The 144,179-nt window shown below is 36.7% G+C and overlaps 2 protein-coding genes across 3 annotated transcripts; one reads left to right on the top strand and one right to left on the bottom strand.

Moving 5' to 3' along the window:
• Positions 1-21,282: 21,282 nt before the first annotated feature.
• Positions 21,283-24,218, bottom strand: LOC145665151 (uncharacterized). Its single transcript, XM_081732430.1, has 2 exons — positions 24,207-24,218; positions 21,283-21,738 (listed from the first exon to the last, which is right to left on the bottom strand). Exons 1-2 carry the CDS (start codon positions 24,216-24,218, stop codon positions 21,283-21,285), a joined length of 468 nt encoding a protein of 155 aa, XP_081588556.1.
• A 44,600-nt stretch (positions 24,219-68,818) lies between these two features.
• Positions 68,819-128,878, top strand: LOC145664110 (WD repeat-containing protein 20). Of its 2 annotated transcripts, XM_081730469.1 has the most exons (5): positions 68,819-69,112; positions 88,778-88,960; positions 95,527-96,939; positions 109,379-109,425; positions 122,079-128,878. In XM_081730469.1, exons 1-4 carry the CDS (start codon positions 68,861-68,863, stop codon positions 109,412-109,414), a joined length of 1,884 nt encoding a protein of 627 aa, XP_081586595.1. In that variant the 5' UTR covers positions 68,819-68,860; the 3' UTR covers positions 109,415-109,425; positions 122,079-128,878. The 2 variants fall into 2 exon arrangements, with proteins under 2 accessions (XP_081586595.1, XP_081586594.1); XM_081730468.1 differs by lacking the exon at positions 109,379-109,425.
• Positions 128,879-144,179: the final 15,301 nt, after the last annotated feature.

The raw sequence follows: 144,179 nt of genomic DNA, 5'->3' as shown, positions 1-144,179 counted from the left end.
ATTATTTTATAGTTTCCTTCCCTCGGTGTTTTACACTCCAATAACTTCATCAAACACATTTTGGAAAACAAAAGCGAAAAAATCTATTGCAATTTCACGTCACAAATGACAACATTATCTAATCGAATTCTCTGCTCAGATTTCAATTGCACTAAAGGGTCATTCTGCTATTGTAGAGTCTCAAACAGTTGTTATGAAAATTATAGCTTTTGCTATAGTTCTATAGAGATTTTGTTTACATGACTCATACAACCAGATGTATCTGTATAGAGTACAAAGTAGCTAGGAAACGAATACGTACATTGATGGAAGGAACAATTATTTTATTTTTGCACGATTATATTTTCTACTTCTTCCGTAATGTGTGCTGGGTCAATTATAACTCTGGGTGGTGTAACTAAAAGACATTTTTCCCCAACAAACAGAGGTTTTAAAGTTTTTTTTTTTTTTAATTATGAAACTAAAGTTATATTTGTTTACAATTAATTACTGTACTTGAATTATTCACAGTTTATTTCTACCACCTCCAAGTTCGTCCCCCATTCACTAATCACCATCTCTCGTTTAACGAAACATTCCGAGAACAGAACTTGTGTCCACAGAGTATAAGCGGCCCATTTAACATCTGTGTGCACCCAGGAGGAATAGCATAGTTGATTAACAAAAAATATAATAAATAAAAAAAAAACAAACGAAAACGAGCCCCCAAAGTATCTTTCTCTAAGCAATGTACTCAGGTTAGTCTAGATGCATAGGGTTTAAACAAAGCTTCAAAATACTCCAAAAAAACAAAGTTCTAATAACCTTTATGGGAAAATAAAAAGGAAAATGCCCAAGGATTAACCTATAGTAAATCTTTATTCATACTAAGAGGGAAAAACATGTCTCGGATCATTTTATCTGGAAGTAATGAATCCAGCCCTTTATAGGAGAGAACCATTTATCACGCATATCTCCCCAAAATTGGCAGAAGTATACTAAAAAATCGCGATTTTAACGAAAACATCAGATTAGTCTAATCTTCCCCCACCTATGATTCTCCTGCTCTTATAAAGTAGTCACAGTCAACGGTCACCAGCCAGAAAAAATGAAAAAAGCAAGATTAGCGTTTGTAACTGGCTCTCCCCTAAGTGAGCTGTTAGAAAAAATATGTTTTGTAAACAAGGAAAACTGCTGTTAGTTAACAAGTAAGCTAAACAAAATTATATTAAAGATAAGAATTAATATACTGTAGATTATATATACTGTAATAATTAATTTGCCCGGCCGAAATTTCTTTCTAAATCTATATTAACTAAGAATACATAAGATATACAAGGATAATAAACAAAATAGTAATTACAAATATTAATAGCAGCTCCCTAAGAGGGGACTGTATTTGTGATTACCATAGTTGAAAGCGAAATGTGTTTCGGAAAATACAGTATTTAAGAACAGATAAGACTTTGATGTGTTGGGCGATTAGTGCGTTCTGTCTTCCTGTCAGAGAGTTTCAGAGAGTTCGCACAATCTTAACTGCTAAATGTAATTGTTTGCTGTTGTTTGTTTTCATTAGATTCTTAGCCTGAAATTATGAATATACGAAATAAAAAATTATTCAGATATTAATAAATTTTAAGCACTTGAATTTGTGAAAGCTTGCTCCAACATTAGCAACAAGTGTGTTTTCTCGTCAAAAGATATTCCCCACTATTGTGCTGCCAAAATGTCTTGAGCCGTGGCAAAAATGTGAACTAAAGCTCACACCCTCACACACCCACGCGTTGAGCCAATAAGGGTTCAGCTGTTGCTAAGCGAGAGAAAGCGAGTGGAATTCCTTCAGCCGATAGCAGCGCTTGCAACGGAAGACTAGGGATCAAGTCAATGTGGCATTAGATAGCAACATATCTGTGTTGCATACTCATCGACAAAATCATATTGATGTGTTATACTTATTGATGAGATATGCAATCATAAGTACAATAAAGCAAAGCACAATTCTCAGCTAGTAATCACTTTCTTCCAAAATGTGATGATGGTACATTGATTAATAGACAATATAATTGAAATATCTAATATTTTAAGAAGTGTAGACTCTTTAAAGCGTTTTGTCTTTACAGGCAGATTCTCATTCGTCAGATCTACCAATCAAAGGTCTTCCTTTGAATCCAAAAATACTCCTTAAGGAATCAAAACTATGGAAGAAGGAGTTACATGTGTTTAGAAGGAGTAATGGATCTAAATTTACCTTGGATATATTTTTCGCAGAATGGAATTAAAGAAAAGAACTGATATTCTTTGTGCCATGAGTACAACACCTACAGAGATAACTTGTGATGCAGAGGGAAAATGTGTACATATAGTCCTTAATTACATCTTCAAGAAATGCTTGGGTTGGATGATTAAGAGAATAATATACCGTCTAACTTCATATTCTAGGAAGAAATTAGTAAAATATACTGAAAAATACAGTTCGATAAAGCAGATAGCTTCGACATGATCATGAGTAACACATCTATGAAACAGATACGATAACTCCTTGCTTTGAATGCACTGATCTTATGTACTTCTAATATGCTTAAAAAAAGAAACGTTAATTTTAAGAGGGGTTCCATAACTTTTGTGATCCATTTATCAGAAGATTGTAACGGAACTAAATTTGGAGAAGAAACATTCAATACAAAATCATTGCATTTGCAAAAACAGTTGCTCTTCTAATTTCAAAGGGACTTATCAGGTTTTAAATATAAAAGAGACTAAAACTGTGTAAATCGATAATATCTATCACACACCAAGACTTTTTTTTAATTGTCAATAAATGCCAATGCAAAGTGAAGAACAAGTCAATTCAAATAAACGACCAGAAGAATCTAGAAAAGATGAAGTTGAAAGAATATACGATTGTATACAACCTTCGTCAGCACAATATTTTATTCTTTTTTCCATGGACATAATGTTGTTGAAGATGGAAAAATATATACTCAATCAATTATAAACTATATGGACAGGAAGTCCCGATATGAGATGGAATACTTCGTAAACTTCATAACATACTTACGACAAGACAACATTCTGTACAAAATATTTTATGACTAGTTGCATGTGAACAGTATACACGAAAACTAAAAAAAAAAAAAAATATTGAGGTTTAAATTGTAAATAAACAAAGAAATTCAAATTTTAACTGGCAGTATTCATCCAAAGAAGAATCTAGAGTACAAAGTTGCTTCTCAACACTTAGTAAATGATTGTCGAAACATCGAACAACTTCCCGTGATTATTTTAAGGAAGATTCTGTAATGTTTCAGCGCTTATGATTGACTGTTCAACACTCTTTAACCTCCTCAAGACTTTGCTATTAACTCTTTATAGTGCATTTGAGATTATCATACTCAATATTACATGCAATTAGCAGAAGATTCTAACGTTACATGTTCAAAGACCTGAAATATCCAGTACCTGCAATGAAGTGTCGCTGTTACTGATGGATGTTACAGTTGTGGATTTTGCAACCAGCTTCTACGTTAGAACTGCTGTCTACGCCTGCTTTAAATGCTATGGATGTTAGTAAGTATAATGATAGACCTAAACATTAAGTTATGTAGCATCTTTCTCTTTATTTTCAGAACAAGAAACAAGCTTGTTGAAGAGTCAAAAATTATATACATATAATCGTTTCAATTGTGCTTCAGGAAACTCGCTGAGCAAGTTCAAATTTATCGCAGTTCCAGACTCTCACAAATTCCTTCGAAAAATGACCGTCCCAAAGTCAAGAGTTAGTTAAATCGCTTTCACTTACCCGAAAGATGTGAATTCATCCTATTTGGTGGTAATTGTTAGGCAATCAAAAGAAATAATTCAGAAGACACGAGTTAAAAGCTGTTAGTCAATTCTGCACAAACACCTTGCTTTCACCAGTAAAAGCTTCCTTAGAACTGTCCAGTAGCACAGCCCAACGCCCTAATCTCTCTGTGTATCGATTTCTGTATAATCATTGCTGAACTTGGGCAATACTTAGATAAGATGAATGGGAAAGCAGATGGGGTGGTAGTGTTGCTTTTACTTAGCGTTTGTCCTTCCCCTGCCGGTGGCCATGGTCCTGATGCAGTTCCATACAATGCATGTCGTAGCCATACAATGTCGTATTTCATTTGTATAAATTGGGGATAGAACATGTTTTGACTAAGCAGCGTAAATTTTGACTTGTGTTTCGACCTTTCCTCTATAGCAGGAGAAAGCAAAAGTCATAAAACCTTTCGAGAAACTTTGAATTGATGTACCAAGTTACATAGACCTTTTTGACGAACAGCTTTGTAGGTGATGGCCGACCCTTTCCACAAACCCTTGACCTTTAGGTAAATTTAAGCTTCCTGCATTGTCACAACAAACTTCCAGCGGTACTAAATAGGTGGCGCTCGTACATCCTTCTGCCCTTGCTCTTTTGCTCCATAATGTTAACGCATGCAGCTGCCCTTGCGGACAGTTTACAGCCTCAATTTGTGATGGATTGCACGACTCACTGTGATTGGGCCACATGTAACCGTTTCACCGTAACATGCTGAGGTAGTGGATTCTCATAGGCAGCCATATCTCAGATCTTCTTTAGCACAGATCTTGTAAGTTCCACTGATGTCCTCTTTGGATGCAATTTCTTTGGTAATAAGAGTTGTAGAGAAGAATGCTGTGCATAACGTTTAATGAAATCACTAACAGTGGCCCGTCTCATGACAAAGCCATTATTTTGACACTGTTCTACTATGAAGGATATGTTAAAGTTTCCATGGGTCAGAGCCATGACGTATCTTCTTATCGGCATTTTGCCTACTACAAGACCTTCACTCTGCTACATAAGTGAGAGATTGATTCACATTGCGTAAAGTTTTCTTGCTCTGTAAAACCCAATTTGACAGGTGTCACTGTATTCAAGTTGTTTGGATGGAAAAAGGAACCGTTTCTGTACTGGAGTGGAAGGAGGAGTGAACTCAATGCTTTGAACTAACTACACACGTTGTTTCTTGGAGATGGTCTTTTAATTATTTATAGTTTACTTTTATTAGTTATGTTTATTAGTTATTCATTTATTGAATTCTATGATCCATGATTTTGACTGACAAGATAAAAAGAGCAAGTAAAAACAACTGCAATGAAAAAATGATATGAAAGGGGTTATTCGTTGATTTCTAAATTGTTGATATTGGGAATGTTGAATTCCAACTTAAATATAATACAGTGAAACTTGTCTTTAATGGAATCGAGCGAGATTCGTAAAAATTTCAGTTAAAGTCAGGTTTCCGCTTAATGGAAGTAGAATTTTCCTTAAAAATTTATGCTTATAACGGATATACTGGGAAAATATATTGCTGCACATACGTTGTTCAATTACAGTACTTCTTTATTCTACAAATTAATACACAAAATCTTCAAATAAAGCTAATATATGCTATGCACACGTTACCTTTATTTTTTCCAATAGTCAAGTAGGGATTTTTGTATATATTGCTGCTTGGCTGCTCCATTTTCCGCACACACATTAGCCTCAGATACTACACTTTAGTAAATCAGAGACGTTTTTCCGTAAGGAAAATTATCCAGAAAGATTTAACAAAGGAACGAAGAATTTATTGCAGATAATATAATGTATATGTTTGCCCCTCACGTGATGTCTAAAAATTTTCTAAACGCTGCAGTCCGGAACTCAGAATTTTCCGTTAAAGGTTTATTTTGCCTTCCGTTGTCCACATAACACAGTTTTCACTTAATGAAGGAACTTTTAGGCGTTTTTTAGTCCAAAATTCATGAGACTGTGAAATATTTCCGTTTAAGACAGTTTTTTGTCTAATAAAGGGTCCGTTGAAGCCAGGTTTTACTGTAGTAAACAAGGTAAGAAAACTCTTACAGAGAACGTATAACTTCTTAAATATCATTGAATAAAGTGAACAAAACTTTAATATTCTTCATTCTTTTCAGGCTTTAGATGTCTTCAGAGAAGAAACTATGGTTTAATCACCTTATTCTTGCCAAATACCTTGAAATTTACATAAAGAAGAGCCAGATGTATCTCTTCCCTCTCAAGAAAGTAAGCTTTTTCTTTATCTTTTTTTAATTATAGACATTCCTTCTACTTCCATTAAAAGTAAAATCTTGGTTTCGATTACAAGGAGTGTAATGTTTATGTATATTTTTAAAATGTTACTCATATTCTCGAGGATCGCAGCGCTTTATGTTTCTTTCTATTAACGGTTTACTAATTTGTTATGCTCCAATCGAACCACAGGGCCTTCTTGCAATGTCTTTCATGAAATATGGTATCGAGCTCGATTCCTGACGAATGCATAGCATTCTTTTGTTGTCTCACCATCCTGATGCAGTCGGGGCCATTGGATTAAAAGGAAACGAACTCCAGTCCATACAGAACGAGACAACAACGAAGTGATGTGAAGGGCTGACCACACACCAACCAACTGAAATCCGTCTAATCGGCCATAATACTTCCTGGGTTGAAATAATAGAAAGAAAAAAATAGTAGTGATTATTATTCATTTAGCTATGTTATTACTTGGTTGAGTTTAGATTTAGTGTCCCTCTCAGCATCGAAGCTATATGAGACATGAACCTAGAGTGTGATCCGAACCACATGATCTCCAGCCGGGAATCGAACCCGGGACTTTATTAAAATCACTGATTCTACATAGTATAGGGGTTTGGAAAGAATTTAACCACTTTCCAAGAAAAATAGAAAACATTTGAAAATAAAAAGAATGAATGAAATACAATATATTTTCGGTTGTATGATCGGAATGTCTGCTCTTATGTTTGCAAGGATGCAAGGATCTATAATGCAGCCAATGGATGAGCCGAAATCACGCGTATGACGTCACAAAATCAGTAGATGTTCAAAAACAAACTGAGGTGCCCAGTCAGTCAAGATGAAGTGTATTGTTCAACAGGGTCGTTTGAAAATGCATCATGGAGACCACACAGTTGTGAGTGCTTACTCTTTACGAGCTTAAACTGAGACATTCTACTATCTAGTCGCGAAAAACATCAACAGTGCATTTTCGTACCTGTAACTAGGTATTGATAAATGAGAACTACAGCAATCAACAAAAGGAATTTCTGGTGAGTTCCTCAGCAATATTGTGGAAGCAAACCCTGGAAAAAGTATTCGTATCATTGCAGACGAGTTGGACGTAGACTCTTACCAGTGACTTTCGGTGGCTTCCTGTAATCGGTAAGGTGAAAAAGTTGGAGTGGGTGTCACATGAGTCGACACTGGGCGACAAGGATCCTCATCTCGTAGTGTGCAGTTCTCTGAGTGTACTTAATAACCGGGAAGGTTTGCTACATCAGAGTGTCAATTGGATGAAAAATGGCTCTGCTGCGACAACCACAGATGGTCAGAACTGGTTGGATCGTGATCAACGTCCAAACTCACTTCTCCGCCCGCATCATGTTTTTCTCCATCAAGGTGAAACCGTCACTGCTAAACATTATAGTGGAGAACTCCATCAAATCACCGAAAACTTGTCCACAACCATCCAGCAAAAAGTGACAAACTTGATATCTTTTTATTTCACGAAAATGAACTTCCATGTTACCCTCGAAGGATGGTGCAGACTCTCTATAAGTTGAAGTATGAAACCCTTCCTCGTCAATCATATTCTACTGTTCTACTGTATTCGACTATCGTCTCTTCTGGCATCTTGATCACTTCTTGGCAGGGAATCCATGACAATCGGGCGGTGCAATGAGCATATGCATATATACATATGTGCAATCGGGCGGCACATATGTATATATGCATATGTGTGTGTTGAGTCATGACGTCTGTAAGCAGTGAAGTACTTACGTTTTTTTTTTTTTTTCACCATCTTCAAAACAGATATATCGCCGTCGTTTCCATGTTTGGGTGAGTAGTAAATATGATTTATAACAAAAATAATGCGAAGAATTAATCTCGTTTGGAATTTTTGGATTGATCATAAACTATGTTCTCATACTTTAAATTGGATTAGCAATAGAGAAACAAAAGGAACATTATGGGTTTTATAGTTTTAGTTCTTATAAAATTTTGCTTTATATTTTTAGTTCTAGTTTTCTTCCACATAATTGTGAGAATAGCATCTCGGTGGTATAAAATTCTCTTCTGGCTTAAAGTATCGTACTTTAATCTCGGTCCACGTATGTTCAAATTAATGACATTAATCCTGCAGATTCTCCTATTTTCTTCCACTTCCTAACTTTTTCCCCCAAATTTATTCACTTGCATCTATCAACTAAAAATTTTTATTCTATTTTCTTTCTGCAGCACAACTCGTCCCATGGAAAATATCTTGGGTAATATATTAAACAGAATCTCCTTTTGTATTTAGTCATATGATTGGTGTGAACCAGTCCATAATACACGGTCATTTGGAAGCCTCTGTCAGTGTGTCTTTTGTTATTGTTTCGTAGCTTTTGCAACCGGTATCTTCAATTATCTGGTGTATGTACTATAATCTAGGTCTTACCGTAGGATTCTCTCTCTCTCTAAATCCTTCTAGCAACCTTTTAACTAGTCATCATGTCTTCACACCAGATATTCCTTTTCCCGTATCTAATCCTTTTCAATATTTTCTGATTTGTTACTTTGTCCACTCTTGGATTTTTCAAAACAAGTCTGTAGCACGAGTGGTCGAAGTGAGACGGTATGCGGTGGTATGTCATACCGCCTCTGGTTTTTCAGTAATGAGGACATACCGTCTCTGGTTTTTCAGTGATCAAGACAATATTTAAATAGCAGGTATGTTGAGCCAAAATCATAATAAAACATACCGCCTCTGCTTTTTTTCCTCTTCGAAAACTGCGTAGCACCACATTTTAAAGACTGTTATGCGTTTCTTATCTATTTGGCCGAGCATCCAGGTCTCGCTACCATTTAAAAATAAAGGTAGTTAGCAAGCTCTTGTGAATTCTCGTATCAATATTACAGAAAATAAATATATTCTGTTTATTGTTAAAGGTGGCTTTAGCTTGATTTATTTTACTAACAACTTTTACCTTTTACATCTGGTGTTATGTTACAACCAAGGCACGTGAAAGCTGACACACTCTCCAACTTCTCAATAAAACATCTTAACTTTGTTTTGTTCTTGCTTGCTACCATTACCTTTGTCTTAGCTGTCTTAGAGCAATTGATCTTCATATTATAATTTTTGAGTACTTTAACCAATCATATTATGCATGGCTTCCTACTCTTGTTTATTTTCTGCTAACACAGCCATGTCACCGGCACTTCCAAAGAAATCCACTTTCTTACTATGTATTCTCACTCCTTTATTTTATTTTATTTTATTTTATTTTATTTTATTTTATTTTATTTTATTTTATTTTATTTTATTTTATTTTATTTTATTTTATTTTATTTATTTATTTTTTACTTATTTTCTCTCGTAATTCGTCCATTCTATTGAATATACTATGCATTAAATAGAATAGGTGATAAAGAGCCTTGCTTACACCTTACCGGGAACCTCGTAGGATGCCTTACACCTTGCTTGATAGCATCTTCCTCAATATATTCGCCACATCTTATCACAGTGGTTTCATGTCTATACAACCGTTGTATTACCCGCTTATTTCTATAATTTACGCTCAACCTTTTCAGCATTCTAAACATTATTTTCCAATCAACTCTACCAAGTGACTTTTCCACATCGATAAAGGCAATATACGTATCTTTCGTATTCTGTTCTTCAAGATTAAATGCAAACCCAATACTCCTTCGCGTTTCCCTTTCCTCTTCTGAATTCAAATTGATCATCTGAATGGTAGATTAAAGCTTTCTTTCAGTTGCCCATAGAACTTTGGCCGTTAGTATTTTCGTCACGTTACTGAACTCATAGTTCTATATCGTTCACATTTGACGTCAGACGCTGTTTTGCGTAATGATACAGTAAGACACTTTTTAAAGCCTTCCAGAAGTTGTTCTATGGCATAGATCTTTTTGCACCTGGCGAAACAGATCATTATGTATTTGACAACCTGTGTCCTTGATAAGTTTTGTTGGAACGATATCAATACCTACTTTCTTCTGTTTGTTTATGATCTTGTCAAATTCAGCGCGTAGTATACAATGTTCTTTCTCATCGTGAGCAATCTTATCTTCCTCTTTCAGTTCATTCCATCGTAGAACTTTTCGATGTACTATTTCCACTGAATAAACGTATAATACAGAGTACACTCTGTGAGCCACTTCAGTTAAACATCAGTATTCTTTGAATAATATATACATTCAGTACTGAATTTAGATATAGAAGAGAATATAATAAAATATTCTATTGCCGTTAAACCTTACAAGCAATAGACAATGTCCAATTAGTATATAAACATAAGTAAGATTATTCATCAGTAATAATAATCAACCATAATATACAAAATTCAGTGGTGGTTGATGTAGTAACAAAATATAGTAAACTTCGTAATATTACAGAGATGACGAATAGTGCATGGAGTTAGTATCAGAAACCACCAAAATATTTCACTTCCGGCTACCAGTCTGCAATTTTACACAGTTCTTATATGTATACCAAAGAACAGAAAACCGCCGGGAGACACTCGATCCAATGTCCAGAACTCGTGTGATGACGTCGTCAAAATGGGGGACAACTCGATTTTAAAAAATAAGCCATATCTCCGTTATTTATGAACCGATTTTCTTCAAACTTAGCTCATTTTAAAGGAAATTAAATTTGCAATAAAACATGTTACCAAAATATTTCTTCTAAAATTAACCGTTTCGGAGTTATTTAAGAATTTAACAAATTAATGAGTATTTATTGAAGAAAAATATAAAATAACTCCGAAACCCTTAGTTTTAGACGAAACACTTAGGTAACGTGTTATATTGTTAATTTCATGACCTTTAAAATGAGCTATTAACGAAGAAAATCGGTCCATAAATAACTGAGATATCACACGTAACGTGTTAATTATATTATTAAAATGGCAGTCACGACTTCTAACAGATAGCGACAAATTCAGCCAAAATACTTCACTTCCATATACCAGTCCCAAATTTTACACATTATTTATATACATAATAAATAATTTTAAAATATCTGGGAGACACTTATGTTGACGTCATCAAAATGGCAGCCGGGATTAAAAACATAGGTTTGCTTAAATACACTTAACTTCGTTACCAATCATTTTATTGAGTCTTCAAATTGTTCCATTTGAAAGAGCATGAAATAAGCTACACAAATTTTATTCGATTTTAAATGATTTATGGTGATGACAACGTGGAAGGGGGTTAAAATTTAATGTTTTGAAATGGTTGCTGTTGGCTTAATATATTTTGCAATGACATTTCTGTTATTACAAGAGGCGTTAACTCAAGTAAATGCATATTACATCCATTGTAATGTTGCATGCTTGTATAATTTTTTAATGAGTGATTCATCTTTAATTATAAATTATACCACAAAAGAGTAAACATGAAAATAAAAATAGTTATTTACATCTTTTAGTGGATCCAATGCCCTCTTTTTACTGATTGGAAAAAATGAAAAAAAAACTTTTCTTTTTTAGGAAGGGTAACATATATTAACAAGTTTCTCACAATGAAAACATGTACAGTCCACATGGATTATTAACGCGGAAGGCACAACTATTGAAAACAATGTAAACTTTAAACAAAGTGGCAAGTTTGTAAGATTAAACTTAATTTCTGCATTGACCCTCACAACTACAAAGTAAAGTGCAAAGTTCGTGTATTTTTACACATCGACAAATCTGTTTGCACTTGCATGCTATCAACTCTTTTAGCTTTTCCATGGTGAAGTTTGGCCTTGTCGACCAGAGGGGCTCGTAGTCATCTGCGGTCTTCTTCCATCCCCACACACAAGGATCCAAGCGTTGACTGTTCCGTTGAAGACAGTTTGTCCACAAAGAGCATTGTAGGATGGCCCTCTTCAAGTGTTGCAACAGAGCGTTGCTGGTTGGTGGAATATTTTCAATGGGTCTGTTTTGCTGGGCAAAGAGAATCCGCCTGGCCTCATTGACGGTCTCTGTAGAACTTGATGAATGGTACATAAGAACTACAAAGCGTTGAATGAGTAAAAACGTGTCGTCATCTTCAGAGATATTGTCCAGAAATTGAGAATATACCGAAAAAGCTTTGTCTACATCTCGGAAAGTCATCCACGTTTTCCATGCAGTGGTTTTACCAATACTTGCAAAACTTGACACAGTGTCAGCTCCCGTAAATGCATGGAAGAAAGGCAGAAGATCTGGAACTCGTCGTGGAACTTTGTTGTGCAACTCGTGGATCGGAAGGTATTGGAGGTGCTTTCCACTGCCGTATTCCATCTAAAATTCAGTGTATTGAGTCTAGAAAAGACACACATAGCAATTACTACCACGTCACTATCAACAGTTTTCACCATGACCTTAGAACAACCCGAGTATTCCATGGCATGGCATACATGAAGTAGGAGACGGGCATTGGCTTCTTCATGGAATTTGGAAGATATAGCTTCAAATGTCGCCTCCATTAGCGATCCAATTACCGTGTCTCTGTAGGTGCAAATGACTTTTTTCCCGGTGGGAAGATCCATTTTGACCAGGTTTTCAGTTAAAAATTCAAAGATTTCTTTGTTTTTACTGTGAGCAAGGAACTTACTGAAAGATTTGAGGATGACAACATTAGATTTTACATTTATTCTGAGCCTAGACCCTCTCGACTGTCTTATGTCATTTTTTAGGCTTCCTTCTAGGTAGCGGTCAAAAACTAGGTCAACTCTTTCCACAGATCTTAATCTCATTAGAATGTATGGTTTAACAATCTGGTTGAAGTACTCTTGAAATGTCCGGCTGGATTTAGGAACAAGCATATGGATGAAGGCTGCTGCATCGATTATGAGCGAAGAAACTTCGGGCTCATGAGCAGTAGTCACCCGAACTCCACTTGACTCGACGATACAGGACACCATGTCGGATTTTTTTTATTGGTTTTCTGAGCTTATCGCGGTCGGATATTGAAAGTGGACATGAGCTATTTTCATGGACAAAGAACTTTTTGACGTCAATTCCCCTTGATTGACTGGCAACGTACAACTTGACAAAAAGAGCACTGTCTTTTCTCAGGTCTACTATTTTCTGCTTGTCTTTGGACTTAACTGTAACTTTCTTAGCACTCATCAAGGAAAGGTTGTTTCTTTTGATGATTTCATGGATGGAAACTTTTCTAAGGATCAACCGATCTTCGACAAACGTATCAAATTGGCTTTTCTTTGTAGCATTTGCCGACATGACGCTCATCGCATTTTCTTCTGAGAAAATGATTCTACTGCTGTTGACTGTAGTTAACTCGTCATCTTCGAATGGGTTGCCGTGTGATTCAAACACTTCAACAAGGTCAGAAACATGGTTTTCGAATTTCTTATGAAAACTTGGAGTATCTTCATGATGCTCCTCGGAAGTTATGTTAGATTTCAGGTTCCGATCCTTTTCGAATTCTCCAATCATGCGGACAACTTCGGGTCCTGCAACCATCCATTGCAATAGCCCCTCCCCTTGACTTAGACGGGATAGGTTACTTCAAGAATTTTTAATTAGTTTTTGTTCTGCTAATGTAACTGGTCATGTACCATCCTGGAAAATAATCTTTTAGTTTTGCAGCCAGATATATTTCCGTTTTGGAACTCACAGAACATTGTTGGATGCATCTCTGGTAGCTGCTTTAAGTTGTACAAAAACACTGGCAGCCATCGCGCATAGTAGGATCGAGAGCAAACATCCATGGACAAATTTTCTCCAGAGTAGAAATAAAGTCTATCAAAGTTCCCTATCGAATGCTGCGGACCAAATCTAAGAGGAGACATTCTAGCACCATGGTAGTCTTCCAGTACATAAACTGAGCCGACTCTTCTGATCTTCGCTGAGTCCAGTTTTCAAGTAATTCGTCTTCGTTTTCTTTCCGATTTTGGTAGGCTCTTTCTAACAAGATCTGAAGAGTAACAATTGTTATTTCGTGAGCGTATCGTGTTCTCTTGAGATGCAACGCTTTCAATAATGCTTCTGCTCTTCCCGATGTTGTGACACGAGCTTCAACAAGGTTGTCAGTCCATCCACTTTCTTCTAACCATGCACCTATCGCAGACGCTAGGTCCATTTCTATATGGAGACCACCCAACATGACTATGATTTTGTCTTCTCCATATTTATCCGGCATGGCCCATTGAAGAGACTTCAGCAAGGCGTAAACAGATTGGTCAGCTGTAATGATCGGGATTTGGTTCGGATTAACCTTACGAACAATGGCGATACAATATTTGTTGCATGTCGTACAGCCAATGGCGAATTGATGTCTTCATTAATAATTGGAAGCAAGATTGTCATACATTTGTTTCTCGTGGAATTGAACTCTTTCTTGGAGAAGTATGGAACCAACGGTATTAATCCTTCACATCCCGCAAAGCTTCTTCTATCATTCAACCATTCGAGTAGCTCAGGCGACATTTCGGCTGCTAGAGTTTGCAGATCGGTATTTACCGTACTCATTGAAACTTCGCTTCCGAATTTTGGAGTCGGTGGCAATGTCGTATAATTTTCGGGCAGATGTGTTGTTCTTGATTGGAAGTGCAAGTTAAGTTTTACAGACTCCGTAAGTTCCGTGTCCTTGGGCACGTATTGAATTAAAGATATGGAAGTGCCGTGAAAAGCGCTGATAGATGAGTTCGACGATGAGTCATGATCAACGTTGTCTATTGCTGCACATGTGAAGACATTATTTGCAACACTTGGGGAACAGACAAAACCATGTTTTTCAAAATGCTCAGACATTGAGCTGGTCGTAGCATTTAGAACGGATTTTACCCTGCTGTATGAAACACTCAACCCCAAGCGAAAGAGTTTATCAATGTCATCAGCCCTGCCAGTTTGACTATGAAGCATGGGGTCAAGATAGAGAGGTAAAGGTGTTTCTTTTTCCAGAGGGTGACGAATTGACTTTCTGGATTCCTTTCTTGTTCTTTTTATGCAATTGAATCGCACTAGTTGCGCAATAGATTCTGTAGCACTTGACACTTTGATCTGATCTTCCATGTCCGTTCCATCGTCGTCGAGCTCTTCACCTATAGTTGCACCCTCTAAAAGCATCCTGAAAAACATCATTAACGTTGGAGAGACACGATTTCCAGGTGTAAACTCTCCACTGAATGATCCATCAAATTTAAGATAGTCTTGAAACATTTCATCGCGGAGAATTTTTGCTGCTCGGACGAGACACATACCATCGCTAAGAGAATTATTTTCACAAGCTATCCGAATTGCGTTACGGACATCTCCTTCAAACATAAGTACAATATTCCTACCAACCTTGTCCTCTCTCAAATCCGGAATAAAAGTCAGCAGTTGCTCCTTCAAGCGCGTCCTGTTCACATTTACATTTGCAAACCCTAGCTCGTGTAATCGATTCTCAACCAGATTCAGAAGGTTTGCCATACGAAAGACTGGTGCTATTTGGTTGTACAGCGGTGGACACTTCTAAATGGTACACCTTAGCCGTAAATCTCCATATGGCTGTACCATTTAGAAGTGTCCACCGCTGTACAAGTACCAATCTTGCATAAACGTTACAAGCTCACTTAAAAAGGATCCGTAGGCAACTTTGGAAGACTTATCACTGGCATTTTGATTCGCAGCCCTGTTCACTTCGTACTTTCGTAACTAACTTGACATAGCATCGTTTGTTATTCTTCGCCTCTAAAGCGGCAAGATCGCTGTTACTAGTTAATTTCGTGAGTAGTTTTTCATCTCCCAGCAGCAAGGCGTTTTCGTATATATTGGGGCCTATAACTAATGTGGCTGCCGTAACTAACTTTTCAAATTCGTTTTCCTTGGTCTCGCAGAAAATACAGGTAAGTTTGATGTCGGATTTGGATAAATGGGATCTGGTAACTCTGGCTGTAGTACAGCTGGCATTGACGGCAGAGTCCTCTAACATTATAACATCGTTTGTATCTGAACTAGATACATCATCCAACCTTGGTTTCTCTTTCGAGAAAGTCGGTCAATTTTTTTACTGTTGAATCTTGTTCGACATACTTTATGTTATTTTCCCTGATTTTCGATAAATTTGGTAAGCAAGTTTTCAGTGGCCAGGTGGAGGGGTAAACTCAAACTCAGCATATTTGTGCAGATTCTCGACATGCGAAGTATATCCTTGAACTGTTGGTAGAATAAGGGGTTCTTTTGAATGTTTTTGGCAAACTAAACATAGCTTTCAATTAATACCTGGGGGGTTTGAGATCTAGTCTTACAAACTGCTCGCAAATTTCAACTTGCCTCTTGCTCCCCATATACCCTACTATTTTCTGTAGTTTTATATGTGAAACAAATCTGACTATTAAAACTTATCATAAACTATCCGTTTTTCCAAGGTATATAATGTAATGGCTCAGCACTTGGAGGCTATATCTGAATCCAAATTAATAGAAACTAAAAAACAAACTGAATGCACGAATCGCAACAAATAAACAATATAGCGAGCCAAGCCGACACACCACGTTGCAAACATTGTAGGGTAGAATATTTGTTTCCTTTCCAATAATTGCAACAGAAGCAACAGAAGTCACCACTAGCAAAAACAAAAGAAATGTTTTTGCGTTTTCTTCAAGTAGAAACTTCTGCCATCTACTGGAAAAAATGTACTATCTTCTTTCATCCACTTCCAAGTTGTCATCGCCATATATAGTTCATAAACCATTTATCTATAAACTAAATCGAATAACATTTTTGTAGCTTATTTCATGCTCTTTCAAACGGAACAATTGGAAGACTCAATAAAATGATTGGTAACGAAGTTAAGTGTATTTAAGCAAACCTATGTTTCTAATCCCGGCGACCATTTTGATGACGTCAACATAAGTGTCTCCCAGGTATTTTAAAATTATTTATTATGTATATAAATAATGTGTAAAATTTGGGACTGGTATATGGAAGTGAAGTATTTTGACTGAATTTGTCGCTATCTGTTAGAAGTCGTGACTGCCATTTTAATAATATAATTAACACGTTATGTGTGATATCTCAGTTATTTATGGACCGATTTTCTTCGTTAATAGCTCATTTTAAAGGTCATGAAATTAACAATATAACACGTTACCTAAGTGTTTCGTCTAAAACTAAGGGTTTCGGAGTTATTTTGTATTTTTCTTCAATAAATACTCATTAATTTATTAAATTCTTAAATAACTCCGAAAGGTTAATTTTAGAGGAAATATTTTGGTTACGTGTTTTATTGCAAATTTAATTTCCTTTAAAATGAGCTGTTTGCAGAAAATCGGTTCATAAATAACGGAGATATGGCTTATTTTTTAAAATCGAGTTGTCCCCCATTTTGACGACGTCATCACACGAGTTCTGGACATTGGATCGAGTGTCTCCCGGCGGTTTTCTGTTCTTTGGTATACATATAAGAACTGTGTAAAATTGCAGACTGGTAGCCGGAAGTGAAATATTTTTACGCTAACTCCACGCATGCTAAACTATATATTTTAGGAAGAAAAAAGAAAAGAGTGAGTGTCTATAGAACCTTACCCCGAGCTGACACTCACTCTTTTCTTTTTTTTCTTCCTAAAATATATAGTTTAGCATATAAGTCCATATGTTAACTAATGCTACTGAATACTTTGTACTAGGTACATACTTAAGTGTTCTGTGGTAAAAGGCTACGATGTCATGGGCTCATAATATTGATTTCATGGGCTCATAATTTCTCACCATCATCTTTGTTCCAAAGTTTATAGATGTGAAATGTAAAATTCAAACAAATAAAATTAGTTAATATTAAAAATAATAATTTAACCGAAAGAGGTATTGAGAGTACGAAAGAGGTTGAGAAGTGCCAAAAAAAATTGGGGGAATAATCTACAGATATAGTTTTTAGGGCATTATTGTTTAATAACTTTACCTGGCCTGCAGAAAGCTACTCTTTGTACTTGTAATGTCTGAATTTCTCAAAATTTCAGCCTATGTTAGTGAATATATTATAATCATAGTGAATAGAGTGGATTGTCCAGACATTGAACTACAAATCCTTTAAAACATTCAGTGATTTATTATCCTGGTTTGAAAAAGATTTGTTCGTGAAAAAATAAATTTATCTTTTTCTCTTGGTTTTCTTTCAACGCTTTTAATTATAATCTGCATTAGTTCTTTGGCCCTTCTGATGATAGTTTGTATTAGGCAACCTTAGTTTGCAGTTAATAAAATAATATATAACACATAAATAAGCAAGCAATTGTTAATTTTTACATGTATACTATACAGTATATTATGTATGGCTTGAATTAAGAATAGATTCCTATTGTTTCTATTTGTTTCTCATTATAAATGTGTTTAATAGTTCTTAATATTTGGCAGTTAAATCTATTTCTTTTCAAATTTTCAGATCACTAGGGGTATGCAGAACTGATTTTAGGTTATGTAGCTTTGATTAAATGGGATGGTCGGATCAATGGGTGGGTGGGGATAGTGTACCATCAATCTTCAGAGACTTCAAAGGGTCAAAGGTGAAGATTGATGGTGGCTGGATTAACAGGCAGGGGAGCAGGCAGTGGAAGGAGGGCGTTTGGGCCGCTGGGCAGACGGTCGGATGTAGTTACGTCTTTTTTTTTCAAAATCGGCACTTTACATATTGATCTTTTTTTTTATTTGGGTGGCATTAGATTGGGTGCGTGGGATGTCTTACAGAGGCAATGCCAATTAAATCTAAGAGACATCCCAATTAAGAGGCAGACCGGTATTACTGACACACACACATCTACACATAAACATATACACTTACGACACCACTTCCATGCACGTATACACACGTATATATGTATAAATATATTAAACTACACGTCCCCATCTACATCACTAACACCCCCACCCCCACAAATACCTACTCATCCGCACACACACAAACATATATACACATATAGATAGATAGATAGATAGATAGACATATATGACACACACACACATTTTGACGCCGGAGATCCGGGTCCGATGCTCGGGAGGAGCTCAAGTTATTTAGCTCTAATGTTAAACTGTAGTCCATGTCTCATATAGCCTCATTGCTGACGAAAGAATGCTCAAAAATCTAACACACACACACACACACATTTGACACTGCGACACCCACATCCATTACGTCATTTCTAGAAGATACTTGTTAACTGAATCCTGGGGATATCCAAGTAATCCTAACTTTTTCGATGACTGTGCCTTACAATTTCTTGCCAACAATAATCAAACATTAATATCATTCCAATCGCACCTATAAAAAGTTATGAACTTATTTTTTAAAAGTGAGTCTGCTTCTTACAGTTTTTCTCTCCATTCCTAAAACCGTACAAGGACACCATTCAATTTACATAGTATAGAGAAATGATGTCGTAAATCAGTCTTCTCTTTCATCCACCAAATTCCATAAATCACGTATAAATCATAACCTGTTTTGATCTTAATTTGAACTTCGGAAACAGTGACAACCGTCTGATCCATTCTTTACCAAATCCAGTGTTATTCCCATCATTATGTTTTTAACATGCATTTGTTATCCTTTTTTATTATATCCTTTATAATATCTATAATTGTTTTTTTCGTTCTCTCTCTACAACTTTTATTCCAAATGAATTAGGTGTTTAGTGTTATCTTCTTTTGTTTCAATTCCTTTGATATAATCACTTTTCTATAATTTATTTTCCAATTCTTTTACCTCTTGAAGCTTTCACCATATCTTTCTTTTAATAATAATCATTTGTTTCTACATCTTTTTTTTATCAAATTTCTATCCCGCTCTTCTTTCATTCCCAATACTCTGTTCTTTTCTAACTATTCGTTTCATTTACTCCGACATTCACCATAATTCAATAGTTATGTTGGAAATAAAATACTACCTTTGTGGTTATATTCATAGATATGTCTTTGATATACTTCAATATTATAAAGCTTATATTTAACTTTTTACAGCTGGTATGAGCGTTTGGCTTTTCAATTTACCGCCAGTGTGCCACATTGACTCATACCGGCTTAATTCAATCACTGCCTTTTTCATCTCGTATCGTAATCTCGACTTTAAATATTTCTACTCATCAACATGTATACTACGCATAATGACACCCTTTCATACGTAAAAGTTATATACATAGTAACAACTTATTATTTTCAAGTCTTTTTCTTTCTTCCTTAATGACTGATACTACATGAGACGTGGATCTATAGCTTAACATGAAATCGAAACCATTTGATCTTCCACCGATAGTGGAACCGGAGACACCTGCAATTTGTAGAGATTTTTAACTTTTTTTTTAGTTTAACGTCCCACAATTATGCACTGAGGCTAAGGAAGACGGTGATGATGAGATGGATGATAATGATGAAATGACGAAAGTGGGAGGAAACGGAAAACACCGAGAAAATCCATGCACACGGTGTTTGTCCATCATATAGCTTACTTGGCTGGAGCTGGGGTTGACCCAAGGACTTACGCATCAGAAGTGAGCGCTCTAGCACTGAACCTCGCCGCATTCTTTTACATAAATACACTACACTACACTGATATTTCCAAATACGCGCACTCTAGCACTTCAGTTCGTAAGTAAGAGGGAATACCCAAACTAACCAGAATTGCAACACAACATGCACGCATTTTGTGGTTACGGAAAGCATGTCACTAGCCGAGTGGCGTCACTTCTGTGTGGAGTTGGAATTGTTTATCATTGATATTGCGTTGTGTATGTTATTGCTCATAGCGTCCAGTGTGATGTATGACTACAAGGACTGAAGGGTGAGCCTGAAATTTCGTTGTTACTCGACGACTGTTACATTTCCTTGATGAGTTCATCCACTTTAGCAACATGCTGGTCTGTAACACGCTTCGGTGCACCATCCTGCTTGTTATTCCCGAGCGACGTCCGTTCTTCGCGAAAGCGCTTGTTCTACTCATGAACTTTGGACGGTGATATACTGCCTTCTTTTCTCTTTTACTCTTTCTCTGCTTATGTGGGATCGATATTTTTGAAAATTTGATTCACCCTTACTCAGTTGCAAACCCCAGTCTCTATTAACCTCTTTTCTTCTAAGTTAGGAGTTATACAATCTATCCATCTTCCTTTTGGTCTTTCTCTTCCTCTTTTGGCTTCTGCTTCCCCATTTTCTTATCGACATAATCTTCCTTTTCTCTCATAATATGACTATACCACTGGAATCTTCTCTCTCATAATTTTTATTTATTTATTTATTTTTTTAGATATCTCAGTCTTTTTAAAGCTATCTGTTATTCTTTCGTTTATGATCTTGTCCAACATTGATCGTTTTGGTAACACCACAATTCATCTGAGCATTTTCGTATTGGCCACGTCTAGTTTCTTCTCCTACATCTTTTTTGATTTCCGAAGTCCCTGTTCCATACAATATTGTGAGTCTTATATGCTTGTAGGCTCTTCCTTTCACATTGAAACTTACTCTTTTATTACAAACAATACCTGAGATCTTCTTCCATTTCATGTATCCCATCTTAATTCTCTGCTCAACTTCCGCATCTAAATTACTATTATTATTCACTGTGGAACCTAGGTATTCAAATCTGTTTACTTTCTTTACAACCTGTCCTTCCCTCTGTACGGTTTCGTATCCATCTCCTCCAAAGTTCATATATTCAGTTTTCTCCCCACTGGTTTCTGATCCTCTATCCTCAAAGGTCTTTTCCACTGTTCCAACTCTTTTCTGTTGATATTATATTAAACAGTGTCATCTTCATATAGCATACCCCAAAAGTGATTGGTCTTTCATACCTTCCTTATATGTATTTTGGATGAGGCGAACAAATTTTCTGGTATAACTCTACTTCTTATGAATCTTCAGATCTCTTTACGCCATATACAGTCAAAGATTTCTTCAGGTGGAAAAACACTACATGTAGTTCTTTCTTCTTTTCTTGATATTTTTCCATCATTTGTCTAATTGCAAAAATCATACCTGTTGTTCTTCGACATCCATCAATCTGAATTATTCCTCTCCTATTGATGTCTCCTCCCGAAGCCATCTCTCATGGATTCTTTCCCAAATCTTCATTTTATGGGACATTAGCTTAGTCCCACTATAATTATCGCAGCCTTGAATATCTTCCTTCTCCTTGAAAATTGGTATTATTATATTCTTCATTCTTTGGGGTATTCTTTCTTCGGCAAATACCCTGCATCAAATTTGACAATATACTTTTCCGTCTTCGCCGAGGCATATCCATATTTCCATAAGTATTTCATTCGGGTTGGTTGCGTTCTAATTCTTTGATTTGAGTACCGCTTATATTACTTCTTTTTCCCTTATGTTGTCTTCAACCCCTTTGTTTAGTACACTGTTCTTCAAGATTACCTTCAAGTTTTCTTCATTTAAGAGCTTTTTATAGTAGTCTCCGATCTTCTTTTGACTTTATTCTTCCTGTGGTACTTCTCCTTTTTCATTCTTTATCTGTAAAATATCAGAAAAATATTCTGTTTCTTCATCTCGTTCCCTGGCTATCTATAGGAGTTCCCTCTCATTTTTACTAGTTTCAAGTTCTTCGTACACTTTTCGCTAGGCGTCTGACTTTGCTTTATTCTACTCTGTTTTTAGCTACTGTGTTAGTTTCCAGAATAGTTCTCGATCCTCGTTAATTCCTAATTTATCGTATTTTACTTTCACATCTCCTTTCTCTTTGATTGCTGTCTGAACGTCTTCATCTCACCACCAAGTGTGGTTTATTTACTAGAGCACCTTTCTCTGAACTTACCTAATACTTCTTCCCCTGTCTTTTTAATGACTACAGTATTTATCTCCCACCATTTGCTGGCACTTTTCATGGGTTGTATTTTGTGTAGTAAGCTTCTTTGAACTCGCACCTTAGATTTGGATCTATGAATTTCTACTACTTAATGTTAGCTGTAGTTCTCTTAGCGATTCTTTTCATTTTGCATTAGAATTGGAATCAAGTACTGGGATTCTGTGATGTACTGCTTCTTTGTGGTTGATTTTACAATTCTTTGCAAGTTTTCTTCTGCATAAGAAAGAATTTATTTGGCTCTCCCTTGTTTTGCTTTTATATGTAACTAATTGCTTTGTATTCTCTTGGAATAATGTGTTACATATATAGATAGTATAATCACATGTCTGTGCAAAATTTAATATTCTCATCCCTTACCCATCCCTTTCTCTAGCATTCCAACCTTAGTGGACTTTTGAAGATGTAACTCCTCCTCTGCATCAATATACCCGTTTAGATCGCCAATTATTGTTCCTTCCTTTGTTATGTTCACTCCAAATCATTCCAGAAAGTGTTATTTTCTTCATCTTCGCATCCAACTTGCAGATCGTACAGGCTCATAATACTAAACATTTCTTCAAGACGCGATTTGACACTAATTGTTCTATCACTCCCATTTGCACCAACTATACATTGAATTAGCTCACTAGTCAGGACAATTTCTGCTCTCATTTCTACCTTGTTGAGTTTCTCCACCATGCAGTAGTTTATATCTACTTCTTAGGTTCTTCGCTGTATATCCTCTCCATCTTGCTTCCTGAAAAAACAGTGCTTCTATTCTTCTTCTTACCATTTCCCTTCCTCTTCTGCTCATTGACCCCACATTTAAGGTTCCTATTTGTAAATGGAGTAGCTTGTTGAACAGTTCTCGCGCATTACTTGGTGGCCGTTCCTCATTTCTTACAGGAGGCAGGCTTTTACGCGTCGCTTCCGGAGAACACTATTATTTTCCTAGGCAAAATGTTGGTTTTGGCTAGGCAATGTGCTTTTACGTCCGGATGCACTTCCTAACGCTAATCCTCACCATTTATCCGGGCTTTGAATCGGCACTAATTATACTGGTATGCGCCCCCAGTAGTTGATTTAAGAGTGATATTCCGTTTTCCCCATAAATCCTTTCCGTCCTCTTTATTTCTTGTGGTCATACATCACAATAATCGCAGAACATTAAGAGTAGGAGGATACACAATGTAGTATCAAGAAGGAACCACTTCACAAAGACTGACGCTACTTATGACATTGGCGAGGAAACCCCAAGCTATAATGTCTAGCGGCACATTCCGTAACTACAAAACGTATCCATACTGTGTTGTAATTCCGGTTACTTTTGTGTACCCTCTCCTATTGCTGATTGTTATATGAACAATTACACTTACACGACACCATACCTTACCTGTCTCTCCATATGTTATGTATGTTTCTTCATAGCTTATGGCATTTTTATCAGCGCCCTAACACTTGGTCTAATGCCTACATTTTCATCTGACCCGATGTCCTATGGCCCAGATGTCTCTCCTGAAGTTTTCGCGCTCCTCTGTCTGTCTTCCCCCTATCTAACCATTCTTTCAGCCACCCCATTGAAGCTGAAGGAGGAAAACTGTTCTAAAGTTGGCCTAATGAAAAGGAATACTGAAATAAAAGCAATGGAAGAAAAGAAGAGGATCAATGCCCAAGAGAGGAAATACCCTTCCATTAAGAAGATAAGTCATGCTAGAAGAGATTCGTGATTTAAAGCCAAGTTGAAATGGTAATCCAAGGAGAGGGAAGAAGATCAGCGAAGTACTAGTGAATGGAAAGCTGTATCATCAATAGAATGAAAAGAACATTTAACTCAAAATTGGATAGATTTGCTTGTCAAGAACATCAATTATCTAATATATTTATGTTTTATAAATAAATGTCTTTGCTTTCAATCTAACGGGTCTCTTTTAATTTCTTCAGCTTGTTTCTTAAAATATGTTTCTTTGAGACATGTTTTAACGGTGTTGAATACCTGCGCCATCTTTATTTTTAGTCCAGTGATTTTTACGGGGAAATATTGTTTCTTTGTTTGAAGTGAAATTTAGTTTTTAGTAGTATTATTATATTGATTTCTCTTTGAGATCTACTTAACTTGTGAAAATTAAGTTTTATAATACAACTAGCTGAACCTGCGCTGTCTACTCAGCGCATCGTTCTCTTATGACCATGAATCTCCTTCCCACTGTGCATCTCTTCTTACTTACACAAGTAAAGGGTAGGAGACTTGCAAAGGAAGTGAATTGCTATGTGTAGATGTTGGAGTGAGTTTGTGTCAAATTTCTAGAAGAAACACGATATCAAGTGGAAATATTTTTTCTAATAAATTCATATCCGTCCGAGTACGCCTCATTGAGTCTCTTGAGGCCTTTGAAGTAGGGATAGCCAGAACCGTTCCTGGCGTAACCGGTTTTCGGCTCTAAATGGATTCGGTTCTAGAAGATCCGGTTCCGGAACCGGTTTTTCGGATCCAGGATTGGCACCGGTTCTGAAAACCGGATCTGCAAGAACCAGTTCGGCGGAACCAGAACTTTGTGGCCATCCCTACGCTAAACCCGAGCTGCTGGCAGGCTGTGAACACTATGCTAGATGAAATGGTGAAAGCGACAGGCAGGCACCCAGGCGGCGGCCCCTTGTCTCATTTGGCTAAACAAACTGGGTAACTGACAAACTCATTGGCTAAACAGGCAAACAGGAAAACTCATTTGGCTAAACATCACTGGTGGACCAACATTTTTTCTGGGGAGGCACAAACGGGTCTGGGCGGGGAGGGCACAAGCGCGTGGTCCTCTTTGCAGTGTTTTGAAGGTGAACTTTGTGCCACCTTTACAGGTCTTTGAGGGCTTTCGAATCCAGGTCTGGAAACGTTTCTTAATATCCGGTTCTGGAACCGTGTTTTCAGATCCAGGTCTGGAACCGGTTCCTAAGATCCGGTTCTGGAACCTGTTCCGGAACCGGAATTTTGTGGCAATCCCTACTTTGAAGTTACCAGCATACAATAATAGGTTTTGCTACTCATATTAAGCAAAGCGCCTGCAATATCCGTCAACCCGCCATACGTAACTTCACTACTGGTTGCCTAACACCGTAGTTTCGGCCTGGAACAATGTTAATCTTATGGGCTCAAAATGGCCCCTAAAATGTTGAATAGACCAATAACGATACGGTTTTTGAAAATTTGAATAACTGGACAATCTACACAAAATTTGGAATCGACCAGTGAAAAAACGGCATGTTTCTAGCACTTGTGGTTTTCGAGATCTCATTGTCAAAAGGATTGACGACAAACATATAAACCTAGCATTATAATATGTAGACTAGCTGAACCTGCGCTTTCTACACAGCGCATCACTCACATATGAGCATAAATATCCCTCTCATTCCTCACATCATCAGTACATGTCCCTTTACAGACACAAGTGAAAGACGTCTTGATAAAAAAATCGGCAAGGCGTATCATAAAGGGGAGATTTTATCGATTATTTTTTCTCAATATCTCGCACCGTTTGCAAGATTTGAGCCTACTTCCGGTTGGAGTTTCTAATTCGTGCATGACCAGTGTTTTCTTTTTTCTTGCATGCAGCATGTAATAACCAAATACATTACATACACAATTAATTATAATGGCAGTTATATATGGTGTTCATTGGAAAAAACACTCCAAAAATAAAGATTCATCTTACACTGGAGAAATGGTTATCTTTCCTTTTTCATTATTATTTGGCCGTGAAACAATAAACACCTGTGACATATGCAACCCCTATATACAAGAGTGTGGTGTTGGAATGTATAATGCGTAGGATATGATGCTTTAGTTTTTTTTTTTAATTTCAACGCTTCCAGTGCACCCTTAAAAATGTAATAAAGAAATAATGGCCATGTTTTTTTTAATATTCAATAAGAACTGGACAATCTACGCAAAATTTCCAATCGATCAGTGAAAATGTCATCTTTCTAGAGCCTGTAGTCTTCGAGATCTCATTGTCGAAAGGATTGACCACAAACAAATAAACGTTCACAACATATAGTTTAAAAGAACTCGGAAGATGGAAGCACAATTTACATGCATTGATATTAGAGAAGGCTTATTAAAATATAAAGGCTTTGAACAATAATTTTAAAACAAACTTTATAAAAAAGATCTAGTTAACTAATTTGTTTAAAGTACACACACTCAAAATGTTTGTCTCAGTTAAATGTGAAATCACACATAACCATAAATGAAAGATTCGAAAGCTAAAGTTATAGATTGGAGCTCAGTCGCTTTTAATACAATTATTTTGTCTACAACTTTCTGCCACTTATACAGGTTCACATGCACACTTTTCCATAACATCTACCAAAGAGATCCAGAATGGCAATCTCTGTAAATACAAAACCCATCCAAACAACCTTTCTCATGTTCTCAATCACCATGACAGTCACCTTTCTCTTCCTTACCATTCGATCTCTTCTCTAGGAATGCGCACGAGTCGAGACATGTCTCGAATCTCGACTCGAATTTGAGTCGAGACACACTTTGTAAAACTCGAGACGAGTCGAGACAAACGCATTTCTCGATTCGAATTTTCGAGTCGAGACAGCTCGTAAAAATCTCGACTCTACTCGAATGTCTCGAAAATCTCTCTATAATTTTTAATATTATTTTGAAGTACTCACTCAGAAACACTCGGTGCGAGAATTTCGGAAACTGCAGGACTTGTCAGGTGTTCGAGTAGTGCTGTGGTGATTGTCTTCAACAAGTGGCGAAACCAAGGGGAAAAGCCGTCCAAATGTCAAGGGGTTGGGCGCCCCCCACCTCATTACAGATGTCGGACGTCGTCGGGCAGACTGGTAAAACAGGACAGGCAGCGAACTGCGTCGGAACTAAGATCAGAGTTTAATGCTGGGCCAAGTACAAATGTGTGTGAACTAGTGCTGTCAAATTTCCAGAAATTTTGAACCTGTTTTTAAAAAACTTTTTGTTTTGATTTTCCGGAAAAATTGAAAAAAAATTAAAATATTTATATTAGGTTAATTTTACTAGTAATGATATCTTTTTTTTCACACACGTGAAAAATGTAAGTTCAAAAATTTCAATATTCCGAAGATTAAAAAATAGAACTCGAAAATAAAACTATTCCAATTTTATCTATATATTAAAATACTAGATTTAAGCGTATATGTTTCTCCTCACAGAAAAGTTTATATGTTTGTCTCCAATCCTTTCAACAATGAGATCTCGAGCCCACAAGTGCTAGAAACGTGCCGTTTTCATTTGTCGATTCCAAAGTTTGTGTAAATTGTCCAGTTCTAATTGAATATATTTTTTTAAAAACATGGCCATTAGTTCTTTTTTACATTTTTAGGGATACACTAGAAGTACTGAAATTTTTGAAAAAGTAAAGCACCATACCCTATGAGTTATATATTCCAACATCACATAGTTGTATATAGGGGTTGTATATATGCCAGGCGTTTGTTGCATGGCCAAATGATAATGAAAACGAAGGATAACCATTTCTCTAGTCTAAAATTAATCTTCATTGTTTCGAGAGGTTTTTTTCAATAAACACCGTTTATCACTGACGTAATTAATTGTGTGTGTAATTTATTTACTTATTAAATAATGCATGCATACACGATATGGGCATTCAGTAAATGGATACTTGAAAATTTGAATTCAATTGTCTATACAAGCCGGCTATGAGTCTTTTGTTTTGGCCATGGGTGCAGTCCAAACTATTTTTTCCTCCTACCAATTTTACAATTAGGATTGAGCTTCTTACCGGCTGTGTAGCCAACCGAAGGACCACACAGATGTTATCGAAACTATTGTGCTATTGTTTCTTTGTATGCTTTGGCAGAAACTTCAGTAGATATCGAAGCCCGCCAGCAAAGCCATATCTAGCATCTTGGTGCTAGATCTAGTATAATTCACTCCCATTTAGCATCTAGCATCTTGACTTTAGCATCTTGGCAAAATCTCATTCTTTCCTCTGTAGAACAGAAAAAGAACGAACATTTAGATGGTTCACTAACTGTTGGGAATTATTCCTTTTAGTTGAAGCGATGGTTGGAGTAATAAAACCAGTTAGTATTTCCGCTGTTGTATTGTTGAATTCACAGAAATGTTCAAAAATAAGCAAAATGTGACTCTGCACAAGATGTTTACTTACCCATAGTCTTATTATTGTCAACTGAACCCTGAGTGTGAGATTATCTGGGATGTTTCTGTCCCTTCTCACTTTACAACTTCAGAAGGGAGGGGGTATGATCGTCCACTAGTTACGCACCGCTAAAAGAAATGCTTCAGTGCTGCGTCGGAAGCGGCATGTTTTGTATATATTTCTTAAAATGTTATCCATTCATAAAGTATAAATTCCCCCTTCCTCCCCTGATTCTCTTTCCAATACAGAGAACCGACTCTTTAAATGAAGAAAGAACCCTGAACCCTATCGAAAATGCTAAAATGAAAGATGCGTACAAATAACAAATCTGTTGATGAATCAAATAATGCAGATACAGTACATGAAAAGATGATGACGAAGATAACAGTGCTTGATGCAGCGCAGTCCACCACATGTAAATAGATTTGAAGTGTTCATATTTGTGTATGTGTACGTTTGTATGTGCTTGTTTCTGAGTATTTATATGCGCGTGTGTCTTGTAATTGTTATATTAATATCCACTGGATTAAGTGAAAGTATAAAATGGATTTGATGACTGCCAAATTGACGTCACCTTGGTAAGTCATTATTTTTTAATATTTAGTAATATTAAATTAGATTATAGTTTAGCGTCGTTTTCAGGAGCAAAGCTCTACAAGACGTGAACCTACAGTTTAACGTCGGATTTGAAACACATGAGCTCCTACCATGAATCAAACCTCGTTCGAGAAAGGCGCATGCGCTGACCACATAGCAACGGGGAGCTCAACATTTAGTAATATGTATATTAAGTTGTAAAATTATATTCGTTTAATTTTCACTAATATAATCTTCACAATGTAAAGCCTTCGCTAGGCACTTTATCCTGTTTAAAAACAAAAAGCCTACCTCATGTTTTTGTCTCGGGGTAGGACTGCGGGATGATAGAAATCCGAAAGAGATAATTTTATTATATTTTGTACAGTAGATCTGCTGCTTCATAATCTCCGTGTTTGATAAGAATGAACCTCCCTGGCTCACGAAAATGTATACGTAATATAGCAAACCATGCACATTAAATGTCAGATTAATATAGCAAACATTGAAGATGCCCCCCTAGAAAATGTCTGAAGGTACACAATTCCGCAATTCAGTTGATACGATGTGGATGTATTTAAAGTCCACTGATTTACCCATCAAATTTAAATTTTATAAAAATATTTTCAGTGAATACTGACCTGAGGATAACTATTTTTTTTAATTCGATCGCTAAAGCAGTTTTTTTTTGTTCACAAGTCTCGTTAATCGTCCGGCACGAAAACTGAAGTTTCTGTGTTTCCCCAGGAAAATTTTTGAGAAAGGGGTCCTCCAGGCAGGGGCGGATCCAGGACCGTCTTCTGGGGGGTTGTCATATTGCTACTTTTAAGGGCTCCAAACTTTGGGATGGGTTTTAATTATATATATAAAATAAGAAAGTTTCCTCTTCTGGGGGGAGCGATCGCCCCGATCGCCCCCCTGGATCCGCCTCTGCCTCCAGGAGCGTTATCTAGGAGGTAATTTCTGCGTTTGTTATATACATATATAGATATAGATAGATATAAATATACTGTATATATATATATATATATATATATATATATATATATATATATATAGATAGATAGATAGATAGATAGATAGATAGATAGATAAATAGGAGCGAGTGTTTAAAATTAGTTCGGAAAGATAATATGAAAATCTGGCATAATTTGCAAGAATCTATCTAATCTAATATAAATAAAATAAATAGTTTGTTTGTGTATTTGTCTGTGTGTATGCGGCCTGGGGACCAGACTAGTGGACCGAGAGTTGCCAAATTTTGATCAGGGGTACCTTGGCCCAGGCTCCAGATCAAGACGAATCGTTACTTTTTTAAAAAAAATTCGAACCAAGGGGTCTCAGGGGGGCGCTTACAGGGACATGTAAAAGTGGTAGAAAATGGCCGATATTACTGTCGAATTCATAGTTTTCGCGGTCGCTGAAATCAATGGTGAAACTCTGATCGACGAGTCTCGATTCAGTGTGGAGCCTGATAATCGACGTGTTTTCATCTGGAGAGAGTGCGGTACACGACACAATCCCATGTTTGTGCGAGAAAGATCCCAGTATTATGGCGGTGGACTGATGGTGTGGGCAGGAATCAGCATTGGTGGGCGTACTGAGCTCCACATCATCCGAAATGGCTCTTTGACGGCTCTCAGGTATAGGGATAAGATCCTGAAAACTCTTGTTCTTCCTTATGCTGGTGCCATTGGTGATTCGTTCCTTTTCATAGCTACAATACTCGTCCTCACAGAGCTCGGTTAGTGGGTGAGATGCTGAGGGTATCGCTCGGATAAGTGGCCAGCATGCTCTCCGGATCTCACCCCAATTGAGCATATCTGGGATATGCTTGGCAGACGAATCTCCGCTAGGCCAGTACCTCCAACAACCATTCCAGAGCTGGAAGTCGCTCTTCTGTATGAGTGGCAGATCCAGAATATGATAAAGGGAGGGGCTAAACCAGAGCTTGCAGTTTTATCCAGTGTAGAGCAGGATTGAAGCCCATTTTATACAGTGTATACTTGAGTGTGAAGGGGGGCTATAGCCCCCTTGGATCCGCCTCTGTATATATATATATATATATATATATATATATATATATATATATAGCGAGAGAGAGAGAGAGAGGTAGATAGATAGATAGACATAGATATATACATGATCGAAAATGACCTCGAATCCATACTCGCTGAGATGAACAGAAGATGACGTTTAAATCCACAAATTCAGCCCCATTACTACTCTAAAGGGGATGGTGGCATGTAAAGATAATTGAAAATTATCGATATTAATGTCAAATTCATAGTTTTGGGGCTCCACAAGTTCATTGGTGACACTTTGGTGCCCTTTGTGTCCAAAATGAGACGTATTCTCCCCGTGCGAAGAACGGGTATTCTGCTAGTCTGTAATAGTAACTAAGAGAAATTTCATTTAATATATTTCTCGCTGCTCAAATTTACTCACTTGTGCGGTATATGTGTGTAAAGTAGAATTAAAACCTGTTGCTTTAAGTATTTTTCCGTTAGCGAAATACATTGTATATACAGTAGGAAGTCGATAATCCTAACGTCAAAAATCCGAACGCGGTCCCTAGAAGCTTTTTACATTTTGTCTTAACGCTAGCGATAAACAAACAATAGCGTGTCCATCGACGTTATGTGAAGTCAGTGTTTTTACAAAAGTTCATTGATATGTAATTGTTTGTCATGTATTTTTATTTTTATTTTTTCATAGGCCTATAAGCTTTAAGTGTGACTTACAAGAACAGTGTTATTTAGAGTATAAGCAGGTTCTTCAGAAACATTAAATGTAAGTAGCCTTACGTACGATATTGTAATTAGTATATGTACTGAATAACCACTATATCGATAGAAGAACATACCGTACAGTATGTAAGCCTAAATGGCATTTTCTTGGTCATTTTCGAAAATCCGAACAATTTGAAAATCCGAACTACCTGTGGTCCCAATTAGTTCGGATTTTCGACTTCCCACTGTATATGCTGCAGACATGTTACAGCAAGTAAGATTACTAGCATCAGGCCAATAAATAGTTTTTAAACTATATTTTCCTGTTTTTGCCAATATTTCCGAACAAATGATTTTTTCTAATGGTTTCAACATTTCCGGAATTTTGCATAGAACAAGGAAGATATCTCTATGAAATATATGTTTGATTAAACATATTAACTAAAATGATTCTATGATTAACTAAAATGATGATTCTGATAATACCCAAATTTTCCGTTTTTTCTCAGCTCGGGATAACCGTAACCTGTTTTTTACTCAAAATTTCCGTTTTTTCACAGACCTTCACAACACTAGTCTGAACACACAGTGCACCGAACACTCCTAACGATGGTGAATGATAACACCACGACATCGGCAACTACAACTGAAATGAACACGTGACCATCGCCACTGGACCTTGGCACAATGGCAGAGCGTGTCTGATGAATTCCGATATCTTCTTCATCATGACGATGTGAGGGTGCGAATCCGTCGTGTTCCAAGGGAACAGCTCCTTGACATCTGTACTGCGGGACGGAGACAAGCTGGCTGCGGCTTAATTATTATCTGAGGAACATTCAGGTGAGCATCCATGTGTCTAGTGGAGCTCGAGCAAGGCACCATGACGGCCGAGGCGTGTCGCACGCTGCTTGCAGACCACGTACACCCCTTCATGACGGCCATGTTTCCCATCGGTAGTGGCATTTTTCGACAAGACAATGCACCATGTCACAAGGCCAGAAGTGTGATGGAGTGGTTCGAGGAACACAGGAGCAAATTCCAAGTGATGTGGTGCCCCCAAACTCTCCGGATCTGAACCCAATCGATCATATCTGGGATGTGATTGAACGTGACGTGAGTGCGCATCACCCCCTCCCCGGAATTTACGGGAATTAGATGATTTGTGTGTGCATATGTGGTGCCAACTCTCTCCAGCGACCCACCGAGGAACATTGCGACCATGCGAAGACGCGTTGCCGTTGTTATTCGTGCCAAAAGGTGGACATACTAACAATTAGGTAGGTACTCATAATGGTCTGGCTGATGTATATTTTAACTCGTATATTTTGTCTCGACTCGAATTTCGAGACGTCTCAACTCAAATTCGAGTCGAGTCGAGACAGAAACATATTTTCGAGTTGAGACAACATTTTCTCGAGACGAGTCGAGACAGGCTTAAATCTCGACTCGTGCGCATCGCTACTCTTCTCACTCACAAAGCAGTTTTTGAACAACTTCTCCGAGAGGAAAAAGTACAGACTTTTACCCTAAATGAAACTTATCTCAAACCTACCGATTATATCCGCATTCCTCAGTTTCAATTACAACGTCATGACTGTCCTAGACCTTATCAACGAGCAAATGGTGGCACAGCAATTGGAACCTATCATATTATTCCTGTGCGCCCTAATACTTTCCCAAAACCACATGATCTCCCAGAATATTCCACACAAATCTTTGCACAAAAATCATTACTCTCTGTACCATATATGTCAGACCAGGCCACCCTATTCCCTACGACTTTTTTCAATACATCGACAATACGTTCAGACATTATATAATCATGGCAGACATCAATATTCATAGTCGCCCACAGACAGAGAAACAACATTTTCAAAACTATATTTCTAATATTCTAGCCGTTGACTACCATCATCTACCATCGCAATCACGCCCAATAGGAATACTTCACCCGACATAGTTATCAGTACTCCTTCTCTGACTATTCACAATCTCCGAGTTCTTCCACCTTTCGGCAGCAATCATGTTGCGATACTCCTTGATCTTATTATCACCGCAACCCCTAAAACACAACCCCCGCCGATTCACTTCTTTGATTACACTCATGCAAACTGGGCAAATTTTCAAACCGACCTCACAACTTCACTACAAAATCTACAGAAGCCCAATAGTGAAGAACAACTCTATAACCTTGTGGACCAAATCACAACATCCCTTGACACAGCCACCCAAAACAACATCCCTCTTCGTACACGTAATCCGCACAAACCTCTAATACCTCCACAATATCAGTCTATCGTTGCTGCTTCTAGACGCTCTTTCCGTGACTTCCAACGTACACGTAATCCTATATCATTAGAACATCATCGTCGCTGGAATCGCATGCTCCACAATTACCTAGATGCCTATAAACGAAAACGTTGGATTTCAGCCTGCAAAACTCTATCCACTATTTCGCACCCTACCAAATTCTGGCAAAAATTTCATCAGTTAACTGGAAAAAACCGTCATACTTCATACCCCATCATCTCACATAACAACCCTCTTCAAACCGATACTGACAAAGCAAATGCTTTTTCCGCTTTCTTTCAAGACATTTTTACGCCAACCGTACAACCACTTCATCCAACTCTCACCCGCCGTGTGGAACATCTTGCAAACCCGCACGCTCCCCAACTCCAACCCAATCTTCACCACCAACTTACCGCTTCCCCTCTTAACGATCTCATAACTCCTGAAGATATCTCTTCCACCATCCGATCAAAACGAAATACGTCCCCCGGTTTTGATCACATTACCTATAAACTCATCAAATCGTCTCTTCCTATCCTCTTTTCAGTTCTGGCAACCATCTCTTCATTCTTCGCACCGGATTTTACCCTCTCCAAGGGAAAATCTCAAAAACTCTCCTTCTCATCAAACCAAACAAACCTCCTACTGCACTCTCATTATACCGATCCATCCAACTAACACCAGTCCTTAGCGAAATCTTCGAAAGCATTCTACTCAGCCGTCTGCATACCCATCTTTCCGACCATAATCCCATCCCGCTGCATCAAGCCGGCTTTCGTCCACATATTAGTATTTCTGACCAGCTTCTGAGCGTCACCACTGCTATAACAATTCATTATAATACCTCAAAACCATCTTGTCGGTTACTGTTCGATCTGGAGAAGGCTTTTGACAAAGTTTGGCATGCCGGCCTCATCGCAAAACCTCACTCTTTCAATCTTCCTATCTCATACATCCGATGTATACATTCTTTCCTATCCAATCGTATGGCTCATATTAATATCAACCAATCCCTTTCCTATCCGATCTTTCTTCACTGTGGCGTCCCTCAAGGATCTGTCCTTTCACCTCTTCTATATATTCTATATGTCGCCGACATGTCCCCTCTCCCACCAAATGTCTTAGTACATCAATATGCAGACGAAACCGTTTTCTTGCCACATCTAATACTGTTCAAAACATAAATAGAACACTCCAGCAGTCAATAGACGCCTTTACCTCCTGGTGTTCAAAATGGCGCCTTACCATCAATTCTCTAAAAACACAAGCCTTATTTTTCTCCCACCTCGTTGCTCACGAACCCATCCCATTCCTTCACTTCTTCACATTCATGTAAACGGCACTTTCAACCGCCCATTATCACAAGTTACCTATCTTGAGATCATCTTTGATTCTAAACTCAGTTGGAAACCCCACATACAGAAGAATCGATCACAGGCAACGAACCGCTTAAACCTCCTCCGACGGCTAGTTGGCACAACCTGGGGCTTACATACCGACACAGTCATAACGACCTATAAAATATTCCTCCGACCTGCTCTCACACATGGCTATATCTGCTGGATCTCTGCCCCTGATGAACTATATAATAGACTCGCCATCTCCAAAAGACATGCTCTCCGACTTGCTTAACGTATCGAACTACCAGCACTGAATGTCGACCTCTATCGCCGAATCAACTTTCCAACCATACTTCCACACTTAGAAACACTTCGCACTAAGTATATTACAAAAGTCATTGCAGAAGGAAATCCGATATTCCAAGACACCTTTCAACAGGTCATAATATGATACGTCCCGACGTCACCAAGCCAATCCTCTACAACATCTTCTCACTCTATACCATAACACTTTAGACGACAATGACCCTCAAAAGGCCGACTTTGCCATTTACCATCCACCTCATCTTAGTCCATGCATTAGCCATCTCTGCACTAGTGTTCCATCAATGTTACTAGCAGCAGGCTTCATCTGTTTTCATCAGTCCTGTGGCACCCCAGGAAAGAAGATAACCATTCATTCACTCGTCCATACTAACATTACCCTTGTGTCTGTGACGTCCACCTGCACTTCACCTCATCTTTCATAACATGCCAATAGCCCGGCCTAGAATTACAGCAATAGTGAATAATAAATGCCACCTAAAAATAAAATAAAATAAAATAAAACAATGCTCCCAACCCTCAATGCCCCCTACGAATAAAGATAATCCCCCATACCTATAATCCTCGTCCCGAGGAAAGGGCGTAACCCTTTGACCTGCTTAACCCTAAAAAAATCGTTTTTAATTGCTATTGTAGCATTTTAATAGATAGATAACTTTAATATTTAACTAAGTGAACCTGAGCTTTCTACATAGCGCATCATTCACATATGAGCATAAATATCCCTCTCATTCCTCACATCTGTACATGTCCCTTTACAGACACAAGTGAAAGACGTCTTGATAAAAAAAAATCGGCAAGGCGTATCATAAAGGGGAGATTTCTCGATTATTTTTTCTCAATATCTCGCACCGTTTGCAACATTTAGACCTACTTCCGGTTGGAGTTTCTAATTCATGCATAACCAGTATTTTCTTTCTTCTTGCATGCAGTTCGTAATAACCAAATACATTACATACACAATTAATTATAATGGCAGTGATATATGGTGTTCATTGGGAAAAACACTCCGAAAATAAAGATTCATCTTACACTGGAGAAATGGTTATCCTTCCTTTTTCATTATTATTTGACCATGAAACAAACGCCTGAGAGCATGGGCGTCTCTGGCGGGGGGGACGGGGGGGACGTGTCCCCCCAATATTTTGAAGTGACATAATCTAAAATTCCGCTGAGATACTAGCAGTTAGATCATTTCCTTTGATGTCCCCCCCAAATTTTACATGCCAGAGACGCCAATGCCTGAGAGATATGCAACCCCTATATCCAACAGTGTAGTGTTGGAATGTATAATGCGTAGGATATGATGCTTTAGTTTTTTTTAAATTTTAACGCTTCCAGTGTACCCTTAAAAATGTAATAAAGAAATAATGGTCATGTTTCTTTTAAATATTCGATTAGAACTGGACAATCTACACAAAATTTCCAATCGATCAGTGAAAACGTCATCTTTGTAGAGCATGTAGTTTCCGAGATCTCATTGTCGAAAGGATTGACCACAACCAAATAAACGTCCACAACATATAGTTTAAAAGAACTCAGAAGACGGAAGCACAATTCACTTGCATTGATTTTGGAGAAGACTTATTAAAATACAAAGGCTTTGAACAATAATTTTAAAACAAATTTTACGAAAAAGATCTAGTTAACTAACTTATTTAAAGTACACATATTCAAAATCTTTGTCTCTGTTAAACGTGAAAGTACATATAACCGTAAATGAAAGATTTGAAAGCCAAAGTTATAGGTTGGAGCTCAGTCGCTTTTAATGCATACTGAATCAAGGAGCCTAACCTCTCTTGTGTCAGTTAATGCGATAGCTAAGACCAAGTGTTTCAATATGCATTTGTGAGCAAAGAACATATACAACACTTAGAGGATTGACGAAAGTTTTCACTTTCGGATCGTAAACTTGCTTTTTGAACTTCATCATCTTTTCTTTCATATTCATCTTCATTTGGGCTTCGGCCCTAGGTTATCTTCTTACGATGGCGGACTCTGGCATCACTAACGGGCAATCGATTCTCGGTAGACAGATAGGATTACCAGCCTCAGTTCCTACAAACGCAAGCACTTCACTTGCTCAAACTGCACCCGTTGGACCTTCCAGCTGCACTAGACATTTCTCATGGGGAAGTCAACCGGTAGCGAGTACCTCTAGGGATAGACACCCATTCACTGATTCTACCCAGTCTGGAAAAAGATTCTGGGGTGGATCCCATTCTACTAACATTCAACCAATTCATGTCGACAACGCCATGGGCACGGGATCACCATGTTCAGAATCATCATCAGCTTTTCTCAGCAGAACTCCAGACCCGGTTTATAACTTTCTTCTTATTGATTTTGACTCTAAATACACACATCCGAAGATTATCTTTCTGCAGATCATTAAATACGTCCCACGTGCTAATGTTGAGCAAATAGTTCACACTAGAAATGGCTATATCATCAAGTCAAAAGATCCGAATTTTGGCACCTACTTGAGAAACAAAGCATCCTACGAAATCTTTGGGGAAAAGGCCAAACTTACTAAGAAAACGGATTCTAGGATCAAACAACCTCCCCTTCCGAAGAAGAAACCAATGCTGTCTGTGGTCATTCGTAGCGTCCTACGTGAATTTACAGATGAAGAAGTTCGTGAAGAACTTATTTAAGAGGGCATAAATGTTGACAAATGCATTCGTATCAAGAATAATTCAGGCTCTACTTATATGGTTCGGGTATTATCCCAAAACCAACAAGCTATTAAACACTTATTAGCCTACGGTGCACCCATTTACAAAAAGATCCATAAGATAGAACCGTCAAAAACTACTGGACCAGTGCCTCAGATGAGAGAAATGTCAAGTTTATAGTTCTCATTTTACAAACTCCTGCCCTAATCAACCTAAATGTGGCTATTGCTTTGAACAACATAACACTAGGTTGTGTAAAATCCAACAGCAACCTCCAAAATGTGCCACGTGCGGAGACGCACACCCCACTTACAACTATCGCTGCAAGGCAAAGCCTCAGGCAGAACCTACTTGTCCAGAGTTTACAGCACCCCTCCGAAGTTCTGACAGACCAACGCCACCAGCGCAATCAATCTTACACCCTGTCAGTGTTGAGGATCTTCGTTGTTTGACTATAGTGCTTCAAAACATACTGGCTTTTCAACGTGATCATATTCTTCGCACTGTTAGTGACACAGCTAAATCACCCTTCAATATCAATCTCCACGCTATCTACTCCAGTCAATATGCTCATTTTCAAATCGCACCACTTAAAACAACCGTATAAAACCATGGCACTCATATTTCTCATTATGGCAATTATGAATATTCTATTAATATACGATCGTTTCTACAACACAAACTTCTACTGGAACAGTTACTGGTAGAGGAACACATTGATCTATTTGCAGTAAATGAAACTGCACTCAAACCTACCACCACAATACGTCTACCAGGTTATCAAATATATCGCCATGACTATTTAGGGCAAGGTGCAAGAGCATAGGGTGTGGTCGCAGTTGGGTTTTCCCCTAAGATATCGTTTCGTCAATATCATCAACAGATTTTCACCAATCATCCGGAGCATCTTCTTTCGTCAATTTATTACCCATCACTTGTTATTAACCTTGCTACAATCTATATACGGCCGCGACACCCGATCCCATTTGATTTTCTTGATTACATAGCACATAACTTCCGAAATGTCATAATCTTGGCTGATATGAACATTCATAGTCGAGGCGACCGAGAGAAGACTTTTTTGACTATGTAACTCAAAATTTGAATTTACATGTACATCGTTTACCTAGTCATTCACGACCAATTAGTCAAACAACACGCGATGTAGTGATAACGTCTCTTAATCTAGTCAGTGACTGCACTATACAAATTGTTGACACTATAGCCAGTGATAATGCAACAATTAAGCTATTGTTGACTAGAGGCCGTTGCCCACAGTCTAAAACCGAATACTGTACTGTCAAACGATATGATCGAGCAAACTGGAGCACATATAGGCACAATATTGACAGAGATATTACGGATATTGCTGCACCGAGTAAAGAACACGAATTATATAATACTCTCACTCATCTTATTGGCACCTTACAACAAACTCCCTTGTAAATATTCCTGAAGACAAAATATGTGCGTACAAACCAAAATTGCCACCTCAATATCTTACACTTGTAAAGCGCTCACGTCAAGACATTAGCGAATATCACCGAACTGGTAATGAGGAAGAGTTCCTTTACCACAGGCAATGGCAAAGAGCGCTTAGGAACTACCTTATTGCATACAAACAGAAGCACTGGATTAGTACTTGCAACAAACTGCGAGACGAAGTACATCCAATCCAATACTGGAAGAAATTTCACCAACTAACGGGTAAAAGTACAATAAATACGTATCCGCTTCAACTTAATCGTGTGCCACTTCACACTGATATCGATAAGGCAAATGCTTTCGCTGACCAATTACAGACAATTTTTACTCCATCAGAATGGCCTTGCCGTGATGAGCGGATTGATCTCTCCACCTTCTGTTCTCTACAACCTTCTACATCACATCACATTGATCACAATCATCCTCTTACAAGGCCTATTACACCGACTGAATTTCATTCAGCTCTTAGCAGAAAACGAAACACAGCACCAGGCATGGACGGCATTTCTTATAGGATGATAAAAGAATCACCGGTCTCTTTTATCACTTTGTTAATTTCCGTTTATAATTTCATCCTCTCAACTGGTTATTATCCGTTACAGTGGAAGGTTTCAAAGTATGTATGTTCCATAAACCAAATAAGCCCATTCATGATGTCAGTTCATATCGGCCGATTCAGTTGACCTCTGTATTTAGTAAACTATTCGAAAAGATTCTAATAAATCGACTTCATGCACATCTCAAGGCATATGATTTACTACCAATACATCAAGCAGGTTTTCGGCCTAAATTCTCTATCAGTGATCAACTGCTTCGTTTAACTACAGTCATCACAAATCAGTACAATAAGGGCCTTCCATCCTGTCTAGTCCTCGTGGACTTAGAAAAAGCATTCGATAAAGTGAGGCATTATGGCTTACCAAGTAAACTACAGTCACTCCGCCTGCCCACTTGTTACCTTCGACTCATATACTCCTTTAAAAGTAACCGTATCGCATATGCTTCAATAGGAGATGCACTATCAAGGCCCATTTTCCCACACACAGGTGTACCACAGGGTTCCGCTCTTAGTCCATTATTATATACATTATACGCTTCCAACATGCCGAGCCCACCGCCTAGTGTGTACAGCTTTCAATACGCAGACGACACTGCCTTTTTATCGCTTGGGAAAACAATCCTTCAGGTCAGCAGAAACCTACAAATAATCTTCAACAACTTTCTTACTTGATGTAGTAAATGGAAATTAACTGTTAACACTGCGAACACACAAGCCCTTGTTTTCCTCCCTTCAAAACGACGCAGTAAAGTACACAAAAATCCTGCAAATTTTCGTGTGTCAGTAGATGGTCATTTCCTTAGACCAGCAGTTTCTACAACATACTAGGAGTGGTCTTTGATTCAAAACTCTCGTGGAAACCACATTTCCAAAAACTGGCGTTGCAAGCAAAGCGCAGGTTAAATCTCTTCCGTCGTCTCACTGGCACAACTTGGGGACTAAATGCAAAGTTACTACTCAATACCTATAAAGCATTCTTACGGCCTATATTAACATGTGGTCACATTGCCTGGTGCCATGCCACACCTACGCTATACGAAAAGCTTGCAATTCTGGGACGCCATGTTATTCGCCTTGCATATCGTATTTACCATATCAAAATTACCTCACGTATGAACACACTGATTTTCCCAACATCATTGACCATCTCTCTTCTATTAGGGCACGATATATACGCTCTCGCATCACTACTTCTCATCCCTTATATCTCGATACATTACGAGTTGATGCCCTACCGACGCACCGTACAGATTTCTACCCTCGCCACTCAACATCCTAACAACGATATATATTCAAACATCGAATCTGGACGCAGCAGAAAGAGATATCCTTGCCATTTACATGATTCACGATCATTTACCTCACATTCTACCATCTTAGCACTTGTTTTTCATTCATAATTAACATTGGGCTTCCATCCTGTCTACATCAGTCTGGAGTCGCCCCGAGACAGAAGATATAACCCTCATGTGTTTAAACTAACTTATCCACTGTGATTGTGGCGTGAATGCCCTTCACTTCATCTATTCATATCCACATTATATTTATTTACAATTTTAAAATATGTATTGTTTTTCATATCCAGCACCTTAGTACCTTGAATGTATTCCTGCACTTATGTTTCCTCATTATATATATATATATATATATATATATATATATATATATATATATATATATATATATATATTCTCATCAAAATTAATGTATTTTGTTTTTTGTGTTAAATATTAATATACTCACAGTCGCACTTAGACCAACTACAATCCTTTAAATTCAATTAACTTGTCTTAAAATCTGTGCCAAAGAGAGGGCGTAACCCTCTAATGGCTGGGAGTGAAACATCTCTTCCCCAAACTGGATGCTCTAAAAATGATGAATAAAGATATCTATTTTATACCTTTACTCCCTCACCTAAAAAAACGCTCTTTACTTTTGAACAGAACCTAGCCTCTCTTATAACTGTTAATCTGTTAACAAGGATCAGGTATAACATACGCAATTGTGAGCATCACAGACATACGTTATTTAGAGGATTGACGAAAGTTGACACTTTCGGAAGGTCACTTGTATTTTTGGAATATCATCATCTTCATTATTATTTTCATCACTACTGTTGTCAAATCACACGGATTGGTTGTGCTGGTCCTTGGACTAATGCACAGGAACCTACCCCAGTTTATGGAGCCACCAGCTCCTAGCTCTTCTGCAGTAGACCGTGAAAATGTATCTCGCAACGGTCGTACTAGGCATCTTTCATGGGGCAGTCAACCCAATTTACGAACAACTAGACCCAGAGATCGTAATGATTCAGGTGATTCTGTTCAATCAAGTAAACGACCTCGTGATAGATCTCGGCCTTCTGTTCTGCCTTCTAATCTGGACTCTGCTATGGACACTGGTTCTGGCACTTCTTCTTTTTATACAGCCAAAGAACCAATCTATTCTTTTCTACTCACCGATTTCGATACCAAGTATACTTACCCTAAAATGGTGTTCTTACAAATAATCAAGTATCTGCTTTGAGCTAGTAAACATTGTTAAAACTAGAAATAGATACTTCGCTCTAAACACCCGAATTTCGGTATAACATTCCGAAACAAAGCGTCCTACGAAACCTTTGGTAAAACAACTAAATTAACGAAACAAGCAGATCGGAAGACAAAACAGCCACCTCCTCCTCGAAAACCACCCATGTTTTCTGTTTTATCTGGGGAGTGATACCTGAAATCAGCGAAGAAGAAGTTCTTGAAGAACTCAAACAAGAAGGATTTGAGGTTAACAAATGCATTCGCATTAAAAATAACACTGGCCCTACTTATATGGTACGCGTTTTGTCGCAAAATCAGACCTCTCTTGACTATTTGTTAGCTCATGATGCTCCTATTTATAAGAAACTTCATCGTGTCGAGCCTTCCAAGACACCAGGGCAGTTGCTACTTCGGTGTGAGAAATGCCAAACCTATAACGCTCATTTTACAAACCAATGCCCTAATCCATCTAAATTTGGCTATTGCGGTCAACTTCACGACACAAAATCATGTAAAAATCAACAACAACCAAACTGTTCCATCTGTAACGAAAATCACCTAACATACAGCTACCGCTGTAAGGGAAAACCTCGCGCAGAACCGGAACGACCAGAACTAATAGTACCAGTACAAAGCTTTGACAAAGCAACTCCACTCTCACAATCTCTCGCACAACTTCTCTGTCGAAGATCTTCGTTACATCACAAATATGTTACAAAATGCTTTTCCTTTTCAGCGTGAGCACATACTTCGTGTTGCCATTTCATCAGCCGAATCTCTCTTTAACCTCAACTTTACTGCAACATATTTAGGACCTTTCGTTAACTTCCACATCGCACCTCTAGAAACAGTAGTTTAAAACCAATTTCGCAGTACATATTATGGATCTGACTTTATTTTTTCTTAACATCAGATCTTTCCATCAACATAAAGTACTTCTAGAGCCTCTTCTGTTAGAAGAACAAATCGATATCGTAGCCCTTAACGAAACAGCTTTAAAACCAGGCTCTTCAGCACGATTTTTTGGCTACCAACTTCAAGGATGTAATTACCACGATATACACGCACATGCTCAAGAAAGAGTGTTAATTGGTTTTTCTCCCAAACGTCCACCGACAGTACAATCCTACTGCATTTGCACACCTTCCTGAACACCTATATTCACCATTATTATCCTTCTCTTACAGTTAATGTAGCTACTATATATATATACGCCCTGGTCATCCAATACCATTTACTTTCTTCGATTATATAGCAAATAATTTTTAAAATATAATAATCATGGCTGACATAAATATTCATAGCAGAAGCGCTAGAGACAAACAACGTTTTACGGATTTTGTTTCAAATACATTACAACTTCATATTCATAATCTTTCTGGTCCCACTCGACTAGCTAGCCAAACAACCCGGATGTAGTAATCACATCCCTCGCGCTTATGAACGACTGTGAGGTGAAGGTTCTTGACACGATCGGGAGCGATCACTGTCCCATCAAACTCACCATCAAAAAGATTCGTCTACCTCTACAAAAATTAGAACCTAATATTATCCACCGATATGATAAAGCTGATTGGTCTCACTTTCGACACACTGTCAATATCCGTGTCTCCACTTTTCAACCACCAACTTCAGAAACTGAAATTTATAATGTTGTCAATTTATAATATATCACAGACGCCGTACGTAGCGGTGCTCAACAAGCTATACCTGTAGAGAAAATGTATCCGTCTAAGCCAAAATTGCCTCCACACTATCTGTCTCTAATATAGAAATAACGAAAACAGTTTTGAGAATATAAGCGAACGGGCAACGAAGAATGTCTTCATCAACACAGAAAATGGCAACGCACTGTTACAAATTATTTCACAGTATACAAACGTCGCACTTGGCTCAGTGCCTGTAATATACGCCATATCCCAACTTTCTCACTTATGAGCATATCGATTTTCCTCAACTGATTCAACATCTCGCAGATATCCGTTTGAAATACATACTCTCTCGTCTGACAGTCTCGCACCCATTTTTTCTTGATACCTTAGAGACTGATGCTGAAACTGACGCCCCGTACAGGTATATACTTGCACACACCATTAAATGTCCTTCTTACGTTGTATCTCAATATTGAGCATCCTACCGCCGACGAGCGCGATATCTTCCATATTTATCATATACCATATCATCTTCCTCATTTGATTCCATCTTTGCATCATGTATAATTTCATCACTAACACTGGGCTTTTTCCATGTCATCATCAGTCTCGAGCCGCCCCGGGACAGAACTAATCTGCATTTGTCTTCTTAACACTGTGTCTGTGATTGTAGCGTGCATGCACTGCACTTCATCTTTCATCTGCATTATATTTATTCCTAAAATCACAACTCTCTGTTTATACACTCTTTTCTCTAAATAGTCATAAAAAGTGTTTCTACTTGTACTACTTATATATGTATGTTTATTGTATATATATATTTTTTTTTCTGCACTCATATTTAATGTTTTTCTACACGATTTCACATTTAGATATTTTTTCAACTTTTTCATTTCACAATTGCACATAGTCCATCAACCAATGCAATAAAACTATTGTGTAATAACACTTGTGCTAAAGAGAGGGCGTAACCCTCTAATGGCTAGAGATAGGAATATTATTCCCATGACAACAAATGATGAATAAAGAATTCCCTAAATCCCTAACCTTTTACTATTAAAAACGGTTTTTATGATACTATTTCAATTCCTAGCCTTGCTTATAGCTTCCGGTGCATAATACAGTGATCAAATAGTACATACGTATCTGCGAGACATATGCATTCATTCTATTTCAAGGACTGAGAAAGATCATCTTTCGAAAGGGATTGAATTACTTAAATTTTGCGCTTATCATCTGTACATTGTTTACAGGTGATTCCTTGTGATCTTGCTTTGTTTCATACTAACACGGTTTGTCAGTCCACTCAAAAGTAAGACGATGCGCAACACTTAAGAGTTAAGAAAATAAAGTATAGCGATGCTATTAAATCTCCAGGCAAAACCCGTCCTGCTCCACCGGCTACTTCAGCTGATCCTGCTATAGACTACCAATCGACCGACACGACTCTTTCTATAGATGCCACACTCTTCACTAATTTACCTCAAGATCTCAAACATACTAAGAACTTTTTCCAGAGACTACTTCGCCATTGTACCCGTGAGGATATCTATAGTATTATTCCTACAGAAAATGGCATCATACTAAAAAGTACAAACCAAACCTTATATAACCATCTGTGCTTTAAAGTCGGTGAGACATCTTTTGGTCCAACTACCCGAATGTAGAAGTTAAAATCATCTACAACCAAAGTGCAACCGCCTCCACGCCGAGCTCCTCTACTATCAGCTGTCATTCGTAGCGTCGATCCTGCTTATACCGAGAAAGAAATTCTCGAAGAACTGCAAGCTGATAACATTCATACAACGAAGCTCTTTCGTATTAAGAATAATGCTGGTCCTACATATATGATACGACTACTGACAGACAATCCGGAATTGATAGATGATCTTTTGGAAAATGGGGTTTGCATCTATCGTCGCTATCACCGAGTAGAACTCTCTCACACACCGCCTCCATTATCTCTTCGCTGCGCAAAATGATTACGATATAATGATTACCCTACACATAAATGTACAAGCCAGGCTATTTGTCCTCACTGCAAAGGACCTCACGCAGTTAAGAACTGTACTCAACCAACAGCCTACTTGTAATGCTTGTGACGGCCCGCACCCTACTTATTCATACAAATGCACCAGCAAACCGAAACCAAATCCTGCAAAACCGGAAACGGTTGTTCCACTCCGTGTTCATAATGATCCTACTACTACAACCACAACCACCAATACTCAAACATCAATCCTTCAGCCACCTACTATCGAAAACGTACTTCGTTTTACGACTCTTGTACTACAAAATCTCTTTCCATTTGAGCGTCAGCGAATTCTCGAACATATTCAGAAGGCGTCCTTTGATATTTTCCATCTACATTTGACTTACTCCGGATTGTATACCTATCTTCATTTTCATCTGGTACAGCAATATGAACTATCCAACTCGGCGGAAAAGTACAATCCGTATTATGTTCAACAACATATGCTCTCTACCTACAAACCGATTACTTTTGGAAACGATGACAGCATTTCACAATGTCGACTGTATAGTTCTTAACGAGACATTTCTTAACGAGACATTTCTGAAAAGATCCAACCACTTCTATCTACCAAATTATCATTTACTTCGTGCCGATTTACCGCAGAATATAGCCCGAGGCGGTGCTGCATTAGGTCTCAAGTGCTCCCTACCGAAACGTTCCATTATTCCACCTGACTCTGCACAATATCCGGAACACGTCATTGCCAACGTCTATTTTCCAGACCGAGCTATCACAGTCGCAACTATCTATGTCCGATCAACTCAGCCATTGCCATATCGTTTCCTTATACATCTGGACCTCCATTTTAAGACATACGCTCTACTGGCTGACCTTAATTATCATTCTCGTACTGCAGCTCAAAAAGAACGTTTGCAAGACTTCCTGCTAACTACCAATACATCATCCATTAACATTCCACAACCGACACGCCCCGAAAGTGGAACCATTCCCGATGTAGTAATACTTTCAAATAACCTTTTGACTTCCTCTACTATTGAAGTTCTGGGCACCATTGGAAGTGATCATCTTCAATTCTACTTACGATACAACAACCCGCTCGCACCCAAACTCTAGTATCTCCACCTCCGAAATACAATTTCTATAAGGCAAACTGGACCAAGTATCAAACTCACATTTTGACCAGACTCGCCGAAACTAATCCCACTCTTACCACTTTTGAAACCATAGACTAATTAGCAGAGACACTCTCAGAAGCAATTAGTGATGGCACCGAACATGCAATACCTAAACATACTTCCCTCTCATTCCGGCCTAATTTACCTCCATATGCACTTTCCCTTCTGAATCGCCCCTACACTTACCTTACCGAGTACCGAAGAAAAAATGAAATGAAATCTTTGAGTTTTACGTCCCACGGTATGCCGGTTAGGGTAAAGGAGACGGTGATGATGAGTAATGAATGAAATGGTGGAATGAAAAAAGTGGTAGGAAACGGGAGAACGCCGAGAAAACTCACACACACGGCGTTTGTCTACCACAAAGTTCACTTGGCGGGGTTGGGATCGAACCCGGGACCCGAAGCACCAGAGGTGAACGCTCTACCACTGAGCCACCGCGGCCCTGAGTACCGAAGAACACATGATCCATATTTTTTTCCATCTCCACAAGCAGTTTCAGAGAATGGTAAAACATTATGTCATAGCCAAAAATGTCTTACTTGGCGGAATTCCTGTAAAAAAAACTCCAGACAGCGCAATCCGACAAAATGTTAGAACCTATTTAAATCATTACTTTTCATAAACATGGTCCACAATATCCTCTACCCGTAAATGATACGGCTCCAACTACAGATACCGAGAAGGTAACGGTCTTTGCAACATACTTTGAAACAGTCTTTACCCCTCACTCCGATCCAATATTTGCGCATCCTTCTCACCGACATATTGAACTAGAGGGTAATCCAAATCAGCAAACCCTACAAGCACAGTTTGGCGCTCCACTTACTGATGCCGTTGGCCTCCTAGCCCCAATTACACTAGAAGATATCCAGAATGTTCTCCATAAAAGACCTAATACCGCACCTGGTCCAGACTCTATCAGCTACCAGCAACTTTCACAGGCACCACAACATTTCATACTTTACTCGCCCTTCTTTGCACCATCATCTTTTCAGCAGGATATTTTCCTAACCTGTGGAAGTTTGCCAAACTCGTAGTCTTTCTAAAACCTGAAAAGGATCCGGCATCAGTTTCCTCATATAGACCGATAAGCGTGACTTCAGTATTTAGCAAAACACTGGAAAGGATTCTAATTTTAAAAAACTCCATTCTTTTCTGGCACAACATAAAATCCTTCCACCTACCTGAGCAGGATTCCGACCATTTTTTGCAACCAGTGACCAGCTTCTCAAACTCTCATCCCTCATTCAGAATCACTTTAATAAACACCTTCCATCTGTGCTTATCTCTTTCGATATAGAGCGTGTCTTCGATACTATCTGGCATGAGGGATTAATATATAAACTCAATCGTCTCCTACCACTCCATTATGTCCGCCTGATAGCAAATTTTCTATATCAACACCGTGCATTCATTCACTTAAACCAAGGACACTCACAAGAATTTTTCTTAAGAGCAGGAGTGCCACAAGGATCGTTCTCTCCGCTTCTATATATCATATATGTCGCCGATATGCCCTCTCCGTCACCTCCAATCCATGCTCATCAGTTTGTTGATGATACCGCCTATCTTGCTCTCGGCTCCTCTGTATACCGCATCAATATCCACCTACAAACAGCAATAGATACTTTAATCTCCTGGTGCTTACGTTGGAAACTAAAACTGAAAACAATTAAAACGCAAATGGCGCTCTTTGGTCCAAAGAAACATAAATACTGCCCCTCGCGAAATCCTAAACTCCTTCATATTACGGTACTCGGCTCAGCGATCTCACTTCAAAACAGCGTTAAATATCTTGGGGTCTATTTTGATAAACATCTAACATGGCGCACCCACCTAGCCGCTCTCGAGAAAAACATCCGCCAACGTCTAAATCTATTACGAAACTTGAAAGGCACAACTTGGGGCCTAAGCGCCAAAGTGTTACTATACACCTATAAAGTATTTGTCCGCCCAGCTATGACATACGGCAATCTAGCGTGGCTTTCAACACCACCACATTCTTATGACCGCCTTCAACTTCTCGAGCGCAAGGTGTTACGCATCGCCCACTCTCTTTCATACCAAACCCCAAACGCTGAACTCTATCAAAATACCACCATGCCCCCTATTTTGGACCATCTATATAACCTCCGAACCCGATATATCACACATCACATAGCTACATTTCATATTACAATCACAGATCTCTTGGACCAGACACCTGCTCTCCTCCGTTCTGGATATCCTCCTCTGGACCATCTCCTCGCAATTTACGAAAGAGCAACAAATTCACCTGACTACAACCCGGAGCGCAATATATACCAAACCCATCCACATCTATATCGATAATGACCTGACCAATAGGCCACGAACTTTAGCCTAAGATTAACATACTTTTCTCTGGTGCATCAAATTTGACATTTTTATTCTAGGCTCTACACATATAATTGAAACCTGTCTATCACCTCTACAGTAATTATCAATTATTCATCTAAACTACTGGCCAAAGAGAAGGCGTAACCCTCTACGGCCCGCCCATCGTCAGATGGGAATGAAAAACAGTTTTAAAAAATCGCTTTTAATTGCTGTTGTAGCATTTTAATAGGTAGACTAGCTGCGCCTGCGCTCTGTACACAGCGCATCATTCATATATGAGCATAAATCTCCTTGTTATTAATCACATCTGTACATGTCCCTTTGCAGACACAAATGAAAGACGTCTTGATAAATATCGGCAAGAGATACCGTAAAGGGGAGACTTTTTTCGATTACTTTTTCAATATCTCGCACCGTTTGCAAGATTTAAGCCTACTCCCGTTGGAGTTTTTAATTCATGTATGATCAGTGTTTTCTTTCTTCTTGCATACAGTACGTAATAAGCAAAAACATACACTAACTAACTCTATGGTCTATGGAACCCGGAGGTTCAACGCCGCGTTCACAAAAGCTCTCCGCTGACTTCTATCCTTAGCCAATTGGATCCAGTTTCTACTTTGTATTATTTCTGCGAGATCCATCTTAATATTGTCCTCCCATCTGTGCCTTGGTCTTCCTAATGGTCGTTTTCCAGCTGGTCTCCCTGTTAAGATTTTGAAAGCGTTCATTCTTTCTTCCATCCTGGCTACATGACCTGCCTAAGTGAGCCTCCTAGATTTGATGACCCTAACAATGTCGGGTAAACCGTATAAATTATGTAGTTCTTCGTTAGGAAGTTTCCGCCATTCCCTATTCCCGTTTCTCTTGGGTCGAATATTCGTCTCAGGATCATATTTTCAAATACTTTCAATCTATATTCTTTCTTCCGAGTAAGCGACCATGTTTCGCAACCATACAGAACAACAAGCATGATTATCGTTTTTTATATTTTAAAATAAGCTAATAGAGACCTGCACGGGCCGAATTTTCCGGCTCGAGAACAATCCAGCCCGAACATAGCTAGGCCCGGCACAGCCCGGGCCCGAAAAGTTTTGGATATTTTCGGCCCGAGCCCGACCCGGCCCGATACGTTTTTTAAAATCCTTGGCCCAAGCCCGGCCCGGGCCCGATAAATTTTAAAAGTTTTTTGCCCGACCCCGGCCCGATAATTTCTTAAAAATTACCTCGAGCCCCAATATTTCTCAAAATTTAGTACTAAATTTGACCTAACCCTCAGAAACACTTTCTAAACTCTGGTTCACAACCTGCGCTTGCCTCCCGAATGGTACCATTGCCTCCTAGAACTTTGCCTGTCATCGAGAGAACAAAAACTCCATTCCCTGTAACAAAAATCTAACTTAATTGGTTTTTAGCATAAAGTGAAGATGGCAATATTGTTTAGCAACAGGCAAAACATTCTCACCCCTTCTTGTTATATTTTGAGTTCAGTGAAGGTAAAGGTCAGAGCTCAATTTACCGCATAATGCCTGCAATCCTCTATAGTGAAAGTGGAGCCGCTAAGCAACACAAACTGTAAATAGCTAGTGCATTCTTTGTAACATTTTACACGGACACACTTCTTCAACGTTTGGCTTTATTCCAATTATCGTTTAACGAAAGTCAATAATTATTAAAGAATTGCAATTAATCGGCCCCAGCCCGGCCCGACCTGAAGAGAAATCAGTGTCGGCCAGCCCAAGTCCGGCCCGGCCCAAAGAAATAGCAGAGTCGGCCCGCCCAAGCCCGGCCCGTGCAGGTCTCTATAAGCTAATACATTACACATACAACAATTATAATGTCAGTGATATATAGTGTTCATTGGGCAAAACACTTCAAACAATAAAGATTCAACTTAGTCTGGAGAAATGGTTATCCTTAATTTTTCATTATAATTTGGCCATGGAACAAACGCCTGAGAGACATGCAAGCCCTATATAGATCTACAATTCTGTGGTGTTGGAATTTATATACATGTGTAATATGTATAAATTTATTGTCTTATTGAATAAATGTTCTTTGTTCAATTTTAAATTTACTGCGTTCTTTATGTATACAGTTGGTATTTAATGTTGGTAATGTTCACTGGTGAAATGTCTTGTGAGCTTTTGTCCTAATTAAGTTAACTTTGGTGGATTTTTGTCCTACTCTTAATAAAATACGCTCCGCACAGTATATATTGCAATTCTGAATGTTTGCTTGGTTTCAGAAGTCTGGTAAAATATGCTTTTTAAACATTTTTTATTATTTATTTATTTATTTATTTATTTTTGTTTTAGGAATTTGTCTTGGGATTTTCGTATCTCCATTCGAAAGAAACGAATTTCTTAACTAATTATGTAATTAATTTTTAGAATGAAATAGGTTGTATTATGTAATTCGTGTATAAGTGCAGAACAGGTAGTGATAATAATAATCTTAGTAGTACAAATATAGCTGTTACTGTTGGAATTAGCTACGTTCGTAACATTATTGCCAACTAGTTGGTGCATCGTCGCAATTTCGTGTGGTGGTGGCGAATTTCAGAACTAAAGCAAGTGAATGAAAAAGGCACAAGACCTAAACGGCACAAGTCCTAAAAGGCAGAAGTCCTAAACGCCAGAAGTCCTAAAATCATATCGCGGCACAAGTCCTAAACTGCATAAGTCCTAAAATTTAGGTCTAGTGCCTATATTTTTAGGACTTCTGTCGTTTAGGACTTCTCCCTTTAGGACTTCTGGATGTCACCCGACATTTCTAGTAGGGCCCCAATGGTCAGCTTTCGTATGATTGTAGCATTCCGGGTCTAACCCAGAGGGAAATTCGGAGAAGTGAATATTTTTAGTTTTTAGGAGGTCTAATCGGGAGGAGAAAATTTTTCAAATGTTATTCTTATGGGAGATTTTCTGGACGTAAAATCTTATGTTTCAAGTACCTAGAATTGGAATTAAAACTTAGAAGCACATTTCCGATAGCATCATCCAAGTAAATAATAATTAAAAAAAATCCAACTTTATTGAGGTTTCCAATCCAATTATTTCCAATCCAAAAAATCCAATTATTTCAGGGCAACGGCGTTGGACCAAAACTGCGTAGAATCCAAACTGCATAGAATCCAAACTGCGTAGGATCCAAACAGGTTTTGAGCTGAATTTTTTGATCCTACGCAGTTTGGATTCTACGCAGTATGGATCCTACGCTACATTCCCGATCAAGGGTCACGTTTTTTTTTTTTTTTTTTTTTTTTTTTAATTTATGGAATAAGCACATCATACTGAGTCAAGTGATAGTTTGGGTTTGTGCTGCAGTAAATGTAGTTCTCCAGATATAAGGCGTACAAGAAAATCTTTTTTTGAAATATATTGAATCTTTTGATGTATTTTTGGATTATGGGCCACATAAATTTTTGGATGGCCCCTAAATAGAGTTTTCGTATTTTTATTGAATAAGCACATCATACTGAGTTAAGTGATAGTTTGGATTTGGCTACACTGTATGTAGTTTTCCAGACGTAAGGCGTACAAGAAAATTTTTGATTGACATATATTGGATCTTTTGACGCATTTTTGGATCAGGGGACATAAGATTTTGGAACGGCACCTAAATCGAGTTTTTTTTTTTTTTTTTTTTTTTCGGAATAAGCAAAGTGATAGTTTGGGTTTGGTTACACTCTATTTAGTTCTTCAGATATAAGGCATACAAGATTTTTTTTTTTTGCCTGAAATATTATATTGGATCTTTTAAACCAAAAACTGGGGGAAAGTAGCTAGAACCAGATTATACGTATAGCATGAGTTTAGTATACACTATCAAACCTTCAGTTATTTTTGTCACTCAAAAGTTGGGGGGCGTAGGACTCGTGCCTGGGCTACATCCACCAAAGGACTTGGGTCTCCCATATCGACATTGTGTATTTTAAACATATAGCCATCAATGAGCTCAACCTAGCAATACAGTAGAACCTCTCTAATCCGTTACCTTTGGGACTGGGGGTATGGTCGGAACGCAAAAAAGAAAAAAAAAAGTGGGATTATCCAAAATAAGGAAAAATAGGGATGTACAGTAAAGTAAACAACCTCTGAACTCAAAAATGACTGTATTGTTCTCTACAGTAAAAACAAAGAAACAATAATCACTAGAAACTGCACAGTGCAGTACTGAAAACACGCACAACGAAAGAAACAATACAAGAGATGATGGAGCACTAAAATGGGAGGTAACAGCAAGTAAAAAACAATGCCGCGACGACAGTAAATGACAATGGGTCTAGTGAGTCACCGACGAGTCAGGACAAGTTCGGCACGAGCACGGTCGAAAGAGAGGGGTTCTACTGTAATAGTAATAAGTAGAGCAACCTAAAAGCATAAAAAGCATAATAGCAATTTAGACATATGGTTGGTACCTTCAACATGGTTGTGGTTGTCTAAGGGTCCAGAAGAAACTAATTTTAAAAGCATAATTTTAGAAAATAAAGCATAAAGCATAATTTAAAATATATAGCATAATTCTTGGAAAATTCTATTTAACTGCAAGTTTAACATATAGCATATTAATATCTTTTAAACCAATATTTACAATGTAAAATTATTGAGAACATAACAATACAACAACGGAAGATTTATTTTTATTTCTGTAAACTTTTCGGTGTATGCCTTTTATGCAGAGAAAAGAAAAAAAGGAAAACAAGAAAACTTTCCGCCAACAATGAATAGTACACAAGAACTGCTCACTATATTAATATGTATACCACTTGAACTTGAGCACTTTCTATACTCTTTGGTGGCATCTTTTACTTTCCCTTTCTGTGTATATGCACCTTCTAAGGCGCACACAAGTGATAGATAAAACTGACTCGAGCAGTGGCGTATTTAGGGGGGTTTTCGGGCTTAAGCCCTCCCCGAAATCTTACTTACTATAGTAAAGTATATGAAATATCGTGCAGAATTTTCACATTTTCAGGCAAAACCCCCCTTCCCCCGAAAGTTAGCAAAGCACTCCCCGAAACAAAATCGTAAATACGCCACTGGACTCGAGCAAAGCATATCCGTTTACGACGGTGCATCAAATATGAAAGAAATTGCTTGCATAAAATATTAGTAAATAGATCAAGATATTTAGATTATTTAATGTATAGTAAATATTATACGTTATTCACGATTAATGTAAAACAATGATTGAAATTAAGAATAAAGCAGTTTGAAAAAAAAAAAACATAATGTGGGTTGCTCTAGTAATAAGGAAGACGCTTATTGAACATAATAACCTTCGTTACTATTTATGTTTTAATTATTTGTTTCTGTATGGAATTTAATCTGAAATGTTTTTGACTACTTACTTAAAAATAAAATTATATTTTCCTCCCAGGATTTACCTGGAATTTCAAGTCATTTACTCTATTTCGTTTTTTATATTATTTGGGAAGGTACTACCATGAGCAAAATAAATGACGCGTCTCTTTATTCTGAAGTTTTTTCAAAATATCTCCATTTTCTTTATATGTTCGAAATTTCGGAAGGTTTCCCCAGCAGGACAGGTTAACAACAAACCCGTTTTTAATATTTGTGTTAGATATTAGCTTAAAATAAAGAAATTAGAAGCAAAAAACATTAAATCGACAGAAATCTCGAGAATTACCAACTCTGCTAAAGTGGGAAATTTTCAAGAACGCGAGGGAATTCTGCAGTTCAACACGAAGCAGCGACATCTATGTCATTGAGAGAGACGTGGATTAGATCTACAAACGAAACTTTTAACGAAACATTTCTAATGTGTCTTATTACATGCATTATCAGCGAACTCCAAATATATGAATCTATGCTAAGTATTAACGTATAGATAGAGCAAATAGTGGAAATTACCTATGGAAAAAGACGAATTCTTAGCACAATCGTAATGAAAAATCGTCTTTACCGTAGAACAGGTTCAGTTCACGTAAGAAAACAAGTAGCTCAGTTAGTTAAAGGAACTAGTCTATATGCCGAAGGTATTGGGTTCGATCCCCATGGACGTGCCGTTGTAATTTTTATTACTGTGGTTATTTTATTTATTTTTATGTGGGAAAAAATCAAATTGTAACATATGTGTAAAACTCATGACGATACCAAAAAAAAAATGCCATTCTCGCACTTGCATTAGTGTCTCTAATATTTGTTTGCAAACAGTTTCGTAATAATTTCCCCTGTGCTCACTACTCACTACATGCTCACTGGTGCATAGCGAATGTTTTCCAGTAAATGTTAATTCTAATTTGGAGAATTTTATAAAGTTTCACAATGTTTCTCGCTTGATAGTCTTCTATCTACTTTTTTGGACACTTTGATAGCAGATTTCCCTATTAAATGTTTAATTTCCCCTATATATATTTAATTAGAGAAAAGTTTTACATGTATTTGTCTTAAATTGAAATTGTTTTAAATTTACCACATGAGGTAAGTAGTCCGAAGGAGGAGAACTGAAGTAACTGATATTCTACGTAAAAGCAACCTATTGTAGAATGATTATGCTTCTTAACTTCAGCACATAATCTTTACGTTGGTCAGACAGAGAAAAACCCTGTTTTTTCCTCTCCTATGACCACTCATCGTAAAGCTCTACATGTAATGATTCGTCTCACATAATTTCGGCTCTCCAAAGACATTTATTATTATTATTATTATTATTATTATTATTCCTGAATATGCCACCCTTACATAATGTAACTTTAGATATCTTGGTTTAAAGTGCTTTCTTTAGTAATAATTTGAGCAACCATGTAACAAAATTTAAAATGTATGAGGGGGCACGAAGTTTTATTCGCCCCTCTCTCTCTCTCTTTTCAGCACCGTCCCAACAGAAAGTATATAATTTCTGACAAGCAGAATAGACAAAATGAATAAGAAATATATTTAAAGTAACCTTTCCTCCTTCGTGAATGGAATATCACGTAACATTTTTTATTCTACTGAAGACGACCCTAGGCCGTTATGGTTAGGTAACAAAAGAAATACCTAATATAATTATTGCGCCCCTTGACTGTAATATTACCTCTTCTTTATTTGTTCGAGGCCACCCTACATAACCAAGGGTGACAGAAAGATTAGGAAAAGTGTCTAAAGATTACAAAACACTTTATATTTTGTCAGAAACAAGGCAGTGTATACACAGCATTGCTTTCGTTAACAAGTGTTTCACCGTTGAGTCGCTTATAAAATTAGGTAGAATAAAGTTTTCTAGAGGGATTTGTCCAGAATGGTTTTGTGTCGGGCTAATAATGATGAGTATAATTATTTACATCAGGTTAAAGAAATAGCAAACTTTCTGAAAGGAACTTACTTAGGAAACATCAGATCCTCCTTCTACTTAATAGCATCTGGCATTCTGAATGAAAGTTCTATGGGACTATTAGAAAAATATATATTCCCGTTTCCACGCTGATGGTAGAATTTCTTAAGCAGTTATTGAATTACGTTCGAAGCATACGCGTAAATAGCGCCCTGTGGCGTGGGGACCGCACAACCTGCAAGGCCAAAAATATACAGAAAGTACGCAGGGGCGGACCAGGCCAAATTTTCACCCGGGCAAAGTGACTTTTTGGCGCCCTCCCCCTAGTACTAGCCTATATTTTACATTTTATCATAGTTTTTTAATATTTTAAACCCATTTTTCAAAAAGACATTCATTACCTAGGAAAACTTCACAAAGAATATGGCCCGCTGTAAACAATACAAACTCCCCGCCCCCCGCTTGGTCTTGTGGCTAGCACGCCTGCCTTCTGTGGTACCGGATCCAATTCCCGGTGGATTACTGTTGAACGATAAAAGTGGTTCAGACTCCACTATAATTAGTATCCACATCTCCTTTGGCCATTAAGGCATAACCGTGGAACGCCAAATTCAAGCAAACAAACAAACAATACTTACACCCCCGCCACTCTTTATTCTGCATGCCATCTCTCCATTTTTCGATACAGCCCCCTTATTATTATGAAACTCTCTTCTTCCATAATTATGTAATTGCCACTACTTTACAAGAATATAAAAAAAACGTCAGTAGAAAACACGTTCTAAAATTTACTTTTTGAGGCTCGTTTTGGCGCCCCTCTTTCTCTGGCGCCCCGGGCAGTCGCAAGGCCCTTGTCACGCACCTGAAAGTACGAACGCATAACTAAGGACTGCGGAGGAGAGGTTAACCTTCATATTATGCCACTGGTTTGACGTGTTTGAAATGTTCAGTGACTGATCGGTTAGTGAAATAATTTCGACGGTTACTGATGTTTAAAGTTTAGCTAAGACAAAGTTACCTAACCAAATACGTTTGATATCGCGATGTCACAATTTGATTTTTCCTCGCATAAAAAAGATAAAAACAATCAATAGTAATAAAAACCCTTACTCGTACTGGGCTCTAACTAACAACCTAATTCGTACAGACTAGTTGCTCTGACCAACTGAGTTTCGATTTCTTACGCGAAAGAAATCTGTTATATTACGAGGCATGCTTTTCATTAGCAAAACTGTTCGAAGTAATACGAACATGGCTCAAGAACAGAGACGGAACTGAATTACCACTCGATTGACCTTGAGGCCAAATCACCAAAGGGTAGCTATAAACGTAAGTTCAGCATGCATTTCTGTGGAGTTCTGCTCAGTATTCCTATCTGCCAATCACGCTTGTTTGTAAGAGTAATATTTTACAAACCTAACCTTTCGATAGAGCACAATAGCAAAAGAATAAAAGGGAAGGAATTCTTGCCCTTGTGAACGTTGGATACCACCATGTGCAATAAAACTGTCGCGTCTCCTTGAAGTGATATTTTATCGAAAATAACTCTTTTCCCTTTATATATCCGAAGTTTTTGAGGGTTTCAAAATGAGGAAACGTTACCCGGTACTGACAAACAAGGACGCATTTAGGGGTGGGTACAGGGGGTCCGGACCCCCTCTGAAATCCCAACTTTTCTGTAAATTTAGCCTAATTTTTGGGATTATCTTTTAAAATTTTATTATAATTTATCCTAATATTGAAGTCGGGCCCCTTCCGAAATAAATTACTGTATACGTGCCTGCTGACAATTTTCAATATATTCGTTAAATAATAAAGTAAAATAATTAAATTAGGAGCAAAACGCTTCAACACGGGCTAACTTTTGTCCACTGCCAATATTGTTAGAAGGGATATTAATAGCAAAAACTGCTAGTCAATGCTGAACCTTGAAACTTCACCCCGAATAGCAAGCCTATTATTGAGAACTACATATGAAACTTTTTATCAAAACATATCTAGCTTTTATCTGGCATGAAATTATTATATTCACCAAAGTGCACTATCCTAGAATGTGTATCTAAACATTGCTCTACGTATCTACGAAACAATGAAAATGTTTTATCGAAATATTTGGGCAGAAAACTCTAACAGCCAGCCATTTTATTTAAATCGTAATAAACCCTGTAACCGTACCTTAACGCGAGGACAAAGCTTGGTCCATTGGTAAATTGTTTGAAGAATAAAAACTCAATGTTCGTAGGTTCGAATCTATTCAGTCACCACAACATTTTATTCTAATGTGTAACGATGAAATAAGAAAAAAATGTATAACCGTTAAGACAAAACTTAAACCAAGTCTGAAGTGAACAATACTAAAATAGTAACACAATGACGTCAACCAAAAATTATTTCATGTAGCGTTTGGACGAAATTACAGCTGTTAACAATTGCAGAAATAAAAACAGGCTGATAGCTGTAATGCAGTCTAGACTTCTGAATGCATTTACTTCCTGAAAACTTCCGTCTCGTCATTGGTATGCCGTTAATCATTGTAAAACCTTTCAATTGGAAGTGAAATGACACAAACTAAAACAGTTTTAAATCAATAAATGTCTATGTGTAAAAGTAGGTGTCTTTTATCTTTACTTCTGAGTTTCTTTTACTTTGAAGTGACAAATGAGAGAAGAAAGTATGGTGTTCGAAAAAAAATCAAATTTGAGATTTCAACGAATTTACACGTATTATAGCCCCTAACACCGAAAAAGTTATTTTTCGATACATGTCTATCTGTTCGTCCGTCCGTTCGCTACACTTTTCTGTGCACTCGCCTAGAGGCCATACCGTTCAACTTATCTGCACCAAATTTTAGTTTAAGATTTTCATAGTATTTCCTATAGTTTTTTTATTTCCCTTCTACTCCCAAAACAAGGGTAGTTTCCTGTACGATGAAAATAGAAAAAAATACATTTTCTCATAACTGGCTCTAACGATCTTGTTTTCTTTCTTTTTTTATAAATCAATATTTAATTAGCAACCCTATTTTGTGGTATAAGGCATTTATCTGAGAAAAATCTACAAGGGGTAGTTTATACTAAGGGGGTGAGTTTTTTCTCAGTGAGTTTCTCAAAATGGACTCAAATGTTTTCGTTCATATTTCATAAATAAAGATTTCATTAATAACTTATCAATATGGCATAACTCGTTTGTCCTAAAAAGTGCGAGGGGTAGTTTATTCTTGATGGAGTGTTGTCTGGGCGATTTTCTCAAAAACGACTCAAAAGAGTTTATTCATATTTCAAAAATAAATATTTCGTTAATAACCGAACAATATGGCAAAACTCGTTTGTCCTGAAAAATATGCGAGGGGTAGTTTACTCTTGGGGGTGTTTTTCCTCCACGGTTTTCTTAAAAATGAGTCAAGCAATTTTGTTCGTACTCAGAAATAAATATTTCATTAAAAACCTAGTAATATGGAAAAACTCGCTTACCCTGAAAGAATCAGCAAGAGATAGTTTATTCGTGGAGTTATTTTTCCCTCACGATTTTCTCAAAAATCACTCGGACAATTTTATTGATAATTCATAAATAAGTATTTCATTAATAACCCTATATTTTAGTATAAGTTATTTCTATGAAAAACAATTACAACGGATAGTTTATTTTTGGGGTCAAGGTTATTTCCCCGACAATTTTCTCGAACGACAGGCGATTTTGTTCAAATTTCGCAAATAAATATTTCATTAATAAGCAAAAGTATATCTTAACTCATTGTTCGAAACAATTCACAAGAGGTAGCTTACTCCTGACGTGTTCTTTTTGAACGACTTTCCCAAAGTGACTCATTTGATTTTTTTCATATTTCATAAACAATGATTGCATTAATTGGTCTATTATATGTCTAATGAAAATGTGCTCAAAGTGTGAGTTAGTTTTGTAGTGTGGATTTTCTTCAATCGAAGTTTTTTATTCGATAATCTGACATTCGATGTATTTGAATAATACGATAATTTTATTCGTATTATCCAAATACACACTTCAGTAATAACTGCGGCCTAACACAGTTAAGAAATTGAATTGAAAAAGTTTAGTGCGGTGGCCCTGTAATTGAATATTTTTTGAGAAACTCCCTAGCTTTTTGTGGTAAACTCAGGCTTTTCTTTTTCGAGCGACAAAAGAGAGAAGAAAATATAGTGATTGTGAAAATAATATCAAATTCAGATTTCAACAGATTTACATGCTTCATGGCGTCTTTTTATATGCACTCGCCTAGTGGCCATACCGTTCAACTTATATACACCAAATTTTAAACTTAGAGTTTACTTAGTATTCTTACAGGAGCTTTTCCATTTTTTCCTACCACCTAAAATAAGTGTGGTTTACAAACAGCCGAAAATCGAAAAACGCTATTTTCTCAAAAATGGTTTTAACAATTTTGTTTATTTTTCATTAATCAATATTTAATTAACAACCCTATATTGTAGTATCAGATATTTCTCTTAGAAAAATTTACGAGGGGTAGTTTATTCTTGGAGGTGACTTTTTCTCAACGATTTTCTCAGAAAAGACCCTGGCGAATTTTGTACACACTTCATAAATAAATATTTGACCTTACAACATGGTATAAGTCAATTGACCTGAAAAATATATGAGTAGTAGTTTATTCTAGGACTTGAATTTATTCCCAGTGAGTTTCTCAAACACGACCAGTTGGCAACCCTGTATCTCGACAACGAAGCTGAATTCGAAAACTGCAAGAGGACCATTTGTCTCCTTTCGATGTCACGAATCACCTCCCGAAGTTTGTGGACATCTTTCAGGTTCACCCTTAATGAAGCTTCTTTTCGAAAAGTTAACTATTAACTTTAGGCATTGTTTATCTTTTTTTAAATCACAAATGTCGTTATTAATTTTAAGGCAGAGAACTACTTCTGAGAGAATAGATCTTGAAAAAATAATTTTAAAACTTAGACTTTTGTTTTCGAGACATTCCAGACAAGACGAGACATTTTACAAGCTATCTCGTGTCCAAAACATTTGCCTCGTATTATCTTGGATGTCACAAAGCGAGTCTTGTCTCTTTCTCGAGACATGTCTTATCTCGTGCGCATTCGTTAACACTTGGAAAGGATTACACTGGTCTACATATGAAAACTTTTTTTCTGCTGACTGAGATATTTGAATTGTTTTTTAAGAAATCGAGGTCGCTGATTCCAGTGGTGTAGTTAGTTTTTGCCTATCAGGTCAGAATTTTACACAATCGGATCATACTTACACTGACAGAAGTTTCTTATTTGTTCCATATATCTTAGTAAGAAACTTACATTAAATATTGTACTATTGCCTTAATATTAATGTAAATACGGAACAAGTTACGATAAATTTACTGACACCCACACCCACCCACCCACCCACCCACACACACACACACACACACATATATATATATATATATATATGGTTTGAGAATATTACGTATGGAGTAGTTTTACGAACTTATTTGTCAGTAATAAATTTAGACTTGATAGAAAGTTAAACAAATCCAATACATTTTTTTAATTTCCTTTACGACCTCAAGCTGATAAATGCACACAACAAAATAACAACGTGCTTACCTACTTAGGCAAAAATCTTCGTTTCTTTGATTTCTGGAGTAAGTGGCCTCCGGAACGTAACGCTGCAACAACCAGCAATAGTCCGCCATCTTGTTTTCGTTCCACCTTCCCTGGTACCGGTTCTCCATTGTTTTGATACCCTGGTGAAATCGTTCACCCTGTACTTCACTAAGGGCACCAAGATTGGAAGAAAAATAGTCTAGATGGCTGAATAGGAAGTGAAGCTTTATACACCATATTGACTTCAAACTTCTGAAATGTGACCAACAAATTGTCAACAAGTTATTCGTAGTCGTCCGCTTTAAAATTTCCAAGAAAGTTTGTAACAACGGCCAAAAAGCATCCCATGCATCTCTTTCTGTGTGGTTCATGGTTTGTAAGAACTCTTTATCTTTCATTAGCAACCTTATCTGGGGGCCGTCAAAAATACCAGCTTTCTCTTGTGTCAATGCAGGAAATTTCGAGCAAATGTATTTGAAGTAAGCACCATCCTGATTCAAAGCTTTTACATACTGTTTCATTAATCCCAGCTTTATATGTAGTGGAAGGAGTAACACTGTCTTAGGGTCAACAAGCGGTTCGTTCTGGATGTTTTTCACTCCCATTTCAAAACCTACTCTGGCAGGCCACAATCTTCGTACCGAGTGTTCATTTCTTACACGGCTGTCCCATAAATAAATAAAGCAAGGATATTTCGTAAAACCTGCTTGTTGGCCCAGTAACATTCAAGTTACCTTGAGGTCCCCACACACAAGCCATCTATCATTCTCATAATTTTTCTTCTCAAGGAGCATTTTCAATGTTTAGTAGCTTTCCTTCAAATGTGTGAAGTGACCAAGAGGAATGGATGCCAACTTATTGCCATTATGCAGCAATACACACTTTGAACACTTCTTCGAAGAGTCAATAAAGAGCCTCCATTCTTTCGCATCATAGTCACATCCCATAGCTTCAATTACTCTTTTTACATCTGTACAATACACAAGTTCTTCATCTTTTTGAAAATATTGAAATAGATACTTCTCTCTGTTCCGATATACGATAGTTGTTCCTGGTGCAACATATTCCTTTGTTTTAGTCTTGAACCCAGCAATTCTGCTGATGCTTTTGGTGGAGCAAGGTCGCGAATTAAATCATTTAATTGTGATTGAGTGAAGGGTTTGCATGAATTGCATTCATCAGACACCACGAAGTCCTCTTCACTACGTTCTGTATTTGTGTTGACAGAGCAATCGTCATCATCACTGGAACTTGCAAACGTGCTGCATGTAGGGATAGGAATTTCATTTCTGTGAGGAACAGGTCTTCTAGCAGAGTAAAGATCATGATACTGAATAGTATGTTTAGATTTCCTGCTCATACCAGATACATTTACCATATAGAAATAGCAGTCATTTTCATGATTTTGCTTCTCTCGCCACACCATTGGGATTCCAAAACTAAGGCTTGTTCTTCGACCCTTGCTCCATTGTCTGAGATTTTCTACACAGGTCCTGCATACTTTATGTGATGCCCATGGTTTATCTTGGTCGTCCAATTAAATTCCGAAATATGCATGATACACTTTCCGAATAAATTCCGAAATATTTGTTCGTTGTTTCGGTATAGTAGTTGTAATCCTGTAGATATCTCTACACCAATACAGGGCACCAATACTAGAAATAACCAGATCAGTGAATGTTCGCGAAACTTCCACAAAGTCTAGCACACCTTTCGCAATCTATTAACTCGCCGTGTTTTCCATAAACAAAGAGTGCAGCGTAATTCGTCACCCTGCATAAAAATTCAGCTGCGAGTGCTCCCTTATTTCAACCCTTTACATACGTAATATCTTCTTCAATTTTAATTGAATATGATTTTGAATTACCTATACTTTATTTAATATATTCTTTAATTCTTACATAATAACTCGTAAAAATAAAATTAAACATAACAGTGTATGTTGCCATCTTGTGATATTTGGTAGAACTACGTTACGATTAATGGTTCTAAAGCATACATGAAATATTAGATAAAATCTCATTTTGTGAAAATACCTGACGTGATAGAAAAAAACGGATTTCATTTTTGGATTTAGCACACTCGAATTATTAAAGAACAGCTGGTAGCCTTCAGTCAGCAAAATTGATGTAGACCAGTGTTATCTTTCTACTCAAAGCATTGTTTTTATAATGGTTGCATATTTATGATAATTGCTGTCCACATAAATTACAGTCCTTTCAGTTGAATTAATTTTTATTATTATTATTATTGAAATTGCAATATCTAGTTTAACGTTGGACGATTATGCACCTACGCTAAGGGAGAATGATGATGAATGAAATGATGAAATGAAGAAAGTGGGAGGAAAATGGAAAATCTCAAGAAAACACATACCCATGCACATGGTATTTGTCCACCTCAAATTTCACTTGGCACGAAGTGGAATCGAGCCACGGACCCCCTGCACCAAAGATCCCTGCAATGCTTTATTATTATTATTATTATTAATAATAATAATAATAATAATAATAATAATAATAATAATAATAATAATAATAATAATAATTGAAGCGAGCTTAACGAGTTTCAACCGTACGACACAACCAACGTTTGGGAGCCTGTTCGTTCGTCTGCTCCTCTCATAAAAGACATTTCATTTTAATGAAACTAGTAAGTGCCTTCTTTTAGCTCTGCGAAGTAACTATTGCTTGGAATATGAATCTGCAAAACATAAGAGGTAAAATTAACCAAATGGTGCAAGTTTCCACTTATATATACAAAACAATTTTGCAATATCAACTACGTGAATCTTGTCCCATAAAGAAGGCGAAACCCCTACACCGAAGAGCCCTCCGAGATTTAATCATTGTCCACACGGATTGAAATTGTCATTTGAAGCCAAGACTTTAATATGGAGCCAATAATTTCTTTAAAATAGACGGAAAATTCGGAAGTTATAAGCATTTTCATATTTTTGCCTTTTCCAATAAGGGAGCCGTAGCCCCCTATACTGAAGACCCCCCCGGAGATTTGATCATTGTCCACTCGGACTGAATTTGTCATTTGGAACCAACACTTTAATACGAAGCAAAATATTTCTTTAAAATAGACGAAAAATTCGAAAGTTATAAACATGTTAATAATTTTGCCTTTTCTCATAAGGGGGCCGTATTAGCCTACACTGAAGAGCCCCACGAGATTTGGTCATTGACCACTTGGACTGAAATTCTCATTTGAAACCAAAACTTTAATATGAAGCCAAAAATTAAACTTTTACATCAATTTAAACTGACTGGGTTCCTGTTCGCCCCACTATTGTTTAGTTTAGTTAAGTGGTAATTTGTGACAGCTTCACATCATCAAAAGAATATTTCACCCCCCCCCCAGAAGTTTGTGCTGAATCCGCCACTGGATTCCATAGACATTTTTCCTATTCTTTTTATCACCTTGTTGGGTTTCCCTCGTACAAATAAAGAAGCGGTAATATTACAATCAAGGGGCGCTATATATTAGGTATTTCTTTAGTTACCTACCCCTAACCGCACAGGGCCATCTTTCGTAGAATAAAAAATATTACGTGACATTCCAATCATGAAAGGGGAGAGGATGCTGTAAATATATTTCTTATTCATTTTGTCTGTCCTGCTTATCAAAAATTACTTTCTGTTGGAAGGGTACTGAAATGAGAGGGGCAAAATAAAAAGTCGTACCCCCTCCTACATGGTTGCTCAAATAAGTACTAAAGAAAGCATTTTAAACTAAAATATTTAAGATTTAAACTAGGAAACTAAGATATCCTTACATTATGTAAGGATGGCATATTCAGGATTATTATTATTTTTATTATTATTATTATTATTATTATTATTATTATTATTATTATTATTATTATTATTATTGTTATTATTATTATTATTATTATTATTATTATTATTATTATTATTATTATTATTATTATTATTATTATTATATGAATGTTTTTGGAGCACCGAAATTTTGTGAGACGAACAATGATATGTAGAGGTTTAAGATGGGTGGTCATAGAGGAGGAAAAACCAGGATTTTTCTCTCTCTGACTCTCTAACGTAAAGATTATGTGCTGAAGGTAAGAAGCATCATCATTCTACAATAGGTTGCTTTTACGTAGAATATCAATTACTTGAGTTCTCCTCCTTCGGTCTACTTACCTTATGTAGTAAATTCAAAACAATTTCAATTCAATACAAATACATTGTAAAACTTTTCCGTAATTAAACATCTAGGGAAAATTAAACATTTAATAGGGAAATCTGTTATCAAAATATCCAAACACGTAGATAGAAGATTATCTAGTGAGAAATATTGTGAAACTTTATAAAATTCTCCAAATTAGAATTAACATTTACTGGGAAACATTCGTTATGCGCCAGCGAGCATATGGTGAGCAGTGAGCACAGGGGAAATAGTTACGAAACTGTTTGCAAACAAAATTAGGGACGCTAATGCAAGTGCGACAACGGTATTTTTTCTTTTTTTGGTATCGTCATGAGTTTTACACATATGTTACAATTTGATTCTTTCCCACATAAAAAAATAAATAAAATAACCGTAGTGTAGTGATAAAAATGACAACGGCACTTCTATGGGATCGAACCCGCTACCTTCAGCATACAGACTCGTCTCTTTAACTAACTGAGCTATTTGTTTTTTTAAGTGAACTGAGCCTGTTCTGGTAAAGATGATATTTCATTACGATCGCCCTACCAATTCGTCCTTTTCCATAGATAATTTCCACTATTTGCTCTATCTTTATGTTAATACTTAGCATATATTCATATATTTGGAGTTTGCAGATAATGCATATAATAAGACATACTAGAAATATTCGTTAAAAGTTTAGTTTGTAGATTTAATCCACATTTCTCTCAATGACATAGATGTCGCTGCTTCGTGTTGAAATGCAGAATTCCCTTGTGTTCTTGAAAATTTCCCACTTTAGCAGAGTTGGTAATTCTCGAGATTTCTGTCGATTTAATGTCTTTTGCTTCTAATTTATTTATTTTAAGCTAATATCTAACACAAATATTAAAAACGGGTTTGTTATTAACCTGTCCTGCTGGGGAAACCTTCCGAAATTTCGAACATATAAAGAAAACGGAGATATTTTCAAAAAACTTCAGAATAAAGAGACGCGTCATTTATTTTGCTCATGGTAGTACATGCAGATTGGTTGGAAGTGTGTTGCATTTCGAGAGTCATTTTTAACTGGTGATTTCCGGTTCCGTTCCTGCGTGCGCATATGTTGTGATCATACGGGAATTTGGACCTTAACAGTGTCGAAGTAAAATGGCGGTGCAGGTGGATGGAGGGGGAAAGGACGAATTAAAAACACAGTTCATTACAAGAGAAGGAACTTATAGACTAATGACTCTCTCCGAATATTCGCGACCCAACAGGGTTGGATATACAAACACTCAAGGAAGTACGTCAGTAAGAGTATCGTTTGTTACTTTGCCGGATCCTAGTGGTAATGGCGACAGAATATGTTTCAATTTTGGCAGGGAACTCTATGTTTACGTTTACAAGGGAGTAAAGAAGGTAAGGTGAAACAATTAGTGTATATTCATGCCGTATGATTAAATTGCATTAATTTTTGTTTTGGTCTATAGAGCAGTCTATGATAAACATTATATATCTGGCAGTCTAGGTTTGTTGGAGCTACCGTAACCTAGTTCTGTGCCTAGATTTGAATAGAACATGCAATGGACATAGTGACTTGTAGGCCTTAATATAGATGCTGTATTTGTAAAAACACATACAGTTACCGATTTCGTTTACACTATAACGAGAAAATACAATTGACAATTCGTTCCCTTTTTTCTTGCAACTATTGCATCCAGCCTGGTTTATATTAAAAAATTGAAAAAGAGAAGTTACACAGGGCTATTCTCTTTAATTGCCAAAGCAGTTCTATTGTGAAAGAATGGGGAGGGGTCACATGTCAGATTCAATTTTGGTTTGGTCACAACAGAAAGCCAGGTATTTGTTTAGTACTAATGTCAAATGATATTGCTTGAGGCATAGGTGCATCTGTATGAAGGTGCAGTGAAGCCATACCTTTGGTAGATTCACGCTGAGTCCATTTCGGTTTTTAGTTGAAATTAACAAATCGTGAGATCGATTATTTATCGTAGCATTATGCTGTTTCGTTCAGAAGTGCAAACAGGGATGTAGTCAGTAGTGAATCGCAGTGTCCTTTGAAATGATCAAAGGTTAATTACAAAGGAATATTGTTATTGCGTAAATAATCGGTTAATATGAAGGGGCTACATGAGTGAAAACTGAAAATTCCTACGAATAAAATTGGACAAAAGTGCACTTTGAACAGAACATTCATAGGAACAAATTCGAAACCGAGCCCTGCGCCCTCTAGCCCCCTTCGCTCGCTCAGCTGTATTTTGTGAAGTAAGTAACACTGGGGATCTTAGAAAAGAGTTGTATGAGATGTCAACGCAGAAATCAATTTAAAGTGTACGCGAAAAAGGTTGTATGTATTAACAAACAACAATGTATCCAGTACAAGAGAACTTAAACACGTGAAGCACTGTAATGGAACAAATGTAACTTCATCAAAGTTACTGTAAATTACTGCATACAGAATAACGTTCGTCTCTGCACCTACGAATTCCTGTCGTTTGTGATACTCACCTGCCTCCACTTACTCCAACTCGAACGCTACCCATGCCCAGTGAGTTAGAGAACAATCCTCGGAGTATGTTTAGTACAAGGGGTCCAGAAGCACGTAAAAAACACAAAATTTACAGAAGAAATGAATGATGCAAGTACTTAGACGTAACATAACGTAACCAAATCTAACCTAGGCTAACCTGAATTAACCTAAACTTACCTAATATTATAGAAAGAAGCGAGATTCTATCATTTTTTGGAAAATAATGCGGAACACCTACATTAATTTAACATACACTAACCTAACCTAAACTATACTAAACTAACCTAAGCTAGCCCTAAACTAACATAACCTACTCTAAACTAACCGGATGTGAACAGAAATTACCAAAACTGTAACAATTTTTAGAGAAAAGACCTGGACCCCTTCTGCTAAACATAGGCCCAATCCTCTTATTTGACCACACTTATAGCGCTTTTCAAGTTGACTTAGCTTATTTAAGAGGTGCCCCTGCAGTTTCAAACCTACAAAAAAGCACTTACAATATTAAAAATTGTTAGGTTAAGTTACCTTTACGAAACGACAAGTTTCTGTACGCTGGTTGATTTTCACTTCCCACGATTTCTGTACTGTGTTCTCAAATTCACTAATCTCTGGACCTCACAGAAATTCAATAGTTCCTCTTCAGTATCCTTGTATAATTCAATGCAGGGCATTACTGCTGTATCAACGAACCATATAAAAATAATTTTAAAAAAAGTTTCTCCTCCAAAATTCTAAGTTGTGACCTTGGCTCACTTGGTAGTGTTTATTGTTCGATATACAGTGTGGATGTAAGGCATAAAAACTAGTGCATAAAACACGAACCACCTTGTGCTAGGTGGCCACTAAAAGCATCGATTCGCTATGCTATACGACGACCATGGTCCTGATGTCGAAACCTTCCGCGTCTTGCAAGTAGTACCAACTTTTACATATAATTTCACGTATTAAACATAACTTTACTCCTAAGGTTACACACCTAAAGATCACATGAGAACTCCAAATCACCATTTCTTAGCTCCTTTCTCCTGTTTAGTACAAGCGGAGGGACATCACAAAAAGTTTACCTGATAATGTACATGGTCTTGAGTGGGCTATCTGCTTTCTGCAATCACAGTTACACAGTGTAGTCAGTTTGTGGCAGGCGGTAGCTATTGTCACCACCATGAATGTTGTCAATACCAGACGCTCTACGTAGAAATATTGTATAACTATATTAATTACTGTCTTTATCAGGTAGAAAAATGAATTATTAACACATACGTTGAAACCACATGTTCCCGTGTAAATTTTTTGTCGAGACAGACGTTTCCGTATAAAACAATCGTGAAAATCAGTAGGTCCCGTCTCATATAGCCTAGCTCCTGAAACGGGGGTTAAAATCAGTTCAACTCAACTCAAAATATGAGCCCATTACTGTTGAACAAACGCACAGGGATCTGAATGGCATCATAAATAAAAGCACTCAAATCAAACTTGATTGCTTCGAGACGCGGAGAGCTGATACGATTGGGTGGGAACAAGGCTTCTTCGTTTGTCGTATGACTGTACCTCGAATTATTTCTTAGTAAATAAAATTCGCACTGCTTTTGTAAGCTATAAAATGTATGTTTGAAAAATAGTTTTCAGTTTTTTAAGTGGTTCCAGGGATTATTTGTAGTTAGAAAAATTTTGCAAAAATTTAAGAGGAAGAAAAGCAAAACCTTAATTTCCAAAACTATAAAAAGACAGACTTTAGAATTCATTTCGTTTGTGTGATTTATCAATGTTGAAGTAAGGAAATTCTCAGGGAGAATGCCTTTCTGAACCAATGAAAATACTAAGCTCGTAACAGGAAGATTGGAGATTATCTTTTGCACCAATTATAAAAATTATTACAAGAGAAGAGTTAATGAAATTTGATTAAATGTGATTAACAAAATTTCTAATCTGTTATAATAAATTTAAATCTCAGGCTAACAGTGACAAAACACAAATTATCGTAGACGATATTGATAGCAGGATGAAACGGACGACGAGCTGTTAACATTTGTAATGGAATAAATTAAAAGACAATTTGGTTCTTATTTATATTTCCAGCGTGAACAGTAAATATTGTGGATTTTATTGGAATAACATTTTTGTTACTATGAATACTTAATTTGCTATAACATTAAGTGGAGAAATAGCGAGAAGGGAAAGGAGAATCCGTAATCCGACAACCCTGTGCCAAATATCGCGTACCATTGTCTGCTGCTCATGTTGCTTCCCATTTCAAAATAGCTGTAATGAACATGCGAAAACATAAATAAAATACTGAGGTGTTGTAACTTAGTGGGTAGAACGCTTATATCTGGTGTGCGTAGTCTCTGACTTAATACCACCTCTCGTCAAGTTGACTTTATGGTGGGCAGACACAATGTGCATGATTTTCTCGATGTTGTTTCCTCCTCGTTTCTTCAGTCCTCCATTTTGTTCATTTTCATCATCAGGGTGGATTGATTTCAATCACTTGATTTTTAAAATAAAAATCGTTGATTTAGATCAAATTTCGGACTAAGTTAATTTTAAGTGAAAATAAGTAAAATCTCTTTTCTTCTGTAATTTCGATTATGGAAGATAATAATCATAATACAATGGGACTCAAATGTATGTACAGCACAATATGAAAACTAGTGTCATGCAGAGGATGATTAGGGAAAATCTCGTTTTGAACGGGTAACGGGGGAATCCTGCTTTCTTCTGTTCGTAACTTGAGTTTTTAAATCCTTAACTATTCCAGCGGAGAAATGACCGTGGGCATTAAGGACGAATATTCTTTTGTGTGCGCGTCTGTTTATTCCCAGATAATAGGGGCATATTTAGAGGGGTCCGAAACTTATAAAGTCTTTTTTTTTTTAACTTTAGGCGAAATTCGTATATTTTATATGTATTTCGTGCCGCAAGCTAGTTTTGATTTTTTTTAAAGTATGCCCCTGCCAAATATCAATAACTTATGTATATATAAAAAAGAGAGTGTCATGTTGATCATGCTGCTAAACTTGGCTGCGTAAGAAACATTGTTTGGGATTGAAATAGGTTAACGATTGGGGATTAATTCAAAATTGAACCCCAATGCTTTCATTTAAATGGCATGATTAACATTTTATTCTAATTTTTAATGTTCTTCTTCAGTTAGCGACTTGTATTATACCAGGAGAAAGAGTTGATTTAAATTTTAAAAAATAAATTCAAGTCAAAACATCAACAAAAATTATTTTTAAAAAATTGATTTTTTTCCACCCTGGTCATCATCATCCCAGTTTTGCATAGCTTCGGAGCATATTCGTGGGACGTTAAACTAAAAAAAAAAAAAAAAAATTAAAAAAAAAATCAGTTCCTACTCTACAAACAACTACTAATGCCTATATGTACCCTAGCCTCTTGTTAGTGTGTACGGTTTAGTGTAATGACGTTAACAGAGTGTGAGCTTTGAAAGCATTATGAGTCGAGTTAAATAGAAGTAAATAAATTTGGTCTGGATAATCTCTGTTTGCACAACTACGTGTTCGTTAATGGTTTGGTTTATAGTCAAGATCAAAGACTGGTGTTTTAAAGGTATATAACGTAATATTTTTGAAGTAATTTTAATAATTGAGTGCTTTTTTGCGGGATACTTATATCAAGTATGTATCATGAAGTAATATGTTTATCCAGGCTGCGTAAAGTCTTGAGTACCACGTCGCCATGGCGACTGGAAATAAGTCTGGTTCCTACTTAATTTAAAGCCAAAACATATAGGTCTATTACCAAATTGAATTTTTGTTAGGCTACCATGGCGCTCAGGTGAGAACAACATTTTTCGAATACTTTGTATAACAGCTGTTATCAGCCCGCAGTTGAAGGGCTTTCCAACTTTCTTCTTCCACCACTGTGAATAAATATCGAGTAATTCATTTCCAGTTATCTCTTCAGGTTTTTTGATTTCATAACTTGTATGGGGACGTTTCCTAGGTTATTTCTTATCTCTTGATGTGCATTTAATAATTGTTTCAGATTATCGACCATTGCTTTTCCTTGTAATATGTGTGGTCCGTTGCAACTTCTGTGCCTTTATTTTCATGGTTATAACCCATTCTTGTCATCTTATCTTCTTCACGGATGACAGCAAGCTGTTGACTCAAACTCTAGAATTTGATAATAATTGTGCTAACTTCATAACGATCGGTCCTAGTTCAATCCCAGTCACTTAGAGGGGTTTTCTTCAGTGCCAAGAAGCAGATGATGAAATGGAACCTATAAATTTCCGCCTTCAAGACCTTATATTCGATCGTGCTCAGTGTGGACTACCAATGTTTGCCCTCCACCCGAATATTGAAAATCTCCCCGAGGATAGTTTTCTGAAATTATTACTGTTTGTAAATAGTTTTCCTTACAAATCAGAGGATAATAATGGAGTAGTGAGTATACTTCATATTTTTTTCAGCTATAGATTTCAGATTTGCAATTCATATAATTTCCGTTCTAATCGAATTTGAAACAAAAGAAGTTTCTAATGAATTACTCAAAGAAATATTTTCGTATTTTCAGCCTCCGGATGAAAATAGGAAGACACTTAAAAAAAAAACTTCCTATTGGGTTTGAACCAGCAAACAAGTGATTGATAAGAGTATCGACCCAAATCACTTCGACCATTTCATATCCCTTTGCAGGCCTTCTGACGTTTGTGAAAGCAGTTTACTGTTCCATACTCGCTTTTGTTTATTCCGATACGACTATGAGTTCTCAGTGAGTATTTGGATGTCACAGCTCTTGCAATGTATAAAATTGTTTTTTCGAATAAATCACATTTGATTTTACGTCTTAATAACATACGTAAGACAGATTGAATTTATGAAATGAGTAAGGTTGGAGTGAGCGTAAATGTTTTCATACTTAGGCGTCTGGATATGCAAATCCGCGTAACTTTGGGATTTACTTCTGTGAAATTTGGTACCTGAGTAGAAGGGCAAAAGAACTCTTGAACCAGTTTCGATTTAAAATTTAATATAGGGATGTTACGGTCTTATTAATAACCCGTAAAACAATCAGTATATACTGCTTTGTGCTCTTGTAAACCGTTGCACATGAACAACCACCTTTGGTATGGGAAGGATCTTATATACACAGAACAGCAATATCATTTTTACGAATATTAGTAACGTAACTTTGAAGTGAGAGGTAGGGCATAAAAGCACAAAATTTGATAATGGGTGCTCTTCGATACAGAAAATTCCCCACCGAAGGGAGGGTATTTAAATGCTATTATAACTTTTCTTTCTTTCTCTCACTCACTCGCTCTCAGCCGTAGCACATTAAAATACAGAATTAGGTGTATGAAAGAATCGTGAAGAGTAAAGATATTTTTTTAACAGGAGAGTGGGGTGTGTCACATTTCTAAAACATTGACTTAGATCAGCGGTTCTCAACCTGATTCCTATCACGACCCCAATTGTATTACATCCTCTTGCCAGCGACCTTATAAAATTTGGTTTGTGTGTGAGATTTTTTAATATACCTGTTGTGGAGATCTCACGATATCCATTTATTTTTATAATAGTAGAATCCATTTCTTGTATATAGGGATACAGTAACTTCCCTAAAAGGAAGTGGATTAAGACCAAATTTGGTCAGTTCATTCATATCACAAATATCGAATTCGATCCGTCATACTGTTTCAAATTGGGGGCCGTTTGAAAATTTTGAAACTCATAACTCGCTTAATTTTAACTCCCTGAATTTCACAAGTTCCTTAATTTTGGGTCATATGATCAAAAATAAAGTGATTTCTAATTTTAGTCAAAAAGAGTTTGGACAGTTGTTAAAAAAGTTGTTGAGTATGTTAAGTGGTTTGATCAGGGTTGGACCCACCTGAAAATACCCACTTTAAAACCCACCTGGGTTTTTGACCTATTTGTTAGTATATTATTGGTACAACTAAGGTGATCACATTGTAAGTGATTTTCATCAGATTTTAGATTTTCCTTGGGCGAATTAGATGCTTTCACATTAAGTTAGACAACAACATTCAATATACGACCTTTATAAAGTTCTGAATGCACTAAATGAATTAAAGAAAAAAAAAAACTTACGTTAGCTTGAGATAGTTATAGAACAAATTAATGTTTGGATTATGCTTATAGCGTATTTGAAGTAAAATAAGCAATTTTGTACTTTAGAAAATATTTTCCGTGAATAGTGTGCTCGTCGACTCGGTGGCACCGAGGGACGTTATCACTCATACGTTTGACGAGTTTAAGATCGTAGGTGCCGGTACTAATAATACATATATAAATGCATTAGTAAACTATTGGTATTATTTCTTACCTTTGATGTAAAACACAAGTTTCTTCAACTAATATTTCGTTTTCCAACAATAACAGTTTAGTTCAGCCATTTGTTGCTGCCCTTCAAATAAGTATTCTGTAGAATCAAAACCAGCAATAGCGTAAAAATTCTTGTCATATTTAAGAAGCTTAATAATGCTCGGGGTTCCGAAGACTATGTAACGCTTACTATTTCAAGTGCTGAGTTCAAATTTCCGTACTAGTGGAAGTTTTGATGTACACGCCGTGAAAGAAGTACTCGGGAAATTCCCGAATTAAATGCAGAAGGATTGGAAATGAATACTTCAACAATAAAACTATTTATTTTACGCTTAAGCCTTCCATACGTCCCGTTTTTGGGTCCGAGTGTCCCGCGTCCCCGTAAATTTAGTCGGGACAGGGAAATGTCCCGTATTTTAACTCCGTTCCATTTCTGCTATCAATAGCTTATTCGAAAAGTGGGGGAAAAATCTGACAAATGGCTGGAAATCCTGTAATTAGTGAATGAACGGTACGCTGTTGTATGTAACAGTTTCGAGGAAGTTATTGCACCACCCTGTTCGACTTGATAGCGAGCGAAATTTGCAATGCAACTTTTTGCATTGCACTTGATGTAAACTCGGATACTCTCCGGAATATATATATATATAAGATGGCTTTTTATATATAAAAGATGGATATTTACAAACACAGGGAAGAGGACTGACCTTTTTTCCAGCAACACATTAGATAAGTTAACAAGAATTATAATCTTTTTCAGAGGCTAGGGAACAGAATTGTGCTTTGGTCCAGGTCTTAGAAAAATGTAATCTGGTCCTGACGATTACACACGACACAAGGAGAAAAATCAGCTTTTCATCAGATTAAACTGACGAACGTAATTTTGGCAAATACAGCCATGTAAATAAATATTGCTAAACGTGCGAAGAATATTGAAGGTAGATTGTACCACTGATTTAAATAATCTGCATATTGTTTTCCTACAAATCTTAAGTTTTTAGGCATCTTCAGTCTGTACAATTGATTGCAGGGTACGAAGAGAGAAAAGCAGCTGCTGCTTAGTGAACTTTCACCTATTATATTCTTGAAAAAAAATTATAAAATGAAATCTTTTAGTTTTAGTCTCACGGTTATGCCTGCTATGCTCAAGGTGACGGTGATGATTAGAAATGAATGAAATGACGGAATGAAGAAAGTGGGAGGAAACGTAAGAATCCCGAGAAAACCCACGCACAAGGTGTTTGTCAACCACAAAGCTCACTTGGCGCGAGCTGGGATCGAACTAGGGACCCCATGCACCAGAGGTGAACGCTCTACCACTGAGCTACCGCGGCCTATTATACTTTTGTTCATAACCACACTACAGTTCATTGCATTGTGTTGGAAAGTTGAGGGGGAGATCTGAGGTGTCCCGTGTTCTCATGGAGAAAATATAGGAAGGTTATTTACGCTGGAAGATGTTAATTTCATATAAAACATTTTGAAACATTTATTTATTTCATATAACATGAATTTTATCTTTGTTTTAAATTAATAGACCCTTTTTGGTATTCATATTTGGCGAACGTCAGTCAGGCTTCTGGATGACTTGATCTACATTTGTTCGTTTGTGTGCCGAGCTCCTTCATGGCTAAGCGGTTAGTGTACGCGTCTTCGGCGTGGGAGACCCGGGTTTTCTTCCCGGAGGGAGCTCATGTGGTTCGGATTCCATGTTAATCAGTAGATCTCGTCTCATATAGCCTCGCTGCTGAAAGGGACGTTAAACACAAAATCAACTCAGCTCGTTTGTCTTCCTCTACCACACACACTACAAGGTACAACTTTCGGCCTTTTAATTAAAATTTTCAGATTACAAGCACGAGACACTCTAAATTTCCTGTATAGATTTTGGCGGCATACCAACGCAAAATATCAAAATGGCGGCCATTTTTTCAAAACAGCGAGAATTCACGCTACGAAGCGCAATTTTCAGTCTTTTCAGTTGAAATTTTGACGGTGGAAGCACGAGATATGCTAAATTTGCTGTATAGATTTTCTCGGCGATCGAATGTAAAATTTCAAAATGGCGGCCATTTTTTCAAAACAGCAGTGAGTAGAAAATGGTTGCAAGTTGTGACAATGACAATCTTGAAATATAAATCACATTTTAACACTTTTACCCCAAAGACATTGAAATATTTCGAAAAAAATAAAACGATTAATCCCGAAAATACCCATATGGGCCCAGGTGGGTTGGGCGTTTTCAAAAAAAGCCAGGGTTTTTTTCAAACCCTGGATTTAATAATGTACGCCACGAAGATTGAACCGGACATTACCGCACTAGTGAAATCACACCATACTCAAGTGTCTCATTAGTTTTCAATTTTAATTGTGTTTTAATATGCAGGTTTTGTTGTATCCTCACTTTTCTGGTATTTCAATATGCAGTTCTCATTAGTTTCATATCGTATCTCTTTCATTAAATTGATTTTTAAACAACTTTGCACTTGTTGAAAATGTTTAGTAGACCAATTTTTTGTTGTTCTTAACAGTACGTGTAAAAATAAAAATATGCCTATCAGAACAAAATTTAAAAATATTTTCCGGTATTAGGTTGTAATTATATTTATCTCTTCAGCTTATCTTCGAGACCTCCATGAAACTCTCGCGAACCCTCTAGGAGTCTCCACCCCAGGTTGAGAAACCCTGACTTCGGTATTATCACTTTCGTGGAATAAAACAAGGTAAACTAGGCGCCCGTGGAACGAGGATGGGGAGGTCCCTATTATAGATTCAAGCCCCATTAAAACCTTTCCTGGATCCAACCCGGGACGTGTCAACTTCTGTGATCGATATTTGTTGTTATATGTTGAGCGGATACATAAACGATAACCGACATTCGAATAATTGGTCGATCGTTTTCACTCTGCCCTATAGTATTTATTATGTCTTCGACGAAGTTTTGCTGATGTTTCGACATTCGAGTACGGTGACATACATCAATATTGTGATGAAAGGATGCTCCAGTCATAGTTGATCTTCTTCCCTTATGCCGATGATGGACACTTTTACTTAGGTTTTTGGGATCAGCGATATGATAGAGTTGGAATAATCGACTTGTATGATATGGCAGATAACACACACATCGAAAAATTGAAGCAACTAATTCACAAATTGTATCACAAAGCAAGACCTGGAGTACCTGACCCTCAACCCAGTGAGCTCTTATACAAACATAGAGGACAATATAACACAATAGATTGTGCGATATATTGTGTCCTTTTCGCAACTTTTTTTAGCTGCTGGCCGCGAAATACCTTTCTCACTAAATGATAACCAAATGAATCAGTATTGTCACCAAATAATGCAACAAATTTTGTAGTGGTACGATACAACTGTTAGCGTGATGCGTTTATATTCCTTAGTGAATTTATATAATATTTGTTAAATTGAAAATTATTTGTTGTCTTTAAGTTATTGTAAACACTTATTAATATTTGACACTAGATAAAACCTTTTCAAGCACAAATAGTGATCTCCGAGAAAAAATAATTTTCCTACTCTTCAATGTGACTTATGGGTGTTTGTTGCGTCGTTTGCTTACACGTATCCTTTTTAAGGTCACTGTAATGTATAAGTCTCTTCTTATAGATTTTAGAAAATTTGTCAATAATTTGACATTTTGATCTTGACTGATCCTGGATGACTGGTTCTGTTATTGGATCTCGGTATCGACCTAAGGTACCTATATACCAAAATTGAGCTCCTTAGCTGTTATAGGTAAAAAATTATCTTCTTTACAGAAAAACATATTTCACCCCATTTTCGAATTTGTATAGCTCGTACCTCGCCATGTAACATAGAAAAAAAAGTTAACGTCCTGAAAAAGAATCACGGAGCACATGAAAAGTTTATTGGTTGTTAATTGTTAAAATAAAAGTGCCAGGCTTTCTTCCAGACATTATCTGTGTGTGTGGGTGGGGTGGGGTGGAGGTTCAGAATGTAATGAGAACGCACTAGAATGCTATTTTAGGGTTCTAACTGACCATCTAAGTCCAGGAAATTAACCTGAGTTAGGGAACGTTTTAACGTATGCTGAGAATCAGGTAATTTACTACATTTCACAGAAGAGTCAGGGAAAATGCAGTCAGGTTTCATTAAAGTATTCAGAAAAGTTCTATTACTTAAGCAATGTTCACATATCATTAGAGCTGCTTACAGAAGATATGAAGAACACTTCAAACTATCTATTCAGATTCAAAAAGAAGGTGGTAAAATATACATACATATATATAAACTAATTTATTAACATTAAAATAATTCGTAACAGTTTCCATAATGTAACGCTATCTTTCTCAGACGTTAAGTGGCATATGTGTGTTCATATTAATATAGGTAATAGAGACATCATAATATTAAGTTATTGATATTCAATTTAATTGTTGCTTTTGATATAATTTTAAATTTATAATCTGTAAGAAATAAGAATAAGATTATAATGCCAAAATGAAAACTATTGACCAGGGACAAATATATATATATATATATAAACTATTCTTATTAGAGTACAAACACCTCATCCAGTTCCTTTCCATGTGCTAAAGTGCCAAGGACCGACGGGACGTTACTACGTTGGATAGGAACAGCTATGCGCTGTATTAGAAAAAATGTGGAACGAACTTCTGGTAACGCAAGAAACAAGTCTTCCTACCTCCCTAATGAATTCAAGACTTCTTGCACCCCAAGCGCCATTGGTTTCAATAGCAATGGAATGAAAACAAAATTTCGAGAAGGTTATTGTATTTTCTTTGCTTTTCAGCTTCTTTGCGATTAGCAGCAGCTCCAGCCTTCATTTCAGATAGAGAGACATGAATGAGCATATGTATCAGCGCATGTAAAGTATCACAATAAACATTTATCTCTCATCCATGTGACCAGTGTCATCCCATCGGATGGCTTTTCATCCGAACGACAGCAACCAAAAGGTTCCCGTATTGAAGGAATTCCAGCAGTGTTAAGGGTTAGTAGTATTATATCATTAACAAAGGAGTGTCAGGCGTATCTACCAGCGCTCTTCATGCATGAAAGGCCATACAGGGCACGGTGGTTAACCTGATCTCCACAAGCTGGACAGCGATGAGGCTCACAAACAGCTAAACCTAAACGTAAGGCAACAGCAATTCGAAAGCTTTCATTTGACAGAATGAAGGCCTAAAGGCGGAGAAGGTATCGCAATCAACCATGTACCCGCGTCGGGAGATGAGGCAGCAAGGAGCCTGGCTTTATCTTCCAGAACAACAACAGATTGTAACAAATTGAAGGAAAATCATTCATTATTGCGACAAGGGTCCCGGCGAAGCTCATTAAATGCGTTGACCGCCTTAGTAGCATTGCGAGTAGAAGAAAAATTAACTCATGTAGCATGAACAGTTGCCTCGGCGCCATTAGGAACACAAACACTAAGCTGATGGGGGGGGGGGGGATAAAAATTTCTTAACTGGCTCAGTATTGTAAAAGGATAATTACATTTAGAATTAAAGAAACTTGAGCACCAAAAGCTCTGAAAGAACAACAAATTAAATGAAAAATTCAAATGCTACTGAAGAAGAAAAGTGGTTTGTGGTTGTAGATATATAGATAAAGAGATATAGGGTGGGCCAGACTCAATTAGACAATTTTGAATAGCTATTATTTTTATTGAGAAATGTATAATATTTTGCAGTGGTTATAGGAATTGGTTCAAAATGGTTAGGTTAAGTTACAAAAATGGAATCACACACATATAAGTAATCGACTTTCAACATAGTTATCTACTTGGGGTTGGCACCACCTAAGTCAGTACAGGCTTGCAGACGCACAGGAACATTTTTACGTACACTCCTACACATACTCACCGGGACATTGTTTTAAGAATCACTTTACGCATATTTTGCTCACTGTCAATAGGATTAGCGTACACTTTGTTTTTGAGATGACTCCAAGAGAAAGTCAGATGGGGTTCTATTAGGTGATCTGGTCTCCACAGGCCCTCTGTAGCCAATCCTCATAGTGAAGTCGTCCTCGTGTAAGAACATAATTAAGCAGTGGATTGTATGGTGTCAGCTTCATGTTACTCAAAACTCTAGGTAAACTTCTCAAAATCTCCTGCAGAGAGACAAACGGCTGGTAGACTTCGATTCGTGAGATGATGATGCCAGTTCCGCAGTAAAACGTGCTTGTGTCGCCGCAATTTGGACAGCTCTCCCCTTCTGTACTGATGTTTTATTGTATTCTAAAGACAGAAAGTTTGACCTATAATAAGTATTTACAGTAAGAATGTAAGCTTATATTGTATTTAAAATAGGAATGCATGGACGGTTATGGGGATGGTGAAGGCTCGTTAAAGAAATATATTTTTTCTAAACCTAATCATAAATGATAGTTTCGCGGTGTCACGTTTCAGGAAACAGTTTCCCTAGTCATGGGAACTCAGGGAAATCAATATCAATTTAGGCTTTGCACCAGAGTGATATGTAATCGCAGTTTGATTGATCTTAGCTCCGGGGAACTGATTGGAGGGGATTGAATAATTTCGGGAGGGTTTTAATTTCCTTCCTCTTCGAGATATGCCTAGGAGAAACACTGCATGCATCCCATTGTATCAGTTAGTAATTTGACAAAGAGATCACTTTTCGAAAGCAAAAGTTTGCTTAGTTGAGGATGTTCTGAATTCGAATCAAAAAGTAGTAGAGCACTCTCCTCAGGTGCGTAAGGTACCTAGTTCGATCCCAACCCACGCCAACTGGGTTTTATGGAGAACAGATGTCGTGAGCATAAGTTTTCTCGTTTCCATCCTCTTTCTTAGTTTCATCAGTATCATTGATAGTATCGTTACCGTCTCCCCTAGCCTCGGTACATAGTCGTGGGATATTAAGCTATAAAGAACAACCATGTTCCATTTCAATCAGGTACGAAAGTTGAGAATTCCACTTATTTTCAGAAGGTATTAAATAATACGCGTCTTTGAGCCGGGAAGCCAGGACTCGATTCCCTGTGGTGGTACATGTTTAGATCCTACATAAGCCTGTAGCACGTTTCACATAGCCTTACTAATGCAAGGGATGCTAAAACTATCATCAACAAATCAATCATTGTCTGCTTGTAAATCGCGTAACCCAAGCATCGAATTTTGGTATTTAAAGACACTGGTTATGGGCTTCAAAGATTGAATATAAATAAATTAAGACTCAAGAACTGTGCTATAGACTACCTGTGATTTGTCATTTTTATTATTATTATTTACCGTATTTTATGGAGTATAAGACGCACTTCTTTCTTTGAAAAATTGCCTTCAAAATTCAGGTGCATCTTATGCTCGAAATTAATATAAAAATGTCCAGTGTTTGATTTAAAATACCCGCCAGTCTTAAAAATGGCCATATATTCGTTGCCGCGGGAAACCTATCTCTATCTGGCAACATTGGATTCAACTGGCAGCAGCAGTGCACCGATGCGACGAACATGAGTTGCTGGGATTCACAAGCTTGCTAACACTTGCTAATATAAATGACAAAAATGTTACAGTATTTTTTAAAATGTTTAAAAATTAAGGTGCGTCATATAGACCGTAAAATACGGTGCCGTACTTACTAACAAAATTCTGGACAGAACTGAAAGAGGCTGTTTATTAGAGACACAATATCTTGGAAAAGAAGTTCAACGGTAAATTTCATCGTCTATTTCATGGAAGTCATGGATTTGATTCTCTGGGATAATATATGTTGTTTAGATTCTACATCAAACAATAGATCCATGCGAACACCGTAACTGCTTAGTGACTAAGTGCAAACTGCACACATAGACCCACGTTTAATTCCTGGTAGGAATATTTGTCGCGAATACAAACCCGAGTAGTTGATCGGTTTTCACATTAAACAGCGATTTATTTATTTTTATACTTCATCTGCTTCATTACAATTATTGATTGATATTTGGTAAGTAGGCCCCTCTTCCCATTTCATATTGCCTCGGTACTGAAAGTGGAAGTTAAACACCAGCCCGAGTAATCAATCACATCACCTGCCTCAGAAAAGCAAAGGAGCGAGAAGCAGAGGTGCACAATTTTTTATTTATTTTTATTTTTTTTTTTTATCGGCGCAAGTGAGATCGTTTAGTGACGTAAATAAATATAAATGTAAGCTGCCGAAATTCTAAGAAGGAATGCTTTCAGAAAAATTCTGTTTTCTTTTTTTTTTTTTTTTTTTTTTTTTCTTTTCAGTTGGGAACTATTGATTTAAAAAGAGTAAGGATTATTTTAACGTAATGAAGCATTAGCATTATTCTCACATTTCAAATTTCTCTTCCTGCCAAAAGGTAAAATTGCTATGAAATTCGGCTTAAAATATGTTTAGTTCTAATTTAAAAATAGAGGAACATTTTTGTTTAGTTTAACGTCCCACGATTGTGCACCGAGACTAAAGAAGACAGTGATAATGAGATGGATGATAATGGTGGCATGACAAAAGTGAGAAGGAAACAAGACGTGTCCGAGAACACCCATAGTCACAGTGTTTGTTCACTACAAAGTCAACACGCACCAAAGATAGAAGTAAGAAACAAATCGTCATATTGTTTATAGATTCATAATTTTAAAGCTCTTTCTCATCTCGTTTGTATGTTATATTTCGAATGTTAATTACAGAGTTAAGTGCTGAAGGACTTACAGAAAATAAATTACAAAAGTCTTTATGTTTTCCCGAAAAAGAAAAAAAAAAGTTTTAGAAACCCAGCTTAAAAAAGAAAGAGAAGTAACTCGCCTTTTACAGCAAGATTTATTCAGGTTTTGGTTGATTTTCTTATAGGTTATAATGACTACAACGCAAGTGAATGTGATTTTACTTTGTTTCTTGACATCTCAAACGCTTTTAGAAACGAAGATCATTTCCTCTCAATCTCCTACGCAAAAGATGAGTCGGATGAATTACATGTTATACCAGAGAACAGCAGTAATATTTTTACTTTATCCATCTAATTTCAATGGGTTTTTCATAATTACTTTGTAGTTTTGCCTCCATGGACACTTGATTTTGCAGTTAAACAATTAACAAATCGCGTTAAGCAAATAGTTAATCATTGTAATCTGTTTCTTGTTATGATATTTCCCTTACTTGCATCGGTTTTTTAATCATTCTAGATTAAAAATGTAAATAATGTATCAAATTTGCAATTTAAAACGACTTTTTTTTCCCCCTGTATTGTATTGTTTATCTACGACGAAATTTTCATGTACGTACTGCAAACTTACTGTTCAGTTTCCACCCCTGCTGACAAAATTACAGAGAAAATGAGCCAGACTTAAAGGGAGTTCGTAAGAATCTAGGGTCATTTTTTGGACTTAGTCTGTGGAAGGCAGTCTAGGTTTTTGTGACTAGAAGTGTCTCATTTAAGGAAACACATGAGGACGCAGGATATCCGTGACGTACCGTTGTGCCGTCAGAGTTCCCCGAGTCACTACTAGAAGTGATATGAAGTTATACGTGAGCCTTCCTACATGATGATGCCAGGAGTAATACTTACGTATCCTTTCCTTAAGCAGACTATAGCCATCCTAGATGGTGCGAACCGAGTTTCATGGGTGAAGGTACAACGTCACTGGTCAGCAATCCATACTTCTTGGGTATAATACCATTTCAAACAGCCACATGTGTTACGGTGTTAGTGGCAGTCTATGAATGAGACTGGATTAAGCAATTCAGCTGCTGCTACTCTCCGACTAATAGTGCAGGTTGCTATAAGGTGTTGTAAAGAATCCATTACTTGAGCCCGGATGGCAGGCACACATGTGAAGGGGCTTTGACGTCCTTGGAGGTACTATACGCCGATCCTTCCTTAGTGTTGTCAAACTTAGTCGACCGGAACCGCGACGATCCGTATCGTTCCCCCCATGATCCTATTCAGTCCAACATCAGGCTACTGTAATCCAAATGCCATACCTACTAGGCTATTACATGGTTTGACCAACCGACTCCATCTGAACCCACAATGAGGGCCTTTTCAAAATGTGTCAGGTGTTAGTAATGTTGTTACACACTAGCATGGGAATTCTCTGTTGTTTTACGCAGTGCTTAGTAACACTGACGCTGCGCACGCTTTTTATATACCCTATGAGTAGAGACACGATTTTTTGGTGACACGTGAAAACGTGAAATGTATCAGTTTTGTGCGAAAACGGTGTGTACCTAAAATACATACTTTTTCACCATTTGTTAGGCCATATAACGCTCGCGATTAAACGCGAAATTCTATCGAATTAGCGAAATTTGCAACAAGTCCCGATATTCCACGAAATTTACTCAAAAGTGACAATTTTTCAACGCAATGTGATGAAAATTCTCATTTTTGAGAAAACAGACCACTATGAATTTTTGAAATTTTACATGCGAGCTCCAAACGGTATCTACGGGTGAAGTAGATAGTGTGGAAAGAGTGTTGTGTGGTATGTTAAATGAGCATTCAGAAATCGCTGGAAAGTGTCTCCAATTAATGTACACTCCTGTCCAAAATTATTGTTGCATGTCTATAAATATGTTGTTGTAGGAATATAATTTGATAACGAATTTACCCCGTATTTCTTACATTTTTAGTATATGTATAATCGGCAAAGACATGTATGTGACACATTTCATGTCAAAAGAGCAGTAAATAAGAACAATAAAACGAAAATAAAACTTTCTTGTCCATTTAGCAACATTTTGTTTTACTCATTCTAATTTTGGTATTTATAATTCTTTCCCTACGAAATTTACCACAAATATTCATTTCCCGTTTATACACATAGTATCAGTATTAAAAGTATCCTACAAAAGCATTATCAAATTATATTCTTACAAGAAGACAGTTATAGATATGCGACAATCATTTTGGACATGAGTGTACATATCAGTTTCGAATGTTGATGTGGAGAGGGCTCTCTCTTCTTACAATGACATACTTACCGACAAAAGAACAAATTTAACACCAGAAAACATTGAAACAATGCTTAAGTGTTATTTGCATAAGTAAACTGTGAACACTATTTTTTTAAAATATATTAATGTTCTCTCTCTGTGTTTTTTTTTTCTTTCTTTAAATGATACTTTTATTCAGTGAGGATGCTTAGTGTTATATTTTAAAAACTCAAATATTGTTTTGATATAGTCATACATAAGTTCATATCATGGTGATTGATAAGTGGAAATTAAGGGGAAATAAACGGTAACTAATTGTAATTGCCAAGGAAAATAGTGTACTTACATTGAATTTTTATTCACGATTTTATCCCGCTTTACGCGTATTTTTTATAACGAAATTGCGAATTTTTATTTATCACAAAATCGTGTTTCTACATCAGACTTGATAACATGGTCTTGTGGTGACAACACTAATAGACTGTGATAGCCATTCAAACCGTCAAGATCATCGCAACTCTTAATCATTTTTTTTTTATTCGCCAATTGTGTGCACATGTACGAAATTATGTCGACATGGAACGATTCCTACCATGTACTTAACTTCTTTTATCGGTCAGTGTATTATTATTACTATCAATATTAATAGAGAATTCAGAATTCAGTGCTATATCTGGAATCGCAGAAAGGTCAGAAAAATGCATGTATGACCAAGGAGTTGGTAGAAGGCTGAGACGTGAAGTATACAGGGTTTATTGTGAACCACTGCGTTAAACGTATAAGCATTATGTGTTGCTCGTAATAGAGGCGTGTGGGCCCATTACATTCCTTATTTAATTTTGCAAGAGGGATGCTGCAAAAGGAAATAGCAATGCTAAACATTCGTAACATTGGAAATGGAAATGACAGTTTGAGGAGAAACTTAAAATGCTGTGATTTTTCAGTCACTAAAATGTACTGCAAATGTAGTATGGAAAAAAACAGGAACAATGAAAATATTATCAAATGTGATACAGTATTTTAGTATTACCAAAATGTGACTCAAAGTAATTAGTACTTTCGTAATGTTGATTATTACCTAGAAGTTGTATGACGTCACAGTTGAATTATCACGTGTTCTGAATACTTTATTACACAGTTGTAAGCACTTTTTTTCTCTTTCTTCGAATATTTGTTTCCTATAGATAATTACTATCCTAAATGTAAAAGGAAAAATGTCTGACATCATTTTTCCCTAGGTAAATACTAAAACTTCTATTGTATATTATAATACACTGATACTTCACGAGGTTTTTTTTGTTTTCAGGCTGCAGATTTAACGAAGCCAGTGGACAAGAAAATGTACAAGGGAACGAATCCAACGTGTCATGATTTTAATACTTTCACCGTCACTGCAGATAGTGTTTCACTTTTAGTAGGTTTCTCCACTGGTCAAATTCAGTTGATAGATCCTATCAAAAAAGAATTAAGTAAGCTTTATAATGAAGAGGTGAGTATGCATGTATTTTCTTATTTCTAGTAACTAAAATTTTCTTTTCTTTCAGTATTGGGTAGAATGTAGAATCGAATTTTTAAAACTTACTCGAATTAAGCAAATATGAATTTTGAATAAAAAGTAGTACAGTGAAAGTACAAGGAAACACGAAAAATATTCTAATTATCCGAACTTCAAAATATCGAAGAAAAAAATGCATTATCTAAAATCAGGCGAGCAAAATTATTGTATATGAAAAACAATAACACAATGCAAAGAATTGCAAGGTCACAAAAACTTTTTTCGAAACTATGGGCGTTCTTTGTGTATTTCGACCTTCTGAATTCGGAAATGATACTCAAAATATCGTATCACCCACAGTTTTGGCAAAAATTGCTTATATTTGCAATTGATGACAATGCAATATAATTATATTATAATATATATTGAAAACACCATATGAAGCTCAGAAGCGGCGCATCGGTTTCAGCTGTTCAACAGTTGCGCCCCTAGTGGCACACAACGAACTGTCACATTTGGAAATGGCACTTCCTGTTCGTGACTGTGCTGTTTGAGGAAGGGAGTACGTGTTAGTGTAGAATGTCTACCCGAGGCTGTGTAAACTCTCCTAACAGTTTTTGTTATATTTGTGGTGACCTTGTGGTGAAAAAAAGACCGAATAAACAAATACTGATTTCATCAAAAAGGTCTACCATGCCTATTTCGGAGTGAAACTAAGCGACATCAACAAATCATGGGCTCCACAGGTTGTGTGTGTAGAAGATTTACGACGGTAGGCGTCAGGAAAGAATAAGCCATTACGATTTGGCATCCCTATGGTCTGGCGGGAGCAACAGAATCATACCGACGACTGCTACTTCTGTTCTTGTAAAGCCACTGGTTTCAACAAGAAATACAAAAAGACTATTGAGTATCCGAACAACATTCGCTCAGCGATTCATCCTGTTCCACATGGCTTGGATATATCTATACCACAGCCTTCGCAGACATTAGATACGGATGGTAGTGATGACATAGATACCGTGCAGGAGACGGATGATACTTAGTTTGAAGTAGGCGTAGATGAGGGCCCTATTCTGTTCACTCCGTCAGATCTAAATGATTTAGTCCGTGATCTGGGACTGACAAAGGACAAAGTAGAGCTCCTAGGGTTAAGACTGCGGTTAGCACCCGGTACGTCCGTTACATTTCACAGACAAAGGAACTTGATATTCACAGAATATTTTGCTCAAAAGGGCTTGTTAGTGTAGTGCAGTGATGTACAAGGTTTGATGGGTCAGTTGAACATTCCGTACGCGCCAGATGACTGGAGACTGTTTATTAACTCATCTAAAAGAAGCCTGAAGGCAGTCCTGCGGCACAATAGTAATATGTATGCCTCAATACCTGTCGACTATTCTTTGCACCTGAAGGAAACGTATGACAACATAAAGATGCTTCTTACTACCATACATTATGAAGATCACAATTGGATGGTGTGTGGTGATTTGAAGATTTTGGGTATGCTTCTAGAACAACAATCAGGATATACCAAGTTCCCTTATTTCGTCTGTGAATGGGACAGTCGGGCTCGTTACAAGCATTGGGAACAAAAACAGTGGCCCCGAAGGTTGGAGTTAGTTCCAGGAAACAAAAATATCCAGTGTGACCCTCTAGTGGAAAGAGACAGAATACTCTTACTACCTCTGCACATCAAATTAGGCATAATAAAGTAGTTTGTCAAGGCATTACCTAAATGGGACAACTGTTTCAAATCTCTATGTAACAAATTCCCCAATCTGTCAGATGCCAAGTTGAAAGGTGTGTTTACTGGTCGCGATAGTCGCGAACTAATGCTGGTGAAGGATTCCTTCATTCAATGAATGCTATGGAGCGAAAAGCCTTTTAAGTGTGTTGTTCAAAACTTCCTGGGAACAATCGTAGCCCAGATTATATCGACGTAGTTGAGAACATGCTGACGACATTCAGAATGCTGGGATGCTCAATGAATTTGAAGTTACATTTTTTACATTCGCATCTCGACTTTTTCCCCTCAAATCCAAGTGAGGAACAGGGTGAAAGATTCCATCAGGATATCAAAGACATGGAACGACGGTACCAGAGCACTTGGGATGTTTAGATGATGGGCGACTGCGTCTGGATGCTCCACCGTGAGCATCCGGAAATGCTGCATAAGAGGAAAAGCAGGGGTCACGCCATGACCACTAAGAAAGCATGGAATGAATGAGCTTAATGCATGTTTTGTACCACATTCTTTGTATGCATCTGTTCACTGTGTGCATATTTCAATATTCTGTTGTTTTAAACTTATATTCTACTTCAGCATGATTCGTGTTCCATATATATATATATATAATCAATATGTGTTATCAATATTGGCAAAGTATAAGATTTGTGCCAAAACAGTGGGTGATAGGATGTTTTGAGTGTCATTTTCGAATTCAGGAGGTCGAAATACATAAGGAACACATACTTTTGCGAAAAAAGTTTTTCAGTGTTGCACTGTGTAATTGATACGCAATAGACTTTACCTTTAAGACACTACTGTAATATTGTTTGCGTGGTCCAATACCACAAACAGACGACATTTAGTCTCCCACATAAATTAGGCTACATGTACCATAGAGGAGGCATTTAAGTACAATGCCATACACACTGAATTAACACACAAAACCACATACACGACTGCCTTATTTATCTGTTATCACTAAACGAACTTCGTGATGTTAGTTTGCTTTGATTTGATTGTTTCGGTACGGCCAATAAAAATCTTCATATTCAGTTATTGCGTGAAGTACATCTGTAATAACATTTGGTTAACCATATCGGAAACTTCACTTGAGTTTAGCACACACTTTTTCTTTGCTTCATTGCCTGTTGTGTCTTCAGGTTTATCATAATCATGTTGATTATGTTTTTCATGCCTCTGGATAACTGAAAACCAGTTGAAAATTAATTCTACTGTTTGCAATCTGTCCAATACTAAAAAATTTCTTCAACAGTATTACTTCTAGTTATCCAATCAGGACGCTCAAAAGTTTGATTTACCCATGATATCTTACTATTGTTTTCAATGCAGTTTACAAGGGGAATAAACTGTTGTTCGAATTAACGAGAGTCCGCTGTATTTACTTTTTGATAAGAAATATGTGGTACATTAGAAATGTAGATGTTGCTTTTGTACGTTGTGAAAACCATAAGTATTCTGTTACTTTTCTGATCCATTAAACTAGAATTTAAAAATAATTTGGCAAGAACATACTTCGAATTTCAATGATTCTGTAATTTTGAGCAAATTATATAATTTTGACACGAATAGTTTTTGTTTTACTAGTACACTAAGCTCGCACTGGGATTAAAAGTATATAGTAACGAAACCCATTTCCATATTTTCGCAAAGTATAGTGGTATTGGTAAATTGCGAGTAGATATTAATACAATTTCAGGACTTACATTCGTGGGTTGACCGAACTTAATATACTAATACGTATTTCCCTTCATGTAAAATTCCCCGTTTTTATTCCAAATTTAACACTTGGTAAATTCAACAGTGAGTGAAATACATGCATGTTTTAATTGTATTCTGAATTTCTTTAAACCCATGTAAGATGTAATTTGTTTACAGGGTCGCCCATATACTTCATGGGCCTCAAATATGAGAGGGTCCCTCACAGCCAAACGTAGTCAGCGGTCGTCACCAGCTTTGATAACTATGTTTCTAGGAAAATAGTCAAGTAACAATTCAAAAGTATTATTAATGGTCAAAACTTTCTTGTTACCAAAATATTTTCAGAAAATCACCGAATACTTATTTATAAAATCTTAATTTTTTATGTAATTTAATCTCTGAGAAACATGATTTAAAAATCGTAATTTTTACTCCCACCCTTATGTGCGACCCTGTATCTTTAGATAACCAGAGATTAAAGTGGTAATATCAGGTATCTGACCTGGAGAAGGTGAAGAAAGAAGAAGAAACTTGAAATTTAATCATGCCTAGAATGTTTTGTAGTTACCATTTTTACTTACTTTCTGAATGTTTACCCAGGGAACATTTAAATTATAGTTTTTTTTCGGTCAAATCTAAGAAGAATGAGTGGAGAACTTGAGCTAACAGTTTATTATAGAATTATTCTAAATTATTATTTTTGACCTTTATTTTGTCATAATATTTTAATTATAAGAATTAAGAATATATATTAGGTCATGCCGTAAGTAATGTTTCCTGACAGAATGCAGAAACAGCGCCATATTATAAATAAATGACGAAATACACTGAATTTCCCTTAATATCACTGCATAAGACGAAGTTGCTAGTCCTCTAGTGTGCGGAGTGAGGTCACTCCACGGCAGGTTGTGTAAGAGGTACATGGCGTTAGAACATTGCAGTGACAGATTATATATATCTGTGACTTGGTTCTAAAAGGGCCAATGTAACTTTTTGGCAAACATGAGATGTTCATCAAATTTTAACTTGTGCAAAAAAAACAAATGTTAATATGAATGGTATATATATTCCAAACTATTTCGTGTTGAAATTTGCTCTTCTTGCACAAGAAAACATCCATTTATAGACATTAAAATTGAAGAGTATCTTATTTTTGCCAAAAAGTGACATTGGCTCTTTTAGACCCAAGCCACAGATACACGTATATACGTCATGTAATGCTGTGTTGTAAGTTTCACCGAGGTTGTTCAACAATATCAGGGGGGGGGGGGATCACGGACGCACATGGTCATGGAACCCTCGAGGTGCGTGTCAGAGATGGTTTCAGAAATTACGATCAGGAAACACCCCACCTCACCGATATGCCATGACAATAGGAATCTGTTAAGCTGGATAACCATTCACATCAAACAATGGAAGAAGTGGCTACAAAACTCTGTTTCACCCATTTGTCTGTTCGTGTCACCCATGGTATGTGTATGATCTGTTACCTGTCGATCTGCGATAATGGTTTGCCATGAATTGACTTCACAACAACGTTCGTTGTTGTTCTTGTATGTTGAAGTTTGCACCCGATTTCAGCACCGAGGCTGCATGAGACGTGGATCTACAGTTGGAATACGAATTAGCGTAATGCGTTCAAATTCCCAAGTTCTTCCACCAACAGTGGAACCCGGGATCCCCTGTACCAAACTTACGCGTGTTACCCACTAGACCAGAGGAGAAGGCTACAGCAATGTACGGACTTAAGAAGAGTTTCGCTATTTCTGGACAGGGTGGTGACGAGAGATGAGAATTGTTGGTCTTTTACTACAACTTTAAACGCAAACATCACTGGGAGCTAAAAGGTGTTGTGGAAGGAACATAGGCGAAATAAGGTCTCCAACCCGCAAAATGATGTGTCTTGGTTTTATATACATGTAACTTTGGCCACAGAACGAAACGCAGCAGAGGTCTACTGTCAACAGCTGGTACCCGATACATTGCTGGGACGTTCTGCAGTTGTCAATCTCAAGGGCGTTCGCATCAAAAGGGACAACGACCGCTCATACTCTGCAAGAACACCTGCACCAAATCTGCAAAATTTGAATGGGAGAAGTTTCTACGCATCGTATTCACCTAGCTATGCACTGACAGATTTCAGTCTGTTTCTGAGGGTCTAAAATCAGCTTGATGGAAGTACTGTGTGATACTGAAGATGTGCAGCACGCTGCGTTTTTTTTAATCACTTCTATCGACAGGTAATTCAGCACCATGTTCACAGGTGGTAGAGGGTTGTGGAAGTAGGGGAAACTTTTGGTGCCTGGCGATTGCGTTCGTGGTATTTTTCAATCATTCCAAGGTAACAGGAATTGACATTACTTACGGAATAGCCCGATATATATAATATTTATTTATTTCAGCATATTAATGAGACATATGATTAAATTTTTTAATAACAGTAACTATTTCCCACTCAAGAAGAATATGAACAAAATTTTTTGTTCTGTTTGAATTTGGTTGGTTTTGATATGATTTTTTAGTTCGTAAAAAATACAAACCCTACATTTAGATTTTTTTCAGTTAACGGCATATTATGTGGACTTGTCTTATAGTGAGAGATATTCTATTTTAATACTTTCCGATATGAAATCTTTTGACAGTGTGCATTGCAGTTAACATATTATTTTCTGTGTTTTATAGTGGGTTAAATAATAGTTACTTGGCGTAGAATACATGCATCCACTTTTTTTATTGAACTTTTTTATGTTTCAAGAAAACAAAAAGCCATTATCGCGTCATAAAAGCTCTGTGCACTAAATAGAACTAAAATAAATAAATATATAGGAAAACCTTTAAAAGTAAACGTTGAGTAATAAGAAGTTCTCTACGTTGTGAGGAGTGAACAAAACTGCGTATTTGGGGTTATTATTGTTATTGTATTTTTTGTTTTTATTTACTTACGTTGTAGTATAGTAATTTAAAGATGTCATTTCCTGTTGGATAGAAATTTCTGGTCCAATTAAATATCTTTGAATTTAAGAATGTGCATAAAGCAATTGTGTTCAATGACTAAAGCATATTGGAAATAAATAAATGGTTTAATTTTTATCATCGTCATTTTTTTTTTCAGAGGCTAATTGATAAAACGAAAGTCACCTGCATACGATGGGTGCCTGGTTCCCCAAATTTGTTCCTTGTGTCACATAGTAGTGGACAGTTATATTTGTACAACGAGGAGTTGCCATGTGGGACTACACCGCCTCATTACCAACACTTCAAACAGGGTGAAGGTTTTGTGGTGTATACTTGTAAAACAAAAAGCACGCGCAACCCCCTCTACAGGTGGGTGATTGGTGAAGGTTGCATTAACGAGTTCGCATTTTCTCCATGCGCGAAGTATTTGGCTGTGGTATCCCAAGATGGATTTTTGCGAGTGTTTCACTACGATACAATGGAATTATTGGGGGTAGCGAGAAGCTACTTTGGTGGATTTTTGTGCACTTGTTGGTCTCCGGATGGCCGCTACGTGGTAGTTGGGGGTGAAGATGACTTAGTGACAGTGTGGAGTTTCCACGAACGACGAGTGGTGGCTCGTGGCCAAGGACATCGAAGCTGGGTGAGTGTAGTCGCATTTGATCCGTATACAACATCGTACGGAGAACCTGATGGGACAGACTTCAGTGGTGGCTCTGATGACGAGCAACAGCAGCAGCATAATAATAATCCAGGCAGTTTGAGGAATTGTACATTTCCCAGTGAACCCTCAGCTCGAAACTCAGCTAGAAGTTCTATTGGTAATTCACACTCAAATCGGAATTCTTCAGGATCTGATTTTAGTCGAATAAATGCAACTTGTTACAGACTAGGTTCTGTAGGACAGGATACACAGTTGTGTTTGTGGGACATTACGGAGGATGTATTGAAGCAACCTGTCACGAAAACGAGAACTAGTGCTGTGAGTGGGGTATTGGGAAGTGGGAATTTAACAACAACTAGTTTAACGACTCATTCGGCAGGAACTTTGTGTATAGGAGCGGGAACATGTAGTGGTAATGGTGCTAGTGCTAACGTGAATTCTAATCAAACACATGGAGTGGTAGGAAAGTGTAATAATGTGTCACAAAGTCAAAGTAACTCTATACCCAAAGATATAATAGTTGACGGCAATGCTTTTACGTTGAACTCCAACTCTTCTACGGCCCCATCCCTAACACAGAGGTTGGCAGGTTTAGGTTTCGGAGATAGGAAGGATAAACATCATCCAGATAAAGAACACGGACATAAAAGAAATTTTAGTCTAGCCTCTCGGAATACAGACAAAAACGCAGCTTGCCGAACGGCTCCTCGCAGTGTTCTGGATGATCCTATGAAACTAATTGGAACTCCTGCATGTCCACGCCTTGATGAATGTCCAGTTCTCGAACCACTTGTTTGTAAGAAGATTGCACATGAACGACTGACTGCATTGGCCTTCAGAGAGGACTGTTTCGTTACTGCGTGTCAAGATGGTTATGTATATACATGGGCTAGACCAGGCAAAGTGGTATGTATACTGCTTGAATTTATATAATATTTTTCACTTCCAAAATATTTAGTTCTTTTCTTTGTCCTGTCTTTGTTCTTAATTGCAACGTAATGCTGCCAAATGTTACTAGTATTATTTTTTCTTTTTTTCATGAAGGTGTACATTGAATTATTTAATTTTATGTTGTATTTAAGAAATTACAAACTATACTTTAAGGTACGAGAGAAAGAAAATTGACCCATTTTCTACAAGTATTGGTTTTATTTAACTTCTTCAGATAGAAAACTATAGTTTTTTAAAGATATTTTGAAACAAGCGTGAAAAAGTACTTGAAACTTGTGTACTGACCCATAATTAAAAGTTTGATTTGGAAACGTATATGAACTTGTATGAAATTTTATTAAAATAAGCTTAAAAATGCAGAACAAAGCACCTATAAATGAAATTTTATTTTATTCTGCTGTAAAATTTGTTATTGTGACCGAGAGAAAGAGAATATAGTATATAGTAGGATCTTCGCAGAATGGCTTATCAATCCTTCTCCATGCTGTGTTGTCAATTGTATAGAAAATTTAGAAATTTGGGCTGCTTTGTTATGTATATAGCATGGTACTAAGTTACGGATGGGATAGTAGTTTTTCAGATCACACCGTATATCAAATGCTATCAATTACCGCCAATCGAGAAGATTCTGTGCGCTACGGAAAAAAATCATAGATTTGTTTCTTTACAGTTATAGAAACCATAATCAAAGTTTCTTGAAGATGATGTATTGTAATTCAGTATATGTTACGAAGAACCTTTTAACTTCGATTGCACAGTCATCAGCAGAAATGGATCTGCATACCATGAATAAATGGCGGCCCGCGAGTATTTTTATCCGACTCGAGAATAAAAATGTATTATCTGTTAATTTTTTTGCGTAACAAGAAGAGTGTATTTGGCCATCATAATATATCTGAATCGAAACTTGACTTTACCTATCAAAATATCAGGGTTGGTAAAAACTATGGTTTTTATTGAAAAATCCAAAAAGCCGGTTTTTTTTTTTTTTTGCTTTAAACCAGGTTTTTTTTTTTTTTTTTTTTTTTTTTTTTGGCTTAAATAATTTACTCTATATATTTATTTCATATATGGACAGAAATAAGTTTATTTCGCCTTAGTGTTATTGTGCAACAACCGGGTTATGCTGGAAGAGGTCACATAAGCTTAAAGCGGAATCTAAATCGCTTCTCGGCTTACATCCAAGAGGAATTGTCGTCCATTTGAACTCGAAACCGGGACTAATTGGCCAAAAATGCGATACATTTGCGGACTCACTCACGAAGGACTCCTAATAAAAATACGTTGTACTGATCTTTACATACTTGTTAATATAATTGTCAAGAGGCATTTCAGAAGGACAAAAAGATAAACAGTTGAACAAGTGGAACCATTATACAGAATTACATATGGACAATTTCAAAATACTGCAGAGTACAGAAGATTTAATTTAGTCCAAGTTAGTTCACTACGACTTTGATTAGTCCAAGTTAAAGAAATACGACGACTTAATTTGCATAAAGTGAATAAATGTAAGAAAAGTGAATAAAGATATGAATTGTTTGAATCCACTTTGACTCTGACCCATTTATGCATAAATAGATATAAAGATACTTCTGATTTCAATAAATACCTCTCATGAGGTTTGCATGAGCCCCCTCCCCCTTTAAAAAAGGACGGCATTTCGATGTATTTTATCAATAGAAACATTATTAAAACGAGACAATATTTAGAATTTTTCTTTGATTGCAATTCCATAACAATAATAATAAACTTTTAAAAAAATCACAAAAGAAACATTCATAAACTTATAAAAAAATAAGTTGCTTTTGTAGTATAATCTCTTTGAGTAATGAATGGGATATTTAGGTCTGAATATAATACGAATAATATAGTCACCAATATATAGTCACCAAAACCTATTTTGCAAGATAAGGCCATTGGTTTGTAGATTTATTTAAGATATTCGTAACTCAATCCCTAATTGACGTAGCTTAGACAAATGCAATAAGAAACAGAACACGAAGAATATGTTCTTAAATTGCTATCGTTGTATGTTAATTTCCATTTATATATTTATTTTTAATTTGCCTGTTTCTAAGTATGGTCCTTATTTTGTCGTGGCCTGCAGCTCATTATAAATTTGCAGTCACTGTTATAGACGAAAGAACATGTAGGGTATGTATACCCGCTTTTGCTGATGACTTACAACGTATAGAATCAGTTATTTCTGTAAGACAAGAATACAGAATAATCTATTTTGTAGAATCTAATCTAGAATTACTAATATTTTGCACTTACATTAACAACTACGAACGGTGGATCGCCTTTCGCACCTTCTATCATTATCCAGAAGGAACTAAATGTTCACATGCACATGCATCTTTAAATATCAGGAAGTGACTTTTAATATATCCATTGGTAAATTTTTCGTAGTGTCTGCGCTACAGAAATCTGTAGTAGTAAATTATTTTAAGTCATTTTAGATAGTTAAGTTGGAAGTGTTTCTACTCAGGCATTTCTGAACTTTCCTTACGAAACTCAGGGCCAGATGATAACTTGAGAGATTTTTAATTCTAGGATTGGCTTCTATATCTTGCCTTATATAGTGTAATAGACATTAGTTTTAAAAAATAAATACTTAGGTAAATTTGAAGGAATGTTTAGAATTTCCAAACATAGATTAAACGGCAGCAAAGCTGAAGTTCAGAAAATATTGTGTGCGCGTAGTAAATATTGACATAGTTCACTGAAAGTTTGTCATGATCAATTTTAAATAATGGTTCATATAAATATTGTTACGTGGGGTTTTGAGTTCTGTAATATGCAACCGTGAACACACAGAAGGACAGCAAGTTATTTACTTTATGTGCACTATATGGCGTAAGTAATGACCTTTATGTATTTTATGTTGAGTACAATACTTTAAAGAAAGAGATACTTCATTTATGATTGGTTATGAATACAAACTTACATTATGTGTTCGAATGCACCCCTAATTAGTCAGTTCAGTGCTAAATCCTACCAGCAACACTTCTACAAATCTTCTGACATTTTTCAACGTTAATTACAGAAAATGAATGAAAAATTGTTTATTTTAAATCAGCAATTGTTTGCGGTTTGAAGTGTAAACGAGACCTTTCAATACACTCTACAGAAAGTGGTTTTACTTCTGTTGGGTCTGATCAGTGTCCACCCAGCTGCTCTCTCATCATCCTATCCCCTCCCATTGAAATTATGATATTACCATTCTCAAACTCTCACTTCATAGTAAAGCGGCGCGCCATCCTCTTCCACTAAGTATCATTTCAAGTTATAGTTTCAAGTTTGCAACTAGCGGCTAGAATTCTGTTTTCAGCATATGTAAATAATTATCTTGGTTAACAGTATCATCAAAGAATATTGGCCCTCCTAATTGCATGGGAGACATGGAGATCAAACTATAAGTCCTGGTAGATTAATATATTTTTCTAAACTGTCCGTGATTTAATATTGCTCTAGTATGGAATCATGGCGATTGATTTGTCCATTTAACTTGAAGGTTGCTTCATCTGAACATACCATATTCTACCATGAAAGGCTTGACCTTCACTGACTTTAATCATAAAATGATCACGAAATTAATCATGTGTCTTCATATTCCATCATGCAAACTTTGAAGCTTACGTGGATGTAAGGTGTTATCTTGATTTATTTTAATTCCTACTATCACTTCTACCACTGATATCTAACTCGGAAGAAAAACGTGTACTGGAGTTTTGAGGACTACATAACAATAGCTCACTTACTTTATTGGACTTTTCTACATTCATTGCTGAAACTATTCTACCTGCTCTGCCAGATAATCATATTCTTTCAAATTTTCTAATTTGGCTTGTGATGTTTTCACTCAGCACCTGCCGAATGTTAATTCTGCAGATAACAATCGAACAGCTTCAGCACCTTTTTATTATTTTGATAATATAGTTGAACCGCTTTCACTATTTGTTCCTGCGTTAGTCATATGGTTATACTTACCTGATTTATCTAAGTGTCCTGATATAAAGAGAAAGAAACTATATATATTATAACATAAAAATTATTTAGTCTAAAACTACTACATAGGAGCATATTCAGTAAAAAAATCGAAAACTGCATATAAAAGAACGTCACTTATGCTGTATCCGATTATATATAATACAGATCCTTATCAATTTAATGTAAACAATTGGAATTAGAAGCACGCTAGATATCTGGGTTAGCACGAATCAGGTGCTGACTCCAGCACTTGGCTGTTGGTGGTAGTATGTTAGGGTCAACTCCGTACTATGCGATGATCAGTAGAGCGGTAGTATATAATGGACTGAGCAGACTGTAATAGTGAAAAGTGGACCTCCTCTCTGATTTCCAAAGAGGGCGGATTGATGGCGCTCGATTATGTGGAGCGAGCGTGACGGAAGTGGCAAGTGTGTTGGGAATGATGCGAGGGTGTGTCCAAGGTGATGACGGCCTATAAAGCTCACGGCAAAACCTCTACGATGAGGAATAATGGTTGGAAGAAAACCCTCAGGAACAGATCTGACCACGCATTGAAGTGGGTTTTCACCTTAAACCGTCGTATGACTGCGCTGCACGTGGCGGAGTAACTCAAGCAACATCTGTTACATCTTGTGTCGACAGTTACAGTCGGTTGTCTGAGAGTTACATGACATGGAAATACGGGGTCGGTTTGCACGGGTGAAACCGCTAATAAGGGACTATAAGACTTTAGCATGATGCCAGTGATACCGCGAACATTCAACATGGACCACTTATAACTGGAAACGTGTGATATGGTTGAATGTTTGCCTTATTTTAAGCCACGGATCGTGTTTCTGTGTGGTGGATGCCCAAAGAAGCCAATAATTGGCAGTCTCCACCCAACCGTAAAACATGGCGGCAGGTCTGTGATGCCGTGGGCCGTAATATGGTGATTTTCAGTGGGTCCTGTGCTGACTCTTACTGGTCGCACCACTGCCTGTAATTATTTCGCCATATTTCAAGATGGTAATACGGTCGTTCACACAGTTGAGCTGTTGGGGTGTGGTTTGAGAAACATTGGAATGAAGTTGACACATCCCAGACCGGAGCACAGTTGAACATTCTGTAGTCCGTTTTGGAAACATGAATCTGGCGCATATTACCGACTTCATCGCCTGTTACGGAACTGATTGATGCACTCCACGCGGAATGGTGTAATATCCCACCTGCTGTTATTCACCACTTCTATGACTCCATTCCAAGTTGCATCAGAGCTGTTCTGAGGGCAAAAGGTGGTTCAGTGCCACATTAAGCTGGTAAGTTGCACTTTTTTCAGGTGTTTCTGTTAAAATGATAAGTATCTGTATGTATATGTAGAAAATAGTGTAAAAGGTCTTTAAAGTTTTGAAACTTAGTTCGTTTGAATTAAAGCAAACGCCAAAAATATAAGCGGGTTGCATGCGCACCTTACAGCTCGCTGTTGTCAACTCTCCCTTGTTATGTGCCACCTCCTTCCCCTCCTGTTGCAGGAGTAAGCAGACGGCAGCCGTTTACCCAGTCACAGCTCAAAGCCTGCGTTCTGCCGTAACCAATCTTCAACACGCGCGCGAAACATGAAACCTTGACAGTGACTGAACAAGACAAATGTAAATATGGCAAGTGCGTAGGTTGCGAGTTGGCTGTTGCTCTCTCCACCCACTTTTTGTTGCGCGCGCAACCCGCCTATATTTTTGGCGTTTGCTTTAATTACTTTTAAGAAAGATGATTCACAAATTTGTAATTTTTACATTTTTCATTTGTTATGTTATAAAACTAAGTATTGATAATTCTTCCGTCTGCATGGCAGCAACTTTCGGGCGTATGTCTCTGATTCTGTGAGACCGATTTTCGTTCTGTATTATATATATTGTTTGGGGCATGTGTGCATGATGCATAGTCCTCTGTATGAAATCTATTGAAAGTATAATTATTAGCTATTAGCAGTTGTTCCTTCTAGTTTTCTGGGATAGGAGTATGGAAACTTTCTCTGAAACCTTCATATATTACTGAATATAAAGAAGGGGAGATTCTTAATTTTGAAAAATAGAAATGTTGTTTTTGAAGTGCGGTGACATACATAATTATGAAGCTTTAGCTCTGAATCATTTTATTGTTAAAATAGAGAATTGCATGTAGTATTGCAAATGTAACATTATTTAAAATTAAAAAAACTATTTACAAAAGAGTATAAGATCTGGAAGTAAAATTGGAGTAGTTACTTCCAAGTACAGTAAAAAGTACAAAATTATTAGATGTAAATGTCGAAATATTTTATATATATCCAGTGAAGTTTAGACATGCGAGATATGGCACTTCGAAAACTTTCTTTTCTTTTAAATCATCGCGCGTGCTGAATCAGAAACTTACCTCTCGATGTGTTGAAATGAGTTGTTTTGAAATACTTTGAAGGAGATTTCTTTATATATTTATGTAACGTGATCTACTGTGTGTTGTAAAATGCTCTGTTAAGAATTTAAAAGGATAAACAATTGTTACGTGAGACTTCAGTTCTAGTAAATGATAGGATACTCACCGATGGTGCGCCTTCAAAATGTAATCTTGGAATATTTTCAGAACCAGTGGTTCCCTTCATCAGTCAAACGTCAAAAAACCGAAGTAGACATGAGTGAATCCATATAACATTTGTCTTCCCATGACAGAAAGTTACGAATTTTAGATAGTTCACAGCAAGCTGCCCAGCAGTTATTATCTTTGAAAACACAGCATTGGTTCGTATTACTTACGAAATTTGGACGTCTAACTGATGAAGGGAGCCGTAGACTCTTGATAGTTTCAAGTATAGATCTTGAAAGTACAGCATCAATAAGTATTCATGAAGTGTTACTTGCAATGGATTAGCACATATTCGCTTTGACATTAAACTGTCATATTTCACGTGTTAAGTTCGTACTGGAAAGATCATTACAAAAGTAGTAACTAACAACAATCTACCTCAATAGCTTTCTGGCTTCATAATATGTAATAGTTTTAATTTTCGAAAAAATTCACTTTCCTGTCATGAATAAGAGATTAATACCAAAGATACGAGTTGTTCGGAAATAAATGATGACTTTCTACCACAATGAGTTTTGCAATGGAGAAGATACTTGTTTCACTCAAAATAGTGTTTTGCCTTCAGCAATATAACTTCACCTGGGATTCAAAAGGCTCCTTAGTTTAGTTCTGGAAGAAAATGGCTCTCTGAAAGCATTTTCGACACCACTTAAGTTTTTGAGCACCCCGTCTTTCAAAAAAGTGACTTGTAATCATATGGTAATCTTGTTGCGGTAGACAGGAGAATATGGATGGCGTGGAAATTATTCATACTTCAGGTTACTTAGTTACCGTTTCGTAATTTTTGACATATGTGGTCTAGCGTTGTCTTGCAAAATTAAGGGTCCCTACATAATGGCAAATACAGCTACTTTTTATCATATTGCCGATGTATTTTGTCAGTTTCTGCAAAGTACATGTCAGCGTAATGGTTTTACTCGGAAGAAAGCATATTGACAACATCTAATGCTATCCACCACACTAACAACAAAGCGTTGTGTAGTGTCAGCTTTGTTTTAAAAATTTTTGTGGAGTTCAGAAACAGTTGACCAATCAACAGGTTATTGCAGCTGTCCAATTACTTTTGTATTTAGTAGTTACGTAATTGCGGTATCCCGTATCATTTTTTTCTTCCTTCTACTTTCCGTTTACTGTCGAGAATGGATTGAAGTGGAGACATTAAACTGCCGGGTCAACTTTCTGACAATGGTGCCGAAGTTTGCTTCCACTCATACTTCTAAAGCGTTATTACCCACCCTTGATGTGCACTCTCTCCCTTTTCTCATCGTTTAGACTGATCTCTGGCACGACTTTTTCAGACTCATTACTCGCTGTTTGTTCTGAAGTTGAGTTTATGTTCCTTGCGCTCCAAACAATAGAATACTTTGTACTTCATTGTGTCCCAGTTCGAACCCATTCAAGAAAAATGCCACTTAAAGACTTTTTAGATCGTTCGTACATCCCGTGAGACATGGAGTCACACTTTCCTGGAATAACAGCTTCATCTGACATTAGTAGTGATCCGTTGCTCAATATACTCACGATTCAAGCTGGATTAAATATGGACATTTTGCATTTCGGCGGTATACTTTCGATAGTCTGATACCAGGGAAATAAACACGTATATAATATTGATTAGATTTGTCAAGACATGAACTGTAAAATATAATAAAAATTTATCAAGCTCCTAGCAGTCAGTGCTACTTCCATCAAGCGAACACATGTAATGACTAATTGAAAATAAAAATGTCAAACGTATTTTTTGTGTTTCGAAATTAGAAATTTAGAGTTACCAATATTAAGCCTTCCAAAACATTTAAAGATCTAAAATATCAAATTAAAAGATAGCATAAGTTGCCTTACACTGAAAGTTTTAATAGGAATGCGATAGTTGGATAAATCAAAATTGAGATCTCTCACAACGGCATTAGCCCTTTCCCACCAGTCTCCACTTAGTTTTATTTTGTGTGTCGGGGGAAGGGGGCAGTAAGGAGTTACTGAATGGGAAAAATTGTACTGAAATAGCCATTATTTTAAGTACGGAAGAAAAAAATAAAGAACCGGTGCTCATATATGAAAATACGGTGTCATCACTATATAAGATTTAATACTTAAAAGCACATATTAGTCCCATCTCGTCTATTTTCAATTTCCTCAAAATAATGCAGAAGCCAAACAATAATAGTGAAATTTGTCTGCATAATTTTTAGTAAGTACAAAATGCTTCTTTGTAAGGTAGCCAGTGATCTTCGTTCTTGCTCAATTGCTTATCTAAACCTACGACGTGATAATTTATCAAATTTTTTTTGACCATGGGAATGTATCGAGGACACAGGAGTATTTCATCAAACTGGTTTCTAGGCATTAAACAAGCGGGTTTCGTTTCAAAGTGTAAAACTGCGGTGGTCATCTATGGGAATTCAATACTCAGTCTTGAGGTAGTACATCTACAGGGTGTCCAATATAAAATGCAACCCGGAGTTTGGGATAGTAGAACTTTTGAACCTGAAGTGATACACGAATAATGGTTATACCAAAATAAAGTCTTGTTCATGTATATATTTTTAAACTAGGAAGAAACGATTGAAGTACACTAAGAACCACATAGTGTGGCCAGATGTAACCGGTGTATTTTTTTTATTTATTTTATTTTTATTTTATTTATTTATTTATTTATTTATTTATTTTACAAAATATGTAAATTGACTCATAACTCAAACGTATGGATGTTGTGTCATTAATTTTCAGTTTGTTTAGTTGGAGTAGCTTGGAAACTATGAAGCAGAAAAAAAGAATTTTTCATTTCCACCGATAACTAATCGGAGGAGGCCTCAGTAAGGGGGAACTAGGGAAATCGTAGTTTTCATAAATTAACACTCAATTGGCAACTTTGCTGATGTTTCATTGCATCAAAAGGTGTGTTAATCATCTGTCTACATTATGCAATTCCTGAAAACCATGAAAAACAAACTTTGAAATTATCATGATAAAATTTTTACTTACATGCACCCGGCAACACTGCTATTCATTTCTATGGGGCTATTTAAAGCAAGAGGTATACAAGGACAATTCTCGAACTATACAAGACCTGGGAACGAACATTCGCAGTGCCAATGAGAACATTAACACTTCTAATCTTCGTAAAGTTGCTGCCAACCTGGTGAAACGTGTGAGCCATTGTTTGAATCAAAACAGGGGACACTCCCAGCATCCACCTTGGAGCTGATAACTCATTTCTGATAGTAGCATTGTTGTTGGGTGCATATAAGTAAACGTTTTATCATAATTTCAAAGTTTGTTTTTCATTGTTTTTAGGAATTGCATAATGTAGACAGATCCTTAACACACCTTTTGATGGACTGAAACATCAGCAAAGTTGCCAATTCAGAGTGTTAATTTATGAAAACTACCATTTCCCTAGTTCCCCCTTACAGAGGCCTCATCCGATTAGTTATCGGTGGAAATGAAAAATTCTTTTTCTTGCTTCATAGTTTCCAAGCTACTCCAACTAAACAGATTGAAAATTAATGACAGAACATCGATACGTATGAGTTATGAGTCAATTTACATGTTTTGCAAAAAATTGATTTACACCTTCGGTTACATCTGGCAACACTGTGTGGTTCTTAGTGTACTTCAATCGTTTCTTCCTAGTTTAAAAATATATGCATGAACAAGGCTTAATTTTGGTATAACCATTTGCATTTTATATTGGACACCCTGTATAACTACTTGTTGTAATAGATTAATAAGATCAAAGATAAAATCTGTTCCTCGAACGTTGAATCCATATCAAAAAGATGTTACTACGCCTTTTTGTTCTATGGCGATAAACTGGAAATCGTTGATTTGAATCAATTCATCATTGAATAGATGATTAAGAGAGGAGATAGAACCTACTCTTGGGTAGATGAATCGATTGCGATCTCATACCGTTCTTGCTCTACAGAAATCAAAATTGAAACCGGAGTAAATTTCAGCCGTTCTGTGGAAATCCGGATTGAAACCGGAAGAACCAGGAGAATTTCAGCAACTTCCAGTTCTGGTGGAGTGTTGCGGGTTGTGATGATATGTTCTCTTGAGGCCCTAAATCGTTCATAGAAAACAACTTTGTCGCTGTCTAATGCCATTTTCTTCTATGGTTATAAATGTTAAAACTAGAAATGGCTAATTTGAACCACTTCCGGTTTGAATAGAGGGTTAACGGAGGAGACGGAATTATTTTTGGGACGCTGAATCAATTACCATAAAAGAAAATATAAATTTTCTGTTTTTTGCTCTGTATACCTGTCGACAGATAGATGAACAAAGCCGTTCTGTAAGATTTCCAACATTTATGTAGTATAGTTTAGAAGTCTAATAGTTATGCAGAGAAAATTTATTACTATTCTTTGAGTTTTACAATATAGTAAAATATCAGTATAACAGCATTTTGAAGACGTCCGAAATGAATTTTTTACAATGAAACTTTGTTGAGCTGGTTTTTATTATGCATTCGTTCATTGTGCAACTGATTGTTTTAGTTAAAGTTACATGTTAAACCATTCTTAAGAGGAAAATGTGATGCTAGAATTAGCATATCCGTTATTAAAGGTAATCAGAAATTCTGTCTTGACTACAGCTTAGTTTCTTTTTGCTTGCACTGGAAGATGCGCAAGGTTTATTTAGTGGAATGGCGCTCATTGATTACTTTTCAAATCACTACCGTGCTCAACTGATCACGAATATGTATAAAAAATGAATGCCATATCATCGAAATAATTAATGAAATAAGAAAAATATTTATATTGTAAACGAGGGAGGAGATTGATGAGTAATCGTTAAGAACTTGTATTACGTTTTAATGTATACTTAAAAAAAAATCAACAACAATCAAGTAAAACATATTATTTACAGAATATTTATTAGTATTTTCTAAGTGGTAAAATGGTTTAAGTTGTAAAACACAAACACTGAGAAATTTAAAACATTGTTTTAGTCTTTCTTTATTGTTACTAGATTACATTGTTTTAGTCATTCTTTATTGTTACTAGATTACAAATTTTTACACGAATTTGGATAGACGGAATAAAACGTGGCTTTCATATCTCCATAACTCTAGCAGAGGAAAGGAAGAAAAAGATCAGAATGTATAATTATACTATTTTTTTATATACTCTTACGTGTTATCGTTTGGAGGGAGCCATACTGAATGCTAGAAGACCTGCTAAGTTTGAAGGTTTTATATATATATCACCATATTGTAGTCACTAATGTATTTCCTTCCCATCCCTGGTTTGTTTGTATTTTTAGTTTCGAGTCTTCATTTTTATTTATTTATTTATTTATTTATTTTAATTCCTAGGGATGGAACGCAAATTATCTCGAAAACTTAATTTTTAGGTTGTAAAGGAGAAAGCTATTGAGATAGATGGCACCACCTCATCATATTCACGACTTCATATTTGTATTTCACTTTATGGAAAGTAGTATGTATTTCTTTAGGTAACTATAGGGTTGAGGTAATTAGATTGTTATGCAGATTTTCCAAATACTTTACTCCTGTTTTCTCTTCTTTTCATTCTTGATGCACTCTTTGTAGAGAGATTTTCTTGTAGTTTTTCAGCTTATCTTTGAACTTTGGTAGTAACAGTTGACTGGTTTTCGTTTCTTATGTAAACTTCTTTCCTCTTTGTACAAGCATTAGATACGGATCTAAGAGTCGATTTCTCTGAAAATTTTTTGTGTACTATCAATTGCCTTTGGTTAAACTTCTTTCTATGTTTTTTTTTTTTTTTTTTCGTTATTAATTGGCCTCTTTTGATCAGTTTTTATGATTTTCCAGAAACAGACTAACCAGGATAGTTTTGTCACCTTCTGAAAATTTGCCAGGTAAGATCAGATTGAAAACTTTTTCATCCCCAGTTAATTTGATAATTCATTGTCCTTACAATAGAATTTGATTTCTTGTCTTCAATGCTGTACTACTAATTTTTATTTTAAAGTCTTAATATTGTGATTTATGGAGTTCGAAAGCTGTGCACATGATAGTCGTATATCAGATTTATATGGTTATTCTTCTTTGAGCCATTCCATTGGTTTGTACAGATACTGTTAGTTCATTAAACAAAGACTATCATATCTATTTGTGCTATATAATCCGTATACTGTTTTTACGTTAAATACGTATATAAAGGTAACCAAGAAAGTTCTGTCGCTTTTTTACCCACCACCTTCTAACATAGATATGCCACCTAAGACGTACCTGGAAGATCAAAAATAGTCCTTATCAGCAGCGACGACCTTCCGCTAGCGTTCTGGAAGGCCATGGATTCCATCGCGGTAGAACTTGGTGGGCCGTGAAGCGAAGAAAGTATCAAGTGCTTTTTGCACCTCTACTAGGGATTTGAACTGGCGTCCTCTAAGGTGATTGCCCAAGGAATGGAACAGGTGATAATCGGACGGTGCAGTGTCCGAGGAGTATGGAGGATGCAGACTTTCTAATGTTCCTATTTTTCCTATATATTTGCAGCTCTTCCTATAAACTCCTATATTTCCTACATTTTAACGAAACTTCCTATATTTTTTGGCATTGCTACTTCCACTTGTGAAAATAACATAAGGAAATAAAGTGTGAGTGGTTGGAGGCTTTTTGTCTCCATAGTAGGGTGGTTGAATGGAGAGCACAAGATAAAGCATGTCATGAAAATAATCGTTACAGAAGGATTTTTGAAAGACAAATTGTTTGAAGCCAAACTGCATTTCATCATTTGTACATCAGTTTTTTTTTTATAAATTTCTGTTTCTTTCAACGCAAAGACCCACTAATTAATTTACTCTACTCAGAGTTATAGATGTGTTTGGGGAGAAGGAGGGTACTGATTTATCTGCAATTGATTTCAAGAACTGCTAATACCATCTGCGGCAACTTGAAGTGAAAGCGCAAACTGCTCAGAGTTACAAAAGAGGGAATTCTGGAAGGATGTGAAGCGATTCTGCATTTGTGTGGTTTCAAAACTGCTTAAGAAATTACCAATATCGAAACCATTGTTGAAGTACCTGCAGGTCAACATCCACTATTCAGGAAGGAGATTACTTGTTTATCCCTTGCACGGAATTTGGCAAAAGAAATGAAGCGTATTTGCAGAGTGTAAGAACATCGATATCTTCATGGACGAGTGGAAACTCTATTCTGTGGAGCCACTTATCGAAGATTCTTTGTCTATATTAAAAAAAAAAAAAAAACAACTGTGCGGTGATTTCAGATACTTGCCCGTGGATCAAGAGTATGTAATACAAGAAATTCATGTGAAACAATTAAATATCCATGATGTCTGAAGTGGTCAAAGCTTGCCTGACAGTATTTCATGGTAGTACTGATGTGGAACGTGGTTTCTCAGAGAACAAACACGTTTTAGGAAGTGATCGATCCTATCTTGCACACGAGAGTTTAAAGGCTCTGAGGACTGTAAAGGACAGCATTGGAAAGTTGAAAACCTACCTGTTACAAACAATTAATGGATACTATGCAGAACGACTGGAGCAAGTATAGAGATTACTGAGAAGAGTGCAGATAGCAAACATTTTCAGAGAAGAAAGTGCGTGAAGAAATGCGAAACAAGAAGCTATATCAAAGGAAGTTTCAAAGAGTGAATATTCTCTGAAGAAATTAAATGAAATGGACGAAACAGTACAGAAGGAAATAGAAGTAGGTACTAGACTGATGAAAGATGCTCAGACAAGATTATTATTTTTTCTTATTTCTGCCTATTGGATAATTGAAATGTTCCTTTTCATAGCTTCACGAAATCTCCTATATTTTTTCGTCATGGTTTCCTATATATTTTTTTCATTAGCATTGGAAAGCCTGCGGATGCAATAGTGTTTCCCATCCAAGGTGTAGAACGGTGTCTCGGGTCATCCTAGCCACGTGGACTTAGCGTTGTCCTGTAACAGAATGACCCCTTCGCGATTGAGAAGTGCTGGCTCCAGAGTTTTGAGTTTTTCTTGAACACGACTCAACTGCTGACAGTATACAGTTGCATTGATGCTCTGACCCGCTGGTAGCAGTTTCGGATGAACGATGCCGCGAGCAGTCCACCAAACACACAGGAGGATCTTCTGGTGCAGTGCTAATTTCGGCGGTTTGGAACCGGCTCATGGGATGCTAACCAATGATGACGGCATCGCGGAGCTTCGTACAGAACCCACTTCTCATCACGTCAACACCCAGTCCAAAAATGGTTCCTTCCTCAGGCGAGACAGCAAAGAAACACAGGTGTCTGCTCGCGTTGCCTTCTGGCCCGGAGTCAATCATGTGGGGCCCATCGATCTAACTTGTAATGCTTCCCAAGTTGATAGAGGTGCTGCCGAATGGTTTCTCCACTCTCACTGAATTGTAGTCCCAGTTCCTCACATGTCTGACCACTGTTCGCCTCAAGTACTGCCTGAAGATCTTCATTGTGTACATCTGTTGGTCTTCGGGCAAGTGGTGCGTCTTAGAGGGTTTTGTCTCCGTCCTTAAACTTGTTAAGCCATCGCTGCACTGTCCACGTAGTCACGATATCCTCACCAAAGGCCTGTCATATTTTCCGCCCCGCTGCAGCGGCGTTTGACCCTAGTTTAAATTCGTAACGCCCTTTTGACGCTCTATAGAGGTCACGTCCTTACGAATGTTCACGGTGTAACTGAACTGCCACAACCTGATAGTACGTTGGATATACCCACACCAACAACTGACCTTCGCCTTATCTCCATTTGCATTCAACTCACGGTGCGAGGGCCAATGAAACACAAACCTCCACAAAAAGTGACAGAACTTTCTTGGTTATCTTTATATATGCCGTATGTACGAGGCAAAAGGGTCACACTGATCGTTTAATCTTGACGACGTCTTTCACTGCGTTCCAGATGATCATAATTTATTGTTGTAAAAATTGGCGAAGTATGGATTTTTGTAGTTGCAGATTCTAGTGTATTCCGTTATGATCTTTATGCTTTTGACGTTTTTCTGGTATCATTGCTCGAAAGTTGTCATGAGTTTGACATAAATTATATATATATATATTTGAAACACCACTTTCATCTCTTGATTCACAATTTTAAAATATCTCTGCATATGATTGTCGTTCGGCACTTTCTACATCTGGAAGTATCTAATGATTTATTCTTTTCAGCAAATTAGTATATATATATATATACCATTTATGAATTACAGGAATAGTTACTAATGTAAATGCAGTTTGTGTTTCAGTTAAAGGTAGGTCCACATTTATGGAAACGAAGTGGAATGTCCACCAGGGGTGCTAGAATCGCACAGACAGTAAGCACAGCAGAGCAATCAGAAACCAGTTGTGTGGAGAATTCGGTAGCAGGAAGTGAAGTGCTCCGAGTATAAAATGCCTCCAAAAGTGACCCCATTCTGGGAGGGGTATATCACTGCTCTTGCCGACATCGAATACAGCTACAGTGCAATTGTAAAACAGTGTTAATCCAAGGGTTTCACCATTTCCAAGAAGGGTATTGCCAATGTACTCAAACGCAACAAAAATGCACAGCCAGAGGAAGCGGGTGTGCGCACAGTGGCACGAAAACAATACCCCCGTCTCAAACGTACAATGACTGTGGTTCGACAAGCGCAGAAGTTGATGACCCAGAAGAATATGCCACCACAAAGATCCATATTAACTGTGCAGAGAATAATCAGCCAGGATTTACGCCTGCAAGTGAAGCATAAGCCACGTGTTCACACACTCACAGCTAAACACATCCGGGGACGCAGGGTCCATTGCAAAAGGCTCTATAAACGGTATTTAGCGGGTGACAAATGGAATTATCTGGTCACGTTAGACGAGGACTGGTTCTATTTGTCTAACTCCAAGCGGATTCGAACCATTTACTATCATCCAAAGGATGCCAAGGACCATGCCAATTGTGTCCGCACGTGCCGCGAAAGTTCTCCCCGTGGCTTCATGGTGGTTGCAAGTCTTTGCCATAAAGGGAAACTTCCCGTGCATCGAGTTGCACGAAATGTGAAAATTAACGCAGCATACTATCAACAACACGTTCTGGAGCCATTATACCGGCAGCATATTCCGTCGTTGTATGGTACTGAGGTGTCGAAAGTCTTTATTCATCAAGACAAAGCAGTTAGCCACACGGCTCGAACAACTGTGACATACATAGCCCGCAAAGCGCGTGAAACTGGAATCCATTGTATCCCATATTCAGACATCCCTGTCAAGTCTCCCGACGCTGCACCAATGGACTTTCATGCTTTCTGGTGTTTGAAGCGAGCGATTTCCTTACGTCGCCCACACACAATGGCTGGCTTGTGGAAAGTTTGCAAGGAGGAGTGGTCCAAACTTGATCAGATTTCTCTGAACAGAAACCTACTCCAATGGAAACTTCGGTGTCGGGCTATAGTTTATAGTCAGGGTCGTCGTATCGAGCACAACCGCTGATGGAAATACGGCTTTACGCCGTAGCGTAGGGGACACAAAATCGTTTCCATAAATGTGGACCAACCTTCTGTATATTAATTTCCAAATATTTCATGAACTACAAAGTTGAAAGATTATTTCATATGAAATACCACTTAATAGTGTTATATTTGCTGTATTATAGTGCTTAATGTTGATATGTATTATCAAGTAATTCTACAGCTGAGGGTGGCATTGTTTTTGTGTAGTTCTTCCACATGGGCAAATTAGAAACGGACAAAATAATTTGCGGCAATAACTGTCGTTTACGTGATGGTTTAGAACACGAACAAACTCAATAGATACTCAATAGACATTTTTACTTGTAATCCTCTACGAGACTTCGACCGAGATAGAAGGAGACAAGCTGAATACGGTTGTGAGTCACTGTCAACCATTTTGATCTATATACACGGTTAGAATCAAGGAGGTAGGGAGAGGAAGAAAACAAATAATGACCAGTAAAGTAGCAATAAGGTGTTAATATCCAATATTTATTATTAACTTAAACCTCAATGTATGAAAGAAGTCACGAGTGAGCAAGTGTGTCTGACTGACTGACTAGTCAACCAAGCCAAAACTTGTGAAGTAAGATACCATTAAGAAAAGATTTTTGGAAATGCGACGAGAAAAATGGAGAATAATGGGGTGGCAATTATTATACTAAAATGTCCATATCCCTGGTTCGATAGAGACATGAAATTTCGTATATGGATTTCCCATTTAAAATAATTAGAACGTGTGTTATCGTTTTTTGATATTTGACCTACAAGGGAAGAAAAAGGATGGGATTACATTACAATTGTTATAACAGGATAATTACTTCCTTGAAGGCTACAGACATGAAATGTAGTAGTTAGACTTGCATTTAAATAATTAAAGACATGTTTCGGAGTTTTTATATTTTCCTTAGAAGGGATGACAAAAAGGGGTAGAGATTGCAATTGTTTATAATAAAAGGGCCATATTTCGAAATGCCTTAAGATTAGAGACTTGTAAGGAAATGAAATTTGGTGTATAAACTTCTTATTCAAAACAAATTGGCGTACCACAGCGTTTCCGGAAATTCCACTTTAACGAGACAATGGAGTTTTTTTTAAGTACATAAAAATGATTCGAGGTTGTCAGCCTCATCGTCAGGGAAGATGGGTGAACTATTTGGTCTAGGAATTAATTCGTGCGGGTGGACAAGAGATGGCGCAACGAACGGAGCGTCCCACAGTTCCGTGTATCCACACATGTGTTGCAAACCCCTGTCATCGCGTATCGTTCGTAGTATAGGGCAGTGGATTAAAGCGTCAACAACACCAGTTTGTAGTTAAGTGAACATGGCGCAATTTGTGCCTGATAAAGTGTTTTTGCGGGGTGTCCTGCTGCATTACTTTAACATGCAGAAAAGTGCGACTGAAAGTCATCGTATTTTGGTGGAAGTGTATGGTGACCATGCTCTAGCTGAGCGAACGTGTCAGAAGTGGTTTGCACGGTTTAGAAGTGGTGATTTCGGCTTGGCAGACCAAGAGCGAGCTGGACAGCCAAAAAAATTTCAAGACGAAGAATTGACAGCATTGCTCGAGCAGGATTCGTGTCAAACGCAGGAACAACTTGCAGCAGCATTAGGCGTTGATCAAACAACAGTCTCCAAACGCTTGAAAGCCATGGGAATGATTCAAAAGATGTCACATTGGGTTCCACATGAATTGAAAGACAGAGACGTTGAAAGACGAAAAACCATTTGCGAATTGCTGCTTCAACGACAGAGCAGAAAGGGGTTTCTGCATCGAATTATTACGGGTGATGAGAAGTGGATCCATTACGAGAACCCTAAACGAAAAAAGGCCTGGGTGAAACCAGGTGAACCAGGTCCATCACAACCAAAACGAGATATTCACTGTGCAAAGGTTATGCTGTGCATATGGTGGGATATGAAAGGTGTGGTGTACTATGAGCTGCTGCAACTGGGTGAAACTATGAATGGAGAACGTTATCGACGACAAATAATGCGTTTGAAGCAAGCTCTGGCCAGAACAGACATGATAAACTTATTGTTCAACATGATAACGCTCGCCCACATGTCGCAAAACCGGTCAAAACCTATTTAGAAAATGTCGGATGGGAAGTTTTACCCCACCCGCCGTATTCACCAGACGTTGCTCCTTCGGACTACTACTAGTTCGATTGCATGAACAACGATTTGATTGGACAGCGGTTTACTTCTTCAGAAGATATCGAAACATGGGTCTCTGACTGGATCGCTTCCAAGGATGAGGACTTCTTTCGCCACGGAATCCGTACATTGCCTGACAGATGGGCGAAAGTGGTGGCTAGCGATGGACAATATTTTTCTTAAGGTATTTATGTATTTTGTGTTTGTACTACAGCTTCAATGTGTGCGTACCAACCGCACGAATTAATTCCTAGACCAAAAAATACTTGAAATGAATTTTTGAGCACAGTTAACACTTGGCTCGATATAGATGTTTATCATTCGGGATGTCTATTGACACTTGAAATACTGGAAATTATTGTAATACTGGAGAAATGTGAAATTCCGTTTGAGACTTTCAAGATGACAACGCCGGTGTGGGTGGTGATATTCGAGAAAGAAAATCGATACTGTTTATAAGGCTTGTTTGTAGTCTAACAGAGTCTTATCGAAAAATTGTACGAAGACAGTTTGGTGTCCTAGTGGGTTGTGTATGATGCTTTTTCTGCCTGTGGGGGCACTCCGTGTGGAACTATTTCCAGAAGGACAATTCAGGCTGTGAGAAACTCATCAGGAAGAAAAACGTCTTCTACTCAGCAGTGTTTTCTGTACCAAATGTGGTAAGAATGAAAAAAAAAATGTAAATATATGTAATACGATGAATCAGGTGAGGAAAGATTTAACTAAGAAGTGAAGGCCAACAAAAATAAAATTCAGTATAGATTACGACAGGTATTCTGGAAAAGATAACGTCCAGGAAACACTTGCTCTTCTTTTCCTTTATATTTTGATTTTAACTGTACATTCTGTACTGGTTTGTGTACATTCTTTCTATTAGAATTTTGACGAAGACTGCTTTTTCGACGTAGTTACAGGCTGTTAAATATAACAGTGTGCAGTTGGGTGTGGCACTCACTTTTTTTTCAGTTCAGTGCAGTGTACTGGATTTTTTTAATAGTAGGACATTGGAAGTGCTGGAAATATCGTACTAAACTCCAATAGGTATTCTATCATTTCACTGATTGAAATGCGTATTTTAAAGGGGGAGGGGTTTAAATTTTACGTAAAAAAATAATGCCATAAATGTATTATTGCCGTGCGAAAAACGGAAGCAAAGGCTGAAATATGAAGTGCGAAGCCGTAGGTCAAGCAAATGCGAGGGGCTGAGAACGAAGTGCCCAGCAACCGAAGGCTAATCCTTTTATAAAGTATATTTCACGTTTGGCTGGAGCAGCAATAAGTAAAACGAACAAGAAGAATTGTAAATATATAATATGTATATATGCAAAATTGAATTCAAATAATTGGAAGCAGTGTTCGTAATATACATCCAAAAATCTTGTGTACAAATACATCCAAAAATATTTTAACATGGCTTCAGAACAGTGGGAATGACGTTCGAGTTCAGAAGTAGAGGGATTGCTTATTTTTTGGTGCACATGATTAAGAGGTCGACGATAAGTAAGGTTTTTAACATTAGTGCTGCTGCTATTTTGTTTTGAATCCTTCGACACCATGTTTGATCAAGAACGCAGGTTTTGCAAATATAGTTAATGGGTACAAGTTCGGTGAGAGATGGTATGAAGTATTGTTGTGTAATTTTTAGAAGATATTTATCGTAGATTATTATTATGAAAAAAGAAGGAAAATGGAATGTTAAAATATTCATTACCGTAAAATAACCTACCTAAAAAGATATTTCTCTTGTTCAGGAGTATCGAATACTTGATTGCCTCCTTTGTCGTTTCCGGAAAAAGCACCTGTTTCTTGTGAGTCGTCCGCAAATGAAGAGATTTTTCGCTTTCTAAGCGGCGGAACACTAATGTCAGTTTCCGTGTATTTTTTTTCTGCATTAGAACATTTCTTGTCGTATGTTTTAGTATAAAGCTGAAAAGTTAATGGCTTAGAACTCTCTCATCACAAGGTTTAGTAATCTGCAACAGTGGTAATTATGTCTACGTGTTTGGATTTAAATGATTGAAGAAAATCGTTTATCAAGAAAGAATGAAAATTGATCGTAAAATAGTGCACTTTTGTCCGTAGAATTCTGTGGAACGAATACACGACTTCCTAAATACTCTCAGGTTTTTTGTTAGATGTCGGACCATCAGTGTATCATTAGCAGTGTTAGTATAAACTGTAGTTTTTGAAAAAAGAAAAAAAAAAAGTTGTTTGAAAAAAAATGCTTGTAACATTATAAATAAAAAAGAGCATGTTATATTAAAAAAGAAAATTATTTCTACAGATATTGAAAACAATAATTTCGCCTGTTGTGCTGTATCGTTGCGAAACATAGTCTCATATTTTGAGGGAAGAACGCAGACTGAAAGTATTTTAAAATAAAATCCTGAAGTGAATATTCAGACCCAAGAGAGAAGAGGATTGTGGAATTGCAGTAACTTCATAACGAGGAACTGCATCATTTTTATCGTTTACCCAACATTGTTAAGGTCATTAAGTTTAGAAGATTTTGGTGGGCAGATTATGGAACCAGATGGAAGAATGTAGGGGCGCTCTCAAAATCGTAACTAGAAACTCAATCGGAAAATGACCATTTGTAAGACCTAGGGGCAGTTGGGAGAACAATATAAAGATGGATGTCTCGGAAATAGAAATATAAAGTAGAAACTGGATCCAGTTGGCTAAGAACAGAAATCAATGGAAAGTTTTTGTGAATGCGGTATTAAATCTTCGTGTTCCATACGCCATAGTTAGGTAGTATTACTACAGATTTTTGGTGTCATTAGTTCTTGTTTTTTATGTTTATGTAAATATTTACGTACTTGAGTAAATACATGTGGTCAAAATAAATCGAACTTCTTGGTTTGGCTAAAGGGTGATGATAAGTTCATTATTGGGTTATTACTGTCGAGGGATTTGATACAAGATGCTTTAGGCGCTCTTGCGTAGATAGATAGTTTATTTATTGTGCTTTGAGAGATAAAATACAATCATAAAGTCCTTGCGTATTCGTGTTCAATTGGTTAAAGAAAGCTAAAAGATGCGAGTGAATGATGATGGAATATTTTTAAAAAATAAGGGAGAAAACGAAAGAGTCTTGAAAGATCCGGAAATATACTTTGACTTAAGAAAGCACGCAGATAAAGATGTTAATATATCCATTAGAGCTAGCTACTCTGCCGTTAAATACCGTACTTTGCTAGTTTCTTGTGTGTTCTGAAACTTGAAGTCATTATAATAATGATAAAGATGATGAAAAGCAATAAATAGAAATATTTCATAGACTTAAATGCACTCGTTTTTTTTTTTTTTTTTCTTTCTTTCTTCACAAATGCACTCGGATTTTTTCCCCACAGTTTCACTTTTTTCAAGGTATTGCGGAAATCAAAGAGTAATATAATAATTTCTTTGGCTGATTTTATGGTATGAACAACATCTTAATCAGTTTTTAATGAGATCGTCTTTATTTGTTCAGTTCATCACCTAAGTGACATTTAGGCATGCTAGATCTCCGGACGCCGAATGGACATTCTACGAGTGAACGAACTAAATCTACAGATTTAACTATAAAATTCCTGTAATTAAATATGTGTGCCATTGTGTCTTATAATATATCTTCCACTTAGTTATTTACAAGAATTTTATTTTTATTGTAACAAATGACTAGGTTTAAATTTCCATTCTTGCGCCTCATTATTGCGTTACAGCAATATTGGCTTTTATTTAATGATTTGACAGCTGCATAATTAGTAGCTTAAAATTAACTTCAATGGAAATGAATTGTACAATAAAAATTCTCTCTTGTGCAATCTTTAATATCAACACTGCATGAGAAGGATAATAATAATTATTGTAAATTACTGAGTATATTTTTCGAGAAAGTATCAGCAAACACATCAAAACTGCTCAAAATAACACAATATATTCGCGCTGTATCGGTCTGTGATGTACACTCATGTCCAAAATAATTGTCGCATATCTATAACTGACTTGTAAGAATATAATTTGGTAATAATTTTGCAAGGTACTTTCAATACTGATACTATGTGTATAATTGGGAAAAGTGTATCTGTGGTAAATTTCATAGGAAAATAATTACAAATACGAAAATTAGAATGAGTAAATCAAAATGTTGCTAAATGGACAAGAAAGTTTTATTTTCATTTTATTCTTATTTACAACTCTTTTCACATAAAATTTGCCATATACATGTCTTTGTCGATTATACACATACTAACATTGTAAGAAATACCGGGCGAATTCGATATGAAGTTATATTTCTACAACATATTTATAGCCATGCGACAATAATTTTGGACATGAGTGTACATATCTAGCGATTGTTTAGTATAATGAAAACTATATGGTCAGATCACAGAAATAGAATGTCAACAGAACTTGGAGTGGCCAAAATTTTTGTTCAGATAAAAATAATCTGTCAAAATTTCCCAAAACAAAAATATTTCAGGAAAATAAAAGGCTCTCTGTCACGCAACAAGAACCTTTTTTTGTCTTTTTTTTTTTTTTAAATAAATAGACGTCTGTAATCACTAATTTTTTTATATTTTCATTTAGTTTGATACAGCACTTTTGAGTAGTAGCAATGGTAGTGTTAGTAGTTACTTGTTCTAAGTTTAAAATAATGGTGGTAATAATACCAGAAACCTTCAGTTACTCAGTTACTCCGTTCTCTAGGCTTATGACATCAAAAAATAGTGTTGGGATGGTAGAGCGCTTAACTATAGTGCGTGGGGTTCCTGGTTAGATCCCCGACTAAGTAAGTATGTGGTAAAGAACATCGTGTCCATGGGTTTTCAAAGGGTACTCTCATTTCCTCCCATGTTCTCATTCTATCAATTCTTCCGTCATCATTCTCTTAATTATCCGTGTCTCTTAGTCTAAAGGGGATAGTCGTGGGACGTTAAACTAAAGGATTTTATTTCACTTATCTCCATGTTCTCTGTTCATATCCGTAGGTATGTCTATATATAAAGACCGGCAGTTTTGGCGAAATGAAATAACGAAAACGGCTGGCAGAATTGCAAAATAAATTTTAAAAATGGCAGTTTATATGCAGAAATGGTTAATAGAACTCTCACTGACCAAAACACGAAGTATATTTAAAAAAAAAAAAAAAAAAAAAAAAAAAAAGTTGTGTAATAGGTTCAGCAATGTATCATTGCCTTCATCGAATACATTAAGCCTTTCATCTATCTTTCCTCTAGTTCACTCCTTTTTAGGAACCGGAGGTATTTGAGCTTAACGTGTCTGGTGGAGATACTCATACATTGCTGAAACTGTTACACAAATATTTTCATTATAGTTAATGCTTTGGCCCGTGGATGTTTTATTAATACGTGTAGAATATATCCAAAGTTATAGGGAATAATATTCATTGTATTTTTATATCATTGATTTACCAAAAACTTATATTAAATGCATTAATGTACGTTAAGTAATTAGCACTAATTAATAAGACTGAGTTGGAAAGTATTAAGTACTCTACCTTACCACTTGATAAAGCACGATGAAAACTGCTAAGAAGTAACCATAAAATGGCAGATATGAGGAATAAATGGCATTAGTTAACGATTTCTTGTAAAAATGGCGAAATATGACTACCATAACTGCGGTCTTTAATGATATATTTGATCCATAGTTTGCAAAAAATACAAAGTTGTGAACTAGATTCGTTTTGTAGTTGTAGCCGTGCCTAAGGATTAAGGTGTAAAGCTTTAATATATTATTGTTATTTAACGTTAGCTTCATTTCTTCGAAATCTTAGTAACGTAAAACTGTTAAATTTGATACTGAGGAACTGTAAATTTTATATTTTGAGAAATTTGTTTTCCCATTGTTTTGTTTTCAGGAAATATTAATTGTATGTAATATATTTTTAGGGTATGGTTTCCCATATGTCTCTAAGTCCAACGAATACAACTGTGGGGACAACTGGCGGAGGAGGAACAGTTGTATAGCCAGGTGCCCCCACACTCGGAGGGCCATTCTTTCCCTCCTGGTGCTGGGCGTATAACTTCTTGTCTCTTCATGGGCGAGATGCAACAAAGAACGGGTGATACATGGCACGACCTCAGTAAAGAAAAACTGATGATGAGAGTATAAAAAAGCCTGTTGGCGTTTCTGTTTCATTCTCACAAGAGTTGTCTTAATGTTAACTGCGGGTCGTGACAGGTGCACGAGAATAGGAGCGCTAATTTATGGCAGAGTGATGGATGGCTGTGCGTGTTCGCTGAAGAGGAATTGTAAGTTTTTTTGTGGACAATCACGTAGCATCCTCGGAAGCCATTTGGTAGGAGAGCATTTTCCTATGCATATAAATTAATCCTTATATAAATATATATATATATATAATGTTATGTTGAAAATAAATTACGTGACTTGACGATTTTTACAAACCAGTGTATATTCATATTATAGGTTCATTACACAAAAGGGTGAACATCGTTTACCAAACAACCGTTTTTGGTAGTCCTACAAATATGTGAAGTGGTTATAAGTTTGTCTTTTTTTTTTTTCCTCCATAGTGCATTCCGTGCTGTTCGGTAGTAGAATATATTTTATGTGGATTTTCCACAACATATAACAGCCAAAGAAATAGAAAATAAGTAATATGTGATGCAATGTTTAATTTATTTTTAAATCATGAATGCAATAAGTATTGCTCTCTTACAAATAGAGAAATGTCACAGAGTTAAATATTGTAAATTATTCTACATTAATGTTCATTAAGAAAAAAATGGAATATTACAATATGCAATATCCTAAAATAAGGTACTGGGGAAAAAGAAATTTCTGTTGTTCAAGACTTAGAAATAATGTGTACATTATATTAACACGCATTGAAATATAATGGCAGTCTTATACTCATAGGAGTCTGAATGATCGTAATTCAAAATCTGAATTTTGGGTATATAGAAAGAGTAAAGTACATTTCCTTAATAAGATTGAAGGGGAAAGAAGGAAAAAGAATCTAGGGTTTTTAAATATAGAAACGTAGTAAACTCACTAAAATATGAACCATTCTTTCTATCTAGAAGAGAAATATAAACAGAAAATAATAATACGTAGCTTTCAGAGTTCTTTTATTGGATTAAATATTTGTTTCCCTAGTTGTGCTATCATAAGATGATGATTTTGGAAGAAAGAAAAACACAATGTTGGATAAATTATTTGAGCTTTTGTCTTGAACTGGTATTTGTTGGCCCCAAACGGTCAAATGTTCATTCGAGGCCAAAGTAGTCAATGGAAGAGTTTTTCCATTACACTCTTTGGTGATATAGCTGTGATGTTACTGTGAAGAGTGTCACTTTATCTCTATCTCTGTTCGTCTTTTGTCGTGTCTTCAGAGGAGACATGGGATGATAGGTTGGGTAGATGTTACATAACTTCTCAGTTTTTGTGCACATTTGGCAATACTTGAGGTAATTACTCTCAAGGAGTTTGAGATCCCTCCTAGAATTGTCATGGAAATATATGTATATATAGATATACATATATACATACATAATATACATAAGGACCCAGGTTTATTAAATAACACTGGGCCACAAAAGTTGCTCACTTATCTTTTTGTTTCTTGCAGACCTGTATTTATTTATTTCTGTAGTCACACCACTCGTACGTGTATTCACGAACGAATATACCTAGAATGTGTTTTTAAAAATATATATCAGAGGTTTTGTTAACGTTTTGAGTGTAACCTAATTAAGAACATTATAATCGTGTGAATATAAATTATTTGCTCATTACTGTGCTATTCCATTATATCTGATTCGTCTTTTTATCTATTTTGTGAGAGTAAAAATGCAGGGTGTAACATGGCCTTCTTTTGTTTGTTTGTATTTCGAACTTCTATTGATACTGATAAAGTGATAGTAGTTTGTGCGCGTCTTAAAGTACAGTGTGAAAATGACCAAAATTAATAATGAAGTTATAATCATGTAAACAAGACTTTTTTTTTTTTTTGTAACTTTTTAGTTCTTTATTTATGGCATTTTAATCTTTCATTTGCAAGTAGTTGTTTTCACTGATGTTGCTTGACAAAAAACATTAAAACATAATATTATTGTCAAAACTGTCGAAGCGTCTGTCAAATAATTTAGTACATATATATGTATAACGATGTAAGTACCTCATGTTTTGTTTCTCATATTGCCACGCTGGGATTCTTTTGTTCTACATTTATATTAAGCAAGTTGCAACTGTAACTGGCGTAGAACTTTTCACGAAATTATTTTGTATTGTGTCCAGGTCAGAAATTATAAAGAAAATTGATGCAAGATTTTCCTTATGTAGGTACACTTATCTTTTGTCCTGAATGATTGATTTTATTTATATAAGAAATTTCATTTTCGTTAATTGTTGTATTAAAATCAGCAACAGAAATTACTCTCCGTCAGTGAAAATTTATTGCTCTGTAAAATAGAATGTAGATTCTCTAAACCATACTTGAAAATGTTACGCATAGAATGAAAGTATTTTATCATTAATTTTACTACTGCAACAACAGCACTACGAGAAAATTTGACTTATCTGATATACCAGATTCAGTGCCAATTAACCAAATGGAAAGTACTCACTACAGAAATTCGGAACTTACGGTGTTACAATAACGTGTTCGAAAGATCGTTGCAGTTTCATCAACGTGACCATCATGGACATGAGTCTGTAATGAGCTTCTGTTACACCTTACTTTCGAAGAAGTTTGTTGCCCTTCTTTCTAAATATATAATAGCAGGTTGTGTGAATTCAACGTTATAGATACGTGTTTTCGTATGTGATTACGCTGTAATTCTTGTGTCGTAGAATTTATGCTTCGGCTGGTCGTTCTCTCGGGTCTAGATTCACCAGAATAAATCTGAGGTAATACTACATTTAGCAGAAGTATTTTTCTTTCTTTACGTTCTCCACATCCTCGTCTCTCAGACTTGTGATAAACTAAGACCTCCACATTTTACAGTAGAGTTGCAATAGAATGAATGTGAAATTACTTTGTACCTCGGTGTATGCTGAAGCTTGTTTCTTGTTTTAAGCCATTGTTTAGTAAAGATAATAAAAGTGCAGGAAACCCATTTTTATTCAAGTCGCTGGAGTATTTATCGAAGCAGGCTTCTTTAAGTGCTCCGATGGAAGAATCCTTGTATCTTTATTTTAATTACCATAGTAGCATAAAACGTACTATTGAAATGATAACTTTAGAAGATAAATATGAAGCATAGTGTTGAAGTGGCAACTGTAGAAGTCAAACATAGAGCATAGTACTAGTTCAGGCCATATTTTTACATATAACACATTCGTTTTTTTTTTTTCTCCATAGTACCTTCTTCAGTTTATTCTATCGTATCATGAAGGATATTCATTCCGCTAGTCCTCCTCTAATTTTTCCCAGAAGTGTGTGTATGGAGAGAGAGAGAGAGAGAGAGAGTAATTTTTTTTATGGTCTTTTTACTGTAAATCCGAGGGAAAGGGTGAAAAAGTGATGTCATGTAATGTTTTATGTGAGCGAATCTTCCAGCATTCCTATATCGTTGAATTGTTTGATATTATATATAAAATGATTTCTACCAGTACTGATAAGCACCGGCTTGACATGAGTTTTAATCTTTCTCTTTGTCTTATACGAAGTTTGCCCAAAAAATTGTAAATTTGAAATATAAACCGTAAATTTGAAATATGAACCGTAAATTTGAAATATAAACCGTGAATTCCAAAACGTGAGGCTTGCAAATGTGTAACATCAAAAATAACACTACAACTTAAGCTTACAGAGTAATAATTTTAAATTCTAATTTGATTCATGTGAAAATATAAAATGTGGAAGTGAGTTGTAGTAATTCAATGTAGCTTTGAAGTAAACCATAATATAGTGAATGAATTGATATGCCATACTTGCCTAGAAATGACTTGAAACTTTCATATTTCTGATGTTACATCATGTAGGTGTGAGGATTTCTTAATACAAATATTTCGTTACGAAGGTAAAAATAAATAAATAAAAAGGTGTACAGAAATCTATGATGATGAATTTCCTAGGGAAAGAAAGTGGGTGTATGTTTATGTAAAACATTACTCTGGATCAGTTTCAAAGAATATAGAAGGTTTATTTGTCTATTCTAAATAAAGATTTTTTTTTTTTTTAAAAAAAAAAGAGTGCATTGTAAAAATTTTGGTATAAGAATAGTATATGCTTTTAAATAATCTATATTCTCGTATAATTTATGTTTTTTTGCGTATATTAAAAACTTAGTTTTTGAATATTATAGTAGCTTCCCAATAATTGTTCAATATAAGCAATATTAAGACTTACTTTTAACGGTACTAAAATTAATCTTTATTATCCCCAACCAGTGTTTTTAATTATATTAGTAATTAATTTAAATCCTACTTTATATCCTATACATATATACAAACCTTCTTTAGTAATGCTGTTTAAAATTAATTCGTTGAAAGTTCCCTTTGTTGATAATCACTAGCTATGTTAAAGTCTTACTTGGATTACGAGCGTACTTTTAACGCTGAAGCAATAAATAACTTCAATACTACTTTCTAGGCTGCGTTACTTCAGTTAAAATCAATATTAACTGCCTGTACTTTAGCCGCTAGGACAATCATCTGTAAATATTAACTATGCACTTACGTAGATAGATTTGAATATCTACCTACGAATATAAGAACTTAATTTAGCACTAGAAAATAATACTTGTTTTCTTTTTATACAGATTGAACGGATATTTCCTCTTTGAAGGAAAACGAACAAAAAGTCCTACGAATTCATCGCATGTATGCTACTGAAAAATCATAAGAAAGAGTGGTATTTTGTTGTTCCTCGTTAACATTACTGGAATAAATATGTTAATGTAGCATATTCTTAGCCTTGTATTAATAGAGGAATTTATAATTGTTTGATTTGGATAGTGCTAAGCAATAATTGCTAAGAAAAGACATATTAATAAAATCAGTAGGAACATATAGGACTATTCCCAGTAAGCTTCGGCAAAAAAGGTAAATTTCAAGTGATGTATTTTCTATGAGTTACTTCATTGCTGTATGTATTTTATTATATTATGAATCGTGTATATGATTTTGAGTGAGGAAGTTTATAATATTGTCTGCCTTGAGTATGCATAACTTTATACCGTAAGGTATAGTGATTGTAATAGTTCAAAGGCTAAAAATTGGAAACCTAATGTTTGCAGAATTAATTAAGAGATTGACACCTTTTGCTGCATGTCCTTCAAATATTTCCTTGATTACAAACGTTTCGTTTCAAAACAAGAGTCTACAAACGTATGATTACATAAATTAGCAGATTCCAATAGGAAAGTTTCTTGCCTTTGATTGTAATGTATGATTCATTTGTTTACAGTACATCAAACAAAAAATCAGCCCGAGACGCAGTGGCAAAGACTCTTATGTATGTATTCGTTATGTATGTAAACATAATACTTTCTTTTTGATATGTTATTACTGTAAATAGAAATACCGATGATTCTGTAGTTGCTAGACATCTGTTAATTACAGATAGTGACGCGATTTCAAAGCAGCTTAACAGTATTATGATGAGTTCATAGCATTCCTAATAAATGTAATTTTACAGTTGTTTAATTTCTTTAGATCACTTTTTGTTTTATCAATGGTAGTTATGCCTTTGTGTTGTCAGTTAAACAAATGTCTTTATTTCGTACTATCAAATATTGTAGTTTAATATAAGTAAGATTATATTCTTTTGTTCTCTGTATTTTCGTTTCAACTAATGAGACAAGTATGTTCGCTCCATGCGTACATGCACAATATGTTTTCTTATTATGTTAAGGAGGCAGCAATCTTAACTTGAAGTATTGGAGAAATTTTTCGTCGTTTCTCCTTCAGGTAAATGGTGCCTTGTGTATAAGGTTGTATGTGTCCTCGCACACTGTAACATTGTATGTATCCGTAACGTGAAGTTATTGTTAAAAGTGCAAAAATCTACAGGTCACAAAGCTGGCTGTTTGCCTACAGATTCAGACTCTGCCAGTGAATGTAAAATACATATTTATATACATATGTATAATTAATATCAAGAAGAGGACAAGTTTTAATAAATGTAGTGAGAAAGTTTTTATTATTATTATTTTTTGTGACGAAGCTTAAAAGGGATACATAAGTTCTGGTGAAATGTCCATGTTACACCCTGTCTAATTATTTTATGTTTGTTATTATTATAAAAAAAGCTATCTATTTTATTAGGTTTGTTGTGATAGTCAGTTGCAAATTGTTTTCAAAGATGCTTTTTACAAAAATTTTATAAATAGAAGAATTATAAGTTAGAGTATCCAACTTTCCTCGTGCTTTAATATGATTTTAATATGTGATTTTATTATATTATTATTACTATTATAAATATTTGTGTAAATTCAGCGTAATTCGTCGCAGACGGCATTTAAAAGAAAAATATTTAATATATCCTTCAAGAGATTCTGTTGAGGGCATTGTTGATAAAACATTAGAAATTGTAAATGAGTTGTAAGAAAGAGAAAAAGAAATACAGTTTATTTCATTTGCTTGTTTGTATTTATGTAAATATATATATAATAAATTATATATATATAAATATAAAATATGATAGATATGTAAATTGCTTGCATAGGTATGAGGTTTTGTAAAGCTCGTTAAATAAATTGTCAAGCAGAAAAGTATAATATGCTGGCATTAGATTCTGTTATTTATAGCTTGGAGTACCTATCTTCTCCTGTGTTCTAGCTATAAGTTCAGACATTTTCATGTCGATTTTCAGCAGAGGCGTCTCCTTAATGTAGTCATGAACTCATGTCTTCCCAAGTAATATGAAGAAAAACAATTAAGAAAAAATATGGACATTTATTCCTGTATACTAATGAGGAACGATCGCAGAAAAAAATATTCATTTTAGCATGAAGTTTCCAACCTTGATTGATGCCTATGAGAGATTTCGCAACAGTGTAAGTCATGATTCTTGATGTTACTCTCTTTTCACATGTTCTGACATGGATTTTTCTAGCGGTCGTCCGCATCCCAGGGCTGTAAACGCTTGCCCTTACGTACAATGCAATCACATATTTTTTGTGACATAAAAAAGAATGTTTAAGTTGGCAGAATTCGATTCTCGATAGGAATACTGTGATTAAGTACCTGGCAGTTGACCTACATCTTGGTGCTGAAAATGAATAGTTGAATGGATAACTCATTTGCTTTAGAAATGATTGAAATTCCATACAAACTTGTTTCAATGCATCATGAAAATATTATCGTCTCTGTGATTTTTTGCAGAATTGATTGATAGGAAGCTAAGGGGCTCAGTGTTAAACCCCACCCATGAGTGTTTATGTTTGACATTATCGTATCTGTGGGTTTCTCCAGTTTCGTCTCATATTCTTATCCACCAGTTATTTCATAATTCAATTAAGTCATCCGTCTCCTTTAGCCTAAAGGCCAGTAGCATGGGACATACAACTAGAAATTTCATTTCATTTACAGAATCGATTGAGAAAACTCAATTGTAGAAATAGGTTGAGTGATGTTGGCAACATCAGTTGTTTTTCACGTCTTAAATAACGAATTCTTTGTGGTAAATAAAGTATTTAGAGTTAAATAATTCTGTATGGAAGACATATGTTGGATATACCTTATGGTTATATAATCGCAATTTTTCTTGCAATGTTTGTACAATCAACAGCAAAAATGCTCCTTCCCTCCGACTTCTGTAGCTCCATTAAATCGAGTCCAATATATTTGCTGCTATCACAAGCACTGCACAATTGAAACCCAATTTTCACCTAGCATTTTAACCAACAGAAGTAAGCTTGTGGACTACTGAAGCAGGTTTTTGCTGTGGAATCGATGTACGATACAATTCTCACCCTTAAGATTAATCTCTATTGTTTGAAACGTTTTGTCTAATGATTGTTTATCAATGATATTATAATTAGTTGTATGCATAATGTGCTATTTCACTACATTCTGTACATGATAAAAAGAAGAAAAAAATTGATCATACATTAGTTACGAAGTGGTTGAAATTAACTGAAAAAATCAAATTTGGAACGATTGAAGGAAATAAGCTTATGCATTTTTGTATCCATTCATGAACCGCATAAGAGCTAAATACGCGGGTCTGATTGAAGTTATCCGTTTCTCCCACGAAGCATACATATAGCAGAAATCAAACGCCAGCTGTTGTCGGTCCTCGTGGTGTTTGGTGTGGCTTCAAACCCAGCCCAACGAGTTTTTTTTTTTTTAAATTTCATAACACTTTTTTTCATTAAAATCAGATGAAAATAATACTCAAAAAAGTGATTTAGGTACGTTACGCGTGCAGTTTTGCTATACGAATTTATAGTATAAGTAGTAGTAGTAGGAACGGGTTAGAAGCCCCGCAGGACTCGTTTTGTTCCACCTTGACCCCCATGATATAAATTTAACCTCAGCTGTTTCTTCAATTTCAACAAAGTGACGTTACTATTATTTTCTTCTATTACTATAATACACAATACATATACGAGAAGGTTTGGACAATCGCAAACTGCAAGCACTCAAAAACGTGATTTAGTTCCTATGGCTAGGGCCGAGCGTGAAAAAAAAATATGCTCATGAACCTAACCCCGATTCCCCGTCATTCAAACATCTCATTCCTTCTCCACAGGAGATCGTGCATGTCAGACAGCATGGATTGAAATTTGAGTTAAAGCAAGTTAAAAAATTCGAATGTGCCTTGATTGAAAAAAAAAATGAAATGAAATCTGTTTTACGTCCCATGCTTTTGCCAGGTAGGCTAAAGGAGACTGTGATTATGAGTAATGAATGAAATGGTGGAATGAAGAAAGTGGGAGGGAACGGGAGAACCCCGAGAAACCCACGCGCACGGTGTTTGTCCATCACAAATTTCACATGGCGGGGGCTGAGATCGAACCCGGGACCCCAAGCACCAAAGGTGAACGCTCTACTACTGAGCCACCGCGGCCCCTTGTCTTGATTGAAAACCGATGCGTTAACTACTTATCTAAGCAAACCATAGTTCATCTTGTACAAAAACTATTAACTGGTAGAAAATCTTTCGTGTAAGACTAGTCCAGATACTAAGGCTTGTATGAAGAGACGATGATTTGTTGAGTTGTCAAATGGATCTCTCTGAAAACGTTCCTCAAGTTGGAGGCTCCTGTTTTAATTTTGGTTCTACAGCCTAGGAAGAAGAAAAGATGGCAGACGGTATTTTGTATATATTACACTTCCAAACTATGCTACGCATAAATGACGGAAGTCTTATAAAATGGCTTTGCCGATCGTCGCTTTGTCCATAAGTATCAGAGAAAAAACTAAAAGAGAGATCAAGAAGCGGTTTTTGGCAGTTGATTCAGCGTCCCAAAAATAAGTTCTGTCTTCTCTGTTAACTCTCTATTCAAATCGAAAGACCGATTCAAGGTATTCATTTCCATTTGAAGTGTGTATCGCTTAGGTTTTCCAGATTTTGTAAACGAAAAACCGAGTCACCAATCTTACTATATATAAGGTCAAGGTTCCAACTCATTTAGTCAGAATCAGTTAATTACCTGTCTTTTTCAGGTTACTACTCTCAATTATTTTCCAGTTCATTCTATACACAGTTAACACAAATGAAAGACCACAAGAAATGTATATTTATATAAAATATGGTAATACTGTCACTATATTATAACAAACGAATATCATAAATGAGTTTTATTGTCAAAGAAAGAACATAACACCATCTGTAATGAAGTCAATAAGCTAGCACTCCTGATTTAGAAGCCCTGCAAAGAAGACGTTGCCGCTAACTTACGTAAGCAAAGAATTCTAAGTAGCTCCAACTTTGCCGTTAATAGTTGAATACATATTTAATTATTCTCTCAATTGGTGACATATACAGACAATTTCTTTCCTCTGTCCATTGCACGTTCATGAGAGAGAATACCTTTTCCACGTTAGCATTATGCCCAGAAACACTGAAGATAAATCCACAGTGTCTTAGTAATTCCGTGTACCGCTGCAAACACTCACTGTTCAAAAAAATAAGCCCACTTCTTCTGACACGATTTTCCACTCCAAATGTATTTTTCCTTCACAAATATTGTTTCTATTTGTTGTTTTAAGTATAAGAACTGATCGGACAATATTGAATCGTCAATTGATTGACTTTTTTTTAGAAATTGAACCGTCTCTTGCACTTCAATCCATGCTGGTGTGGAACGTAGCAGCATCCATTTAATGATAGAAAAGTTCTTGAGTGTCATTATCCACATCTTTAAATAAGCAGAACATGTTTCATAGAACTCTCCCAATTTAACAAAATTTTTATGTCTGAAGCTGATATTTCATTTTTTGCTTTCTTTTGGTTTATCAATGTGAGAGTGTCCTCTCAAAGTACAACTTATATTACACTAATATCTGCCTTTTCGATTTTAAATTTTTGTCTGTTGAACAATTATTTGGCTGGATACAAACCAAAGATATGGCTCACTTGGCGAATTTCAGAGGGTTCTTAAAACTTTTGATTCTTTTTCTTGTGAAAGCAAAAAATGTTTTAAGTGCATCATAAAGTGTCAATATCCTCTGTGCTGCAGCAAAGATAACCACCTAGATTTTGTATGTGACAATTGCGGTATTCTCACAAAACTTTAAGACGCTCCGTGCATGCAGTATATATAACGGGTTACAACTAAAAATCTGCACAAAATGTGAGGTGAGATAAAAGCAACCAGATGACAAATGGAAACTATGTTTTAACGTTTATTTACAGTATATACATAGGCAGAAAAGAAAATGCTAATGACACATTGCAAATAGTCCGTGATCAGCTACAGTCCGTAAACGTGTTGGAATAGACGTACAGGCTGTTTGGACGCCAGTTGGGTCAATTTCTTTTAAACATTTGCGTATTCTTCCTTGGAGCTGCTGAACAGTTTTTGCCTTCCAATTATGTTTGTACACCTTGTCACTCAATTGTTAAAAAAAAATCTTCGATTGGGCGGCACTGGGGCAAGTTAGTTGGAGTTTTGGTTTTGGGCACAAAAGGGATGTTTTGGGACATGAGGTACTCCTGAGCCTTTCTCGCATAACGAGAGCTGGCTTTGTCAGGCCAGAAACTAAAATTATTGTCAGAATGATTATTTCGTATAAAGGGAACTAAGATCTTTTGAAGACATTGCTTCACGTACTCATCTTGCTTGATTGCTAACCCACTAGGCTTGAAATAAGGCTGCAACACACCTTTGTCCGATACAACTAAATAAAACATCACTTTGCTTTCAAATTTCTGCTTGCCTTTATATTTTATATTAGAAGGAATGTGTTGCTTGTCTGAGGAATAATAAATGCCATTTCCGGGCATTTGGGATTTAGAAAGGCTAAAGTAACTTTCATCATCCAAAACAAACTATTTTCCTTTGTAATTTCTGACCATCCAACGACAATTTGATTTCACAGTTTTTATTTGCGTGTCTGTATAAGATGGAGCCTTTTCCTTTTTGCATGCTTTTATTCCCATTGATTTTAATGTTTTAGATATGTATTGTTGTCAACAGTTAAATGTTTTTGCTGCGTCGTTCTGACTAATGTTGTCTTTCTTGTCAAACATCCTTTTCAGTCTTTGTTTATTTTTATTCGTCATAATTCCTGCCTTTCAACCACTTCCTGCGTTTCTTTCTATTTTTCCGGATTTAAGTATCGCATAAATTGATCTTTTTGGCACACCTTCAGCAGCAAAGTGTTTCACACAATATGATTTCCCCAATTCATGATGTTTTTCATGGAAATTTACAATGCGTGCACGGAGAACTTCTTCCTTTGACGTCATTTTCTACCAGTTACTTCGCATCTGAAAGCATAGATGTTCATTTTACTTCGACCTCACTCACCCTCGCCCTCGCAGTAGCAGTTGGCCCTCGCCCTCGCGAATGAAATTGTCCATCGCCCTCGCGCGCCATCACCCTCGCTGTCGAAACTTGTCCTCACCCTCGCCATCGAAGCTTGTCCTCGTCCTTGCGCACCCTCGCCCTCGCCGTCGAAGCTTGTCCTCGCCCTCGCGCACCCTCACCCTCGCTGTCGAAGCTTCTCCTCACCCTCGCCCTTTTCGTCGAAGCTTTTCCTCACCCTCGCCATCGAAGCTTGTCCTCGCCCTCGCGATAGGAGTTGTCCATTATCCTCGCTCGCCCTCGCCTTCGTGCTCAAAACTTTTCCTCGCCCTCATATCATTGAGGGCGAGGGTAATTGAGGGTGAGGAGGCCTCGAGAGGGCCTCCTTCGTGAGGATCAGAGCATCAATTATTCAACCTATTTGTTGAATTATTTTCTTATCGTCAGTGGCGGATCCAGGGGGGGCGATCGGGGCGAAAGCTCCTCCCCAGAAGTGGAAACTTCTTTATTTTATATATACAAATAAAACGCATCCCAGAGTTTGGAGCTCTTAAAAGTGGCTCTAAGTAGCAGTATTACAACCCACCATCCCCACCAGAAGTCCGTCCTGGATCCGCCCTTGCTTAACATACGTCCTAAAGAAAGGAAACTAAACATATCATCGTATACCTTACTGTGGAATACCTAAAATGGAACAACTGTTACAATGGAGATCTCGGTCGATAGTGACGTTTACATCATTTATCAGCAGTATCCAATGCCTTTACTTCAAAATGTTCCTTGAACTATGATGCAAGCATAAGTATTCAGCCACACAAGGGCGGCTCTCATGAGGGTGAGGGTGAAATCAAGGTTTGATGAGTGGCGGTAGAGTGACTGCCGCGGACTATCTGTCAGAATTTGACAGTCAACACGTTGGCCATCCCTGATGTATGTAGCGTAACTGAGGAATTTGAACAAATTCAAAGGGAAAGATCTAAAGAGCTTAATTTTGAAACTCCGTCAGCAAACAAATAAAATACTTCAGAACACTATTGTTGAATTATCACTCGGAAATATATACCCACTCTAACCTATAACATGAATGACTTCATTGATTTGAATGTGAATCTAAGTTAATTGGTATTTTAAAATATAAACTGAAATATGTCAATGTGCTTTGTAAGGTTAATTTCGATGCTCAAATATTGTTAATATTCACCACTAATAGAGATACCTTTGTCCTACCTTAACAATGTTAAAATTTTTATTTATTTATTTATTTATTTATTTTTCAATAATTGCCATAAGTATGAAACTTTGTCTTAAGAAACTACCCTAGGGGCCAATTTGTGCACTTTATCACTTTGGTCTTGGTTCATTTTTGGCAGCTATCATTGTTGGAAAGTTTACTTTCAGTAATTCCCACAAGTATGAAATGATATCTTTCAAACGTTGTCTCAAGGATTCCTTACACTACAAACACGTAAAGGCAAATGAAAAATGAAATCCTTAGTTTAAGATCCCACGATTATGCAAGCTAAATGCTAAAGGAGACAGAAGTGAATGATGAAAGAAATAGTTGAATGAGAATGTGGTAGGAAACTGGAGAATCCCCAGAAAACCCACGAACACGATGTCCTCCACCACAAACTTACTTGGACAGGAATCGAACATGCGACCCTTCGAACAAAGGTAATTTCTCTATCGCTGAGCCACCGTTCCTCCCTAAATGGCACGCTCGGAGCTTAGCGCCTCCAGGGGCCTTGGAAAGATTATCGAGCCTAAAATGATTTAGCACTGACTTTTATAAATCCACCAATTCAACAATTAATAATGTCGTGCAAACTTGAATACGTGCAAACTTTAAGATTGTAGTAATGAAAGAAAAGATGAAATCTTTAGCGCCCCAGAGTTATGTAACTGCTAAAGGAGATGGATGAAATTTTAAGTGAATGATGATGAAAGAAATGGTGGAACGGGAAAGTAAGAGAACAAACCTTTATTTTCTTTAGCACAAATAATTAAATGTGTAGATTAATTGATTTCCAGAAATTTTATTATAATTAGCAATTAAAAACTGAAAGGGTGATCACAAACTTTTCTTGCCCAGGACCTTGCAACAATTTGTTACACGCTGCCATACATCATTAAAACAGGAGTAGAGTGACTGAATTATTTTGCTCTGTGGTTGAAAAGTAATAATGCAAAACAGACAATTATTGACTTGAAGAGATAGGATAGTTGAAAAATTCTGACTGGTGAATAAAATCTTCATTTTTACGTCCTACGATTATCGCAGTCTTGTAGCCAACCTGGAACGAAAGAGATTCAGCCCACTGAAGATTCCTTACGAATATCATTTCAATGTGAATTTCGAACAAAGATCTAAGCTTACCTTCATGCTTACGTTACGTCAAACAACTAACATATAAGGTGGAAATTATTCAACTTTTTTCATAAGATGTAATCCAGCTGACTAATTAAATGTTATAAGCTTTATATGTTATATGTTGATTGATTAAATGTTGCACCTGATAATATGTAGTCGTTACTGCTTGTTACATAGTATTAGCGTGTGTAATGGTTGTGTGGGGGAGAGGAATATTTAAACGCTAATATTCTAAAGTGAAATATTTACATAAAAATTAGGATAATTAAACATTTTCAATAACTCCCTCTTAGACTTCGACTCTGGTTATAGGTCGATTATCAGTGATTACTGAAAGTTAATGATATTGAAATATACAAAGGAAGTTAGTATACTGTCTAGCAAGCATGTCTGCTTTGCAGCAAGTCTCAGGTTCGATTCCCTTGAGTGAAGTTTGAACGCATTATGGTGGTTCGGATCCTACCATAAACTATAGATTCACGTACCATTTAGAATCGGCATCGGTGATGAATTATAAAGGGACATTAACTCTAATACGTCAGAATACAGATAGATCGACTAATTCCCAGATATTCATAAGTAAAACTTATATTTTCCAAAACAGCAAATTACGTTAGTAGATTGCTATTTTTTTCTAAATATAGATCATGAACGGTTTTAAATTATGTTTATTCTGTTGTGTGAGAACGTTTCTCTATAGTTAGAATTGAGGACTTCTCTATAGTTAGAATTGAGGACATCTTCGAAAGTTCCCCTTCGGGAGGATGAACACTAAGAATCATGAAATTATAGGTGTAAACCTGAATGCAGTTTTACCCACTTATCTCAATAGTAATCTATGTAAATGTAAGGTCACTTGACAGGTCCAAATGTAAGGTCACTTGACCAAAGGCTTAGATAATGTCCCCACAACCTCCACGATGCGGGGCCACCAACTCCAGGGATGTAAAATATATAGAAAATGTTTAGAAAGTAGAGGCGAATAACTAGGGGCTGCTGCGGTCAGGGGCTGTGTTGCAATAATAGACTATCAAAAACTTCCTGCTCAAGTCCTAAAATTTCACACGGCATACACCATAGTCTTAAAATTTTCACAGAGTATACGCTAGTCTTAAAAATTTCACAGGTTATATATGCTAGTTTTGAATATAGTACTACACGCCTTGAAGCAGAAAGTATGCGCAAATGACTAAGATTGAGCAATACACCTTCGTATACTCTCGACTACACCCCTGAATATATGCTTTTATTTTCTTAGTTTGCTTACATACGTGTGACGAAAATCTAGGAGGAACGCGACCACCCAAGACCCTCGTTACGACGCCCATGATTAGATGAACCATAGCCGAATACTTCAGGTAGTTTTACTTCTTTATTTCTAAGTTTTCCTATGCTTTGCTGACTAAATATCAGTTGTCAGGGAGCTTTAAAACTTGCGACATAGAACCAAATCATTCTATTTTAATATCCTATTTAGCGAAAAAAAAAATAAATAAAAACGTCGATAATGAAGGGTAACAGATCACAGAAAGAAGCCTACTGGACGCCCAAAATAGTCTCCATTTTCAAGACTGTGCGCTGCATATTCTTACACTATATTAAAAACGCTTTCAAAGATACCAATCTTAAAAAATAAATAAATAAATAAATAAATAAAATAAAATAAAATAAATTAACCTTTAGTTTAACATCCAACGGTTATGCCATCGATGGTTAAAGGAGACTGATGGAATTGCAAGTGAATGATGATGAAAGAATAGGTGGAATGAGAAAACGGGAGGAAACAGGAAAATCCCGAGAAAACCCAAGTATACGCTATCGTCCTCCACGAACTCACTTGGCCTGGGATCGAACGAGTGACCCCTGAAACCAGAGACTGGCTGTAGCACTGAGCCAACGTGCTCCCGTCCAATAATACCAATCGTGTTAATCGTTTAATTGCAATAAATATTTTCGTTTTTAGTTTTCAGTATTGACTTAATAGTTTTGTAACTGGGTACTTGGAAAACGGATATGATTTCAATTAAAAACAGTTTGTGGGCTGGCCTAGATAGTTGCGATCTACACTTAGCGTAATTATCTTAGAATGAGATTTTATTTACAAAATTGACAATTCAATTAAACCATTAACAGTAGTGATTTATAAGATAATCCTAATTTAAGATCAATTAAAATTATTGATCAACTAATAACTGACTTTGATGAAGTGGATTACACTAAGTGTTATCAATTTACGGTGTCTACATTTAATTCATTTAAAAAGTTCGTATAAGAATTCTTCGCCCTCGCGCACCCTCACCCCCGCCATCGAAGCTTGTCCTCGCCCTCGCGCATACTCACCCTCGCTGCCGAAACTTGTCCTCGCCCTCGCACACCCTCGCCCTCTTCGTCGAAACTTTTCCTCGCCCTCGCGCACCATCGCCCTCGCTGCCGAAACTTGTCCTCGCCCTCGCGCACCCTCGCCCTCTTCGTCGAAGCTTTTCCTCGCCCTCGCGCACCCTCACCGTCGCCATCGAAGCTTGTCCTCGCCCTCGCGCACCCTCACCCTCGCTGCCGAAACTTGTCCTCGCCCTCGCGCACCCTCACCCTCTTCGTCGAAGCTTTTCCTCGCCCTCGCGCACCCTCACCCTCCCATTGAAGCTTGTCCTCGCCCTCGCGCACCCTCACCCTCGCCATCGAAGCTTGTCCTCTCCCTCGCGCACCCTCGCCCTCGCGGCCAAAACTTGTCCTCTCCCTCGCGCACCTTCACCCTCGCCATCGAAGCTTGTCCTCGCCCTCGCGCACCCTCGCCCTCGCGTCACTGTGGATGAGGGAACTTGAGGGTGAGGATGCCCTCGAGAGGGCCACCCTCGCGAGGGTGAACATCTCTGTCTGAAAGAAAGCAAAGATATTGTGAATTAGACAAAGAGTGTACTATCAACATACCAAAGAATAGAGATGATTGTGTCAATAGGTTTTATTTTATGAATCCGCACATTTTGTGCAGATTTTTAGTTGTAACCCGTTAGAAAAGTACCGGTTATTGGAAAGTGTAATTTTAACTGTCTCCACATCTACAGTCAAAACATCAGCCGTTGTCTTCGCCGCATTATGAAGTATATAAGCTGGGCACCAGACACCCAAAAGATTTGGATTCAATTCACTGTTCAATTTTACGAACACACTGTTTGTGCCTGTACCTCGAATACCACCAAACTTTGTATTTGCATTGTCACCACAGAACGCAATGCATTTACTCTTATCAATGTTATGGTCTTCTACTGTATTAACGCAGTAATTGCTTATTTCACAGACTGTTTCATATTTTAACTAATCTAGTTTAAGCTGTTTTACGGTGATGGCATTTTTTGGTGTAAAGTATTGAATAATCAACGAGATTTTCTCTGCATCATAGTTACTAGCGACGGTGGCAATAACAAAATAGTGAACATTTTCTATATCATCACATGTTTGTTTCGAATGGACAGGATCCAAAATAGATTTTACTATCGCTGTTCTTCTAGTTCTACCTAAAGCGATGTTTATTGCTGTTTTGGAACCACTAAAAATTTTAAGAGTTTAGCTTACTAGTACAATCCATTGATTTAAATGACATTTAATGTTTCTTTGTATGGAAGCACATTAAGGTTGGTCTAAAGCCATGAAATAGTGTCGTCAGAAAGAAGTACAATTTTACGTTCACAGGGGGCATAGCTTTCAGTTTTTACGAAACTTACAAAAATAGATGGCAGTGTTGTCGAACCTAATTTGGAAGATAGAACAAGACCTTTGAGTTAAAGTTTACCTCCCCTTCTTTATTTTTTTTCCTCGCGAAGGATGGGGCAGAGGATGTGGGATGTCGTTTGTCTGCGACCTTCGTAGGAATTTTCTTTTTCGATACTTCCATCCCTCTAAGTAACGTGACACCACTGACCACTGTCTAGTAATCTGCAGCTTGTGCGGAAGAGGAGTTTGAAGCTAATCGTTCCATTTCTTGTAAAGAACGCTGAATAGCGAAAATGTCGATTGCTGAGAACACTTTTTTTTTCGGTATTAGCAGTATATTGCTTGTCTTTGTTCACGTGATACTGGAATTGCAATTAAATACATTTGCTCAGCACAGATTTAATCAAAGATGTCATAAATGACAACTCAAATTGAACACAAGAACCTCCAGTGGCGTACACACAACGTTATAAAGAGTTCAAGCACCCAAGTTCATATCGTATACCATTGATCTGTACAATATATTAACGGCCAAAGTACAAAAATTTGAATTCTTTATCCAGCATAGGAGTTTTGAAATGCCTTATTTAGTTTTAAAACTTCATGTACTGTCGGTGTGGAGTCATAACGCTATTTAGCGATGAAGACAACAAAAAAGAGAGAGAAAAATGGAAAATAGTTTTAACGACAAGATTAGCAAGAGAGTAGTGTTGTATTTACGAAGATACAATAGTTATTATCAAATATTTGGAATTAATGAAATAAGTGGCTAAATTGTTAGTCCCTTTTAGAGTGGCATCTTATTTACGAAATATCAGTATATAAATTATAGGAAATCACTTCGTAAATAAATATTTCATTAGATTCCCCACAATATTACATAAGTTATTTCCCATGGAAAGAGTAGTATACACTTTGGAGTGAGTTTTCTTCTGACATAGTTTTCCAAAAACGTCTATTATAATTTTGTTCATATTTCGTAAGTAATATTCCAGTATTAACTACAGCATGTCCTGATTTAATTTTAAAAATCGGTTTGGGTTTGAAGTTTTGTGTTTTTCGTTCTTATGCAAATACAACTTAGAAATTATAAAGGACGGAACCACAAACGGGACTTGAGTGCTGCGTAATTGGCTAGTGCATAGATCAACATGAAAGATCGATCCTCACAGTGTATTCCATTACCCAACATAATCTCACGTCCAGGAAATATAAGGGGAACGAGACCCGTACTTTTTATTATTTTTTTCTTCGGATGAAGAAAACAAGTATAGTGAGATTTCTTGCTATGTTTATTGTTATATATAAAAACTGTACTCTTACATGTTAGAGAGTATATTTTTATATATGAACTCCCTTCCTATGCATTATAAGATCCAGAAAAAGATGAAAGGTGTAAATTCGATTTTTTTGTTAAGAAAGCATGTAACGTAAATACATGCAATGAAGCAATAGCGGTGCGCGTCAGTGTTGTATTTATGGAGAAAAGAGCTGTTACAGTGTATGCATTTTTTTCAAGGTAGTAATTTAGATACTATATGCCTAAGCTATGTAAACACATAGTAGTCTATAAGCTATGCCTATATGCGTAACGTAAGAGTCTTCGGCGCAGGAGACCCGAATTTGATTCCCGGAAGGAGCAATTATGGTTTGGATTCCACGTAAGCCGTAGATTAAAGCCCCTTACTATAACCGATCAACCAAAAAAAAGTCCTATAGGAGCATATCAACTGAAGAGTGAAGCATCGGTATACATCATACGATTCACCTAGTTGCGTAAAATGCAGTAATTTTTCATTTTACTCGCAATTTTGAATATATGTATGCACAGAATGATAAAGCTGTTGCACGACTGTATAAAAATAAAACCATCAAAAACAATATATCGGTATTTTGATATGTGTATGGAGCCTCTAACCTTTCAAATTTCGATTCAAAACCAAAATCAATCCTTTGTTATTGACAGTTTTGAAAAAAAAATAGTTCGTTTCTAATCAATTCAATATATATTTACAAAATGAAGTTGGCCAACTTCACACTGATCCCTCTTTTAGACTTCCAAACCAGGGACGTAGCCAGAGTTCTGAGTTTGGGGGGGCCATATTTGCAAATGAAATAATATATATATATATATATAGTGTGTTTCAAAACAACACGGACAACGTTTGGAAGGTAATTCCTGACCAAGATAGGACGAAAAGTATAGACCAACCTGGGTGCGCAAATGCTTCCTTTCGGAGTTATAGGTACCCGAAAATATTTAAAAAAAAAAAAAAAAGACTTTAAAGGTCCATACCTCCGAAACTATGAGACCTACCGTAGTCGGGTCAAGACTTCACTTAGAAACTAATATGTGCCCTATCCAAATATCCAAGTTTCACAATTTTCTATTACTTCCACAATAATTTTTATAGAGGTAGTTGGTGAGTACTTCAAATTATATGTAAGTTGCCAAAGTCCCTCTATACAAGTTGTTTCGTGAGTACCTTAGGATTCTGAAACATGTACTTTTGGATAGTGAAATACTACCCGATAGTGTATCTCTTCGGAATACTAACGGAAACCAGAAAACGTTTCATAATACTATTATCTCGCTTTTCTCTGCACTTTGGTTGATTAAAACATTCTACACCATTTTGTGTGTCAAACTCCAATGCTTCAGTGTAGAGACCCAATGAATTTTCTTCTGTTCTAAGTTCTTTTATGGCTCCAAGAACCGAACAAATAGGTAGCTGGGCGTCTGCTAGGATAATATCTTCTCCTTGTAGAAAATTATTCAGGCCACTAATAATTCCTACAATCTTGCTAAAAACAATCAAGCATGAAACAGTTGCGAATGATTTCAGTTTGTTCGCAATACAATCAGCTTCAGTAGTCTTCTTAGCATCCTTACCCTCTAATGCAGAGATTATAGCTCCATAATTCTTTTTCACAGCGTTCAGTGAATAAATACCGGTATGTGAAGACCAACGAAGCCAGGTATACTGGATTGCTCCAAACCTAACGCTGTCTGAGCTTGCTTTATCGTCTATAAGCTTTTACACAGAGAAACAATTATGTAAAGTCTGCAATAAATCAAAAAGGTATTTGCTCGTTCAAACGAACACACTTTTACAATTATTAAATATTATTAAATTTAACTGGTGCACATAGCAATGGATATACAGTGCGAGGGGATGAGACTTCCAAAATAACTTTTGCACACCACCTATGTGGCCTCTCATAACGCTCGCCTCATCGTAAGCTTGCCCAATGCATTTTGAATCCTTATTAACACCTACAGAAGCCAAAGTTTCGATAATTGTTTTCCATATGTATTCAGAATTTAACTCAATTTTCAAAAAGTGCTCTACCGTTTTAGAATTTTTCACATATCTCACGCAAACACTAAGTTGTTCAGAAACACTAATATCTCGTGTTTCATCAGCTATAACATTGAACTTTCCAGCGGCATTCAGTTCACTTACAACGACATTGATGATTTCCTCACCGCAGCATAAGATATCTTCATTTTGAATTTCTGGGGACAAATAAGTGGTATTCCCTGGCACTGCATATGCTTTAAAAAGGGCCAAAACGTCGTAACAACTCGAATATTTGCTAGAAATTCTCTTTATTTAAACTGGTCATTTTCATCTTTTCCTCGTAAAGCCAATCCCTGTCGAACTAAATGGATCACAATCGTCACTATACGTTTTAAGCACTCGCGACGGACAGTTATTACTTCTCTAGATGCGTGGTTTTGTAGATCAAAAATCTCTCCAGTTTCTTTGGACCTCTGAAAACAAGTCATTCACATGAATGTGTTGTTGTGAGGTGCTAGCAACTTCCTTATGGGGCGTTTACACTTGGTCGATTTAGTCGCACGTTTCGAGAGTCTCGATCATTTCGATAGTCTCGAACATTTCGGGAGTCTCGAAAGTTCGATAATTTGATAAAATTAAAATTCTTTATCGATGAAACGGTTTTGAAATGTTATCGAATTGTTATCGATTACTCGATTATCGGAACAGCTCTAGCTCAGG

This window comes from Thermobia domestica, chromosome 11 (assembly GCF_964235325.1).
Source record: "Thermobia domestica chromosome 11, izTheDome1.hap1.1, whole genome shotgun sequence".
NCBI lineage: Eukaryota > Metazoa > Arthropoda > Insecta > Zygentoma > Lepismatidae > Thermobia > Thermobia domestica.
This window is presented reverse-complemented; position numbering and strand designations above follow the sequence as displayed.

Excerpts from the sequence above, each read along its gene's own strand:
- LOC145664110 (XM_081730468.1), top strand. The coding sequence starts at position 68,861 with ATGGCGGTGCAGGTGGATGGAGGGGGAAAGGACGAATTAAAAACACAG. Across the intron at positions 69,113-88,777 it reads TTTACAAGGGAGTAAAGAAG|GCTGCAGATTTAACGAAGCC; the intron begins GTAAGGTGAAAC and ends TTTTGTTTTCAG. Across the intron at positions 96,940-122,078 it reads GGGCTAGACCAGGCAAAGTG|GGTATGGTTTCCCATATGTC; the intron begins GTATGTATACTG and ends ATATATTTTTAG.